The sequence below is a fragment of the Equus asinus genome, chromosome 8, assembly GCF_041296235.1.
Source record: "Equus asinus isolate D_3611 breed Donkey chromosome 8, EquAss-T2T_v2, whole genome shotgun sequence".
NCBI classification, from domain to species: domain Eukaryota; kingdom Metazoa; phylum Chordata; class Mammalia; order Perissodactyla; family Equidae; genus Equus; species Equus asinus.
The window spans coordinates 30,601,865-30,733,172 of NC_091797.1; the positions used below are offsets into that span (position 1 = coordinate 30,601,865).

The 131,308-nt window shown below is 51.2% G+C and overlaps 15 protein-coding genes, 1 long non-coding RNA gene and 1 pseudogene across 39 annotated transcripts in view; 9 read left to right on the forward strand and 8 right to left on the reverse strand.

Moving 5' to 3' along the window:
• The first annotated feature begins 15,600 nt into the window (after positions 1-15,600).
• SMIM40 (small integral membrane protein 40) lies at positions 15,601-15,872 on the forward strand. The gene has a single exon (XM_070516727.1). The coding sequence runs from the start codon at positions 15,601-15,603 to the stop codon at positions 15,841-15,843; it is 243 nt and encodes an 80-aa protein (XP_070372828.1). The 3' UTR covers positions 15,844-15,872.
• Positions 15,873-18,729: 2,857 nt separating this feature from the next.
• On the forward strand, positions 18,730-23,315 carry DAXX (death domain associated protein). 3 transcript variants are annotated; one of them, XM_070515109.1, is made up of 8 exons: positions 18,730-18,749; positions 19,898-20,156; positions 20,304-21,135; positions 21,258-21,472; positions 21,629-21,863; positions 22,033-22,507; positions 22,662-22,884; positions 23,071-23,315. In XM_070515109.1, the coding sequence occupies exons 2-8, from the start codon at positions 19,950-19,952 to the stop codon at positions 23,128-23,130; spliced, it is 2,247 nt and encodes a 748-aa protein (XP_070371210.1). In that variant the 5' UTR covers positions 18,730-18,749; positions 19,898-19,949; the 3' UTR covers positions 23,131-23,315. The 3 variants fall into 3 exon arrangements, with proteins under 3 accessions (XP_070371210.1, XP_014701806.2, XP_044632324.1); XM_014846320.3 differs by lacking the exon at positions 18,730-18,749 and adding an exon at positions 18,864-19,002; XM_044776389.2 differs by lacking the exon at positions 18,730-18,749 and adding an exon at positions 18,865-19,002 and having other exon boundaries at positions 19,901-20,156.
• A 627-nt stretch (positions 23,316-23,942) lies between these two features.
• Positions 23,943-27,331, forward strand: ZBTB22 (zinc finger and BTB domain containing 22). The gene is made up of 2 exons (XM_044776388.2): positions 23,943-24,046; positions 24,746-27,331. The coding sequence occupies exon 2, from the start codon at positions 24,814-24,816 to the stop codon at positions 26,719-26,721; it is 1,908 nt and encodes a 635-aa protein (XP_044632323.2). The 5' UTR covers positions 23,943-24,046; positions 24,746-24,813; the 3' UTR covers positions 26,722-27,331.
• An 83-nt stretch (positions 27,332-27,414) lies between these two features.
• On the forward strand, positions 27,415-37,925 carry TAPBP (TAP binding protein). Its single transcript, XM_014846325.3, has 8 exons — positions 27,415-27,745; positions 27,911-28,081; positions 28,287-28,547; positions 34,015-34,413; positions 34,768-35,109; positions 35,197-35,286; positions 35,441-35,478; positions 36,294-37,925. Exons 1-8 carry the CDS (start codon positions 27,709-27,711, stop codon positions 36,303-36,305), a joined length of 1,350 nt encoding a protein of 449 aa, XP_014701811.2. The 5' UTR covers positions 27,415-27,708; the 3' UTR covers positions 36,306-37,925.
• Positions 37,926-38,306: 381 nt separating this feature from the next.
• On the forward strand, positions 38,307-45,855 carry RGL2 (ral guanine nucleotide dissociation stimulator like 2). Of its 4 annotated transcripts, none has more exons than XM_044776387.2 (18): positions 38,341-38,778; positions 39,005-39,204; positions 40,487-40,570; positions 40,831-41,009; positions 41,140-41,190; positions 41,272-41,569; positions 41,839-42,090; positions 42,174-42,277; positions 42,369-42,453; positions 42,536-42,604; positions 42,788-42,862; positions 43,452-43,484; positions 43,605-43,726; positions 43,823-43,918; positions 44,002-44,110; positions 44,219-44,509; positions 44,938-45,052; positions 45,179-45,855. In XM_044776387.2, the coding sequence occupies exons 2-18, from the start codon at positions 39,046-39,048 to the stop codon at positions 45,388-45,390; spliced, it is 2,334 nt and encodes a 777-aa protein (XP_044632322.2). In that variant the 5' UTR covers positions 38,341-38,778; positions 39,005-39,045; the 3' UTR covers positions 45,391-45,855. The 4 variants fall into 4 exon arrangements, 2 of the variants coding, with proteins under 2 accessions (XP_044632321.2, XP_044632322.2); XR_011505024.1 differs by having other exon boundaries at positions 38,408-38,778; positions 44,316-44,509; XR_011505023.1 differs by lacking the exon at positions 39,005-39,204 and having other exon boundaries at positions 38,307-38,778; positions 44,316-44,509.
• An 818-nt stretch (positions 45,856-46,673) lies between these two features.
• On the reverse strand, positions 46,674-48,123 carry PFDN6 (prefoldin subunit 6). Its single transcript, XM_070515112.1, has 5 exons — positions 47,997-48,123; positions 47,700-47,850; positions 47,363-47,433; positions 47,157-47,281; positions 46,674-46,905 (listed from the first exon to the last, which is right to left on the reverse strand). Exons 2-5 carry the CDS (start codon positions 47,761-47,763, stop codon positions 46,776-46,778), a joined length of 390 nt encoding a protein of 129 aa, XP_070371213.1. The 5' UTR covers positions 47,764-47,850; positions 47,997-48,123; the 3' UTR covers positions 46,674-46,775.
• Positions 48,124-48,230: 107 nt separating this feature from the next.
• Positions 48,231-55,766, forward strand: WDR46 (WD repeat domain 46). The gene is made up of 15 exons (XM_014846321.3): positions 48,231-48,510; positions 48,609-48,821; positions 48,923-49,003; positions 49,148-49,260; positions 49,385-49,472; positions 49,610-49,671; positions 49,927-50,031; positions 50,118-50,268; positions 50,393-50,528; positions 50,707-50,806; positions 54,438-54,751; positions 54,902-54,996; positions 55,160-55,255; positions 55,406-55,519; positions 55,632-55,766. The coding sequence occupies exons 1-15, from the start codon at positions 48,352-48,354 to the stop codon at positions 55,731-55,733; spliced, it is 1,929 nt and encodes a 642-aa protein (XP_014701807.3). The 5' UTR covers positions 48,231-48,351; the 3' UTR covers positions 55,734-55,766.
• A 130-nt stretch (positions 55,767-55,896) lies between these two features.
• Positions 55,897-58,056, reverse strand: B3GALT4 (beta-1,3-galactosyltransferase 4). Its single transcript, XM_014846323.3, has 2 exons — positions 57,790-58,056; positions 55,897-57,628 (listed from the first exon to the last, which is right to left on the reverse strand). The coding sequence occupies exon 2, from the start codon at positions 57,603-57,605 to the stop codon at positions 56,451-56,453; it is 1,155 nt and encodes a 384-aa protein (XP_014701809.1). The 5' UTR covers positions 57,606-57,628; positions 57,790-58,056; the 3' UTR covers positions 55,897-56,450.
• A 530-nt stretch (positions 58,057-58,586) lies between these two features.
• RPS18 (ribosomal protein S18) lies at positions 58,587-63,844 on the reverse strand. The gene is made up of 6 exons (XM_014846328.3): positions 63,654-63,844; positions 63,076-63,174; positions 59,473-59,559; positions 59,291-59,392; positions 58,839-58,930; positions 58,587-58,703 (listed from the first exon to the last, which is right to left on the reverse strand). The coding sequence occupies exons 1-6, from the start codon at positions 63,654-63,656 to the stop codon at positions 58,628-58,630; spliced, it is 459 nt and encodes a 152-aa protein (XP_014701814.1). The 5' UTR covers positions 63,657-63,844; the 3' UTR covers positions 58,587-58,627.
• A 206-nt stretch (positions 63,845-64,050) lies between these two features.
• Positions 64,051-79,083, forward strand: VPS52 (VPS52 subunit of GARP complex). Of its 3 annotated transcripts, XM_014846329.3 has the most exons (20): positions 64,051-64,189; positions 65,008-65,092; positions 65,240-65,292; positions 65,479-65,554; positions 65,727-65,794; positions 66,089-66,264; positions 66,644-66,794; positions 67,073-67,173; positions 67,282-67,414; positions 67,560-67,617; positions 67,981-68,114; positions 68,565-68,720; positions 69,209-69,327; positions 69,603-69,726; positions 70,016-70,111; positions 70,229-70,336; positions 70,546-70,611; positions 77,753-77,864; positions 78,071-78,189; positions 78,362-79,083. In XM_014846329.3, the coding sequence occupies exons 1-20, from the start codon at positions 64,100-64,102 to the stop codon at positions 78,506-78,508; spliced, it is 2,172 nt and encodes a 723-aa protein (XP_014701815.1). In that variant the 5' UTR covers positions 64,051-64,099; the 3' UTR covers positions 78,509-79,083. The 3 variants fall into 3 exon arrangements, with proteins under 3 accessions (XP_014701815.1, XP_044632320.1, XP_070371212.1); XM_044776385.2 differs by lacking the exon at positions 65,240-65,292 and having other exon boundaries at positions 78,362-79,081; XM_070515111.1 differs by lacking the exons at positions 64,051-64,189; positions 65,008-65,092; positions 65,240-65,292 and having other exon boundaries at positions 65,487-65,554; positions 65,722-65,794; positions 78,362-79,081.
• A 5,540-nt stretch (positions 79,084-84,623) lies between these two features.
• On the reverse strand, positions 84,624-89,429 carry LOC106834637 (17S U2 SnRNP complex component HTATSF1 pseudogene; annotated as a pseudogene).
• Positions 89,430-100,879: 11,450 nt separating this feature from the next.
• Positions 100,880-102,452, reverse strand: LOC139045856 (uncharacterized). The gene is made up of 3 exons (XR_011505027.1): positions 102,314-102,452; positions 101,260-101,371; positions 100,880-101,015 (listed from the first exon to the last, which is right to left on the reverse strand). It is a non-coding gene; the product is annotated as an uncharacterized lncRNA (long non-coding RNA).
• Positions 102,453-103,974: 1,522 nt separating this feature from the next.
• On the reverse strand, positions 103,975-108,320 carry RING1 (ring finger protein 1). The gene is made up of 7 exons (XM_044776382.2): positions 107,712-108,320; positions 107,465-107,596; positions 106,510-106,670; positions 106,214-106,429; positions 105,131-105,520; positions 104,684-104,957; positions 103,975-104,392 (listed from the first exon to the last, which is right to left on the reverse strand). Exons 2-7 carry the CDS (start codon positions 107,540-107,542, stop codon positions 104,291-104,293), a joined length of 1,221 nt encoding a protein of 406 aa, XP_044632317.1. The 5' UTR covers positions 107,543-107,596; positions 107,712-108,320; the 3' UTR covers positions 103,975-104,290.
• Positions 108,321-109,518: 1,198 nt separating this feature from the next.
• On the reverse strand, positions 109,519-111,926 carry HSD17B8 (hydroxysteroid 17-beta dehydrogenase 8). Of its 4 annotated transcripts, XM_014846340.3 has the most exons (9): positions 111,604-111,926; positions 111,223-111,440; positions 111,016-111,132; positions 110,815-110,907; positions 110,629-110,714; positions 110,432-110,516; positions 110,178-110,220; positions 109,902-109,976; positions 109,519-109,710 (listed from the first exon to the last, which is right to left on the reverse strand). In XM_014846340.3, exons 1-9 carry the CDS (start codon positions 111,647-111,649, stop codon positions 109,694-109,696), a joined length of 780 nt encoding a protein of 259 aa, XP_014701826.1. In that variant the 5' UTR covers positions 111,650-111,926; the 3' UTR covers positions 109,519-109,693. The 4 variants fall into 4 exon arrangements, with proteins under 4 accessions (XP_014701826.1, XP_044632318.1, XP_070371216.1 ...); XM_044776383.2 differs by lacking the exon at positions 110,178-110,220 and having other exon boundaries at positions 111,604-111,744; XM_070515115.1 differs by lacking the exon at positions 109,902-109,976 and having other exon boundaries at positions 111,604-111,744.
• On the reverse strand, positions 111,880-115,659 carry SLC39A7 (solute carrier family 39 member 7). The gene is made up of 8 exons (XM_014846331.3): positions 115,415-115,659; positions 114,694-115,102; positions 114,436-114,604; positions 114,221-114,274; positions 113,920-114,084; positions 113,630-113,770; positions 113,217-113,413; positions 111,880-112,763 (listed from the first exon to the last, which is right to left on the reverse strand). The coding sequence occupies exons 2-8, from the start codon at positions 115,096-115,098 to the stop codon at positions 112,491-112,493; spliced, it is 1,404 nt and encodes a 467-aa protein (XP_014701817.1). The 5' UTR covers positions 115,099-115,102; positions 115,415-115,659; the 3' UTR covers positions 111,880-112,490.
• A 215-nt stretch (positions 115,660-115,874) lies between these two features.
• Positions 115,875-122,397, forward strand: RXRB (retinoid X receptor beta). 5 transcript variants are annotated; one of them, XM_070515113.1, is made up of 10 exons: positions 115,875-116,106; positions 116,764-117,170; positions 117,523-117,679; positions 118,044-118,223; positions 119,359-119,531; positions 119,924-120,053; positions 120,253-120,385; positions 120,490-120,593; positions 120,921-121,026; positions 121,154-122,397. In XM_070515113.1, the coding sequence occupies exons 1-10, from the start codon at positions 115,875-115,877 to the stop codon at positions 121,299-121,301; spliced, it is 1,770 nt and encodes a 589-aa protein (XP_070371214.1). In that variant the 3' UTR covers positions 121,302-122,397. The 5 variants fall into 5 exon arrangements, with proteins under 5 accessions (XP_070371214.1, XP_044632315.1, XP_044632316.1 ...); XM_044776380.2 differs by having other exon boundaries at positions 116,764-117,011; XM_044776381.2 differs by having other exon boundaries at positions 116,764-117,011; positions 120,502-120,593.
• A 280-nt stretch (positions 122,398-122,677) lies between these two features.
• The window catches only part of COL11A2 (collagen type XI alpha 2 chain), a 30,135-nt gene continuing 21,504 nt past the window's right edge, over positions 122,678-131,308 (forward strand). For 3 of the 10 annotated variants that reach the window (XM_044776378.2, XM_044776379.2, XM_070515123.1), the window contains exons 1-7: positions 123,561-123,881; positions 126,507-126,656; positions 126,787-126,997; positions 127,451-127,613; positions 129,268-129,459; positions 130,345-130,422; positions 131,069-131,131. In XM_044776378.2, the coding sequence (XP_044632313.1) occupies positions 123,800-123,881; positions 126,507-126,656; positions 126,787-126,997; positions 127,451-127,613; positions 129,268-129,459; positions 130,345-130,422; positions 131,069-131,131 (939 nt within the window). In that variant the 5' untranslated portion in view covers positions 123,561-123,799. Of the gene's footprint in view, positions 123,457-123,560; positions 123,882-126,506; positions 126,657-126,786; positions 126,998-127,450; positions 127,614-129,267; positions 129,460-130,344; positions 130,423-130,582; positions 130,835-131,068; positions 131,132-131,308 lie in introns of those variants that run through there. The other 7 variants (XM_070515118.1, XM_070515121.1, XM_070515124.1 and 4 more) reach the window with 5 other exon arrangements.

Here is a 131,308-nt window from a genome sequence, read left to right on the forward strand (position 1 = left end):
ATCATATTGGTCTTGTGTTGTCTGTATGTATTGTGAATATTTTCTCTCACTTTATGGGTTATCTATTTTACTTTTGAATTTTGTTACACAAATAAAAGCAGCACCCAAATTATATGCTTTCTACAAGAAATACATCAACTATAAAGCCATATTTAAGTTAAAAATAAAAGGATGCAAAAATATATATTATGTAAACACTAATCAAAAGAAAGCAGAAGGGGCTATATTAACACCAGACAAATTAGACTTCTCAGTAAGGACTATTACCAGCGATAAAGAGGGATATAATGGTAAAGGAATCAATTCATTAGGAAGACGTAGCAATCCTAAATGTTCATGCATTGAACACAGCTTCAAAATAGGTATAGCAAAACTTAGAGAACTGAAAGGCAAAATAGATAAATCCATAGTTATACATGGAGACTTCAACACTCCTGTCTCAGTAACTGATAAAATAAGTAGACAGAAAATCAACAAAGTTCTAAAGACCTGAACACCCTATCAACAAATTTGACCTAATTGACATTTATAGAGCATTCCACCCAACAACAGAAGAATAGCATTCTTTCCAATGTTCATGGAGTATTTACCAAGATAGATCCTCAACAAATTTTAAATAATTGAAATCATAAGAAGTATGTTCTCTGACTACAACTAAATTAAATTAGAAATCAATAAAAGAACGATGTCTGGAAACTCTCTCAAATATTTTCAAATTAAACAACATGCTTCTAAATAACCCCTGGGTCAAAGAGGAAGTCACAAGGGAAATTGGCAAATATTTTGAATTGAATAAAAATGAAAAACAACATATGAAAATTTGTGAAACACAGCCAAAGCGGGGTTTAAATGGCAATTTAAAGATTAAACTAGAAAACAAGAAAAGTTTCAAATTGGTAACCCAAACTTCCACCTTAAGAAACTAGAAAAAAGAAAAGCAAATTAAATCCCAAGCAAACAAGGAAGAAGATAAGAAAGATTAGAGCAGAAATCAATGAAGTTGAGAACAGAAAAACAATAGAGAAAAATCAATGAAACCAAAAGCAGGTTCTTTGCAAAAATCATTAAAATCAATAAACTTCTAGACAGACACATCAAGGAAAACTATTTTTAAAGAAATCTATAAGGGCAGAAATCAGATCAGTGCTTGCCAGCAGCTTCATGTCGGGGAAGGGCATTGACTAAAGAAGCGAGAGAGCATTTTGAGGGAGGTGGAAATGTTCTCTGTCTTGATTGTGGTCATGTATGTGATTGTATACGTTTATCAAAACACATAGAAGCGTACATCTAAAAAGGGTGAATTTTACTGTATGTAAATTATATCTCAATGAACCTGATGTTAAAGAAAATACGAGTGCATTTTAGCATTTCACGTAGAAGGAGTATTTCATAAAACTTTTGCTTAAATGTGTGTGTGTTCTGGATTGCAGTGTAAAATGTTTTTTTGTCCCATAGGTTGTGGTTAAAAAGAAAGAAAGAGGGGCTGGACTGGCGGCGCAAGGGTTAAGTTTGCATGTTCCGCGTATCGGCGGCCCCGGGTTCGCTGGTTCGGATCCCGGGTGCGGACATGGCAGCGCTTGGCACGCCATGCCGTGGTAGGCATCCCACATACAAAGTAGAGGAAGATGGGCACAGATGTTAGCTCACGGCCAGGCTTCCTCAGCAAAAAAGAGGAGGACTGGTAGTAGTTAGCTCAGGGCTAATCTTCCTAAAAAAAAAAAAAAAAAAAAAAAAGAGAGAGAGAGAAGGAAAGCCATTGCTCTAGAACATGCCAAGGCCTTTCCTCCCTTGGGACTTCACAGTAGCCACTCTCTCTGCCTGAACAGCTGAGACGGGTTCATTCTCCTACTTCAAGTTGCCTTAGGGAGCCCTTTCCAGACAACTCTGTCAAGCAACTCAATGTCTCCCCACTCCTGTGTCTCTAACTCTCCCTCGTGCTGTTTATTTCCTTCATATTGCTTACCACCACCTGTAATTTTTTACTTCTAAAGCAGCACATTGAGTCGGTGGACTTGTAGATTGTAATCAGGTAATAGCTTTATCATTTTCCCCTATTGCCTCTTGGAATCTGACTTGTGGGGCTGGTTCTTCCACTGCCTCTGAACTACGCTCAGGAAAGCCACAGAGCATATCTGCTCAATCTCTGAGACAGAGTACTCCAAACTTCATTTTAAACTAAGTTCCTCATCTTGACCAGCTAAGAGTGGCTCGACATGGAAGGCTGCAGTGGGAAACAAGGGCAGTGTGGCTGGCTTCTTCTTTGAGCATTTCTTTCCAGCCTCCCTCAGTGTCCCATCCTTTCCATTGCAGCCAGATGGAGGGAGGTAAGGGGAAGGAAATGCTTTATTTAACCAGCACAGACCACAAGTGGTTTTGGTTTCCTCTGGCTGTGGCAGATGTTCAGATTGACTTTTGCTTTTGTAGGATGTTTGTGGGTCTGTATAGTCCTTCAATTGCTGGCTATCCCTTATTTGCATTCTTTACCCCAAACCTTGCATTTGTCCAGGTGTTGAACTGGCTGCAATTCTCCACCATTTCCTGTTGTCCAGGTCCTTTGCAATGTGCCTCAGCAACTCCTCCAGCAAAAGGTGGAGTTTGTTTCCATGCTTTTGAATCTGGATTGGCCTTGGGAATTACTTAAGCAATCTTGTGCCAGCCCTCAGCCTAGGCCTCAGGAAGTCTTGCACGCTTCAGCTCTCAATCCTGGAAGCTTGCAAACAAACAAGCTCAGGCTAGTCTTCTGGATGACAAGACATGTGGCCCAGGCACTTCTTGCCGGGGTTGTCACCGCAGCAACACCCAGCCAATCTCCAGAAGCAGAGCTGTCTAACTGACCAGCAGCTGATCACAAACAGATAAGTGAAGCTTGCTGAAATGAGAAGAACTACATACGCAAGCCTAGCCCATACTGCTGACCCACAGAATCAGGAGCTAATTAAATGGTTGTTGTTTTAAGACACTAAGTTTTGGGGTAGTCTGATTCACAGCATTAACTAACTGATACAGTCCGTTAAGAAGTTATGTGTGCCAGCTGGATTCTGATTCACAATTTCCACGGCTTTAGTTTAAATTTTTTTGTGTCCCTATGATTATTTTTAAAAAGCCAAATAGGACAAGTATTATTGTTTGCTTTGGTCCTCCATGCTGACTATCTTTTTTTGGCATAAGCATTTTGACTCCAACCCTGTGAGGTAGAGATTATTATTATCTTACTTTTACAGGTAGTTAATTGAGTCCAAAAAGATCAAAAGATTTGTTCAAACTCATCCAGCTAGCAAGAGGCAGAGCTGGAATGTGAACCCAGGCAGTGTGGCTCCTGAGCTGACACTATTAAACACCACCTACTCTGTTCCCCGCCACAGTGACAAGTACTTCCTGGGATACGTATACCAGTTTGAGAAGTATGGGTTTGAAATAAGATATCTATATATTTTTTACCTCCAGCCTTTACCTTCCCAAAGTTATTTCTAAATAATAAGCAGCATTCTCCAATATATAAAAAGCTCTTTCAAATCAATAAGAGAAAGACAGGCAACCAACAGAAAACGGACAAAGGACACATAGGAAAAGAAATTCAAATGGTTTCTCAACCATTTGATTGAAATTGAAACATGCTCAATTTCACTTATAACTGATAAATGTAGATTAAAATAATAATGACATGCTATTTTTTTCCCATCAGATAGATAAAGATAAAAAAAAATTTGAAACACACTCAGTTGGCAGGGCAAGGGGAAGGAGCTGGTACTGTCACACGTTGATGGGAAGGTGTACTGGTGCAACCTCTGCAGATAGCAATTTCATGACACCTGCCCAAATTAAATATCTACTCATTCTTTGAGCTGGCAGCTCTACTCCAAAGGCATATATCTACACGAACATTTTTGAGAACCAAAGGAGCGCTATTACAAACAAGGGCTGACCCAGACATGTGCATGGACAGTCACCCTAACCAGAAATTATGCACAAAGATATTCATTGCAGCATTGTGTGTATTGTAAAATATCGGAAATAACCCAATGATTCATCAATAGATGAATGATTAAATGAAAGTACCATTTATCCTTATAAGAATGCAACACGTTGGTTAAAAAAGGTGGCAACTCTGTAAATATTGATTTCAAGACAGTAAGTATAAAAAAGCATGACAGAGAACAGTGAATATAGTATACTACTATTTATGTATTTTTAAAATAATGTCCTTTATTTATTTATTTGTTTATTTATTTATTTATTGCCGAGGAAGATTTGCCCTGAGCTAACACGTGTGCCAATCTTCCTCTACTTTATATGTGGGTCGCTGCCACGGCCTCCGTTGGTTCAGCTGGGGAAAGGGGACTGAAGATTCATTGCTTGAGATATAGACTCAAGACCTGTGTGTTCAGCATGGAGCCTCATCTCTGCTCTCAGGTGGGCTTGGTATCCCCAAGGCCAGAATCTGTCTAGCTTGGTCTTTCCCCAGTCCTAGCGTGATGGGCTGGGCTGGGGGGTTACCTGGTTACCGACTGTGTGGGGGGGGGCGGGGATGAACCACAGGTATCTTAGCTTCTTTGAAAACTTTCCATCCTCCCACTGCACCTCTGCTTTCGTAGAAAACTGAGACCTCATCCCGTGTCTTCCTGAAGTTCTGCCTCAGGAACCAGCTTGCTTCTTCTTGCTCACAGCTACTGCTCTCACCCTGAGGTTTTGCTTTCTCAGGTTGGCGAAGTCAGTTATCACCCTTCTCTCAGCTCTACCAGCTTTCTGATGTCTAAAATGTTGGTGTCTCCTGTCTGATATTGTCTCTTCTCCTGTTCTCTTTGTCCCTTAGGCCTGTGCCTTTTTTGTTCTTTTATTGCCCTTTCAGGGAGCTTTGGGGCATGAGGAGAGAGAAACTTGAATGTCCAGGTCTTGGGCCAGCCCCGGTAGCCTAGTGGTTAAGTTCGGCACACTCAACTCCAGTGGCCCAGGTTTGGTTCCTGGGCATGGACCTACACCACTCTGTTAGCGGCCATGCTGTGCTGGTGGCCCACATACTGAAAAAAAAAAAAAAAAAAGAGGAAGATTGGCACAGATTTTAGTTCAGGGCGAATCTTCCTCAGGGGAAAAACAAAAAAGAATGTCTCGGTCTCAAGATTTAACCAAAAGAGCTTAAAATTGCCTTTGTATTCAAAGAAATGAAGCTAGAATTTGTCTTTGGATCAAGATATACCCTTGTTTTGGGAAGGACTACTTTTGTAGTGTTTTATTTAGCATTGGTAAATCTACTAATGCATTCAAAAATATTTCCAAGTGTCCAGTATACTGCAAAGACTGGACAAGACAGTGTTGGTCTCCACCCTCATAGAGCTTAGATTCCAGTTTTGAAAAAGGAGAGCCACAGATAAAGAAGAGAAAACCAACAAATAAATATTATAAACTGTAGTAAATATCATATGAAAATAAATAAAAGACAGAGACAAGAATAACCCTATGATCCTCTTCATTTTGGCATCCAAATGAGAGTTGTTAGTGTCCACTGCTCCCCTCCTCCTCCTCCCACTCATTTCTCACAACCCTCTCCAGTTGGGCTTCTGCCTCTTACTCTCCCTAGATCCCCCGATGACTCCCATAGAACTCAAAATGTACAATGGACTTTCCAGACTACCTCTTACTTGATTTCCCAGCAGCAGATGACAAGTGGACTTCCACTTTCTTGGGACACTTGTTACTTGGCCTCCAAAATCCAACACTTTTCTAATACCCCTCCCACTCTGATCTCTCTTGATCTCCATTGCCTTCTTTATCCTGACATTCAGTACTGGAGCTGTCCAAAGCTTGGTCTTGGACCCTCTTCTCTTCTTTATAATCCTTGGAGATCTCATCCTTAAGAACAGGAAATTTTCACACTCACCTTCCTGTCTGGACTCCACCAATAACCCTGATGTTAGTTTTGCATGTGGTCGTCTCCTTTCCTTCTTCGTTCTTTCTCAGCACTCTTGGCAAAGCCCTCACTCCCTGCCAACTCTGCCACTGCATTCATGTGGCTGAATATATCTGGAGGGAAAGAAAACCATGCTGTCCAGACTCACTTTGAATTTATGGTAAACCTCAAGGAGACCTCAGTGCTCACTGGCAATCAAACTACGCTTCCTTAGTCCAGGGATCTTCACCCTAGAGTGTGCAGACCCCAAGGAGTACACAAAGACCTTACAAGAGGTATGAGGGCACGGCCAGTTATGAAGGAATCCATTTTTGCATCCTCTGTTTCTGTATGTCCTTTTCCGAAGGCTGGTTTGCCTGAGAACCTTTCTGCAGAATCTCATTTCTCTCCTCCTCTTTTACCATTAGGCATTTACCATTCTCCCAAGGTGGGAAAATGTAAAAACATCTGACTTGCCAAACAAAAGTACAATTTGAAATATTGTTTTTGAAAGTAAACGACTCTAATGATTGAGTAATAAATTTTTTTTTAAACATTTAATTTTTTTCCTTTTTCTCCCCAAAGCCCCCAGGTACATAGTTGTATATTCTTCGTTGTGGGTCCTTCTAGTTGTGGTGTGTGGGATGCTGCCTCAGCGTGGTTTGATGAGCAGTGCCATGTCGGCGCCCAGGATTCGAAGTGACAAAATACTGGGCCGCGTGCAGCGCAGCACGCGAACTTAACCACTTGGCCACGGGGCCAGCCCGAGTGATAAATCTTTTAGCCAGTCAAGTGGTTTCCAATTTTTTGCTTTCAACAAAATTAAAAGAGAATCTAATTGAGTTGTCAGCTTGAATATCATTAAAAACAATTTTAATGATCAGTCATTATGTGATTTTTGGCATATAATTCCGAAAGCATTCAAAGAAGTGAGTGTCATCGCTATAATAAAAGTGTTTCCATTCCCAATTACTTATTTATGTGAACAAGGACTTTCAGCCCTTACTTTAGATGAAAAAAGAAAAAATAGAAAGAGAATTAATACTGAATGCTGTTTGTTCCAGCAACATGATTCAATGATTCATGAACTAGTTGAAAACCCATTAAAAGATGCATTTCAGATAAAATTTTATATTTATATTTAATAATTATCTATCAAGGGGCCGACCCCGTGGCTGAGTGGTTAAGTTTGCTCACTCCGCTTTAGCGGCCCAGGGTTTCGCTGGTTCCAATCCTGGGCGCGGACATGGCACCGCTCATCGAGCCAAGCTGAGGCAGTGTCCTACGTGCCACAACTAGAAGGACCCACAACTAAAAATACACAACTATGTACTGGGGGACTTTGGGGAGAAAAAGGAAAAATAAAATCTTTAAAATAGTAATAATAATAATCTATCAAAACTTGTAATACACTCATGTGATTTTGATCAATCTGTGCTACTGCTAACAGTTCGATCCAGAAGAAAAGTTTAAACATTTAGAGTGTTATGGTTAAAAGAAATTTAGAAGAAGTAATTTTTAAAAATATGTTTTGTTGGGACGGGCCCTGTGGCATAGCGGTTAAGTTCTCACGCTCTGCTTCAGTGGCCTGGGCTTCGCCAGTTCGGATCCTGGGTGCAGACCTATGCACTGCTTATCAAACCATGCTGTGATAGGAGTCCCACATATAAAATAGAGGAAGATGAGCACAGATGTTAGCTGAGGGCTAGTCTTCCTCAGCAAAAAAGAGGAGGATTCATGGCAGATATTGGCTCAGGGCTAATCTTCCTACAAAAATATATATGTATTTTTTGTTGTTGTTGCAGAGAAATACAGGGAGCTCAATACAAAACTTTCAGATGTTAAATACATTAAATTAGGGTAAAATTCCGCAGTGGAAGTGAATGAAATGTGAATTCAAGGGGAAACATAAATAATGTAAAATGTCCAACCGTTGAAGAAGAGTTGATTTCTACGTTTTTAAAAGGATGATGTTGGATATCAAATGGCTATGGCATTTAGAGTCTACTGGATACATTTAAAAGAGTGATATAAACAGTTTTATTTTAAAATGTCAATATTTACCAGACATCAGGATTTTTATACTCTTTGTAGTTATTTAAATTTACAAGGAAAAAATTAGATATAAAGGAAAAAATATGCAAGAGGTCACACAGTTTTCTGAAATGTTATTAGGGAACGTGCAAGCAAAAACATTTGAAGACTATTGAACTAGTCCTAGTTCGGCTGTCACGTCCGGGCAAGAAGGGACTCTGCCTTGAGCCCCACGTTTTAGAGGGCCCCACATGGCACACCACAAAAAGAATAAATTTGGAAAGGACATCACATATCTCTGTCATTAAGGATCTGACACTCAGTTCTAGCACAGTACGCTAGTTATCTATTGCAGTATAAGAAATTACCCCAAAAATGTAGTGACTCAGAACAATACACTGTATGATCTCGTGGTTTCCGTGGGTCAGAAATCTGGGAGAAGCTTAGCTGGATCCTCCACTTCAGGGTCTCTCACAAAGCTACTATCAAGGTGTTGCCCATGATGTCATCTGAAGGCTCAACTGGGCAAGGATCTGCTTCTAAGCTCACTCCCACAGTTGTTGGCAGGATTCAGTTCCTTAAAGGTTGTCGGAATAAAGGTATCAGTTTCTTGTTGGCTGTTGTCCAGAGGCCACCCTCTGTTTCTTGCCATGTGAGCCTTTCCAACATGGCAGCTTGCTTCATCAAACCCAGCCATAGAGAGAGTACCAGCAAGACGAAAGCCATGTCTTTTATAACTTAACCTCAGAAGTGATGTTCTATCACTTCCACCATATTCTATTTGTTAGAAGAAAGTCACTAGATCCAGTCCACACTGGAGGGGAGGAGATTACATGAGGGCACGAATATCAGGAGGTGGAGAACACTGGGAGCCATTTTAGAAGGCTACCTGCTATGCACAGCATGCTTGTAAGTCTAAACATCTGCTGTTATAATTAAGACTATTCAAGTCCCAAGGAAATGTGTCTCCACATCTCTTGTGCTCTATCGCTGAAACCAAAGGTGATGTTGGAATGCCGTGAAGACTAACGGCTCGTGCGGCTACTGACTCTAGAGATGGACCCTTGTTTGGGATGCAAGGAGAACTGAGCAGTGATAGTGATTAGCTAGGAGAAAAGACAAATTAATTAACTTGTCAAATCTCTCTCAGTCAGTAAGAATGCACTACTTCCTGCATAATGATGTATCATTTCCCAGTAGGGCGGCAGCTGCACATGGTGACTGAAGAACATTGTCCTGTACGAAATAATTCATATTACTCTGAAGTTTGTATACATGTATATGTAGGCATGAAAAGCATGGCACGTGAAGTTACACTGGCAACTAAATAGACATCCGATGCTTGAATTCCACGGTTTTATTTTTATGAAAATATTTAATAACACAGTTAAACTTTCAGAAAATTAAATTTAAAAATGTCAGCTTTCTATAAATAATTTTAAATATTTATTCAGTATAATTTGCATTTTACACTAATTTTAATAGATGATTTAAACATTAGAAAAGTCACATTTGAAAGCACGAAAATAATTTTAACTTTACATTAACTTAATTTTATATCTTTATGAAAATATATTCAAATTATGAAAAGTTTGAATACAGCTGCATTTAGCTTTTAAATACTTTAGTCCATTACCATCAATAGAACACAGATTATGTGAAAATTATAACAACATAATTAGTGACTTTGCTAAAATGAAGATAAAAATTTTATGACATGAGGTCGGCCCAGTGATGCAGTGGTTCTGCTTCGGCGGCCCGGGGTTCGCCGGTTCGGATCCCGGGTGTGGACATGGCACCTCTTGGCAATCCATGCTGTGGCAGGCGTCCCACATATAAAGTAGAGGAAGATGGGCATGGATGTGAGCTCAGGGCCAGTCTTCCTCAGCAAAAAGAGGAGGATTGGCAGCAGATGTTAGCTCAGGGCTAATCTTCCTCAAAAGAAATTTTTTTTATGACATATAATTATTAATTTGTAAAGAACACGTCTTTATTTGATTATTCATCAATCATATCTGGTCTACCAACAGACTAGCTGGATACATGTGCTAATAACTAAATGTAGTCATTTTGATATTCTTCCAATAGCATTGCTTTACACACGTTCTTTGATTTTGTTGTTATCAAGGTAGATTTGTCAAAGGAAGAGCAATGAACATACTTAACAGTTTATTAGCTTGATTATTAACTTAAAAAAATTTGGACCTATGATATGCGAGCCTCCATTTTTGCTCTTGCCCTCGGGCCCTGCAAATGTCTACACCTTCTTTTCTCTCCTCAAATTAACCCCCTCATGCCTAGCTGATGATGTTACTTCCAAGTTCACTGAAAAACAGGGGCAACAGAAGAGAACCTCTTTTTCCACCTCCCACCACATCTCCCCACCTACCTACATGCCTGCCCTTAGACACTGTCTTCCCTCCAGGCACCACAAGTGTTAAGTGTCTGTCTAAGGCCTGTCCCTCCACTGTGCACTGAAACTCAGGTCCCTCTCACACAAGGACATCACTCCTACGATTGTCCTTTCACTCCCTTTTCTCTTTCCCTCTTTAGTTTGTCATTCCTAGCAAGCATATACAAATACCAGAATACACCCATTAGAAAATCCTTTCCCTTGATCCCACATCTCCTTCTACATTATGCTGCATTTCTCTCCTTCCCTTTATGGCAAAATTCTTTGAAAGAGCTCACTGTACAGTAGTGTTGTTCTCCTCTTCCTCACCTACCACTCTCTCTTGAACTCTCTCCACTTCTCCCATCAGGAGGTGGGTTTATGAGGTCTGTATCTCCTTACTGTAAATCTAAACAGGGTTGTGACTCTCTTGTAACCAATAGAGTGCAGTAGAAGTCATGCCGCATGATTTCTGAGGCTAGGTCAGAAAAGATGATATGGCATCTGCCTTGTTCACTGCAACACTTACTTTTGGAGCCATGAGTGCCATGTAAGAATTCTGACTACCCAAAGGATGCCATGCTGTGAAGAAGCCCAGGCTACATGGAGAGGACACGTGTACATGTTCTGGCCAACAGCCCCAGCAGAGATCTAGCTGATAGCCAGCATCTACCAGCAGATGTGTGAGAGAAGATGCCTCCAGATGATTCCAACTCTCAGCAGTTGTCACCCCTAGTCTTTAAGTCTTCCCAGCTGAGGACCCAGACGTCACTGGGCAAAGACAAGCCATCCTGAATTCCTGACACAATATTCCATAAGCACAGTAAAGTGGCTGTTTCATGCTGCTAAATTTGGGAGTGGTATGTCAGGCAGCAATAGTAACTGGAACAGTGTGTGTGCGTGTGAATATATATACATTTGTATATTTCCTAGCTTTGTCTGCTGAGAAGGCCTAGAAACAATGGCATCCTGGTAGCAGTGAGGACATCTGGCACCCAGATCTTGGTTTCCAAATACTATCCTCTGTTGAAAGAAGCCAGAGCCCCTTGAAGAAATGGTTGATTCCTGGGCTGAGGCAGGAAAAGTACAAATTGAGCCTGGATTACTTCTTGTACCAGAAAGTAAGGAAGTGCTCAAATAATGAGGACATTTCAAAAGGGCACGGGAGCTAGCTTGAAGGGCTTTCCCATTTGCCAAATTTGGGATAATCTGTGCATCGAAATAATATTGATTGTAACTGATTACAACTTATTAAATAAAATAAAAATTATGGGTCCAGAGAATACAAATAAATATGGTAGTAACGGATTACAACTCATTGAGTAAAATAGGAATCCAGGAGTCCATATGATATAAATAAATTAATAAATGGAGGGGAAAGGAATGCCCTCTTTTATAGTAGATTGTTGACTGAAAACTGAAGAAGAAATGACAATAAAAAATCATTTACTAAACATCATCATGGTGGCTATCCTGATGGTGGTCATCAGTGGACACTGAGGCAGAGAGGTGGAGACGTGATGACACACCAGAGACTCGGGAATTACAAAGGTACAAGTGGTGGCTTCAGGGTGGAGAACGCTGCCAGACTGAGTTGGCAGTGCCAGGGGTGAGATGGGTTCACCTCTTGCACCTTCTGATGTGATGCACTGAGAAAGGCACATATTTCTCTCCTGCCCTTACATGCATTTAGGTTTGAGGGACATCCTACAGAAGCAACAGGACTGTACTCTTTAAAAGTGATTCAAGAAAGACAGGGAAAGACAGAGAAACTTCCCAGATCAAAGGAGACTGCAGATGTGTGACAACCAAATGCAACATGTCATCCTGGACCAGAAAGGACAAAGACATTATGGGACAGCAGATGAAGTTTGAATGGTACCTATAAATTGGATGGTGGTGTTGATTTCCTGATTAGATGATGTGTTCGTTTGCTGGGGCTGCTGTAACAAAGTTCCACAAACTAGGTGGCTTAAACGATAGAAGTTTGTTGTCTCACAGTTCTGAAGCCTCAAAGTCTGAAATCAAGGTGTCGGAAGGGTTGGTTCTCTCTGGGGGCTGTGAGAGAGAAGTCTATTCCATGTCTCCCCGGTAGCTTCTGGAGGTTTGCTGGCACTCTTTGGCGTTCCTTAGCTTGTAGACACGTCAACCCTATCTCTGCCTTCATGTTTACATAGCGTTCTCATTGTATGTGGGTCTGTGTCCAAATTTCCCCTTTGCGTAAGGACATCGGTCATATTGGATCAGGGGTCCACCCTACTGCAGGATGACCTCATCCTGATTTAACCAATTAATCTGCAACAACCCTATTTCCAAGTAAGGTCACATTCTGAGGTACTGGGGGTTAAGACTGCAATATTTGAATTTTGGGGGGACACAATTCAACCCATAACAGATGGTCATATCGAGGTTGAGAGAGATGGAGCAAATAAAGTCAAATGTTGTCAAATGAGGAATCGAGGTGAAAAGGATATCAGAGTTATTCATACTCTTCTTGAATGTTTTCTGTAAGCTTGAAATTATTTCAAAAAAATTTTTAAATTCATTAAAGTGCTGGGTTTGTGTACTACACAAGATCTTGGTGCTGAATCTACCATGGCGAAGGAACTGTAAAGAGATGATAAAAGTGTTCAGGTAGCCTTATTGCAAACTTGCCTGAGACATAAGTGAGTGTATTAGAAATTAATAGGTTATGTTTCAATAGCACTTCATAATTTACAAAAAAATACTTCATGGGGCCCGATCTGTGGCGGAATGGTTAAGTTCACACTCTCCGCTTTGGCGGCCCAGGGTTTCGCCGGTTTGGACCCTGGGCGTGGACGTGGCACCGCTCATCAAGCCATGCTGTGGTGGCATCCCACATGGCACAACTAGAAGGACCCACAGCTAAAAGTATACAACTATGTACTAGGGGGCTTTGGGGAGAAAAAGGAAAAATAAAATCTTTAAAAAAAAAACCACTTTATTTCATTTGTCCTTCATAACAATTCTGTGAGGCAAGAAGATTTCTCAATTTTCTAAAAAACTAAAGAAAGTTCAGGTGACTTGCTTGGGGTCACACTCACATAACTGCTAAGAGATGAACTGAGGCATATTAAAAATTTTAAGAGTTTATTTGAACAAAAATCCATTCCAGTGGGGCAACACCAAAGTGGAAATGGTTACCAGCACTCCTCAGACATATTCCCTATACCGTACAGGGAAAGTGTGGAAGCAGAGAAAGGAAATTGCTTGGTCGGCTGTAGCTGAAAGCCTAGTCGGCTGTTTGTGATTGGCTGTCCTTAGCATTTTGATTCCATAACGTTGAGGCATTTACAGGTTTAGATTTTGGTTTGCTTTGGTAGGTCACTGTGGCCTTAGAGCAACCTCAGACTAACGGGCTCCTTGTTTAATTAATTTAACACAACTAAGCAGTGATTAGCTAGGATTCTGATCCAGGTTTTTTCACTCATAATGCAATCCCCTGTGACAGCAGCAAACGATAATATGAATTGACTCTAAACAAAACTGTGACATCATTTGTACCTTTTGGGGTAAACAAAGGTCTTCCCAAGTAAACAAGGTATTCCTATTAAGATCAAAGTGTAGTTTAGGTAAGAGACGCTAAAGGTTCCAGGTATGAGGCCCCCCCACCACACACACCACTTCCTTCACTGTACCCCCCCACCACCATCACCATTTATCCTGGGGCCCCAGGTCTACACATTGGCTTCAATTTCCTTCACAGATGTAACCTTAAAAATAAAATAGCCAGGGCCCAGCCTGTGGCTGAGTGGTTAAGTTCATGAGCTCTACTTCAGCAGCCCGGGGTTCGCAGGTTCAGATCCTGGGCACAGACCTACACACAGCTCATCAAGCCATGCTGTGGTGGTGTCCCACATAGAGGAGCTAGAATGACCTACAACTAGGATATACAACTATGTACCGGGGCTTTGGGGAGAAAAAAAGAAAAAAAAGAGGAAGATTGGCAACAGAAGTTAGCTCAGGGCTAATCTTAAAAAAAAAAAAAAACACCAGTTATTTTACCAGCAAAACCGTTTATTCGGGAATAGCCAAAGAATTGCAATTTGGGATGTGCATGTTGTGGCGGACCACAGGCAAATCCAACAAACAAGGCAGAGGAAAGCTATTTTATAGAGCAAAAGGAGGAAATTGGGAGGGGTTGCTTTGAAGGAAGGTCCATTGGAGAAAAGCAAGAGTTCAGGGCGGTGACAGCTTCTCACTTGCTGAGTTGCTGGGCAATTGATTTCTGTTTGGGATGCAATGTACATTTCTTCCTGTAACTGAAGATTCTTTCCTATCGACTTCTTTCTGTCGGGGTCTAGAATTGATTATCTTTCTTGTAACTGACCTCGAATGACACTGTTGGGAGCTCCTCCTTCTGGCCTCCTGACTCCGTTTTAAATGAGGTTTCCCTTCATTAATTTTCACAGAGACCTTCAGGCCAGTGCCTGGGGAACAGGGTCAAGAAAAGGCCTTCAACCCTTGCTCCAGGGATAACCTCTTGGACATTTCCCGCCAGCAACTCTCAGACCAGAACGCCCGCCCCACCTCCCCATGCCGCAAAACCTCACTCTTTGTTATTATGCCCCAACAGTTAAGTCCCAGCCACACGCTCTCCCCCCTGCTGACCAATCACGGTCTTTCTCTTTTTAAAACCCTCCCGCTGGACTCTTGCGGTCCAATTATAACCTTCCTCTTGCCCTGCAGGGACCGGAAGTTAGAAAGAGAACTCTCTGGGTTCCAGTGCCCAAACCTTTGGGCCTGCAGACCCCAGGGAGAACCACGCCTGCGCGGACTGCAGGCGCCATGGCTCATCCTCATCCACCTTGGTTAAGAGAGCTGCTCCCCACCCCCTCACCCACTGTAAAGCTGGAAGGGGATTTAGATCCTTGACCGACAGCGGCTCACAGTAGCATATGAGGTCCGGTTGCTCATTCTCTATCTGTAGGGGCCCCAGACCTCGAAGCTTGAGCCTAGAGACCCAGAATGACTTGGGCAGTTCCAGTTTGCATGTCTCTGTGTTGGGCCTTCAGTTTCCAAAACACAGACTTATAGGATGGTAAAGCTGGACAGACTGGGAATCATTTAGTCCAGACCATTCACATTGCACTGGATTGTTCCAAAAGCTCGGAGACTCTACTCTCCTTTTTCTCTCTTGCGTGGGGGAATTAGGGTCAAGCAGAGCAGGCGCAGGACTTGCTGCCACCACGACCCTTAATCCTGGCATTGCTGAGCAAGGGCTTCTATCCCAGACTCCCCGATCCAGCCAGCTGTCAGACTGTGGGTTAGGATGGCAGAGGAGGAGGGCAATGTGGACGAGGAGGATGTGTTCCTGGCATTTGCTCAGGGTCCCTCTCCTCCCAGGGGTCCCCTGCGTCGGGCCTTGGACAAGGGTTTCTTTATCTTTCTGGCCCTCAGCCTGACACTACTGATGCTAGAGGCTGTTTACAAGCTGCTGTGGCCGCTACAATGGGCAAAGTTTGGGGACTGGCTCCTGGGAACACCTCAGAAGGAGGAGGAGCTGGAATTGTGACCACCTTTCCTATAAACATCCTCTTTCCCTGCCAGAGGTGAGAGGGAGATGGGAGGACATGGGACTGTTGGGAGCTGCGGAGGGGACACTTGGAGAGCTTAGGTCAGCTGTCTTAAAATTTCTGCACCTATACCCTGGGAAATAATTTTGAAAAAGTTTGTAGTGCTTGTGTATTTTTAAGTAAGTGTCAAAAATTTTTCATCATCGGGGCTGGGCCGATGTCCGAGTGGTTGAGTTTGCACACTCTGCTTTGGCGGCCCAGGGGTTCACTGGTTCAAATCCTGGGCTCCAACGTGGCACCGCTCATTGAGCCATGCTGGGGCGGCATTTCACATGCCGCAACTAGAAGGACCCACAACTGAAAATACACAACCAAGTACCGGGGGCTTTGGGGAGAAAAAGGAAAAATAAAATCTTTAAAAAAATTGTTTTCATCATAAATTAAAGTTGTTCCAAGGATGTAATTTCTGACATATTGAAAACATCTGTAATTTAAAATAAAACAATTGAACCCCCCTTTTGAATGTCCAGGAGAACTGAAATATCAGAGTGACTTGATACCCACCACCACTCATTTATTTATTTATTTTTTAGTTATTTTTTTTAAGGTATGCTTGTTTGGTGAAGAAGATTGGTGCTGAACTAACATCTGTTACCAATCTTCCTTTTTTTTTACTCCCCAAATGCACAGTTGTGTATCCTAATTGTAAGTCATTCTTGTTCTTCTGTGTGGGACGCCACCACAGCATGGCTTGATGAGCAGTGTGTAGGTCCGTGCCCAGGATCCGAACCAGCGAACCCCGCGCCGCCAAAGGGGAGTAGGCAAACTTAACCACTCGGCCATGGGGCCGGCCCGCACCCATTTAAAAATACAGAAATAAACTCAACAACTGGGAATCATTCTTTTTCTTTTTTCATCATTCACTTTTCTCCTTGAACTCCTATTACCACTCTACTTCCCCACAGACAATTTTACGCTTTTATCTTGAAAGTCTTTTATTGACCAATCTATCACACTTTCCTATATATATATATATATATATATATATATATATATATACTAATTGAAATGAAAAAAATGTTTCCTTCTTGCAACCATAAGACTCTAGTTTTAAAAAAAAATTTCTTCTAGGTTATCATTACAATTATTATGAGAACAGAACTGATCAAATAGCATAAAGATTGTACACATTTCTATAACTGTTAAAAATAAAAAGTACATTTTTTTTAGATTTTATTTTTTTCCTTTTTCTCCCCAAAGCCCCCCGGTACTTAGTTGTATGTTCTTAGTTGTGGGTCCTTCTAGTTGTGGCATGTGGGATGCTGCCTCAGCGTGGCTCGATGAGCAGTGCCATGTCCGCACCCAGGATTGGAACCGACGAACACTGGGCCGCCTGCAGCAGAGCGTACGAACTCAACCACTTGGCCACGGGGCCAGCCCCCCAAAAAGTACATTTTTAATGAGATAATTGAAGTGGTGTTTATGGTGCCTTGATGAAAGAAATAGACTACATCTCTCTTTATTTAAGACAAGGTAAATTTATCCCCAGGAGATTTCATGGTTGAGAACTATACTTTTTTTTTTTTTTAAGGGGGAGAAAGTCTATTGTAAAAGGGAAAAGGGAAGAAGAACTTCTACTGCTGGAGTTTACTGAGGAAGACCAATTCTGGGAAATTTGAGGATCTGGAAATTAAACCCCTTATATCTTCCAAGCCTGAATACCCTTTAGAGAGTTTTCAAGTTTCCCAATTTAAAGACTGTAGGCTTAGACGACTGGTGTGGGGTTCTTTAATAGAAGGGAGGGTTTGAGGTTCTGGGACTCTGAGGGCTTAGGGATGTAAGAGCCTCTGGGATCCTAGAAAGTGGCAAGATGCCCACCACTTATGGAATGTGCCAGGATGCAGGAGGTGGGAATCTCAGCAACTGGAACCGTGTTAACCTTTCCTGTTTCCCCATAAGCTCACCTTTGGACCCAGCCTTGCCTCTAGGAGTCCCTCCAGCCTTCCTAAAGCTGGGCGAGGTGGGGGTGCCGGCGAGGCAGGCGTCAAAGTGGGTTTCTTCTCTCTTCGTTCTTCCCTCAGCTCTCCTCGAGGAAGAGGAGGAGACGGGCCCCGAGGTATGTTACGAGCCTCATTTCGTCTCACAGCGGCAATTCGCACAGATCCTCCTCAAACCCCTCGCCCCATATCGCCTGGGCTCAGGTCCTGGAGCTCCTGGACAAAGTACAGCCCCCTGGTCATCACCGCCTGCGCCTCGGGGACCACCCTCGAGAAAAGGACAGAGAACCACCTACGTCCCACTGGCTTGGTTGGTCATTAGTTCTGTGGAGGAGCTTGAAAAGGCGCCAACAACAATAGCAATAATAATACCACCACACTTGTACAGCGCGTTGTGCTCATTTGTATGCATGTGTTGTGATTTCACGATTGGGAGATGTAGGAATCTGGACGTCGAAGTCGCTGCTGGACAGCTGCACGGGAGCTCGCAGCCCGTAGCACGCAAGGGCCTGGCACGGTCGGTTAAGCCGTGGAAACGGGCACCTGGCAGGTAGGAAAGCAGCGCCGGAAGGCTTGTTAATAGCCTAGCGGAAGGAAAAGGTTATATTTCCCTCTTAAGAAACTCCTGCCCTTCCGTGTACCCCTGCGCAGCCTTGGAGGGCCCAATCCTTAGCTGTCCTGTTCCGTTCCCCTCCCCTGCTTGCAAACGGGGCTCAGTCCACCCGCACGCGACTCGCCGGCGGCCGGGCCGGATGCGGGAAGTTCCTGATTGGCGGAGTCGCAGAAGCACCGGGAGAAAAGAGCTCCACTGGCGGAGCGCCCGAGTGCCAGCTTAGCCAACGCCGTACAGCAAGATGGCGCCCCCCAGGTACAGGGGGCTCCCTGCGAGGACCAACCGCCCCCTACAGGTCAGGGGAAGGGAGCTGCAGACTGGGTGGGCGGCACGGGAGGTGCCCGGGGGCGGGCCTACTGTCACTTCCGGCCACGGGGGCCGGAGAAACCGTGTTCCGTACGACAACATGGCCGCGCTCAGTACCTGTAGGCGGAAACTCTGCGACTTCCGGTCCAGAGTAGGGCCTGCGGTGGGAGGAGGAAGGCGGAGGGAACCATGCGAGGTTGTGAGATCAGCGGCGAGGGTCGCCTCGAGAGACCGTTACTGAGGTGGGGGCCGGACGGTGCGGGGAGCGAAGGCAGGGGCGGGAATGTCGAGGGAGAGGTACTGGGGAGTCCCGGGCGCTGAGTCTGAGGGGCAAGCTGTGGTACCTTCCTTCCTGTCCCTGAAGGGGAGTGGGGCGGCGAGGGGCTGAACTGGGGGAGGGGGACTTGGCGGGAAGCTCACCCAGGGGAAGGGGCCGGACTCAGGGTTGGGATCCAAGAGGAATCGGGAGAGCCCAGCGCGGTGCTTACGATCGGTTACAGGTCACAGAGAGAGAATGGGGAAAATTTGGGTGGGGTGAAAGGGAGGGGACTTGGGGTGAAATATTTCCAACCTAACGCCCCGGTTTGAGGAGACCCATCAAAGGGTAGAATATGGAGATAATCCAGGTAAGAGAAAGGGGAGTGGTTTTTGGGAGGGAACCTCCTTCTCCTGAGAGACAGTCTAGGAGTTGGGGTGATCCTTCAGGATGGGGTGAGGGTATGAATTTGACGTGTCTGAGAGCGAAAGGGGGAAAACACGTGAGTGGTGCCGACGGGGGTGTGGTATCTGTGCTAGGGGATGTCAGGGAAATCTGGAGTGCAGTGTGGGAGGTGGTCCAGGGGTTGGCAGGAATCAACTTGCCAACTATGAGAAATAATGGGAAAACACAACAGAAAGACCGGATATCGACTTGAGGGGTGGAGCTGGGAGTGAGAACTCAAGGTTTTCAGGCGGTTTGGGGCTCCCATAGTAAAGGGCTGAAAAGTACATGGTACTAATGCTTCCTGAAGATAGGCAGTGAGGACACTGTTGGGCAGGGCTGGGTGTTACTGAAACCCAAGAAGACTGGAAAATGTGTGAGATGAAGGGATGGGGCTATGCTGGCGGGGCTCTTTCTGAGGCCCCATCCCCTTCCAGCAGGAATTCCGAAATCCCCAACACTTCCTCCCTCCTGGGGATTTGATCCCCCATGGCCACCGCTAACAGCATCATCGTGCTGGATGATGATGACGAAGATGAAGCAGCTGCTCAGCCAGGGCCCTCCCACCCACCCCCCAATCCGGCCTCACCCCAGGCAGAAGCCCCTGGCTCCTCTCAGCCCCGTGGGGCCAGAGGAAGCAGTAGTTCGGGCGGCAAGAAATGCTACAAGTTGGAGAATGAGAAGCTGTTTGAAGAGGTGAGCTTTAGGGGAGAAGATTCTTCTTGTACCCCAGGGAGGGGGATGGCTGACTGGCTCTCCTGTCCGTTCTTCCCCACTAACCTTCTTTCTCTCAACCCCCTCCCTTGTCTCTTTCCCCCTCCCTTCTTCCCCTGAACCCTCTAGTTCCTTGAACTGTGTAAGACGCAGACGGCAGACCACCCTGAGGTGGTCCCATTCCTCTATAACCGGCAGCAGCGGGCCCACTCTCTGTTTCTGGCCTCAGCGGAGTTCTGCAACATCCTCTCTCGGGTGCTGTCCCGGGCCCGGAGCCGGCCAGCTAAGCTCTATGTCTACATTAATGAGCTCTGCACTGTTCTCAAGGCCCACTCAGCCAAGAAGAAGCTGAACCTGGCCCCGGCTGCCACCACCTCTAGTGAGCCCTCTGGGAATAGCCCTCCCACAGACCCCTCCTTGGACTCCACAAATGCTGAGACGGCTGCCACTGAGGCCCCAAGGACCCGTGGTTCCCGGCGGCAGATCCAGCGTTTGGAGCAGCTGCTAGCGCTCTATGTGGCAGAAATCCGGCGGCTGCAGGAAAAGGAGCTGGATCTCTCAGAATTGGACGACCCCGACTCCACGTACCTGCAGGAGGCGAGGTTGAAGCGGAAGCTGATCCGCCTCTTTGGGCGGCTGTGTGAGTTGAAAGACTGCTCTTCACTGACGGGCCGGGTCATAGAGCAGCGCATCCCCTACCGGGGCACCCGCTACCCAGAGGTTAACAGGCGCATCGAGCGGCTCATCAACAAGCCAGGGCCTGATACCTTCCCTGACTATGGAGATGTGCTGCGGGCCGTGGAGAAGGCAGCTGCTCGGCACAGCCTTGGCCTCCCCCGACAGCAGCTCCAGCTCATGGCTCAGGATGCCTTCCGAGATGTGGGCATCAGGTTACAGGAGCGACGCCACCTCGATCTCATCTACAACTTTGGCTGTCACCTCACCGATGACTATAGGCCAGGTAGGGATTAGTGAGATACCCGTCAGTAGCCCTTATATGGCAGGTATGTGCTGGAGGGGGCCTCTCTCTAGTTCCTTCTACGATTTTGGCTGAGTACTCTGACTGTATATCTTCCCACGTAGGCACTGACCCTGCACTGTCAGATCCCACTCTAGCCCGGCGCCTACGGGAAAACCGGAGCTTGGCTATGAGCCGGCTGGACGAGGTCATCTCCAAATATGCAGTGATGCAAGACAAGAGTGAGGAGGGTGAGAGACAGAAGAGAAGAGCCCGGCTCCCCCAGGCCACCTCTTCTCACCCTGCAGACTCCCCCAAAGCCTCCTTGGATTCTGGTGAGGTATGGAAGGGATACACCCTTCAGAGAAACCTTGTCCTTCCCCTGCACTGGCCAGCAGGGAGTCCAGGGTGACTGACGGGGGAGTGTGCAGAAGGAACGCAAGAACCAGACCCTCTGGGGCAAGGGAGTCCTTAGAGAAACTCCTTTGTCTCCCAGGGCCCTAGTGGAATGGCATCCCAGGAGTGCCCTACCACCTCCAAGGTTGAGACAGATGATGAAGAAGATGAGGAAAGTGATGAGGAAGAGGAAGAAGAGGAGGAGGAGGAAGACGAGGAGGAGGACGACGACGAGGAGGAGGACGACGACGAGGAGGCCACAGATTCCGAAGAAGAGGAGGATCTGGAACAGATGCAGGAAGGTCAGGACGATGAAGAGGAGGAGGAGGAAGAAGGTATGTCAAGACAACAGGCTCCTCATATGTCACTTCCCTCAACTCTGTGGGTGGGCGTGAGCCACCTGTTTGAGACCCCGCCCGTCGTCCTCTTAGTCCTAGTGTCCTCTCAGTAGTATTCTTTCTCCTAGTTCTCATCCTCCCTCTCCCCTCTTTTCTTCTTTTCCAGGTAAGGATGGAGACAAGAGCCCCATGTCCCCACCACAGATCTCCACTGAAAAGAACCTGGAACCTAGCAAAGGCATCAACAGGTCTTCAGGGGAAGAGCAAAACAAAGAACTCAGAGGGTCACCATCGTCACTGTCAGAAGAACCCCTGGCCCCCTCCAGCATAGATGCTGAAAGCAATGGAGAACGCCTGGAGGAGTTGCCCCTGGACGAGGAGAGCCCTGTGTCTCAGCTCTTTGAGCTAGAGATTGAAGCCTTGCCCCTGGATACCAACCCTTCCCCCGAGGAGAGGGACGTTTCCTCTTCCAGGAAGCAATCAAAGGACCCGCTCACCACTGTTTTGGAGAATGGAGCAGCCATGGTCACCTCTACTTCCTTCAATGGAGGTGTCTCTCCTCACACCCGGGGAGATTCCAGTCCTCCCTGCAAGAAATCTCGGAAGGAGAAGCAAACAGGAGCAGGGCCATTAGAAAACAGGTAACGACAAAGAGGAGGAAGAGGGAAGCCAAGGAGGGACTGTGGGGGTTTTCTGAGCCTGTTGTGGAACTGAGCCTGTGGGCAGAGACTGGACACTCCCCCTCCGGCCTCAGGCCCCTCCTGTAGCCCCACACTTTTATGTTTCTGTCCCTAGCTATGTGGAAAGGCAAAGGGCAGTGCACGAGAAGAATGACAAGAAGATCTGTGCCCTGCCCAGCCCACCTTCCCCCTTGGCTTCCATGGCCCCAGTTGCTGATTCCTCCACGAGGGTGGACTCTCCTAGCCATGGCCTGGTGACCAGCTCCCTCTGTAGCCCATCTCCAGCCCGGTTGTCCCAAACCCCACAATCACAACCCTCCCAGCCTGGTACTTACAAGGTAAGGAGGGGAAGCTGTTTTCCTGACTTCATTCTCTTTCACAGTTGCAGGCGCTCTGTCTGAATATTTGACCCGCCACACCCTCTCTCTCTTTCTTTTTTCCCACCCCACTTTTTAATCTCTGATAAATCCTTCTCTCCCTCTATTCCAGACCTCTCTGACTCTTTGTCTCTCACTCCCCTGCAGATGAGTGTGGCCACACAGTGCGATCCAGAGGAGATCATCGTGCTCTCAGACTCTGATTAGCTGCCTCCCCCTGCTCCCTGCCTCCAAAACGTTTTGGGGAGAGTATTTGGAGGATGGTGGGAAGCAGATGACTGAGGAAAGGATGAACTGAGCTAATCCCCTTTTGGTGGTTTCTTTTAAAAAAAAAAAAAGCTTAAGTTTTACACAGAAACATTAATAAACAATAAAGTTCTTTTCTTATTGTATCTCTGTCTTTTCCTTATTCTTCTGCTCTCACCGATTGGCACCACCTGCTCTCTGGCTCGGGGTTAGCCCGCCCCCGGGTAGCCCTGGACCTGTCCTTCTAGCCTGGCCTTAGCACGCCTCTCTGGGAGTAGCCTCGCTCTCGGGATTTCCCCTTGTCCTCTCCCAGGCATTAAAAAATGTGCTTCAGCCTCTTGAACGCGCCTTACTTTCTCACTTGGAGCGGTAGGAGTAAAAAAGCCAATCAGGGGCAGATTCAAGGTTATTTGGCCAATCCGGGCCCGGAGGAAGGGGGCGGGATTTCAGGGGGACTGTCAAGCTGGGAGACCAGGGCGATTAGCTCCCGCAAACCCTCTAATGGCCACAGCTCAGGGGCGGAGCCTAGGCAGCGATGGCCCTGACCCGTCGCCGATGGGAAGAGGCAGGCTTACAGAATTAAAGGGGAATGAGTGCTTCGGCCGAACCAAATCCTGAGTCCTTAGCGGCGGAAAGGACCTGGTACCTTTAAGGGGGAATGAGGCGACAGTTCTTTAAAGGAGAAGCGGCCGAGTCGGCCAAGTATTGCCCAGCGGCACGGGCGGGGTGCTCGCCTGTGCCTTTAAAGCCGGAGGGGCGGGAGGCGGAGCGGAGGCGGAGGGCGGAGGGAGTCGGCGCAAGATGGCGGCGGGAGGGGCCCAGGCTGCGGCTCTGGCCGCCAAGTGAGGGGCGGGGGGGCCCGGGGGCGCGCGGCCCGGTAAGCGGGGACGCGCGGGGTTGGGGGTCGCCTTCCGGGTGGGAGAGGAGGTCAAAGTAGCGCTTGGGGCGGAGCAGAGGGGGGCGGGGTCCGGTGTGGGCGGGGGTAGGCAAGGGGCGGAGCCGAAGGGGCCGCGGAGGCGGGTCTTGAAAGGGGCGGGGCCGAAGGGATCACGGGGCGGGTCTTGAAAGGGGCGGGGCCAGGGATAAGAAGGGGGCAAAGGGGCGTGGCCGGCGAAAGAGCCGGGGGAGGGGGTGGGGGGGGTGTATGGCCTAAGGGGAAATGAAGAGAGGGATGGGTTTCAGTATAGGAGCAGACCTGTCCTCCTCCTAAAAAAAGGGTGGAAAACACTAAAAAGGTAAATTTTGGAAAGTCGGGCTCAGGGAAGTGGGAAATTCCAAGGGGAGGTATCCCACTCCACAAGAGCACCTTATGTTTCTAACCTCCAAGGAAAGAGCACTGGATTTGGAGTCAGTACGCCTGAGTTTATGGGCGTTACCACTTACTGGCTGTGTGACCTCGGATAATCTCTTAATCTTTTTGAGCCTCAGTTTCCTCATCTGTCAAATGGGGTTAAGAGGAATACCTACCTCACAGTGTTGTGGAGAGTTACTCAGATAGCGGGTGTGACGTGTTTTTAAACTGTAAAGAGCTATGTCATTGCGAGATATTATCATTCTTCTCTTTTTTTCTTCCCAGAGACCCCCCCGGCCGCCCTCCTTCTTCCTTGTTCCTGTGGCTGGGGGGGTACCCCCTCCCTCCACACCATGGAGCCATCTCCTCTGTCTCCCAGCGGCACAGCGCTCCCCCTGCCTCTATCGCTGGCCCCGCCCCCACTGCCCCTGCCTGCAGCGGCAGTGGTACACGTATCCTTCCCCGAGGTGACCAGTGCCCTCCTCGAGTCCCTCAATCAGCAGCGGCTGCAGGGCCAGCTCTGTGATGTGTCCATCCGGGTGCAGGGACGAGAGTTCAGGGCTCATCGTGCTGTCCTGGCTGCCTCCTCCCCTTACTTCCACGACCAGGTCCTACTCAAGGGCATGACCTCCATCTCGCTGCCCAGTGTCATGGACCCAGGCGCTTTTGAGACTGTCTTGGCTTCGGCTTACACTGGCCGCCTCAGCATGGCTGCTGCTGACATTGTCAACTTCCTCACAGTGGGATCTGTGCTCCAAATGTGGCACATCGTGGATAAGTGCACTGAACTCCTCCGCGAAGGCCGGGCCTCGGCCGCCACCGCCACCATCACCACTGCGGCAGCCACCTCAGTCACTGTCCCTGGTGCTGGGGTCCCGTCAGGGAGTGGGGGCACCATGGCCCCTGCCACCATGGGCTCCATGCGCTCCCATGCCTCCAGTCGGGCCAGTGAGAATCAGTCCCCCAGCAGCAGCAACTATTTCAGTCCCCGGGAGTCTACTGATTTCTCATCTTCCTCCCAAGAGGCATTTGCAGCTTCTGCAGTGGGCAGCGGGGAGCGTCGAGGAGGTGGCCCTGTATTCCCAGCCCCTGCGGTTGGCAGCGGGGCTGCTACTTCTGGGAAGCTGCTACTGGAGGCAGATGAGCTTTGTGATGACGGTGGGGATGGGAGGGGTGCAGTGGTCCCTGGGGCTGGGCTCCGGCGGCCCACGTACGCACCCCCCAGCATCATGCCACAGAAACACTGGGTATATGTGAAGCGAGGGGGAAACTGCCCAGCACCAGCGCCCCTGGTTCCCCAAGACCCAGAACTGGAAGAGGATGAGGAGGAGGAAGACTTGGTGTTGACCTGTGAGGATGATGAAGATGAAGAGATGGGGGGTGGCTCTGGGGTTCCAGCAAGGGGAGGACCTGAGGCTACCCTTAGCATAAGTGATGTCCGGACCCTGACTGAGCCTCCGGAAAAGGGAGAGGAGCAGGTCAATTTCTGTGAGTCCTCCAATAACTTTGGCCCCTATGAGGGTGGGGGTCCTGGGGCAGGGCTTGATGATTCAGGGGGGCCAACCCCTTCCTCCTATGCCCCTTCCCACCCTCCGAGGCCCCTGCTTCCCCTCGACATGCAGGGCAACCAGATCCTAGTCTTCCCATCGTCTTCATCCTCCTCCTCCTCACAGGCTCCAGGCCAGCCACCAGGGAACCAAGCTGAACACGGGGCAGTGACCCTGGGGGGTACGTCGGCAGGAGGCCTGGGCGTGCCAAGTGGCGCTGGTGGGACCACTGGAGGGACGGGCAGCGGGGATGGGAATAAGATCTTTCTGTGCCACTGCGGGAAGGCCTTCTCCCACAAGAGCATGCGCGATCGGCATGTGAACATGCACCTCAACCTGCGGCCCTTTGACTGCCCCGTGTGCAACAAGAAGTTCAAGATGAAGCACCATCTGACCGAGCACATGAAGACACACACCGGCCTCAAGCCCTACGAGTGCGGCGTCTGCGCCAAGAAGTTCATGTGGCGAGATAGCTTCATGCGCCACCGGGGACACTGTGAGCGCAGGCACCGCCTGGGTGGGGGCGGGGCCGGACCTGGACCCGGGGGGCCCTCGGGACCAGCCTTGCCGCCCAAAAGAGAGTCCCCCGGGGTGGGCGGGGGCAGCGGCGACGAGGCAAGTGGGGCCACGCCCCCGTCCAACCGACGGGTCTGGTCCCCACCCAGCGTCCACAAGGTAGAGATGGGCTTCAGTGGGGGCGGAGGAGCAAACTGACCCAGCAGGCTGCTTGCGGGTAGCTTTCGGGGAAGAGGGAATAGGGATCATGAGCCAGGGGGCGCTGTGGCCCCCAGGTGATCTCTCACCACGCTGTCTTCCTTATCTCTATGGACTTGTATATATTCTGCAAGGGGGAACCACGTTGCACCATCCGCCACCCATTCCACTCCTCAGCCCCTCCTCCCCAAAGTATCCCCGGAACTAAGCCCTCTCTTTCCCTCAGAAGGGTACACTGAAGCCCCAGCTCCAGAGTAGGGCGCATATGGTGGGTGGGTGGGTGGTGGGAGAGGGGGCCTGCTGAGCATCCTGGAGTCACAGGGTCAAGAGTCAGGTGGTTATAGTCTGTACCTAAAGTCTGTGTTTGTATCGTTGTGGGGACCAGGCCTTTGAGCCCCACCCTTGTCCTAGAGCCCACCCCAGTCCCCAAAGGATGTGCCCCTTGTTTCTACCCTAATCCGTCCCCTCCACCTTGGGATCTCCCAACTAGATTCTCACTGGGGAGGGAGTGGAGACAAGGAGGGAGTAAATTGTAGTACAAGGTTTTTATTTTAAATCTTATTTTTTTTAAACGGTCATTAAAATATTTATTGGTCATTTCACTTGGCTTCCCGACAACCCGTATGTGTTTGCTGAGGACCTAGCACGGGTGGGGGAAGGCGGGGTAGTGGTTCTCCGCCAAGTGAATTCTGGGGGGAGACGACTGGGGCGCGGGGTGGAGGGGAGGGCCGGCCTATGATTGGGGAGGGCTCTGGGACTGGGCGGTGCTGGGTGGTCCAGGAGGGCAGGGCGGGGCTGGGGTTCCCAGACCTGAACTGAAGAGGATGTTCCGGGATCCCTACTCGGCTCGTAGGGGAAACACCTGCCCCCACACGCGCCCTCACCTAACCAGAGCGGCGATTGCCTCCGCCCCTCCCGCTGGCCTTTAGAGTAAAGAGAAAGTGAAAGGGGAAGAGCAGGCTTCGGGACTGAGGAGATCGCGGCGCCATGAAGCTCCTGTCCTTTCTCCTCGCTGTGGTTTTGGGTGAGCAAACGCCGCGACGCTTTGCCTAGGAACCGGGGGGGGGGGGGGGTGGCGGGGGGGAGCGGAGGGAGGTAACCCCGCCACATGCCTGACGCCGGGGGTGGGGGGAGGTCGGGTCGTCTGACATCTTGGCCGCGCCCTCACTCGCGCGGCTGTCCCCCCCAGGCTTGGCGACCGCCGTCTCGGCGGGACCTGCGGTGATAGAGTGCTGGTTCGTGGAGGATGCGGGCGGGGGCCGCCTGGCCAAGAAACCCGCGGCACTGCTGCTGCGCCAGGGCCCGGGGGGACCACCTCCCCGGCCAGACCTCGACCCCCAGCTCTACCTCAAAGTGCATGGTGAGTCATCCCGGACTCGCTCCCAACTCTGTCGCCTGCACCGAAACCCCGTCCTCTTTAGGTCGCGCAGTGACCTCGGGCCTCAGTTTCCCCCTCTGTAGAATGAGTCTCGTTATCTTCAAATTTCGCGCTACCGGGTAGTCTGTGCATTTGAAAATCCCTTTCCTGGCGGTGACTCTACAGCTGCAACTCCCTTCTCTCGTAGACCCCGCGGGTGCTCTCCAGACTGCCTTCAGGCGGTACCCCCCAGGCGCCCCCGCGCCGCACTGCGAGATGAGCCGCTATGTCCTGCTTCCCGCCTCGGTGAATTGGGCCAGCGGCTTGACGCCGGAGCAGAGCTGCCCGCGGGCCCTGGACGGGACTTGGCTCATGGTCAGCATATCCAGCCAGGTCCTCAGCCTCTCCGGCCTCCTGAGACCACAGTCCGAGCCTCAGCCGGAGCCCGCTCTCATCACCATGGCAACAGGTAGCTAGGGAGGGGAAGTGGAGTGAATGGGTAAATTCTAAGGGTCCAGATTAGCTGGTGACTCGCTATTTGGACTTGAGCGAGTCATTTCCCACATCGGATCTGTTTCCTTATTGTAAAGCGAGGCAGTTCGGCTGGAATTAAAAAATCTATCTTTACCGCTTCTTCTAGCTCCTGCCCAGTAAAAATCCTCCAAACCACCAAAAAAAACAAAACCCTGCTTTTGGGGGCGGGGCTTTGTGGTAGGAAGGGCGGGGCTTTGGAGAGAGGCGGGGTTTCCTGACTCCAGACCTTAAGAAACTAGTCCGGCGACGGCGTGGGGAGGGGCTCAGAAGCAGGAACTTTTTTCTCCTCTCCTCCCAGATCTGTATGTTGCTAGACACCCCCACCTTTGCGGTTCACCCTGTTTCGAAAACCTGCCTTCGAGCCCCACCCGGCCGGTCCCGCGCTGCGGCGGTCAGCAAAGGAAAGGCTCTTGCGCTCAAGCGCGTTCACTTCCTCTGACAGCCTCTGTCCTACGGCGCGTGGGGATGCGCTGACTCTGTGGTCACCAAGTGGTGGGCTGGAGCGGGGGGAAGAGACACGGCGGGAGACTTGATGGTTCTCACTGCAAGGACCGCTTATTGCATCGTGCAACGCAATGTGAGGCCCAGGGGTCAGGCACTTTGCTGGGCTGGGGCGCAGAGAGGGAATGGGCGGAAAAAGCAAGAACTGGGGAAGATACGACCGGGCTATCTAAGAGCTCTCCCTTCTCGCCGCGGAGGGTGGGTAGGATGTGAGTAGAGTCTTCGGCTTCCCTCAGTCTTGTGCGATTTTATGCAAAGGACACAGCCTGACCGGCAGCTCAATTCCAGCCAAGCCCTGCACCCTCCCTTCGGGAGCACCTCCTCCCCGCCACCCTCCTCTCTGAGAGAGAATCACCCACAGGACCAGGGAAACGGACTCAGCACCCACTCTGCAGCCTTCTCCTCTCTCTATGCCTCATTTTTAGTCCCCAGACCCCACCGTGGGAAGGGGCAGAGGCAAACTGCTCCTTGTGGGGACGGTGGCTCTCTCCAGCGGGAAGAGGTATTTCCCGGGCTGCTGGCGTCACCGGGGGTGGGGCTGGGGTGAGAATGTCCTTTTCTCTCTGAGTCTGTTTTACTGAATGTAAAATGTAGATGCTGTTTCCCATCTTTCCGTTGTTGTGACTATCAAGGGAGACACTTTGTTAATTTATTCACCGATTCAATAAATATTTATTAGCACCCAGAATAAATTAAGGCCCGGTAGTTCTCAGTCCAGGCTGCAAATACGAATCCTCTTGAAGTTTGTAAAATATGCTAAAACCTGAGTCCCACTCCAGGAGAATTAAATGAGAATCTCTCCGTGGCCCTGGGCACTTTTAAGGGTCACAAGGGTGATTAGATGTAGATTCTGCTGTCACGAAGGCTCTAGGCAGATTTGTCATGGGTTATTGTAATGTAGATTAGGGAGCGACTTGGGCCTTGAAAGAAGTGAAGATAGGAAGCCATGGGAGTGCCCGGGGGAGATTATCTGTGTCTCACAGATGGCAGGGGTGGGGGGTAAAAAACTCAGCGCTGTGCTCAGGCTTCCTTTTCAAGCATTTCTGTGTGACTAGGGACTGATGAAAATAAAAGTTGTTGTTTTAATGTAAAATTAAAAATGGCGTCTTTCTGGGGCCACAGATCATTGATAACTTTGCTAATATAGGTTTATATATTATTTCTTATCAAATGAATTATCAAATACATTCAATTGTTTGTTGACAAAGATACTTTGTTAACATACTTTGTGTGTGATATTTAATTCTCATCATTCCTTTAAAACTTTGTTATGGAAAATTTCAAAGATACACAAAAGTGGAGAGAATCGTATAATGAACACCCATACACCCATCACCCACTTGTATAGTTATTACATTTCACCAAATTGTTTCATCTACCCTCCTCCCCACCTTCTTTTCTTTACTGAAGTGTTTTAAAGTATATCCCAGGCATCATATTCTTTTATTCATAAGTACTTCAATCTCTGTTAAATAAGGACTGTAAAAAAAATACAACCACAATACCGTCCTCATACCTAACAAAAAATAATTCTTAATATCGTTTAATTCCTAGCCTATATTAGAATTTTCCCAATTGCCTCAATGATGTTATTTCATGATTGATTTGCTCAAATCAGGATCAAAAACAGGTTCAAATATTCTATTTGGTTGCTGTATCTGCTCGGGCTGCCATAACAAAATATCATAGACTAGCGGCTCAAACAACAGGAATTCATTTTCTCAGAGCCCTGGAGGCTGGTAGTCCAAGATCAAGGTGTTGGCAGGGTTGGTGTCTGGGAAGAACCCTCCCCTTCTGGTTGCAGATGGCTGCCTTCTGGCTGTGTCCTTACCTGGAGGAGAGAGAGAGAGCTCTCCTGTTTCTTCTTCTTCTTCTAAGGGCAAAGCTCTATCAGATTAGGGCTCCACCTCAGGACCTCATTTAATCTTTATCACCTCCTCACAGCCCCTATCTCCAAATATCGTCACATTGGGGTTTAAGTTTTTAACATATGAATTGGGGGCGAAGTCGGGGTGGGAAGTACATAACCGTTTTGTCTCTTAAGTCTCTTTTATTTTATAATTGCCCCCTTCCCTTTCGCCATTGATTGGTCATTTGTTCTGTAGAATTTCCCATATTCTGTATTTGGCCAATTGTTTCCTCCTTGTGTCATTTCCCACGTTCCTTTTTCCTCCATATTTCCTACAAATGGGTAGTTAGATCTAGAGGCTTGATTAGATTCGGGTTTAATTTTTTTTCGGTAATATTTTATAATAGTTGTTACCTTTCACTTTTTTAACAGAAAAGTAAAAACTTATATAATACAAGCAGCAAAAACAGGTAGAAATTTCCTCCCTGTTCTGGCCCTGTTGTATTTACATTGGTATTTTTACAGAGTCCAGTTTGTGGGATCTAGGTGTAAAATTGCTTCAATAGCCCATTAATATTAAGCACTGTTAGCTTAAGGGTTAAATTGTAAAACCTTTAGGTTTTGTGTGTTAATCCTATGGGTTGCTTTTGCCAAGTCAAAGGTATGTTTCTGGATTTTGATAAACTAAATGAAATTGCCTTGAATGAAAGCAATCCCATGAGGTTGAGAGAAGTTTAGCCTTGTAGGCCTCAGAAGCTAGGATTTAAAATTACATAAAGATAGTCACAAGAGAAAAAACGATTACTTCTACCTGGAGGACCCAGACATTTCTAGGAGGAAGTAACTTGCTGGACAAGGAGTATTTAGATGTTTGGGAGAAAATGGGGAGGGACATTGTAAACTCAAAGGAATCTTATGACCAAAGCAAAGAAATGCCCAATGATTAGAGTTTCTACTGGTTACAAGAAAGGGATTCTATGGGGCTGGTTCTTAGGGTGCAAGAGAAGTCTGGAAAGGTGGGTTGGGGGCTGGATCATCAAATGCCCTGAAAACTGGGCTTTACAGCTGATAGTGAACCATCAGGAGTTTTTGTGTGTGTGTGTGCCAAAAGCCTGTTGTTTTACTTGATTCTTACAAAAGGTAGGCAAGGGTCAGATCATTGGAGTAGTGGGGAAAATACAGATTAAATGATTTTCCCAAGATATGCAGCAAGTCTGTGATGATGATGATGATAGTAGTGAAAATAGTTATAGCTAACATTTATCGAGCATTTTCTGTTCTAAGCACTTAATAGGCACAGTCCCATTTACTCCTTTCAACAACCATAGGAACTAGGTACTGATATTATCCCCAGGTCACAGATGAAGAACTCTGAGACGCAGAGCAATGAGGTAACTTGCCCAAGTACCCACAGCTTGTAAGAACCAGGGCTAGGAATGGAACCTGGTCCATCTCGCTCCAGCCTGTGCCTTTAGTTGCTGGCTTCCTGGGTAGCTGGGATATTTAAGCAGGCAAGTGACCAGATCAGACTTGTAGCCACACTGTTTGGCCACAGTGTGGAGGACGAATTGAAGGAGAGAGAGAGACGAGGATGGGGAGACCAGAGGGGAAACTGTTGTAATTATCCAAATGTATGTTGATGAGAACTCGAGTTGGAAACAGATGTGAGATGTATTTGGCAGATAGAATTAGGACCCAGTGGGGACAGCACATAGCACATTATATTTGGCAATTTGCTCATCTGTCTCCCTTATTAGACTGTAAGCATTTTGAGGGCAGGGACTACCTCTCTTGTTTACCACTTTGTCTTCTACGTTGAGTATACTAGGTGCTCAATAAATATTAGTTGAATGAATGAACTAGACGAAGGAGTCTGAGTGACTCCCAAGTGTTTGCCTTTAGTGTCCGGGGGTGGGGCTGGTGGTGATCATTCATCAAGGCAGGGAAGATGGGTATGGGGGTGGGGGGTTGTTGCAGAGATGCTATTGAGTTGCGGCATGTTAAATTTGTCTGGCAGACAGTTAAGTGTAATCACAGCAAACACTTTGTAGATTTACTGTGTCCTGGGCACCGTTCTAAGCACCTTTCATATATAAGTACCTTTGTTATCCAGATTCAGGAACTGAATAAATCTCGGTAGCAAGAGGTATTAAATGATTTAACCCTCACTACAACTTAGGTACTGTATCATCATTATTATCCCTATTTAGGAGATTAGGAAGCTGAGCCATGGAAAAGCAAAGTAACTGGCCCAAGGCCATATAAACAGCTGCAGCTGGGGATTAACCAGGGCAGCCAGGCTCCAGGCACTTAACCAGCTTACACTGCCTCAGTAGAGCATAGAGGCCTGTGTTCAGGTTTAGGCTAGAGCCAGAACCTTCCAGAGTCAGTAAGTACTCTGTGCAGCACCATAGGATTGACTGGCATGAGTCACCACTGTCTTCACCAGCAAACAAAGAAAGTCTTGGCTCTTCAAGAGTGCTGCATGGTGGGGGCCAGCCCGTGGCAAGTGGTTAAGTTCTTGTGCTCTGCTTCAGTGGGCTGGGGTTCGCCAGTTCGGATCCTGGGCATGGACCTACACACCTCTCATCAAGCCATGCTGTGGGGCTTTGGGGAGGAAAAAAAAAGAGGAGGATTGGCAACAGATGTAACTCAGGGCCACTCTTCAAAAAAAATCATTAAAAAAAAAAAAAAGAGTGGTGCATGGAGACTAGACTGGTTCAGGTTGTGTCAGAACTGCACCTGGATCCCCCTGTCCCCAGAGCTCCAGAGGTCTATGTGTTCAGAGCAGCCTTCAAGGGCCACACCCACTCACTGTCCCCTTCACCTCTAGACCTCTCTGCTCACTCTCAGCCACATTGGGTCCCACCTAGTCCCAGAGCAAAGGGGGTTTGCAGGGAGGGCCAGGAGACGGTGAGTATCAGAAAAGGAGGTGTCCTCTGAGGGGTGGGGAGTTGAGTCCTTCCGATAACTCCATTTCTCTATTTTTTTCTCCTTCTTTCTCTCCCTCATGCCCCTCCCACTCCTTCGTCTCTCTCCCCATTTTCCCCAGCTGTGCTGACTGTCTTCACCCACACCCCCAGCCCTCGAATCCGACTAGGAGAAGATGCTCTGCTGGACTTGAGCTTTGCCTACGTGCCCCCCACCCCTGAGGCCGCTACATCTCTGGCCCCAGGTCCCCCTCCCTTTGGGCTGGAGTGGCGACGCCAGCACCTGGGTAAGGGGCACCTGGTCCTCGCTGCAACTCCTGGGCTAGCTGCGCAAATGCCAGCTGCCCAAGATGGGGCAGTGGTGTTTGCTGCTTGGGATGATGACGAGCCGTGGGGTCCATGGACTGGAAATGGGACCCTCTGGCTACCGGCTGTGCAGCCCTTCCAGGAGGGCACCTATCTGGCCACCGTACACCTGCCATACCTGCAAGGGCAGGTTACCCTGGAGCTCGCTGTGCAGAGTGAGTTGGGGAACAGGGGTTCCCACTGGTAGAGGGTAGGCACTGGGATTATGGGGCCACCATGATGGGGGAGGGATGGTGAAGAGTGTGGGGAGATAGATTGGGGTCGCTGGGAATCAGAGGGTCTTTGGGATGAAGGTTTCCGAATCTGAGGGAATAGGGGTCCCTGAGAATGGGGGCTTTGGCATGGGGATTCCTGTGAAGCACCAGTGGGGAGTCAGTGGTTTCTGCGTCCTGGAAGAAAATATCCAAACGTCCCTCAGTTTGGGGGAAGCCAGAGGGCAAACTGAGAGTCTCTGAGAAAGGACAATGTGGTTTGATTCCCCCCTTGCTCCTTTCCTGCTCTCTCCCCAGAGCCCCCCAAGGTGTCCCTGATGCCAGCACCTGTTGTATGGGCTGCCCCCGGGGAGGCACCTCCGGAGTTGCTCTGCCTCGTGTCCCACTTCTACCCCCCGGAAGGCCTGGAGGTGGAATGGGAGCTCCGGGGCGGCCCAGAGGGCGGTTTTCAGAAAGCCAAGGGACAGACTTGGCTCTCGGCCCTGCGCCACCACTCGGATGGCTCTGTCAGCCTCTCTGGGCACCTGCAGCCGCCCCCGGTCACCGCCGAGCAGCATGGGGCGCGCTATGCCTGTCGTGTCCACCACACCAGCCTGCCCGCCTTGGGACGCAGCGCTGAGGTCACCCTGGAGGTGGCGGGTAAGAGCCAGGAGGATCGAGACGCCGAGGGCGGGCGATGGGGGAGATACTGTGAAACTCACCCTCGTCGCCCCTTCTGCCTGCCAGGTCTCTCCCGGCCCTCCTTGGAGGACGGCATAGGCCTCTTCCTGTCTGCCTTTCTCCTCCTCGGCCTCATCAAGGTGCTGTGCTGGGCCGGTGAGTGTGAGCCCCACCCCGACAGGGACCCTCTACTGACTGGCCGACACTCCCTGCCTGCTCCCAGAAGCCTGACACTCACCCCTCTGCCCTACCATATAACATAACATCCCTTCTCAATAACATAACATCCCTTCTCATTCTCTCTCCACAGCTGCCTACTGGTCCACTTCCAAGGATTCAGAGGAGAAGGTAACAGCGCTCCACCTTCCCTTCCCTTTCCCCTCTCATTTGATCCCCTCCTCCCAACTTCTCACCCACGGAGGGAGGCTGCTGGCATCGTGGGCAGAACCCGGACTTGGAATTCACACAGACCTGGGTTAAGTCCTGCCACTACCATTGTAACTGTAGGAGCCCTTGAACTTTACTTCACCAACACCTCAGCTGCTTTGGGTGCAGGGATAAAAAAAATTACTTAGGCAGTGGTGTCCCATAGAAATATAATGCAAGCCACATATGTGAATTTAAATCTAAAAATGTAAAAAGAAACAGATAAAATTAATTTTAATAATACACTTTATTTCATCTACTATATCAAAAATATTATCATTTCACATATAATCAATATAAGAAATTATAGTCTTTTATTCCATTCTAAGTCTTCAAAACCAGGTGTTTATTTTTTGTGAGGAAGATTGGCCCTGAACTAACATTTGTTGCCAATCTTCCTCTTTTTGCTTGAGGAAGATTGTCGCTGAGCTAACATCTGTGACAGTCTTCTGTTTTATGTGGGACGCCACCACAGGATGGCTTGACAGTCGGTGCTAGGTCTGCAGCCAGGATCTGAACCTGCCAACCCCCAGCCGCAGACGCTGAGCCTGTGAACTTAACCAAGTCACCAGGCAAGCCCCAAAAGCCAGGCAGAAAACACACAGGAAATGTGAGCCCCATTCTTCTCCCACTCTCTGTGCCCATGATGGTTCATTTATCTCTGGACTGACCATGAGAACTTCACCCTGCTTTATAAAACCCAGAATTCCTCACCTCTTTTTTTACTTCTCTTCCAGAAAGCCCAGTGAGAGCCCTCACCACCATCCTGGGGAAGCCACCATCATCTCTGGTCTGAGCTACTGTAGTAGCTCTCCCAAATACTGTGCCATCGTCTGCTCCTGCTCCCTCCAATCTCCTTCCATTGCGTGGCTGGAATGCTTTTTTTTCTTTTTCTTCTTCTCCCCAAAGCCCCCCAGTACATAGTTGTATATTCCAGTTGTAGGTCCTTCTAGGTCTGCTGTGTGGGATGCCGCCTCAGCATGGCTTGAGGAGCAGTGCCAGGTCTGCACTCAGGATCTGAACTGGGGCTGGCCTGGTGGTGCAGCGGTTAAGTGCGCATGTTCCACTTCTCAGCGGCCCAGGGTTCACTGATTCGGATCCCGGGTGCGGACATGACACTGCTTGGCAAGCCATGCTGTGGCAGGTGTCCCACATTAAAGTAGAGGAAGATGAGCACAGATGTTAGCTCAGGGCCAGTCTTCCTCAGCAAAAAGAGAAAGATTGGCAGTAGTTAGCTCAGAGCTAATCTTCCTCAAAAAAAAAAAAATTAAAAAAAAAAAAAAAGGATCCGAACTGGCAGAACCCCGGGCTGCTGAAATGGAGCAGGCAAACTCAACCACTTGGCCACTGGCCCGCCCCCTGGAATGCTTTTGTAAAAACCACAAATCTATGGCATTCACTTTCTTGGAGCTCTAGGGCAGTGGTTCTCAAAATTTTTGGTCTCAGGACCTTTTAAAAATCATCAAGGACTCTAAAGAGCATTTGCTCATGTGAGTTATAACTATATTTATTGTATTAGAACTTAAAACTGAGAAAAACTAAAACACAAGAATACACAAGCACCACAAGCACACATTTCATTAACTGTGAAGGCAATGTCAATACACACGAACTTCTGGAAAACTCCCATGTACATGTTTTAGAGAATGATGGTGAAATAGGTAAATAACATCTTAGTATTGTTATGAAAATAGTCTTGACCTCGCATACCCCTGGAAATAGTCTCAGGGACCTCTGGGGCAGGAACCACACTTGGAGAACCCGTGTTCTAGAGATCAAATCCACTCTTCTTGCCTTGGCCTCCGCCTCTCCCGCGCTGGATCAACTGCTTACCTCTCCACCCCACCTAGTGCCCTCTGGCCCTCTTCTCAGTGCTCATCACATCGACGGCTATGCCTTTCCTTCACTGGCCTCCCGCCCTCCCCGGGGCCCAGTGCTCTGTTCCCTCTGCCTGGTCCACCCTCGCCCTCCCTGGGCTCCAGATCAGGTGAGCCTCGCCATTCCCCTCAGACCGCCGCGTGCCCCTCTTGTGCGGCTCACCACGGCTGTGTTTAAGTGACTGCGCAGTCCTTCCTAAATGCCTGTCTCCTGTCCCGGACTGTCGGCCCCTCGAAGGCAAGGACCGGCCTGTCTGTCCACTGCTGTAGGCCCCGCGCCGCACACGCCTGGCGCCCACTGGAGGGCGCTCAACATAAGAAATTGGAGTCTTTCGTCCTAAGTCTTCAATAACAGGTGTTGGATCAAATGACTATGGGACGAAGGAAGCGGCGGCTCGGCTTAGGGACTTCTGAGGAGCAGGACGGTCGCCCAGACCGACGCGGGGAGCGGGTCTAACATGTGGGAATAAAGTTGTGTTCCAGTGCTTCCAATGGGATGTGTCATTCTACCCGGTTTCCCCTGTCCAAGCGCCGTGGCTCTTCCAATCACCTCTGGTCCCTTCCAGTCACCCCGACCTCTCAAACGCCTTGGCGACACCCAACGCCCCTTCGAAACAGTTGGGGGTCGGGCGACACCCATGCTGAACAGGCCCCCTCCAGCGACAGGCTCTCGCGGGGAGGATCGCCGGGGAGCCGAGATCCCGGCCTGGAGCCGGAAACCCCGGAGCGCCGACTCTGGAGCCGGATGCGGCGGCTTCCTGCTCCGCCCCCTTACGAGAGGGCGGCCACCCAGGGCTCTTCGGAAAACCCGGAGTGGATTTCCGTCCGCTGCACGCGTGGGTGGGGGTGCGGACTGTAACCCTGTGGGTGGAGGAATGGGTCTCTCCTCGCCTGAAACGCTGCCAGCGGGAGTTCTCGCCATGACGTTGTGTGGGGCAGGGGAATGTCAAACTCTGCTCTTGCCCTCCCCTGGGGGCTGAAGACTGGAATCTTTATCCCAATACAGTGCGGGGCGACGTGGGCTCCAGGATCCCGGAATGGAGGGGGCCTGAGCACAGCGGAGCTGGGACCCGGGCTCCTGGGTCCCGGCCCCTGGGCGTCCAGCGCTCCCCTAGTCCGCGGCCCTGGCTCCTGTCCTCACTTCCTTCCCTTTTTGGCTCCCGCTCTCGGAGCGGGCGGACGTGGGGGGAGCGGAAAGGGCGGGAGGGCCCGGGAGCCTTGCGGGGGGGTACAGGGGGTTGCGGAAAAGCCGGGGAAAGGACTTGGTCCGGGGACTCGGTCAGGGGCCGGAGACCGACGGGAACAGCGGCCCGGGACCCGCGCTGCCCCCACCCCTCCCGAGCAGGTCAGAGCCAGAGCACCCTATGACCCTGCCCATTGCCGTACTCGTGACCCACTCATCCCCAAAATGCAAAAAGGACCTATTCTACCCCTGTGTCGCCCCCCGCCCCCGCCCCCGCCTCCCTGCGGGACTCCCATCCGGTTACCTAGACACTCACCCGCGTCCCTCCCCTCTTGGTTCCCCCGCGCCCACCTGACTCTCCACCTGCCCCCCTACTGTCTCTCCCCAGGCGCCCCCATGGCCCGACCCCGCTGATTCCTTCACTCGGCCATGCTCCCGCGGCCCCTGCGGCTGCTTTGGGACACGAGCCCCCCCGGGGGAGTCGTGCTGAGCAGCTTCCGGAGTCGAGACCCCGAAGAGGGTGGGGGCCCAGGTGGCCGGGGCGTGGGCGGGGGGCAGGAGGAAGAGGAGGAGGAGGAAGAAGACGAGGTGAGATGCGGGTGGTGGGAGGTAGTGGGTATGTATTTCGGAGACTCTCCACCTTTTCTCTCCGTGTTTCTGTGTCCCTCCGTCTCTTCCTGTCTGTCTCAGTTATTTCCGCGCCTCCTGCTGGGTGTCTGCCCGTCTCCCCGCTGCCGGGAGTCCCGGCGTTTCTGTGGTTCTCTGTGGCACTGTGACTCAGGACCTGCCCGCAGGAACCTGCCCTGTTACTGTCTGGAGCGTCTGGCTGGCTGGCTCTCCTGCGGGTCTCTGGCCCTCTCCGCCTGTGCCTGAGCGTGCCTGCCTCTCTGGGCATTGTGTCTTGGTCCCTGTCTCCCCTTGTTTTTGTTTGGCGGGGAGGGGTTTGTTTCCACAGTAACCGGCTCCTCTGACTCTGGGATTGGGGAGGGAACCCTTCGATTTCGTGACCCCTCCCCCATTTCCCGCCTGGCGCTGGGCGGAGGCGGGAAGCCAGGGTTCTTGGACCTCGAGGGACGATCCCAGGTTGAGTGGGTGGTGGTCACCTGCTTTCCTCCGGGACTAATGGTGGTGGCCAGGAGCAGGTTTGGGGGCCTCAGGAGCGGCCAGAAGTTGGATTTGGGGCCCCGGGCCCTGGACTCCTGGGTCTAGGGGCTGGGTGAGGTCAGGGTGACTGGCAGGGCTGGTTTTTCGGGATCGGCTGGGGGAGGGGCCGGGGCCATGTGACTCTGTGAGTCTACCCCCCGACATCATCCTCACTTCCCCTTCTCCTGCCTGTACCGGGATCGGAGCCGCCACCTTGAGGGGGTCTCCAGGGCTGAGGGGCCAGGGGGAAGGGGGCTAAGGGGAAGGACCCCCTCTTTGAGCTTGGCCAGTTCCTGCGGGGGAGGGCGGAGCATGCGGCTGTGCCCGTGACTGAGGTTTCAGCTTCTCAAGGTCTCTGCCTCTGCCTGTCTCCCTCTCTTGCTTCCCTCTCCTCTCCTTTGCACCTTACTTTTCTGCTGCGTTGGGTTCAGCTCCGGGGGGAAAGGGCTTCGGCAATCTCCAGGATCAGGGTTCCTGCATTACATCCACTCCCCCACTGCAACCCCCCCGACTCCACCGGGCCCTGAGGCGGCTTGGGGGGGGCTGCTTGGGCCCCAGTGGGGGAGACCTGGGGTCACCAGCCCCCCCCACCCCTCGCACTCGCTGGTACTGTCCCCCGCCACCACAGGTGAGGGGTACAGAGGGAGGAGTAGAGCCTGGGGGTAAGGGCTGGGGGCAGTGGGGGGTGGTGTGGGACTATCTGACTTCCCCTTCCTTGCTCCTCCAGGCCCCTGTGTCTGTCTGGGATGAGGAGGAGGATGGTGCCATCTTTACTGTCACAAGCCGCCAGTATCAGCTTCTTGATCCCTTGGTGAGATCATAACTTTGGCTTCTCACCTCTAACCCATCACTTCCCAGTTCCCCTTCCCCTGGTCGACTTTCTGGCCAGAGTGCTAGGTTGAAAGTCTGGAGACCTAGACTTTGCTGTATGACTTGGGTCAAGATTTTTGCCCTCTCTGAATCTTAATATAATGAGCCTAGACCATCTCCTAGGTCTGGGATTTTCCCCAGAGATCTAGGGGCAGAGTTGAAGTTTAAAGGGTGAGTGACTGGTCCTCTCTCCCCGCCCAGGCCCCAACGCCTCCCCCGCGTTCCTCCCGAAGGCTCCGAGCTGGCACTCTGGAGGCCCTGGTCAGACACCTGCTGGATGCCCGGACATCAGGGGCTGATGTGACCTTCACATCAGCCTTTCTGGCCACCCACCGGGCCTTCACCTCCACACCTGCCCTGCTTGGACTTGTGGCTGACAGGTCAGGGTCATAATGGTCCAAGGGTCATGGAGGTGTCTGGATTTTCTAAAGCCAGAATATCCCACCCAAATAGTCAAAGCCACTGGGGGTTTGGAAAAAATAGACAGATAGAATCTCTTGCCCTCCCCAGACTGGAGGCCCTTGAATCTCATCCTACTGATGAACTAGAGAGGACTAAAGGGTGAGTGAGCCCTCATAACCTCACAGCCCGTCTGTCCGAGCTGCTCCTTGACGGCTGACCCCTGGATCCTCCTTCTCCCAGGGTAGCCATCTCTGTACTGTCAACCTGGCTGGCCTCTCACCCTGAGGATTTTGGCTCTGAGGTCAAGGGTCAGCTTGACCGGCTTGAGGGCTTCTTGCTTCGTACAGGGTATGCAGCAGGGGAGGGTGTTGGGGGGGGCAGCGCTGACCTCATCCGCAACCTCCGGTCCCGGGTGGCCCCCCAGGCCTCCGACCTTCCTAAGCCCCTGGCCCTCCCCGGCGATTCCCCTGCTGACCCCACGGATGTCCTGGTGTTCCTCGCTGACCACTTGGCCGAACAGCTGACCCTGCTAGATGCGGTGAGACCCTGACCTCTGACCCCGATGCCCCTGGCCCCTTTACTAACCTTCCCTGACTCCAGATCCCTTCCTTGCTTCCAGCCCTTCCCTACCCAGCTCCCAGCCTCCTCTGTCCACCTAGTTTTGACCTTTCCCTATTTCCCCTTGGTTGTTTCCCTCAAGCCCTGTGCCCCTCTGGTTCCTTGGCTACCTGAGATCCCTACACCCCTGGTACTGGAAGGCTGACCTCACTTGACTATGAACTTTAACCTCCAACCTCTGCCCGGCAGGAGCTGTTTCTCAATCTGGTCCCCTCTCAGTGCCTGGGGAGCTTGTGGGGGCACAGAGACCGGCCAGGACATTCCCACCTCTGCCCATCTGTCCGAGCTACTGTCACACAGTTCAATAAGGTGGCAGGGGCAGTGGTCAGTTCTGTCCTGGGGGCTACCTCAATTGGAGAGGGGCCTGGGGAGGTGACCGTACGGCCACTCCGTCCCCCTCAGAGGGCCCGGCTCCTGGAGAAGTGGATCCGTGTGGCAGAGGTAAGAGAGAGGATCGGCCCTGATGGGGACTGTGGTGTGGAGAGAGGTCCCACAGCTATGGCCTCCCTCTGTGACCCCCACAGGAGTGCCGTCTGCTCCGAAACTTCTCTTCGGTTTATGCTGTTATATCGGCCCTGCAGTCCAGCCCCATCCACAGGCTTCGGGCAGCCTGGGGGGAAGCAGCCAGGTGGGGAGGATGGGGCACTGGACCGGGGGCAGGCTGGGAAGGGGTGGGCAAGCCAGGCCCATCCTCAAGACTGCTGCCCTCCATCCCCCAGGGACAGTGTCAGAGTCTTCTCTAGCCTTTGCCAGATTTTCTCTGAGGAGGATAACTATTCCCAGAGCCGGGAGCTACTCCTGCAGGTAAGGCCCTATTCCCTGGCGTTCCCAGCCATCCCTGCTCTCCCCGCCCCACTCGCATATCCCCTTGTTCTGTCACCACCAGGAGGTGAAGCTGCAGCCCTCGCTGGAGCCAAATTCCAAGAAGGCCCCGAGGTCTGGCTCCCGGGGTGGGGTGAGTGACTAGTGGGGGTTGGTCATGGAGTGTGTGGGGGAAGCAGCCTGAGGGATGGAAAGGGGAGGCCCAGTGGGTGAGGAGAATTAAGTTTGTCCTCTGAGGCAATGGGATAGGAAAGTAGAGGGATGGAGAGCCCTCAGATCTGTGGTAGGGGTGTCTGACTCTGATCTCTGACCTCAGGGTGTGGTCCCATACCTTGGCACCTTCTTGAAGGACCTCGTGATGCTGGATGCAGCCTCCAAGGATGAGCTGGAGGTCAGTGGTGTGTGTGTTTGTGTGTGCATTGCAATGATGGAACAAGTGGACCTCAGGGTCACACAGCTGTCCCTCCAGAAAGGGGCTGCAAGGCGTGCCTAAGCCCTTAAGCACTGAGGGCCAGGACCCTGGAACCAACCAGATTGCTGGGTTCTGGTTCTGTTGCTTTGGCAAGTTGCTTAACCTCTTTGTGCCTTAGTGATCTGTAAATGGGAAACTAGTGACAGTATCTACATCAGCTCGTTATTATGAGGGTTAAATGAATTAACATTTGGCGAGTACCTTACCTGAAATGTAAGCATATGTAGTTTGTTAAATACACAAATACTGGGACCTGGGGCAAATTCCTTATCCTCTCGGAGCCTTAATTTTCTCATCTGTGAAGTGGACACAGTGATGTTCAATGTAAAGGGTAAGGTAGAGTGCTTAGGCCATGAGAGACAGGAGGGGAAGGAGGGGGCGGGATGGAGGAGTCAAGAGGCCGAGGGAAGTGTGTATGAGTTGGATGTGGATGTGGTGTTTGGGAGAGGGGCCATGGTCTCTGTGTGGCAGGGTTGGGACTCTCACCCGATCCCCCTTATCTTTGCAGAATGGATACATCAATTTTGACAAGCGGAGGAAGGTGAGGGGAGTGATGGGTGGGATGCTAGACACCCCTAGCTGTGTCCCAGAAAGGGAAGAGGGAGGGGAAAGTCAGGGCTCCCTGAGTTTTGGCTCCTGCAGTCTGAAGTCTCCTTCTTAGGAGTTTGCTGTCCTTTCTGAGCTGCGGCGGCTCCAGAATGAATGTCGTGGCTATGACCTCCGACCTGACCCTGATATCCAGCAGTGGCTACAGGGGCTCCGGTCACTGACAGAGGCCCAGAGGTGACTGGCTGGGTGAGGTTGAGACTCCAGGGCTCAGGCTGGGTGTGAGGGTCAGTGTATCATGTCCTAATCTCTGGCCATTGCCCCCCTCCTCAGCCATCGTGTGTCCTGTGAGGTGGAGCCATCTGGTACCAGTGACCCTCCTGCCCCACGGGTGCTTCGGCCAATGCTGGTCGTCTCACAGTGGACAGAGTGAGAGAGTCAGCGGTTGGGGGGCAAGTCTCCAAGAGACTTGCCCTTCTTCCTCTGACCTTCCCAATCTCCTGCCACTCCAGGGTTCTGGGTTCTGTTGGGGGTCCCACCCCCCTGGTCTCCTGGGACCGGCCCAGTGTCGGAGATGAGGTGCCTGGAACTCCTGCTCCTCTGCTGACCCGGCTAGCCCAGGTGAGCTCTGTTCTTGACCTCTGACCTCAACACTCACCCTGACTCTGTGAATGTTTCTTCCTTGACCTCCCTGCCTTCACGCCAGTTCCCCATGTTGTTTGTCCCCAGCACATGAAGTGGCCGTCTGTCTCGTCTCTGGACACTGCCCTGGAAAGCACTCCATCCCTGCACAGTCCAGCTGACCCCAGCCACCTCTCTCCCCCAGCCTCCTCCCCTAGGCCTTCTCGAGGTCACCGCCGCTCAGCCTCCTGTGGCTCCCCGCTCAGCGGGGGTACAGAAGGGGCCTCCAGGGGGACCGGATACGGGGCAGGGGGGTCTGGGTCAGGAGCCTCTGATTGCCGAATCATCCGCGTCCAAATGGAGCTGGGGGAAGATGGCAGCGTCTACAAGAGCATTTTGGTGAGGGATCCCTGGGCTGGGAGGTGGGGGTGAAGGATGGTGCCTTGTGGGATGATAGATGTTGTCTAAGGTTTGAACGGCCAAATGGGAGGATGATTGTAGTTTTAATTCTGACCTTTGGTTTTCACAGCCCTGTTTTATTTTGAAGGCTACTTTGCATTAGCTGCTGCACCTTGAACTTTTGGTGGCCATATTAGGTTTTCCTAACCAACAGCAGTTGCCCACAGGGAAGCAGCCCTGTTTCACTGGGCACCATGTAGGCTGGCCTGTGGAGTACGGAGAGCCACCACATTGGGTTTCCCTGTTCACTCTGAAGTGCTGGACATGGGTAACCTTTTTTGGTTGGGATCAGTAGCTAGGGTTGAAAGGATGGGAAATAGAGGTCATCATGGCCAATTTATTGCTCTTTTGGTCTCCTGTGGTGCCAGGTGACAAGCCAGGACAAGGCTCCAAGTGTCATCAGTCGTGTCCTTAAGAAAAACAATCGTGATTCTGCGGTGGCTTCGGAGTATGAGCTAGTGCAGCTGCTACCAGGGGAGCGAGGTCAGAGGCCGTGAGGGGAGGCAGACTCAGGAGAGTGGTGCCCCCCAGTGGGAGAGCTTCCACATCCGGGTGGTTGTTGGGGGAATGACTGTGTTTGTGCTTGACACCCCCTCTCTGAACCTACAGAGCTGACCATCCCACCCTCGGCTAATGTCTTCTATGCTATGGATGGAGCTTCACACGATTTCCTCCTGCGGCAGCGGCGAAGGCCCTCGGCCGCTACACTGGGCCTCACCAGCAGTCCCTCTGCCTCAGGAACTCCCCCAAGCGAGGGACGAGGGGGCTCCTTTCCCAGGATCAAGGCCAAAGGGAGGAAGATCGCCCGGGCACTGTTCTGAGGAGGAAGCCCTCTTGGCTCACAAAACTCATGGTGGCCACACCAGATGTGGGTAGCCATCCTGAATGGTGGCAGTTAGGTCGCACTGGGAAAAAATCCAGAAAGGTGGCTAACCACCCTGGGGCAGTGAAGTGCCCCTAATTTACCAGACACATGAGAGCCAGCCCTGTAGGAACTGGTAATCTCGGTAACCAGGTTGGACACCTGTGTATAGCTCCCCACTTTCCATGAATGCAGCACACGGCTAGTGCTGGGGAAAGGGATCATTTTCTGATTCCTAGCCATATTCTAGCATGCCAGGGCCAAGGAAAGGCCTAGAAGTAAGGGGAGAGGAAAAGCCTAGAGGCTCTGAGCTCTGGGGAGGAGATGGCACAAAGCAGGTTCTACTAGGAATTCTTTGTCCTACTCTGGGGGATCCTGTCACTGTGACACTAAGATAATAAACCAAAACACTACCTGAATTCTACTCCCCTGTCCTTGCAGTGTGTGGGAACTAGCTGCTGGGAGTGAGGGTGGGGAGCTGGCTGAAGGCAGACACCATGGAACAAGAAGGGGCCCAGTGTTTTCTATCCCCACGAAGAGCTGAAAGTGAGCTGCTGGGGAAAATGGTTTCCTCACAATGGCTTATTTCTCCACCCCTGGTCCCTTTCTTTGCTCTTAAATTTTTCTCCTCAGTTGTCAGAGACCCATGTCAACTAGCAGCCACCCAATTAAAGTGATCAGTGTGAAGACCTCCCCTGGCTGCAAGTTTCTAAAACAAATTAAGACAAAGAAATGGAAGAACAACTTTGTGGACAATGTACAAACTTGGAGAACTTAAAACATCACAAAACATTATGTTTTGGGATTTTAAGTCAGTTTAAACTATCTTCAAACAAATTCTGGGAAGAGAGAGGTTTAAAAGGATTAAGAGGGATGCCAGGGCTACCTGGGGGATGACAAGCAATCATAGCAAAAAGGATCACCGCAGTTTACCCTGGGGTCTCAGGTAGAGAACTGTAAGTTCTTCAATTAAACTGCCCTTTCCAACAATTGTTACATTGTAAATGCCCTTCTCATATTTCCTAAAGAGGAGTGCCAACCAAGATAAGTGGGAGTTAACGGTTGTACATACAGGCAAGTAGTAGGTTTGAGACATTTCAAATTTTAGTCTCGAGAAAGAAGGATTCCTCTGCCATAGAAAGATTGCAGTTCCAAAAATGTGGACCTGAGGGAGTAATGTAGGTGATGTACATATACAGTGGAAAGGGCCAGGGGAATGGATGGAGACAATTACAACAGAAGTGGCTGGTCAGAAAACAGCCAGGGGTTTTCACATTTTATTAGCTACGGTATAGACCCTAGAGCTGCCTTGTTCCCTCCCCTCCCCTTCCCCCCACCACGGGGTCAGGCCTTCCCAGGAGCCCCTGCCTTTGCCGCCTGGGCCCGCTGGAACTCCTGCTGCAGCTGAGCAAGGGTCTCCCTCTGTTGCTCTGACTGCCGCTCAAGGTCTCGGAGCTGGGATTCGTATCGTTTACTGAGGACAGGCAAGAGAGACAAAGAAACAAGGAGAAATGAGTGAGAGTTACTGCTGAGGGTACTGAAAGCAAGAAAGAGATTGGTGGAACACTTGAGATCTAGGGGAGGGAGGAGAAGGGGGTTAAAAGGGAAGGGGTTGGAGGAACCGGACAACTGGGGGCTACTCTGGAGAGCTACTCTACATGGCTCCTCAACACCTCTACTCCAGCGGTGTCACCTGTGCCACAGGGCAGTGGAGCAAGGACTCACATTTCAGCTGTGATGTAGTCCAGCCTCTTCCCCACTGTGGCCCGAGCCTCCCCCAGCTCCTGTTTGACCAGCACCGGACCCAGAAGTTTAAAGACCACGTTGGACCCATCCAGTAGGGCCAGTTCCTAATGGAGGAATGGGATATATATGATCAGAATCATTGCCAGGACAGGTCCCTCCTCGACCCACAAATCCCAGTTTCTCACCTCCTTCACGATATTATTTTCTGTTAGCTGCGCCTCAAGCTTCTGCCGCCCTGACATAGATTTACTCAAGTCTGGGGATGGAAAAAAGGAGTTGATGAGAGACATCAAATGTGCCACTCGACCCCCCCCCCCCCCACACACACATACGCACACACCCCGCCCCACAATCCTGGTCAGAAGAAAACGGAGCTGAGGAAGTGGACAAGGATGGAGGCCGCGGTCAGTGGGCGGGAAAGGGGCTGCACGGTGGGGCCTGGGTGCGGCAGAAAACATCCTGGTTTGGGTTCTGAGTCAGTGAGGCGACTGGGGCGAGGCTACACCGACCCTGCTCCCTTACCCTTCTGTAGCTGTTGGTATTTCTCCACTTCTCCCTGCAGCTTCTTCTGGATCAGCTCAGCCATGGCGGGGACGGAAACCTGCGGGGAGCGGGCGAGGGGCGCTGGGTCTCACACTCTGGAAGGCGCCCTAGCTCCCCTTTCTGGCCTGGCCTGCGGAAATGACAGCGCTCTTGAGAGGCAGCCTCTCGGGTCACCGCAGCCTCTCCGCGTCACGGATGCGGACTCTGCCTCGGCCCCAGACAGTTGCGGGCGAAACGAGACCCCAAACCCCTCAACCGACACGCTACCCTACTCACGTTCTCCCTTCAGTATTAATAAACCCGGAAGTAAACAAAGACTGCTGGGAAAAGACGGCGCCGGAAGCTGTCTTCTGACGCATGCCGGGAACTGTAGTTTTGACGTGTTTAAAGAGTGGTGTTCTGCTAAAAAGACTGGCCTCGGAAGGTTTTAGGCAAGATGGGGAAATGAAGCTGGAAAAAGAAACTGCTCCGTTCCTTGGGCCCTGGCCCCGGACTTGCCTTTCTTTCATTACTCGGGCAAAAGCTGCCGCCCCCAGAGGGCGACGCCAAGGCTGCCCGGCCCCTCCACAGAGAGCTCGCCCTCACTCAAGATGGCGCCTGGAAGGCTTCAGACCTGGTGCGTGCTGATTGGATGAGGGCCAGAGGACTTCCGGGAGTTCCCAAGCCGACTGTGGGACAGCTGAGAGGAGTTTGCACGTGGATCGTGGTTGGGGTGGGCTGGATGGAGACGGCCCCCAAGCCGGGCAGGGATGTCCCGCCCAAGAACGTCAAATTTCAGTCCAAGAAGAAGGTAGAGGCCTCCCTGGGGTGGAAGGGAAGTTTTTAACTGCGGGGTTGGAGGGGCGGGGCGCGGGCAGCGGAGTATCAGGGCTCCTGATCTGCCGGTAGAAACCGCGGCGATACTGGGAGGAAGAGACCACTCCGACAGCTGCCGCAGCCTCTCCAGGGCCCCCTGGTAACAAGAAGAGGAATCGAGAGCTCCGCCCCCAAAGGTCCAAGAACACTTACATCCCGAAGAAGTCTCGGATCTCCAAGACGCCCCAACTCCCGAAGAAACCCCGAGAACGGAGGAATCCGGAGCCTGAGCGGAGTTTGTCCGGGGTGAGCCTGGGACCTGATATGGTGTGGGGGCAAGTGCTTTGAGGGTGCGAGGGTTGGGGTCAACCCGAGCCTGTCTGTTAATTGCCTCCTCACTGCCCCAGGCGCAGGACCCATTTCCAGGCCCCGCTCCCGTCCCTTTGGAGTTGGCTCAGAAGTTCTGTCGCATTGACAAATCCAAAAAGGTGAGGACCAGCCGGAGAGTAGGGAGGGGTTGCAGGCTGAGAGTGTCTGGGTGAGTTGGGTGGAGGCGGGGCCAGGTGGCTCTCTTGTGCCTTCACATATTCTCTGGTTTGTCTCGCTCTCCTCTACCACCAACGATGTTATAGCTGCCACATTCTAAGTCCAAAACCCGAAGCCGACTTGAGGTGGCTGAAGCTGAGGAAGAGGAAATAAGTGTCAAAGCTGCTCGTTCTGAGCTGCTGCTTGCTGAGGAACCTGGGTAAGTGGACCCTAATGTGGGGCTCCCCAGCCTCTGCTTTATGGGACTCTCCTTTCTCATTTTTATGTTGGTACACTGACTTCATATTAGGAAGCTTTACTGCAACCCTAACACTCACTTGCAGCTTTCTGGAAGGGGAGGATGGGGAGGACACAGCAAAGATACGCCAGGCAGACATCGTGGAGGCTGTGGACATTGCAAGTGCAGCCAAGGTGAGCCTGAGGGTGGAAGGGGGGCCAATGAGTTGATTGGTGGTGCAGAGCAAGATGGAAGTGGGGACTAGAAGAGGGAATTACTGAAAGGAGCCAATTCTTTCATGATTTTTTTTTTTAACTCTTTACTTTCCCAGCATTTTGACTTGAACTTGAGACAGTTTGGACCCTACAGGTTGAATTACTCTCGAACTGGGAGGTAAGGTTGCATTCCAGTGACTCTGGAACTAGGACATAGGCCTGTCTCCTCGTCACTTCAGCCATGCCCGCCTCAGCCACACCAGCGTGTGTTTGGAGTGGGGCGGCTCCTGGGATTTGCTCACCTGTGAGAGTGAGCTTGTTCAACACCTTTCCTCTCACCTGGGGAGGAGGGGCTGGCCTGGGGCAGACCTCAACAGGTCTGAGTCAGGCGCTCCCCTGCACTGACATCCTGCCTGTCCCTCACCTCCAACAGGCACCTGGCTTTTGGAGGGCGCCGGGGTCATGTGGCCGCCCTTGACTGGGTGACAAAGAAGCTCATGTGTGAGATCAATGTCATGGAAGCTGTGCGGGACATCCGGTCAGTGGGAGTGAGACAGCCCATCCCTGATTGAGTGACAGCCCATGACCCCCTTTCCCACTGAACCGCTCGTGCCATCCTCCCAGGTTTCTGCACTCAGAGGCACTGCTTGCTGTCGCTCAGAACCGCTGGCTTCACATCTACGACAACCAGGGCATCGAGCTCCACTGCATCCGCCGCTGTGACCGCATCACTAGACTTGAGTTCCTGCCTTTCCACTTCCTCCTGGCCACAGCTGTGAGTGGCTGAGGAGCACAGGGACGAGGTGGCAGCTCCTGAGAAGACCGCCCCTCCTCTGGGATCATGGCAGAGGGAGGACAGAGGGCAATCGGGACTCATTCTCTCTCTCTCCCTCTTATAGTCGGAGACGGGGTTTCTGACTTACCTGGATGTGTCAGTGGGAAAGATCGTGGCAGCTCTGAATGCTCGGGCTGGACGGCTCGACGTCATGACTCAGAACCCTTACAATGCCGTCATCCATCTCGGACACAGCAATGGTCTGTCCCTGGCTGGGCTTTGACTCTGACTATCCTGACGTGCTTTGTTCTATATTGTACTTCACCAATACTTTACTTCCCTCTCTTGTTACCTCTTGGCCTTGAGTCCCCATTTTCCCCAGGTTTAATCACCTCAGTGCCCTATTAGTAACTTCAGCTCTCTTCGTCTGACTTCCAGGTACTGTGTCCTTATGGAGTCCAGCCGTGAAGGAGCCACTGGCGAAGATTCTCTGTCACCGTGGTGGGGTCCGGGCTGTGGCTGTAGATTCTACAGGCACGTAAGTCACTTGTTTGGTCATGAGGTGCTGGGGTCACAGCTGGGCAGAAAGGCGTAGAAGTCAGTGTGCCTTCAGGAGCACAGACTCTGCAGCCAGGCTGCCTAGATAAATCCTGATGTTACCATTGACCAGCCATGTAAGTGTGGGCAAGTTACATAACCTCTCTGTGCCACATCATCCTCACCCTGAGAGTGGGGACATGAGTGTCTAGCTCAGCAAACTTTTTCTGTAAAGGGCCAGGTGGTAAATATTTTAGGCTTTGCTGGCCAAGAGGCAAAATCAAGTGTATTATGTAAGTAGATAACAACAGAGAAAACAAAGCACAAATTTTTAAGCAACGAAATACAAAATATAATAATTTAATACAATATTTTTGTAGTACAGGTCTACAAACGGGAAGAATTAGATTCCTCTTTTTGAAGATAACATTTTGCTTAATTGAGGTTCAAAGTTAGTGTTCCAGATCACCAAACTCAATTGCAAATGTTTGTCTGTTAATGCTGATCTGTAGAGAGATTTTCTATATTTTATCTTTGGAAACATCTTTTCACACAGATAAATGATGAGATAGGTGGTCTGTGAGGTGCTCAAAATGCTGTCAAATTATAACCATGTCACCGAGACTTGTCGCATGCCAGGCAGCAGTGCGAAGCGATAAGACGCCATACACGGTGTCTATCTTGGCCACTTTACCGTCCTCTTATAATGCAAAAGCAGCCACAGAATAAGTAAAGGAAGGAATGTGGTTGTGTTCCAATAAAACTTTATTTGTGGACACTGAAAGTTGAGTTTTCTTTAATTTTCACATCTCACAATATTATTCTTTTGATTTTTTTCCAACTGCTTAAAACTTAGCTTATAGGCTGTTCAGAGATAGGTGGTGGGCGGCTTTGTTTGGCTCATGGGCTGTAGTCTGCCCAGCCCTGGGCTTAGCTCATAGAGCGCTGGTAGACATTAATTAAGGCACGGAGAGTTTAGTGTGGTGCCCGGAGAATAGGGAGCACCGTCTTTCATTCTTGTCCTCAGTGAAGATGATCGTGCTCTTTAGGTCTGGCTGGTGCCGTGAGGGGAGGGGTGGTGGGTCCGCTTTGAATCTCTGCTCTTCCTGAGAGAGTACTGGCATTTCCACAGCTGTTCTGATCCGTATGTATGTCTGGATCTGGCAGACTGTTTCCACACAAATTCCCATGTGTTTTCCTCTAACTCCTTTTATCTGTCAGGCATTCATTGGGCACCTGCTGCAGGCTGGGCTCTGCACTAAGGTTCTGGGGGTATAAGGATGCATTGCCATTGAGCCTGCCCTAGCGTGGTGTTTCACGCACTTTATTTACAAAAACAGGTGGCTCTGGTTTCCGGGAATCATTGGCCAGGTGATACATTAGTTTCTACTCGGTTGTCTTCTAGAACCCCAGACTGCATGTGTCCATCCCTGGATAGGTCACTTCTCTCCCAAAGTTCCTCCTTGCCTGCTCCCTTTCTGCCACATTTTCCTGTCACCTAAAATATGACTTTTTTAATACCTCTAGCTACTCCGCCATGTGTTTTTCAGCCATCAGTAATAGCAGGAATCAAAAGCACCGATCACTGAGTGCGTTCTGGGTGTCCAGGCTCTGCTACTTGCTTTGGTGGCATCATTTCATGACTACTCATGACCCCTGTGATGTTCTGACTGTTGTTCCCCTCAAGGGTCCCTCCAAGTCTGCTCTCCATCCTTGCTGTCTCCATGGGCATGCATGATGCTCACAGCGTTTCCAGCCTCCAGTTCTTCCTCCTGCCGTGTCCTGGGTGTGCTGCCAGAACAATCTTTTCCACAGCTGCTCTCCTCCTTATACACTGCTGCCCAGGCATCATCTGCATTAAGTATAAACTATAGAACTTTATTTTTAAGTGGTTTTAAGGAAAAACAGGAAAAGGAAAAGCCCAGTGGCCACCAACTTATGAAAGCCTGCCAGCCGCTCAGACCCCCTTGGCGTCCCATAGTTGTATCTTTGTGGACAAGTGGTTTGGTTCCGCCCTTTTAGTCCGTATCTGTGCCAGCGTGGTTCTGCTAGAGTAGGGAGGCCTGTCCCGAGGTTTTCTGCCCTCTGTGGGCCCTGGACCGAAGCTGTAGCTTGCCTTCCCCAGGCTGCCCGGGTCAGCTGCTCCTGTGCCCAGGGCTTAATCGGTTAGTCCACCAAGGTCTGGTCAACATCTTGATGCTGAAGGGCTCTGGTCCCTGATCTTAGGCCCACCCCTGCTTGTCTCTGGTTCTCCTCAGCAGTGCCTTAGACAAGCCACAGAGGCTCCAGAGATGAGGCTTACTGTCTTCCTCAAGAGGCTTTCTTGGAAGCTTGCACTAGGATTGGATTGGATTCTCAAAGCTGGACTGTTTCTTGCAAGTTTAGTAGCAGGGTAGTGTGGCCTGGATGCCCATCTGGCCAGCGAGCTGGTACTGGCACCGGGGATCCCTGTGTGGAAGGTGGGCGTGTATGGGGTGAGGAGCCAGCATGTGCCTCTCAGTTGTTGGCTCACTGAAGGGTGTGGCCCTGTGTCTCAGGAGCCCTCAGTTAATTCCTGGTTTGCACTGATGGCCCTTGCTTCTGGTGGAGTTGGGGCCCTCATTGTCTTGTCTTGTCTGGAGAAGTAGCTAACTGCCTCTATTTGGCCCCATCACAGGGCAAGTCTCTGCTCATAGGAACTCTTCAGTCCCCTTCTCCTGGGTTCACAGCCAAGGCTAGAAAGAGAGGCCTTGACCCCTTGGCAAACATGCATCCGCTGGCCTGGTGGGTCCCCTTCAGCCTCCTCTGAGGAAGAACTTGAACGCAGGTAGAAGCTCCACCCTCTGAAGGTGCACGATTGCTTGGAGGGGTTGGTCCCCAGCCTTGCCCGCCCTCCTTGCAGGGAAAGAGGGGGCGGGGCAGAGCCCCCAGTGCATGGCTTCATTGCTTCCCAGGGGTGTTGCTCAGGTCCATGCAGTCCTCACCCTGTGGCTTGTCATGCTGGAGAGCAGTGTTGGGGACTGAGTCCTCAGTCTGACTTTCAAAAGCCCCTGCAATTTGTCCCCTCCTGATCCTCCTGACCATATTTCCCACCACTGCTGAAGACAAACGTCTGCCTCTGTCCCTCTGTGTCCACACTCTGATGTTAAGTCATCTGTACCTGCTATATCTCAGTTTCTTGTCCTTTCTTGAGAACCACCTAGAAAGACTCAAATTCCAAATTTCCCACGAAGTCCTCCCCGCCCCCGTGGTCAGTCCTTCCCTTCGCTGAGCCGCTGTGCGGCCTGTCCGTGCAGTGGAACAGCACGTTTAGATACAGACTGTCCAGTGCGTTCTCCCTTTGGTCACACGTCTTGAGTAGGTAAGAGGGCAGATAGTAAAGAAACAGGCCTGACTTGAATTCTAGCTCCTCCACTCACCCTGATCTCTTTTCTCTGGGCTTCAGATTCCTCATCTGTAAAAGAGAAATACAAATAGTGCTGAGTTATATGACACATAACTGAGAAGATGCCTGTGGAGTGTTTGCTGTGATGGTAGTGGTTACTATCATTATTAGTCTTTTTCTCCCCAACCAGACTTGATGCCTGGATTTGGCCACAGGCCTGCTCACTAAGTCCATACTACAGATTAAGTGATCTCCCCCTTTCCCCCAGGCACATGGCCACCTCTGGCCTGGACCACCAGCTGAAGATCTTTGACTTGCGAGGGACCTTCCAGCCTCTGAGCGCTCGGACCCTGCCCCAGGGAGCAGGGCACCTGGCCTTCTCCCAGCGGGGACTTCTGGCTGCAGGAATGAGTGATGTGGTCAACATATGGGCTGGGCCGGGCAAGGCCAGCCCACCCTCCCTGGAGCAGCCCTACCTCACCCACCGGCTCTCAGGCCATGTGCACGGCCTTCAGTTCTGCCCCTTTGAAGATGTGCTGGGGGTGGGGCACAGTGGGGGCATCACCAGCATGCTGGTCCCTGGTGAGTGAACCAGGGGGTGGGGCTCAAAGTGAGTGAACTCTGGGTAGCAGTTTGAGTGAGCCCAAGACAGCCAGGAGCAAAGGGGCTTGGTTGGCTGGAGCTGCTGGACTGGGTTCCTATTTATGGCTCCTTGCTCCTCCCTCCCTCCAGGGGCTGCTGAGCCCAACTTTGACGGCCTAGAGAGTAACCCGTACAGGAGCCGCAAACAGCGCCAGGAGTGGGAGGTGAAGGCCCTGCTGGAGAAGGTGAGGACTTGCTGTGTGTGCTTTGGGACTGGAGGTAGGGAGAGCTCCCCATGCCGAGGGTCTTGGAAGAGTGGGACTCATTGGCCTCCCTAAATTCTATCCCTCTTTGGGGTCACCCTCCTGTGGCTCCTTACCCATTCTTGTTCCTCTGTGACACCTCCAGGTACCTGCAGAACTCATTTGTCTGGATCCACGAGCCCTGGCAGAGGTTGATGTCATCTCTTTGGAGCAGGAGAAGAAGGAGCGGATAGAGAGGCTGGTAGGGAGCAGGCCCCTGAGTGCTCAGGCCCTCCTTACCCCCACGTCCTCTCCCCACCATGTCCCCAGAAGTGCGGTGCAGCAGGTGGGTGCTGCCACAGTTCTCTCCCTCCGAGGCTGTTAGAGATTTCACTCCTGTCCTCTCCCTCAGGGCTATGACCCCGAGGCCAAGGCTCCCTTCCAGCCAAAGCCAAAACAGAAGGGCCGAAGCTCGACAGCAAGCCTGGTGAAGAGGAAGAGGAAGGTCATGGATGAAGAGGACCGGGTAAATGAGCACTGGGAGGTGGGCCAGGCCTCCCACGGGCTGCACCCTCCTGCTTGTGCCTCTGGCCTTGCTGGCTTGCCCTTTCTTAGCTTGACCCTGTCTCCTCACCCAGGAAAAAGTCCGGCAGAGCCTGGAGCAGCAGGCGCAGAAGCAAGAGAAGAAGGCCATGCCCCTGGGGCCCCGGCCATCTGCCCTGGACAGATTTGTGCACTGAGCTAGCTCCAGGGGGGCCTGGGAACAATCTCTCCCCAAGATCGCCTGTGGCGAAATGGCCCTGTCCCTGGAATAAGGAGGGGGCAGTATGCCTCTTCTCCAATGGCAGCTGGAGAGCTGGCTCCTGGGGTGGGTTGGTATTAAAGAAGAAGGTGGTTTTTGGATAATGTGTCTGGATCGTCCTGTGGACCTGTTCTCCTCCCCTTGCCCAGCATAGGGCTACTCTAGGATCTGAGGGGTTGTGGTGTCTTGCCTCTACCCCTGCCCCATATCTTGTAGTTGCTGTGGCCTTAGCCTTGCTGTTAAGGGACCTTTCTCCTCAGAGAGGCTGTCCTCTCTCTTCCATGTCCCTGGAGATGTCCTTCCCATCCAGCAGGATCTGGCAGTCTCTAGGCTCCCAGGTTTGTGTTCTGGGACTCTGGTGAGGACCACACTGCACTCGAAGAGGTAGAGAGACAAGTTTATTGAGGGGCTTGTGCGCCTCCTGCCATGGCTGGAGAGAGCCACCCCAGCATTGTTTTGTTGTTTCTTCCTGATGACCATCTCTGGGGCTGGCCAGCCAGGCCTCTAGGTTTCTCCTGTATCCCTCAGTCTTCAGTGACAGACTGATCAGCTGCAGCCAGCCAGGGCCCCTGCATTAGGCCTGGGAGAGAAAAGGACGTGGGGGTGCTGGCTGGACCCTCTGCTCCTCACTCCTCTCATGTGGTCCCAGGCACTCTCAGCTGTGAAGCCAGGCTATTACCCGACACCGCAGGAGGCCCAGGACTCCCTCAAGCCAGGAGCAGAAGGGTGCAGTCCTTTCCCCATCAGAGCCGCCCACCAGCTTCCAGGCTTCTTGCATCTTCCAGGGGTCCAATCTGTGGGATGTCAGCAGGAATCTCCCATAGCAGCACCGGTCCAGGGGGTAGTGTGTGGCACCAGCCAGCTTGACACAGTGGGTTGGTGTGAGGCCTCCTCGTCGGGCACTTACCCCCACAAAGACATCTTCCAGTGGCAGAAGGGGTGCCCTGCTGGCCACCTTCAGGATGAGCTGCACAGCAGAAGCTGACAGCACATAGCCTGTGCCTGAGGCATAGGGTGGAAAGGGGCCCCAGGTGGGAGGCCACTGCTCCTCTGATATCCAGTGCTTAGCCCCTGGGGTCCGAGAGGGGTGCACCCACCAGTGCACACGTCCCAGGTACAAAAGAGGCACTGGCTGGCTCCCCAAAGTGGGGCCGCCTCCTTCTCGCTCTTCATGTCCAACCTCAGGGTCTCTCTGTGGTTCCATGCCCTTCTCCCATTGTTCCCAACGGCCCCCTCGCCGGACCAGCTCTGATACAAGCTCCGGGACGTTCACAAACACATCATCGTCGGTCTTGAGGATGTAGCGGGCCATGGGGCAGTGTTTGTCGGCCCAGTTCAGCCCGCTGAGAGTCTTGAGGGTAAGGTTTCGGTAGGAGTCCTGGAAGGCCGCCTGCACGATGTCCCCCTGGGCCGCTGACTCCCGTGCCAGGTCGTTCTCGTGGGAGACCCCGGTGAGATGCCGCCAGCTCGATTCTCCTAGAAGAAAAAGAGTCTGCACCCTGAGCCCTCGGGCCTCGCGCAGCCCGCCCCACGAGGCTCGAATGGCGTTTCTTTGGTTCAGGTTCTCCGGGGCCGTGCACACGAGGATTAGCAGGAAGGGAGGGGCGCCGGGCCCACCGCACGCCTCCTCGTTGGGGATTAAGAGGCGGGGCAGGGCCAGGGGCGGTCCGGGCGAAGCCGGGGCTGGGAGCAGGGAGGCTAGCGAGAGGCTCAGCAGCTCCTCCCCGATGCCTGAGGGCCCAAAGAGGGTCCAGACAATCACCAGCAGCAGGACCGCAAGGAGAAAGCGCCGGAATAGGCTGAGGGGCATGGTGTGGCGCAGTCCGAGGGGATCTGGAGGGAAAGATGGAGGGCAGTGAGCCCAGCTCTCCGTGGCCTGGGTCTCCAACCGGGGGCCCCGCCTAGGATGCGGCGGGCAGAGCGCGCGGCCGGTTCCGGCGCCGGAAGGTGCCGAAACGCGGAAGCCAGCACGGCCGGAGCTGCGGGGAGGTTACCTTGTCGTTGCAGCCCGGCTGCCAACCAGATGGCTCCAAGGCTGGCGGCTGGCTGCTGCACCAGGCGCTCCCTCCCCTCCCTCGGCGGCGGCTGGGTCCCGCCCCCTTCCCTGGGATAGAGCGCGCTGCGCGCTCACTGCATCCCCCGGAAACTTCGCAACAGCGCGGGCCGCCGGATGTAGCGCGGTATGAAGTGGGGGTTTTTGCCGGGACACGAGACAGAGACGGAACTGGACCAGCGTGTCTTGGCCGCAGCCGGCGAACGCCAACGCCGCGCAGCGGGACGGACAGGGACCTCCCTCCCCGAACGCGCACGTGTTCCACCTCCCTTTGCGGAGCCCAGCTCTTCCGGGTCACGGAAACCGGCGCTCATTTAGAGGGTTGCATCTGTACTAGAATCGCCTCAACGTTCCGACCTCCGGACTAGACGCAGACCCCTATCATTTAGAGACTACTGCCATCAAGACTTGCAAAAACTCACGCCAGCGTCTGCAGCCTAGGCTCATCCACCTACACACCACCACCCTGCTGCACCAACCCCAGGGGATTTGGTTGTCCTGAAACATTCCGGGCTGTTGCAACTCCCTCATACCTTAGAGGGTGGGGCACCAGTAGGTGAAAGGCTGCTTTTGACAGGGTGGGGAGTGGCAACACTATTGCTTTAACCAAGACCAAGAACAGATTGGGCAGTTGAGTGGGGACATCAGCTAACAGGGGAAAAACGAACAGGGCCCGAGTAACAGCATTCCCTATCACTGCCCCCAGAAGAATGGAGAGAAACACAAAGAAGGAAGCCATAGCTGTATAAACTATTTATTAACAGACAAAGCCTACAGATTTATTTCTTCTTAGACACACCCACAGTGCGGCCCCGGCGGCCTGTGGTCTTAGTGTGCTGACCTCGGACACGTAGTCTGCAGGTGAGAAAAGAAAAGGATCACAAGTCATACATAATACAAAGAAAAGATCTGGGGAGAGAAAAGAGAGCATGAGAAATCCCTGGGAGTCCTAGAGGCAGGCAGGCAGAGGAGACCCCCACACCCACTCACCCCCAGAAGTGGCGCAGCCCTCTGTGGGCCCGTATCTTCTTCAGTCGCTCCAGGTCTTCACGGAGCTTGTTGTCCAGACCATTGGCCAAGACCTGGATTTGGGAGACAAAATGAGGGATGTCGGTTTCTTGTTTTTTTTTTTTAAAGATTTTATTTTTTTCCTTTTTTCTCCCCAAAGCCCCCTGGTACATAGCTGTATATTCTTCGTTGTGGGTCCTTCTAGTTGTGGCACGTGGGACGCTGCCTCAGCGTGGCTTGATGAGCAGTGCCATGTCCGCGCCCAGGATTCGAACCAACGAAACACTGGGCCGCCTGCAGTGGAGCGGGCGAACTTAACCACTCGGCCACGGGGCCAGCCCCGGGATGTCGGTTTTAACCCCGACCGCCTATGACCAATTCCAGGTGGACACTCCACCTTCCATTTTTCTAATCTCTCCCATCTCAATCCATACCTGGCTGTATTTTCCATCCTTCACGTCCTTCTGTCTGTTCAAGAACCAGTCTGGGATCTTGTACTGGCGTGGATTCTGCATAATGGTGATCACACGTTCCACCTGGCAGGCAGGACAAGGATCAGATCCACATGCCCCCCTTCTGAGGCAGGCCCAACCCAAGCCCCGTTCCCTGTGCTCACCTCATCCTCAGTGAGCTCTCCTGCCCTCTTGGTGAGGTCGATGTCTGCTTTCCTCAACACCACGTGAGCATATCTTCGCCCCACACCCTGAGGAGGTTTTGGAATTGGGTTTGAGTCAGATTTTTCTGATTTCCTAAATTCACAGCCCCTACTCCAAAAGCATACAAAAATAGGGCCTACAGTAACCTGTGCTTCATACTTTCTGGATCACCCCTGCCCCACCTCCTTTTCCAGATATGCAGCTTAACCATTAAATACAAAGAAAAATAGGAGCCGCCCCCTCAGCGCAGCGGTTAAGTTCGCACGTTTCGCTTCTCAGCGGCCTAGGGTTCGCCGGTTCAGATCCCGGGTGCGGACATGGCACCGTGTGGCAAGTCATGCTGTGGAAAGCATCCCACGTATAAAGTAGAAGAAGGTGGGCACCGATGTTAGCTCAGGGCCAGGCTGCCTCAACAAAAAAAAAAAAAAGAGGAGGACCGGCAGTAATTAGCTCGGGGCTAATCTTCCTCAAAAAAAAAAAGAAAAAGAAAAATAGTTTTGTTCAGGGGTAGGGCTGGACCATGAACAGAGAACTTGTGGCAGATAACTTCTTGAAAGCAGGATCTTTTCTTTTCCACATTGCCTAGCATACATAATTGTCAATAAACGCGGGCTGTTAGATACTGTCGCAGCGCCCAAGAGTGGCACCTTCCAATTTCCTGCTGGAGGACAAAGGGCCTGGCTCTCAAAGCTGATGCAACATCAAAGCAGCAAGAGTAGGGTCTTCTGAGCCAACAGGGTTGAGCAAGCGGTAGGACTGTCAGTTGCTCAGGGTCCCTGAGGGTCATGATTCTTTGGTCAGACCACCACATCCCCATGATCAAAGTTTCCAAGATCACAAACTTGATTTTCTTAGTGCCCAGAGATGACCAGGCCCTAGGGAGCTAAATGCCCAAATCAAACTCAAAAGAAACTAATGCTTTCACTAGTGGCATCATATCAACACCAGCACTGCTACTGCTTGCCACCTGAACTCATGAACCAAACAGATCTGGATAGTGAAGGATGGTGTGCTGGGTTTAATAGTGTCCCCACCCCCCAATATATGTCCATCTGGAACCTCAGAATGTGACCTTACCTGGAAATAGTCTTTACAAATAAAATTAGTTAAAATGAGGTCACACTGGATTAGTGTACCCTAAATCCAGTGACTGGCATCCTTACAATAAAAGGAGAGGACACACAAGACACAAAGGGAACGAAGTCATGTGATAACAGAGGCGAGAGATTGGAGGAATGCGGCTCTAAGACAAGGAACGCCAAGGACTGCTGGCAACTACCAGAAGAGAAGACGCAAGACAGGATTCCCAGAGCCTTCACAGGAGCACGGCCCTGCTGACACCTCAACTTTGGATGTTTGACCTCCAGAACTAAGAACTAGCTTCTGCTGTTTTAAGCCAATAAGAATAAGGTAACTTGTTATAACAGCCCCAGGAAACTATAACAGATGGTATTTCCTAGAAATAAGAACGGGACCTAGGAAATCAAATTATCGGTTGACTCAGAAGACAGTAAGGTCTCTCTCAAATTTAACTATTTATAGATGAAACACTATTTGGAGATATATACTTTGTTTAGCAACTGACTCTAGATATCGGCTAGACAACTTCGTAAGTTAGATCCCCTGACCCACTTTTCTCTGCCCCATCCATAAGAGTGCACTACAGGGAGCCATTACTTTCTCATCTTCATAGTCCAAGGGTCTGGACCGTATAATAGATGAGTTGATACCAACTTAATATTACTCTCTAAGAGTATTTAGAGCAATGTTACTCATGGTGGCACTGGCATTTTGGCAGGACAAGAGTCCCTTATAAACAAGGCCAGGAGGTACCTTCTAGTCATTGTGACCAACTCCAACCCCCTCCTCCCATGTTTCCAAATAATCCAGACGGCAGGGACCACCCTGGTTTTCATCAAGGGCAGAACACCAGCCAGCCTCAAAGAATACTCACACCAAGTTTACAAGTGGAAACAAAACGACGAGGAAGAGATCATGGCAAAAAGAATAACCTTGCAGGATCTGTATTACCTCTAAAGAATGCCCTCTTCTGCTTGTGTCTACTTCCATTCCATTCTTCACCCTTCTCTGGCCAATTAACCTAACTTTTTAACTGCATCTTTTGAGGAACCCCCTCCCCCAACTTTCTTCCAATTTCCAAGTATCACCTCCCATCCCGTATCCTTAACAAAAGACCACCTCCACACTTTAGTTCTCTCACCAGAGGAAGAGCTGCTGCAATTGCTGGCTCTCCATGCAATCAGCAAAAACCTCAGCACTCAGGTATCTATCTCTAGGAATAAACTTTCCCTGTGATAAGCAGGGCACCAGGATCGCAGGAGTCTTCTTATCACAACACTCATGCTCACGAAGTACCAGAAGCTGCTCTGAGTAAATTGTTTTAAGTTGACTACAAAGCTTATGACATATTTAACTAAAGTAACAAATACAAAACCAGTTAACTTCAAAGAGGTAGAGAGGAAGGGCTTAACAGAAGCATCCCATTAACCAGGCTCGTCTTTTATATTCACTACCTCACTTAAGTCTTACAGCAACCCCTGAAAAAGGCACTGTATTTTACACTGCCTCACTACTTTCAGAACTGCAAAAGCAATCTTATACACCATTTAAGAACAAAGGAAAGCTGTGCTTCCTGCCGTATAGATTGAAAAATCAAAGGGATCTGATCAATCTTCTAAGTCAAAGGTAGGATTTAGGTCTAAACTATCTATAAAATATGTATCAGTTTCCTTTAAATTCCTTGAAACCAGGCGACAGTATCCCTAGTAACACCCATTCCCTAACACTGAATGGGCACCTGTCACACACCGGAAGTTGGGGATTGTGAACCACACAGGCAGAGTGCACACACACGAGCAGGGAAGGAAGACATTCAGCCATTTCCACAACTAATCACACGCATTGACTGAGGGGGAGGGGTGGAATAACGTCTCCATCTGGAAGACCAGGTGTTCATCAGGTTGGTGAAGGGGGATATCCAAGCTTGTATTCACCAAGTTAATTCACACAAGTCCTAGTCGCTCTGCCACTGGAGGGGGCAGAGACCTTCACCTCTGGCATCTGAGTAAACATCCTGCTCCTGATGTAGTGACACCCTCCCACCTCCCAGTTACAGGTTCCCCCACGCTTGGAATCTGCTGGCATTTCTGCTCACCCCTCAAGACGAACAATTACATAAATTTCACAAGAAGGGTTGCTGATGTGATGGGGGTGGGGCAGAACCCAAACCTACAATGGATCTAACAAACTGACTTGACAGCTGACGGTCCAGGAAAACTGCAGCAAATTCAGGCGGACAACCAAACCCACTCCCCACCCCCTAGGTGAAATATTTTGGCTTGACCTGAGACGATTCCCTGGCTTTCACTACTCAGCTTTGGGGTAAACGTGCTAAGCGTTTAAGAGGTTTAGTCGCTGCCTCAACCATTCTTGGTGTTTCTTCGCCCGGTTGGGACTACGTTTCCTCTACCTTGCCTCACTTATGGCTTAGGTCCTAACAACCCAAGTTCCACTTACAGTCCCTGCTCCTTACCATACTTTACCTTAATGGCAGTGATGGCGAAGGCTATCTTCCGCCGCCCATCGATGTTGGTGTTGAGTACTCGCAAGATGTGCTGGAACTTCTCAGGGATCACTAGAGACTGACAGAGATCGGGGGAGAAATCAGATACCGTGAACTACCATCAAACCGTAACCTCAAACAGGAGCGTTGAGGTTGTCACACTGGGGGCAACGACTCCCCTTCAGGTTTTCACAACACGGCAAACTACGGTCCTGCAGACAGCAGCGACACGAAGGGTTCAGGCTAGGGAAAATGTAACCTCTGGGAGGGGGCAAGTCTCCTGCCCGTTCCCAAACGTACACTCTGAGTGGCGGAGGCCGGAGGTCCCCGTGCACGCCCAAGCTTTTCGCGGCTTCCGAGCGCCCGGGGAGGGACTCTTCCTCTGGCCCCACTCCCCAGAACTGGATGTCTTTAGTCGTCCCTCCTCAGGGACGCGACCCAAGGCTCCACACAGAAGGTTGCAGGCCCCCAGAATAGGGCGTTTTCGGCCACCTGATAGCAGACTTTCCCTGCCCCGGTTCCGATGTTGCCGGATCCCCGTACAGATCTCAGTCTTACCATGGCGGCTGACCCAGCGGCGGCGTGTAGGCCTCCTGTGGAAGAGAGAACGGAAGTGACGTAAAAGCCTTATATGGCTACAATGCGGAAGAGGCGGGGCGATCCTGGTGCAGCGCTTCCGGAAACTGCTTGTGTGCGAGCCGACTCTACTTTTGAGAGTCTGAATTGGGAGTTACAACTTCCGGTACGATCCCTCTTTACAGTTCGTAGAGATCTTGGCTGTGAGAGCAGCGAAGGTTCCGGGGAGAGATTGTGCTTTAGACGTCCAATTCCCATTTGCACTTGGATGAAGTGGTTAGAGCTGAAACGGGAGAGCTGGAGTCAAATCGTTTAACTCAAATATCTGGGAACGACTTCGCGCTGTGCAAAACGCTCTAGGACTTGTAGTTCCTCTCCCGGGAACCGACTCGCCGGACTGACAGCTGCCGGAAGTGAGGCTGCGCGGAATGGCCGCCGCTGCGACGATGGCGGCGGCTGCCCGGGAGCTGGTGTTGCGGGCCGGGGCCTCGGATATGGAGGAGGAGGAGGGCCCACTGGTGAGAACGGGCTCCTTCTCCTTTGGGGTCTCGTCCAGTCGTCCTCGCGTCAGAAAGGCCTGGGCTGGGTTCAGGACACTGTTGGGAGCTCGGTTGCTGCCAGTGATGATACCTGGTTTGGCTCCCCATACCTCTCCCTGTCATCGGACTTGAGCCTGAGTGGGGACCAGAATGGCTGAGACTCAGGTTCCAGGGCACAATTCAATTAACCCCCAGATTTTGGGGGAGAATAGAGAAGCAGTGTAGTGTAAAGGTTTAGAACGTGCCCTCTGGAGCCAGGTTGCCTGCGTTCTAATTCCAGTTCTGCCACTTACACGCTGTGTGTCCTTGGGCCTGTTAACCGGCCTCTCTGGGCCATCACTTTCCACACTTATAAGGTGAAGAAGGTTGTCGGTTGGGATTAGATGAATGAGTAAATGTTAGAGGGTACTTGACATGCAGGGAAACACTGTGTGTTAGCTGACATTTCTAGAGAGGCTGGGGCTCCCCAGAGAGAGTGTGATAGAACACCTAAGATAGCAGGAGTCTGGGCATCCTAAATTCGACTGCAGGCTCTGCTCTGTCTTCTGCATCTCCTAATTTTCCTCATTCGGACACCTCCACTCTTCGTGGGTTGCCTGTCTCCTTGTCATATTTCCTCCCCATCAACCCCAAGTAGTAGATTGGGTACAATGGGAGACACTTGGAATTTTTTGGCTCGGTACCTATGGCTCCCCAGTAAAAGTCCCCCCACCCTTGAAGGATTGGGGATTATCCCATTATGTTTTGTTCTCCCCCTCTCTCCCTGTATCCTCTCCCATTAATCTGTCCCCCTCCAGGGGAGTGGTCCTGGTCTTCAGGAGCCATTGCAACTTGGAGAGTTGGACATCACCTCTGATGAATTCATCCTGGATGAAGTGGACGGTAAGTGACGGCCCGGGGTGGATGCAGTGCCTGTCATCTGAGAGGCGTGGGGGCCGGACGTAAAAAGGCGGGGATTCCTGTGCAGATGTTCAGGGTGGGGAGGGGGAGCTGTGGAGCTGGACCCTTATGATAAACTTCTATTTCCAGTTCACATTCAGGCAAATCTGGAGGATGAGTTAGTAAAGGAGGCTCTTAAAACGGTGAGGCTTTCCACTATACTAATCTGCCCCTCCACCTACCCTCCCCTCACAGAAAAGAAAAACAAAACAGTCTCTTGCCTCTTATATTATCACCTTGGTATCTTATCCTCTAGTCCTCCGTTGATTCTGTTCCAGTGTCCCTTCCCCACGACTTCCTCCTGACTTGTCGTGTTTACGTTCTCCCAGGGTGTGGATCTCCGTCACTATTCAAAGCAGGTTGAGCTGGAGTTACAGCAGATTGAACAGAAATCCATTCGAGATTGTATCCTCCAGCAGAGGGAAAGGGGGGTGTTATTAAAGTGGGGATTTTGGGGGACATGGTGCTGATGTCTTTTCTCTGAGGTTGCTGTCACCTCAGGGAGAACTTGGAGAGGTCCTGCAGGTCTGGGGAGCTCCATCTTCACGGTGAGGCCCCTTGACTTTTTGTGGGTCAGATATCCAAGAGAGTGAGAACATAGCATCGCTGCACAACCAGATCACAGCCTGTGATGCTGTCCTTGAGGTTAGTAACCGTGACCTGTGACCCCCTAGTCCCTCTGAACCGGATCGTGGTCTCGGGTGCCATTTTTTAGGTCATCAGCCTCAGGTGGGGACAGTTACAGTCACTTTCAGGATGACCTCAATCGCCTTTTTTGTTGTTACTGCCGTAACTAGTGTTATTTGCTGGTGACCTTTGGGGTACCTCTTCCCTCATCACCCGCTACCATCATGGACTGATAGATACTGGAGACTTCACGAGGAAACTTAGGTGGCCCACTTGCGGTGCTCCAGCAACATCTTCTGCCCTTCCCCCCAGCGCATGGAGCAGATGTTGGGAGCTTTTCAGAGTGACCTCAGCTCCATCAGCTCTGAGATCCGGACACTACAGGAACAGTCAGGAGCCATGAACATTCGGCTTCGAAACCGCCAGGCAGTTCGGGGGAAACTTGGGGAGCTTGTCGATGGTCTCGTGGTGCCCTCTGCTCTGGTCATGTGAGTCAGCAGTTTGAAGGACCACAATGTCTATGGCAGGTAGCTGGGCTGGCTTACCCTACTCACCACATGGGTCTCCTGGCTCCAGGTCATCAAGTGCCTTCCAGAAACTGATGAGTGGGTTGACAACTCTTTCTAACCTTGATGCATGCTTTAAGGTGTCAAAGATTAGGAATCCTCCAGGGTCAGGCATGTAGTGAGGGGGTCCAAGGCTTATGGAGGGGGTCCAGGAACAGAAAACTTTGTACCTATGTCCTGACTATGATACAGTGTGAGAAGGGAGAGGAGCAGAGGCTGAATGTAGGGGGTATGGTTTGGAGTCTAGAGATGTTTGGGTCTCCCTCCTAACCCAGCCCACCCACCTCTGCCTGCTATTCAGGGCAATTCTGGAGGCGCCAGTGACAGAGCCCAGGTTCCTGGAGCAGCTGCAGGAGCTGGACGCCAAGGCAGCCGCAGTCCGAGAGCAGGAGGCCAGAGGCACCGCTGCCTGCGCAGATGTCAGAGGCGTGCTCGACCGGCTCCGGGTCAAGGTAGGGGGTGGAGGTGGATACTCTGGAATCTACTAGAACCAGCCTACCTGAGACCCTCACCCTGGATTTCCCTGGCAGAGCTCATGGTAGCCTGTCCCTAAGGACTTCACCCTGCCTGCACCTCCCATCTCTGGGTTCCCCTGAAAAATCTTAAGATAGTGAAGAGGGATTCTCCGCCCTTCCTCCTCCCGTATTTAACATTTGTCACTCCCCACAGTGCCTCCCAAACAGTAAGACAGTTGCAGCCTCATGCCCTGTGTTTGGTCCCCCACGTCTAGGCAGTGACGAAGATCCGGGAGTTCATCCTTCAGAAGATTTATTCCTTCAGAAAACCCATGACCAACTATCAGATCCCCCAGACGGCCCTGCTGAAGTACAGGTCACCTCTTGAAGAAGGGCTCGGGGTGGCCTCTGAGCTTCTGGCAGCCAGTGTGCTGTCTTGGTTCTTGGGCAGATGAGGAGACTGATGGGTCCCTGGCCCCTCCAGGTTCTTCTACCAGTTCCTGCTGGGCAATGAACGAGCCACAGCCAAGGAGATGAGGGATGAATATGTGGAGACGCTGAGCAAGATCTACGTGTCTTACTACCGCTCCTACCTGGGGCGGCTCATGAAGGTGCAGGTGAGGCCAAGGACGGAGAGGCGCTCGTGGGCACCTGGGCTGGGAAGAGGGACCACGGCTGGGCCGGAGGGGCAGTGTTAAAAGAAATTTTTTTGTGGCGCCGTGGGAAGAGATGCTTACCAGTTCTCTTTTCTGTTGTGTCTAGTATGAGGAAGTCGCTGAGAAGGATGATCTAATGGGTGTGGAAGACACGGCGAAGAAAGATATCCTAGAGCCGAGACACCCTCATGTTAGGCCTGGAGGGACGGGGCTTCTGGCTTCAGCCTCCAGGGCACTGTTGCTTACGTTTTCTGTGGGACCAAGAGCTTTGAAAATATGATGAAGGCTATGGCCTCCCTCCCCAGAAGAAGGCACAGGTCGTTTTGACACATAATTTTGCATCTCGTATCATTGGGTGTGGAGGCTTCCCAAAGCCCAGTCACAAATGGCAGGTGGAGTGGGGCCCCAGTACTGGGAAAGGGGACATCTAGGCTATGTCTGGCTGCCTGGGGTCCCTGGGGGTACTGAGTCTTTGATCTTAGGTCACAGTTGTGATCTTACTGGTTTCCCTGACTCTGACCCATCACGATTCTTCTCGAAGCCATCCCTTCGCAGTAGGAACACCATCTTCACCCTGGGGACCCGTGGCTCTGTCATCTCCCCCACTGAACTGGAGGCCCCCATCCTGGTGCCCCACACCGCCCAGCGGGGAGACCAGAGGGTAAGAGGAGGAGCAAGCTTCGGTCATGAGGGGACTCTGAGCATGGGCCTGGGAAGCTTCCCACCCTGCAGGCCCCTGGATCAGTCCCTGTAGACCTGGCTGGCCTTCTCCTGTCACCCTGCTGTTCTGTGACGTGAAAGCTTTGGGACCACTGACTCAAGGGCGTACAGAGGGGAGAGACTGGCTGAGGGGCGTGACATGTCATGAGGCAGGGTGGAGGTGGATGCAGGAGCAGCAACAGCAGGTGTGGGTGGGCTCCTCTCTTGTGCGCCTTCCCCCCACCTCTTCAGTATGCATTCCGGATGCTCTTTCACAGCCTGCACTTGGGTTAGGTGGGAAGAGTCTGCTGGGCCCTCCTCACCCAGCTTTGCTCATTTTCCAGCCATATCCACAGGGAGGCAGTGTTGGGTCCATCCCTTCTGTCTCTCTTCTTTACCCCTCCCCTTCTAGTATCCATTCGAGGCCCTCTTCCGCAGCCAGCACTATGCCCTCCTGGACAATTCCTGCCGTGAATATCTTTTCATCTGTGAATTCTTTGTTGTGTCTGGCCCGGCTGCACACGACCTCTTCCATGCCGTCATGGGCCGGACGCTCACCATGACCCTGGTAAGATCTGCAGCTCCTGCGCTCTTAGGCCTCTGTGTCCTCAGTCCTCATGGGTACCATGAGGGGGTCATAGCTCTGGTGGTACTGAAACCAGGACCCTCTCATTTAAAGTGTGTAAGCCTCGTACTCACAGTGTGACTCTCCATGAAACTCTCAAAGCTTGGGATCCCCGAGACTACCCCCACTGCTGATCCACACCCAGGCAATAGCGCTTGAAAACTGAGGGGCCCCTAAACCTTGGTGCTCAGCCCTGAATTCTGCTATGATAGGCTTGCGATCGTAGATCCTGGTGAGCAAGGCAGCGGGACGATCCGAGTGGCCAGTGGACAGGGAAGGAGGGGACAGTTCCTTTTTAGATTTCCTCCCCCCCTCTCTTCCTCCCTCCCTCCCTGTGCCACATCCCCAAAGGAGCATCCCCTTTGTCCATAGCCACTGGGAACGATAAAGTAACGTTCTCTTTCAATCCTTTGCCTGTTCTTAAATTACAGAAACACCTGGAGTCCTATCTCGCTGACTGCTATGATGCCATTGCTGTTTTTCTCTGTATCCACATTGTCCTCCGATTCCGCAATATTGCAGCTAAGAGGGATGTTCCCGCCCTGGACAGGTCACTGAGTTCTAGTCCTTGATGCCCCCTTCCTTGAACTCTTGGTCTTACACAACCTTGCCCTGACCCTTGGGTTCACACAACCTGGTACCATTGACCCTTATTCCCATTCATCTGCCTGGAGGCAGTCCCACTGCTTTCTGATGCACCTCTCGCGCCTGCTCCTACCTCCACCAGCCATCAGCCCTACATCAGTTTTCCACACACACACTCTACCACCCTCACCACCCTGACATTTCTTGCCAGCTGATCTCTGATCCTGATTAAGCCCACAGGTACTGGGAACAGGTGCTTGCCCTGCTGTGGCCACGATTTGAGTTGATCCTGGAGATGAACGTCCAGAGTGTCCGAAGCACTGACCCTCAGCGCCTTGGGGGACTGGATACTCGGCCCCACTATGTGAGGGGGGGCAAGGGTAACAACGGGGTTCCTGGAAGGCAGGGTCTGAGCTTCACCGTGGGGGTTGGCCAGGTTCATGGTTGTGTTGTGGGCCTGGCTGGATATGTAACCACCCTGTGTGAGGGGCAGTCTAGGAGCGTGGTCAAACTCAGGGTGGGTTGGGTGCTGTTGGGAGGGACCGGAGGTGGGAGGCACAGCGGTTGGTTGCCCAGCTCCAAGGGAGTCGGGAGGTTGTGTTGGTTGGGCCAGGGAGTTACTGTGACTTTTCATCCTGCTTTCTTTCTCCCAGATCACACGTCGGTATGCGGAGTTCTCCTCTGCTCTTGTCAGCATCAATCAGACAATTCCCAACGAACGGACGATGCAGCTGCTGGGACAGCTACAGGTGAGGGTAGGGCAGGGGAGACTGCCCAGCAGCAGGGCTGCCACAGCGGGCCGCAGCGTGAGGACGGGCCACATGCTCTTGTCTTCTCATGTCACCATTTCCTTTCATCTTTTTCAGGTGGAAGTGGAGAATTTTGTCCTCCGAGTGGCAGCTGAGTTCTCCTCAAGGAAGGAGCAGCTTGTGTTTCTGATCAACAACTACGACATGATGCTGGGTGTGCTGATGGTAACAGACACCCCTTCTCCCTGTCTCCGGTACTACCCAGAGGATTCAGCTTCCCCTGCTGCTCTGTTAGCTCCATGAGGGCAGAGATCATGTTGGTCTCGTTCAGTGTTTTCTTTGTGGAGTCGGGCACAGCGTCGGGCACAGTACGGACATGTGGAGGGAAGGACTGCTTTTCCCTGAACTTGAGATGTCCCTTTGTCTTCCCTTAGGAGCGGGCTGCAGATGACAGCAAAGAGGTTGAGAGTTTCCAGCAACTGCTCAATGCTCGGACACAGGTGGGGGTGTGGGGAAGAAGAAAGGGCCAGTCTCGTGTGCTGTTTTCAGTTCAGTGCGTGTGCGAGCGTGTGTGTAGGGAGAGGCGGTTAATGGACTTTAGGTGCACAGAGTTGGAATTATTAGAACTCTTGGTTCACAATGCGCTGTCACTATTGGTCTATATTTTTTTCTTTGTATTTTTTTAATGATATGGAAAGCCACGATCCTACCACATGCCTTGGCAATAATCTACATCAGAATATGAATTCTTTCTCACCCCATCTCCCTGCCTCTCACATCGAGGCATCTGTTGACCTAAATGGACTGTTTATCATGCTCTTGCTTTTAAAAATATAGCTATAGGTATGCCAAAATAATAATTAGTTAGTTTTGTTTTTGAGTTTCATAAAGACAGAATCACAGGATTTTTTCATGCATAAGTTTTCCAGTATCATCATGTTATGACATATGGCTGTAGCTCATTCATTTTCACTGCTCTGTAGTGTTACATTGTGTGACTATAACATATATTCTCCTGTAAGTGGACACTTGTATTGTTTCTAGTTTTTGGTTACTGTGAGAATTGTTTTAGGAACACTTACATCTTTTAGCACACATGGAGGTAGGTAAGTTTTACTGAAAGTTTCTCTTGGAAGTAGGAGTGGGCTTGCTGCTTATATAGGTTTTGCCAGGATTCAACTGTTTGAGACAAGTGTGGCAAATTGTTTTCCTAAGTGGTTGTATCAGTTTATTCCATATCTGCAATATGTAAGAATTCTCATCCAGCCATATTTTCTCCAACATGTGGTAGTATCAGACTGTCTTTGCCATTTTGGTAGGTATCTCATTGGGGTCTTGATTTGCATTTTCCTGATTACTAATGAGATTGGGCATCATTTCAAATGTTATGTAGTCATACAAATTTTTCTTTTCTATAAAATGTCGTAGCATTTGACCTCTTAAAAATTGGGTTGTGTTTTTCTTTTTGATTTATAACAGCTCTTTATGTTATGTTCTACTTACTAGTCTTTTGTTGATTATATAGATATCTTTCAGTATGTGTTTTATCTTCTTACTTTTTTTATGTTGTCTTTTGATGAACAGAAATCAGAAATTCCTAATTGTGATATGGTTAAATTTATTAGTCTTTATTTTTGTGTCTTGTTTAAGAAATTCTTTATTACCCCAGGGTCAGCAAAATATTATACTACATTTTTTTCTTTTTTTTTTTTTTTTAAAGATTGGCACCTGAGCTAACAACTATTGCCAACTTTCTTTTTTTTTCTTCCTGCTTCATCTCCCCAAATCCCCCCAGTACATAGTTGTATATCTTAGTTGCAGGTCCTTTTAGTTGTGGCCTGTGGGACACCGCCTCAATGTGGCCTGATGAGCAGTGCCATGTCTGCACCCTGGATCTGAACTGGCGAAACCCTGGGCCGCTGAGAAGCGGAGTGCTCGAACTTCGGCTACGGGGCTGGCCCCTACATTTTTTTCTTAATATTGTAGAATTTTGCTTTTTCCTTTTAAGTTCTAAATTCACCTCGAATTGATTTTTTGTGTATGATGTGAGGAAGGAATCTAATTTTATTTTTTTATATGAATAATGATTGGCCCAGAACTATTTACAGAAAATCCCTTTCTTTTCTTTTCTTTTTTTTCAAGATTTTTTTTATTTTTTCCTTTTTCTCCCCAAAGCCCTCCTCCCCCCCCCCCCCCCCCCCCCCGGTATATAGTTGTATATTCTTAGTTGTGGGTCCTTCTAGTTGTGGCATGTGGGATGCTGCCTCAGCATGGCTTGATGAGTGGTGCCATGTCCGCGCCCAGGATTCGAACCAGCAAAACCCTGGGCCACCACAGCAGAGCATGTGAACTTAACCACTCAGCCACGGAGCTGGCCCCCAGAAAAATCCCTTTCTTTTCGCACTTGATCTTGACAGCACTTGAAAGCGGTGCTGTCTCTGTCATATAGCAAAACTCCACAAAGATGTGCGTCTTGCCCTCTGTTCTATTCTGTTGATCAGTACATAAGGCAAATTCTCCTACCTTGTTTTTTCATTAGTATCTTGTGTGTTAATGGCCTTTTGACTTTTCATATACATTTTACAATCAGCTTGTAAGTTTTAACATTTAAAGAAAATATTAAGGATTTTGATTGGAATTGCGTTGATCAATTTGGAAGAATTGACACTTTATGATGTTGAAACTTCCTGTCCATAAACATGGGCTCCTTCTCCATTTTTTAAGATATTCTTTAATGTCTTTTGATAACCTTTTACAATTTTCAGCACAAAGACATTGCAAATCTATTGTTAGAGTTATTTCTAGGTAGGTGTAATATGTAGATTTAGTCCTATTAGGAATAAATAAATCCTTTCTTTTTTTAAAAAGATTTTATTTTTCCTTTTTCTCCCCAAGGCCCCTCGGCACATAGTTGTGTATTTTTAGTTGTGGGTCCTTCTAGTTGTGGCATGTGGGACGCTGCCTCAGCAGAGCTTGACAAGCAGTGCCATGTCCGCGCCCAGGATTCAAACCGGGGAAACCCTGGGCCGCCACAGTGGATCGTGCGAACTTAACCACTCGGCCACGGGGCGGCCCCATAAATAAATCCCTTCTAATCCTTTGCCTTTAATTTTTTATGTCTTTGATCTTTCTCTTCTGGCTCGACCTCTATGACGATCTTGAATGGTTGAACAGAAGGGTCATAGTGAGAATCTTATCCTGTTCTTGATTTTAAAAGGAATGCTTTCACCGTCTCCCCATTCAGAGTAATGTAGCTGTAGGTTTTTTTGTAGATACCCTTTATCAGGTTAAGAAAATTGCTTTTAATCCCTAGTGTGCTAGGAGTTACTATGTAGTTATTTCTACTAGGAATAAATCTGCATTTATTTAGAAATAATTACTAGGAATAATATTAGGAATTACGACTACATTTTTTTCTGTCTAATTGTTTGGATTTTCTACTCTATTCTTTTAGAATTTGTCCTTTAAATAAACTGTTGTTACTTAAATATTATCTTTTTAAAAAGATATTTTCTTGATGTTTGAATTGGTGTATAGAAATGCTATTGATTTTTGTATATTGACCATATAGCCAGCCATCTTCCTAAATGGTTATTTTTAATAATATTTCTGGAGATTTGTGTGTGTTTCCACGTAGGCATTCATCATCTATGAGTTATGACAGTTTCAGTTCTTCCTTTCTGATCTCTATGTCTTTAATTGCTCATGTCTTTATTCTCTTACTGCACGGCTAGGACCCCCAGTACAAAGCTGAATAGTTGTACAAGTGGTAATAGTGAGAACCCTGTCTTTTCCTAATTTTAAAAGGAAGGCTTTCATCATTTCCCCGTCAAGAGTAACGTTGCTGTAGGTGTTTTATACGTACTCTTTATCAGGTTAAGAAAATTCCTTTCAATCCCTAGTATGCCAAGAGTTATTATTATTTTTTTTTCTTTATTTTTTTAAAGATTGGCACCTGAGCTAACCTCTCTTGCCATTCTTCTTTTTTTTCTTCTTCTTCTTCTCCCCAAAGCCCCCCTAGTACATAGTTGTATATTCTAGTTGTGGGTCCTTTTGGTTGTGCTATGTGGGATGCCGCCTCAGCGTGGCTTGATGAGCGGTGCTAGGTCCGTGCCCAGGATCCAAACCAGTGAAACCCTGGGCCGCCCAAGTGGAGCACGTGAACTTAACCACTAGGCCGCGGAGGTGGCCCCAAGAGTTATTATTTTTTAAATACATGAATGGGTATTGAATTTTTAATGAAGAATGTGTGCTTTTTATGCAACTGTTGAGGTAATCACATAGTTTATTTTTTTAATCTATTATGTGGTGTATGACATTTGTAGATTTTAGAATATTAGACCATTCTGGGTTTGGTCTGATTCACTTAGAATTTTTGCTTCTCTGCACAGGTGAGATTGGCCTGTGATTTTCTTTTATTGTACTGTCCTTGAGTGGTCTTGGTACCAAAGTGATACTGGCTTCGTAGAAGGACGTGGGAAGGAAGTATTCCCTCTTTCTTTTTATTCTGAAAGAGTTTAAGATTGAAACGATCTCTTCTTTGAAAGTTTCATAGAACTTGCCAGGAAAGTATCTGGAAAGATTTAAAACTGTGAAATTACCTCTAAGTACTGCTTTTATTGAATTCTGTACGTTTGAATATGTAGCATTTTTATTATCATTCTAAGAATTTTTATGGTTTGATTATTTCTTCTTTGATCCTTGACATTTTTGGAGGAGTGTTTTAAAATTTCCCAAAGTAGTTTTCTCACTTATCTTTTTGTCATTAATGTCTAACTTAATTGTATTGTAGATGGAGAATGTGTTTTTTTGAGTACTGATTCTTTTTATTTTTTATTGAGTTGATAGGTTACAATCTTGTGAAATTTCAGTTGTACATTATTGTCTGTCAGTCGTGTTGCAGGTGCACCCCTTCACCCTTAGTGCCCCCCCCCCACCTTTCCCCTGGTAGCCACTAATCTGTTCACTTTGTCCACATGTTTAAATTCCTCATATGAGTGGAGTCATACAGAGATTGTCCTTCTCTATCTGGCTTATTTCACGTAACATAATTCCCTCAAGGTCCATCCATGTTGTTGCAAATGGGACGATTTTGTTCTTTTTTATGGCTGAGTAGTATTCCATTGTATATGTATACCACATCTTCTTTATCCAATCATCTGTTGATGGCACTTAGGTTGCTTCCACGTCTTGGCTATTGTAAATAATGCTGCAATGAACATTGGGGTGCATGGGACTTTTGGAATTGCTGACTTCAAGTTGAGTACTGATTCTTTGAAATTTGTTTAGATTTGCTTATGGCCAGTACGTGATCATGTGAATGTTTGTAAATGTTCCATGTGTGTTCTTTAATTGTCAGGTGTGGAGATCGAGCTTTTTAATTGTGTTGGTCACATCATCTATATCTTTACTGATCATTTTTTGTCTACTTGTCAATGGTTGAGAGATACTTTGAAGATTTGTCACTTTTTCCTGCAGTTCCACCAAATTTTGCTTTATATAGTTTCAGCTTATTTTATCTTAATTCTTAAAAGTTTAGAATTGTTAGATCTTACTGGTGACTTGAAGTATTTGTCACTATATAATGTCCCACTTTAGCGCTAATAATTTTATCTTAGAGCCTGTTATCTCTGAGATTAACATAGCTCTGCCAGCTTTACTTTGGTTAATATTTGCCTGCTAATTTATTTCCATTATTTTACTTTCAGCCTTTTTGTGTTTTCACGTTTTAAGTCTTTTGTAAATAGCATATAGCTGGAATTTTTAAAAATCCAATTGAATTATCTCTGCCTTTTAACTTATGGCTTCAATGCATTTATGTTGATTATGATTAGTGTGAGATTTGGACTTTTTTCTACCATCTCTAGTTTGTTTGGTGTCTTTTGTGCTTTTTGCCTCTGTTTGCTTTTTTTACTACATTATTTTCCCTCTCTCTAATTGTTTGGATTTTGTACTCCATTCTTTTAGAATTTGTCCTTTAAATTTTACCTTGCATATTTACTTAACATCTAAACTTAACCACTCTCTCAAACAGTATGTGGACTTTAAAGCATTTTAAATGTTTTAATGTTCCAATTGCCCCTCCTCCTTCTGCCTTCCATGCTAATTATTGACCAATATTTTATTTCTGTTGTACTTTTAATTGTTGCTTTTTTTTTTTTTTTAAAGGAAGGCTGGTCCTGAGCTAACATCCATGCCCATCTTCCTCCACTTTATGTGTGAGATGCCTACCACAGCATGACTTGCCAAACAGTGCCACGTCTGCACCCAGGCTCCGAACCAGCGAACCCTGGGCTGCCAAAGTGGAATATGCACACTTAACTTCTGTGCCACTGGGCCGGCCCCATAATTGTTGCTATTTTATAGTGATACTATTTATTTGGGTTTCCATGCTTCCCAGTTTGTTTGTTCACCATTCCTTTTTAAAACTCAATTAATTATTTGGGATCATTTTTCTTCTTCCCAGAGTCTGGATTTTACTTACTGCCTTCCATGGTGTGGCTACACTCTTCCTCTTTTCCCATAAATGTTTAGTTAGATGGAAAGGCTTGATCAGATTCCAATTTGACTTTTTTTACAAGGATATTTGAGAGGTGGTGGTGTGTACTTCCATCGGGGCCACATACTGTCTTCTGGGCTCTCTCTTTCTCAGTAGCCGTCAATGGTCACTGCCTAGATCCGTTAATTAGATTTCTGTACCTCTCAACATCTCAAAATTTTCCATCTCCTTATCTGTCTGTGCTGCATTCTGAGTCATTTCTTCAATTATAAATTCCAATTCACTGTATCATTCTTGAAGTATTTCTGATTTGCTATTTAGCCTAACTTTTTTAAATTTAAAAAATTTATTGTTTTTAAATCCTTTCTAAAAAATTCCATTTTGTTTCAAGTCTGTCCATTCTGAATCTTGTTAATTAGTCATCTTCGTGTCTGTATCTTTAACTTCTTTAAACATTTCATACGGAATGTACACCTGCTATGGATCTGACAGTTCTAATGTTGGCAGTCTTTGGAGGTCTCTGGCCATTGCTTATTGTCTATACTGACTTTTGTGGTAGCTCACTTTCTTTTGTGTCTGGTATCTTTGAGTTCATTGTTTGATCTTAATCAGGGGGAGTCATATGGGCCTAAATTGGCGTTGAGATATTTTCCTTCAGAGAGGATTTGTCTCGGCTTTTGCAGTAGCTGAAAGATGCTATCCACCTGGGTCTACATCGGCACCTCTTTGAGACTCTCACCAGAGACCAGGCTCAGCTTCCCCACTCAAGGCTGGCATTGGGCTCAGTTTCCAGCTAGCAGAGTTGTCATGGCCGTTTGCCTTCTGGTAGCCCTGCCTCTCCCAGCTGCTCACCCGTCTGGTTCCAGTCCTGACCCCAATTTCTTGTTGCTGTGTTCCCAGCTCAAGTTTAGTTGGGTTTTCTTTTGCTTTTAGTTTTGTTTTTTTGAGGAGGGGGATCCTTGGAGATTTCCCCTACCTCTTATGAGACCAGCAGTGTCTTGAAATATATGACGTTTTCAGAGTTTAGCTGTTTTGCTTTGGGAGTATTCTCAGGATCTAGTCAGTCATAATGCCAGAAGTGGGAAAATCTACTGACACCAGGACACTCGACCCTGTGTATATGTGTGTGTGTGTTTCTCCAGGAATTCATTGAAGAGTTGCTGTCTCCTCCTTTTGGGGGTCTGGTGGCATTTGTGAAGGAGGCTGAGTCTTTGATTGAGCGTGGACAGGCTGAGCGACTTCGAGGGGAAGAAGGTATGAGGGCGGTGTGGTAATGCTGGGCTCAGTGATAAGGTGAGTGGGAAAGAAAAATGTGAGGATGCAGATTACGTGGGGAGGGGGCAGAGCAGGAAAGAAGAGTTGGATGGTGAGGCTGGCTGTGCCTTGGGGAGGACGTAGTGGGGATGAAGATCACCCAGCCTAGTCCCTCTCTGACACTCTCTCTTTCCTCCTGCCATCAGCCCGGGTTACTCAGCTGATCCGTGGCTTTGGTAGTTCCTGGAAATCATCGGTGGAGTCTCTGAGTCAGGACGTAATGCGGAGTTTCACCAACTTCAGAAATGGAACCAGTATCATCCAGGTGACCTGCAACTCCCAGCCCCCACTCCCATCCCACCCCATCACTAATTTTTTACCCCCAGCTCAGCATCATCCAAGTGACCCTTGAAAGTTCTGGTCGAGCCCTAACCTGATTCCTAATCATCAGCAGCATCACCCCACAGTCTGATCCCTCCATGACTTTCTCCAACCAGGGAGCGCTGACCCAGCTGATCCAGCTCTATCATCGCTTCCACCGGGTGCTGTCGCAACCCCAGCTCCGAGCCCTCCCTGCCCGGGCTGAGCTCATCAACATTCACCACCTTATGGTGGAGCTCAAGAAGCACAAGCCCAACTTCTGATGTGCTGGACCCTCTGATCCACCAGCCCTCTCCATGGACTTCTGTACCCCACCCCATACCCTTCTTCACCTGGGGTCCTTCTTCCAGTTCTCCCCTTGCCTCCCGGGTCCTTGACGTGCCTCACCCTGCCTTCATTCCCAGGACCCTACCTCATCAGGATAAGCTGGATCCACTTGGCTTTCTGAATCTCCCAGTGTCTTTAGGTTTCCCAGGACCACTTCCCCCTGGGCTTCCAAAACGACCTTTTTCATTTTCCCGATTTTGCGCCCCCCCTCTCCCCCCGCCCGGCCCCAACCTCCAAGGCTCTGCTCTTCCCCCAGTAAAACCTTCACTGCCTCAGTCTCTGGTTCACTCAACTCTTGTCACCGTGTTCTGAGGTGTGAAGCCTCATTTCTTGGAATTGGTGGCAAGGGGAGAATGCCTCTAAGTCATTTTTTTTTTTTTCAGTCAAAGTGATTTCTGTAGCTTTTTGACCTAAGATCTCAGCAACTTGAACACTAACCAGTCCCCTCCTGGCTTGAGAGTTACTCCAAGGTCAGTCTGCAGAAAACAATAAATATTTAATATGACATAACACGCTTCTCTCATTTCCTTTCTCCTTCCTCTGGGGCCTTCAAGGAGCCCGGCTCAGCTCCAGGGTCACCTTCCGTGACTGCCTCCTGGGCTTACATCCCTGCTGGTGGGTGTCCAGTAAGAAGGGGTGCGGATAGTAACCTCTAGCCTCTTCAGGACAATGAAGTGGCTGCATTGGTTTCAGGGAGGGGACTACTTCATAAGTGACCAACCCGGTGGAGGAAGGTGGCCCCTGGTTAAAATGGCAGATGCATCGAGGGCTGGAAGCATGGCTGTGTGGCTCCGGCACTGTCCCAAGGGCTACCTCGGTTCCTGGACTCGTGCTCTGCTTGCATTCCGCCCCCTCAAGCTGCCTCCGGATTGCCCCCCCGTGGTTGTGGCTTCTCTGGTTGTGGCGGTAGCACTCGCACCGTGGGGGCAGCAGCAGGCCAGGCTCGCAGTTGTCCAGCTCATCCATTTCTGGGTTTGACGTGGAGCCTTCCTGCTGCCCCCGCCTGTACACCTCGTTTGAACTCAGACTCTAGACTGGAGAGCCACGCGGGCGCCTTTAAGTCCTAAGGGGGAAGGCGCGGGCAGTCAGGGGAAAATGGTAATCTGGAGATGTTTCCTCCAGCCCTGCGGCTAACCATTCCCTCCCGGTCCCGGCAGAGGTGGAAAGGAAGCAAAGGTGGAAAGCAAGCGGTTTCTGCTCGCGGCTCAGGTCCTCTGAGTTCGGGCCCCGCCCCCGAGCCAGGGAGGGGCGGGTCAGCGGGGGCGCAGGCGCGCCGCGTGGACGGCTAGACTCGCGTCCCGGGGCGCAGCTGGAGCGGCCGGCCGGCGGGCTCTCCCAATTGGCTGCCGCGGGTTGGGCGTGGCAGGGCTGGCTGGAGCCGCCTTCTCTCGCTCCCGCCTTTTTCGGGTTCCGCCCCCTCTCCGAGAGCAGCGCTCTGATTGGCTTTGGGAACCACATCTCAGAACTTCGGCGCTGCAGCTTCGGGCGTCTTGGCGCCGGAGGCTAAAGGACAGGGGAGGGCGCGGAGAAGTTGGGGACTGGGAGCGGCTCCTGATTGGTCCTGACATCTCGGGGGCGGAACCAGGACAGTGTCCTTAACTGACCTCACTCTGCACCACCACCACTTTCCCCCTCCTCTCGGCGTCCTTGCAGGTTTACCCGCTCTGACTCTCCGCCCCAGACTTTCCCTGAGGGCTGCTCGGCGGTGGTGCGCTGGGCTCCGAGGGCCAGCGAGCTCACCCCGGGCGCCGGCCCCGGGAATCCCCTGTCCCACCACCTTCCTTTACTGCTTCTCGGTCCTCACCCACCTACCCCCCGCCCCGGGTTTCAGTCTTGGATCCAGATGTTCGCATATTTGACCTGATTCCAGCCTCAGCGCGAGAAGGACAGGAGAAGGGCCCAGGGTTTGGGACTTGGGACAGGGGAGGCTCAGGCTGCTTTGACAAAAAGCAGGTTCCCGGAGAAAGGGTCTCTTGATACCTCGGAGGGAGACTGCCTCCGAGACAGGAGACTTCATCGAAAGTCCACTAATGCTCGGATGGGAGAAGGGCTGTGCAGGCAGCCACCTTGGTTTTCGCTGTTCTGACCTTCCATTCTCCTATCCATCCCCGAACCCAAATATTCAGACTTGACCAACGAGCGCAGGCTCTTGCAGGCTTCACTGAGGGGCATTGCTGGAATATGAGGAGGCTCGTAATTCTGGAACCCCGAGGCATCCAAGTTATATAGGTGCACACAGTTTTCGGGGACACTGAACTCGCCGGTATCCTTAGGAACCCTCGTACCAAACAGTCTCTCAGGATGGGACAAAAAGGAGGCAGAACAGCGTGAAAGGGAGCCGCGATACCCACAGCGGCCTCCAGGGGGCAGCATCGACCAGGACATGGAGTTCTCGGTGCGCTCCAACCGTTAGGCTCTGCCGCCTTGTGGGCTCAAGAAGGCCGGCGAGGCCTCTCCCAGGCCTGCTTCACGCTGAAGCAAGTGAGGGACCTTCCCTTCAGTCTAAAGACATTCAGTCCTTGACCTAGATGGGCCCTTGTGATCCCCAGGCTGAAACGTAACTTCTGGCGAACATCACCACCTCTCAAACTTCTTTCCTTTTGCTCATGATGAGCACACTGGCCTCGCAGAAGCATCTGGGATCACTCCCTGGGATAGAACTGTGTCAGTATCCTCCTTCCCCTTGCTCATCTCTAAGACCAGTGTCTGTACTGGTACGAGGGTCCCCGTCCTTACCTAGTGTCATATACAAAGGACTTGGAGATGTCCTTATGGGTTGTAACAGTGCCCCAACCCTGTTCAGGGGTTGCTGTCTTTTAAAGAAATATCATTTCCCTCTATTTCTCCACCTCTGTGCCTTTGGCTTGCCCTGAGTTATTTCTCAACTGGGTCTGGAAAACATTTACTTGGTGTTCAACAGCTCTGTTTCTGCATAATGTGGGGGTGCCCACCTCAGCATCCATTTCAGTATGTGGACCTGTGCCCTGAGGACAAAAGAAATGAGAGATCTTCGTTTCTTCCCACCCTATCAGTATGGCCCTACCCACCCTCCATTTAAGAACGATTGCTTTTCTACTTTCAGGAAATCAGGCATTAGGGGAAGCAGGCAAACTGGTTGAGTTCCAACATAGATTTAGGGTAAAGATTCAAAGAAAGAGGGAAAAACAAGACCAAGACAAAACTTCGAGGGAAGAATAGAAATTAACTTTCTTCATCCTGGGAATACTAGACACAGCAATTCCTGTTGCATTTTAGAGTGTTTTCAGATCCCATTCATTAAACCAAGGCGTATTTATTGATCCCCTTCTCTGTGTTCTGTGATGGGCACTGTGGGTTCAACAGAGCATAATCACAGTGCCTGATCTCATAGAGCTGATATTTCATCTCATTGCATTCACACACCTGCCCTGTGAGGAGGCGTTCGTCCCGAACCATGTGCTTGAATAAGTAATGAGTCCAACACCACACAGCCGCTCATGGCTTAAACCCGCTGTGCCCACGTTTACCTTAGTCATGGAGCTGAGGAACTGCTGGCTGTAGAGAAAAAACAAATCTTCTCTAAGAAGAGTAAATTATTGGAAGGATATTTACAGAATTAAAGGAAAATCTGAACAGGCAGGCTTTGGAAAGGACAGCAGCCAGGTCAGTTCCAGGATCTAGATAGCAGGGACCAATGGTCAGAAGGCTTGTGGGCAGGGAGCAACGTGTTCTCCTGACGGGCTCCCTTTCTACTCTGAGACCTCACTGTCCCTAATGCAGGCCTCTTAACCAGGATCTCAAAGGATCTGTGAATGAGGATGGAGAAAAATTACATTTTATTTTCACTAACCTCAAACTGAGATTCAGCCTTTTCTCCAGTGATGAGTGTAAGCAACAAACCATGACAGTAACTTTGCGTTTATGGAAGTGGCTAGACCCACCACCAGATCTAATGATCACACAGTTGTTTTTTATTTTGATAACTGCATTTCAATATGATTGTTTTCCTTTGTAATCCTATGTATTTTATTTTATGCGGTTGAAAATGATTCTGACACTCCACGGACTTCACCAGACTGCCAAAGGGGTCCAAAGCCTGAGAAGTTTAAGAACCCGTAATCTCCAATAAGATGGTGTAGTTCCCTGAACTGCATTATTTTACAACCGTGGTAACTGGGAGAGTTTTCTTCATGTTTAAACTAAACGTCTGCTTGTGGATTTCTGCCCATATTTTCTCGTCTCCTTCATAATTACTCAGTTCAATTATTCATTCATCAAATGCTTAGGAAAGACCTCTTTTGTACAAAACTATGCTACTATGTGCGGAATAATCCTCACTTGCCATGGGTTCCCTGGGGCTCCCAGTCTGGTAGAGGAGCTGGACTGTCCTCTCACATGGGCCCCACGGGGTACCGCTCACCACGGGCACGGCAGAGCGAGGGTTGCCCCGGGCGCAGGCAGTCAGAGGATGTGTTGTCTGTAGAGAAGTGTAAAACAATACTAAAACTGACTTTTATTGTTACCATGCACCAATAATTCTATAACAATGTTAGTGACAAAATACTCCTCCCCATGGTGCAGCACCGCCCCCCCACCGCCTTGCTTGGTGTGCCACTGTACACAGGAGAGTTTAACTATGTCCAGTTTATACACGCGAGCGCGCACACACACACACACACACAGCCTTTTGAGACTTCCCTTTCTCCTCCTCAACTTCCCTATCCCAGTTCTCACCTCACTCCACTTAGGGTGGGACCTGCAGAGCTGCTGGATCGGCCAAGTCCAAGGTGAGGGTCCCGGCCCTCTGCCTAAGCCCTGTGCCCACTCTTCTGGAGTGACAATAATGTAACTGCCACATATTGAGAGCTTTCTCCAGTCCAGGCACTGCTTTTATTCCCCCACTTTGTTGAGTTTCTTCATTGCACGTTTCTTTTTCTGTTTGATTGATGTCATCTCTTTCTTCTGTCTCCCATTTGCTGTGTTTGAGTTTGATTTCCTAGTGTCTCAAGATGAACCTCAGATCATTGGTTTTCAGCCCTGTCACCTTTTCTGACATATGGATTTAATGATATAAATTCCCCTCTAAACACCGTTTAGTTGGATCTAACAAGTTTTGATATGTTTTATCTCTTTCTTTCATTACTCAGCTCAAAAGATTTTCTAATTTCTATCGTGACGTCTTCCTTAATCCAAGGATTATTTAGAAGTATACTGCTCGATATCTAAGCAGTTCAATATTTTCTTATCATGTTATTGTTGATTCCTACCTTTCAGAGAACATACACTGAATGGTTTCAATCTTTGGACTTTTTTTTGAAGCTTGTTCCATGACATGGCATGGGGTAATTTTGGTAAACAAAATTTGATATACAAAAAATGTGGATTCTTTTGCTGTGGGGGGAAATATTCTGTATTTATCAGATAGGTCAAGTTGTTAATTGTGTTTGTCAGATGTTCTGTATCCTTACTGATTTTTCCTCGTTTTTTTTTTCCCCTATCAATTATTGAAGAAGGTGTGTCTTCCGCTATGAATGTGGATTTTTCTACTTTTCCATTTAATTTTGTCAAATTCCATTTTACATATTTTAACCTATGTTTTTGGATACATATTACATTGGGTTTGGGAAAGGCAAGGAGTCATGAGTATAAGGAACTGTGATATCCCATTGTCTCTCAAATGGAATTAGGATCAGGTTTCAACTTATCTTTAAGTTCAGGATCTGGATCAGAGTCAGAGAGGTTGACACTGCTGCTGGGGGATGGGGTCTGGTGGGAAAACTGCAGGACACAGCTGCATAGATGACCAGGGAGCACTCAGGGTGCGGGGTTCTCATTCAAGCGCCTAAGGATCCTCAATATAGATCACAAGTAGGAGAGGGAGGGGCAGCAGCTCCTTGAAGGGAACAGGGATAGGCCAGGCCTGGAGCTAGTAGTCACAGGGCGGGGTCCTCACATCTGCACAGAGGAGACTCCAGAAGATATCTTCCCGTTTGTATCCCAAGATCCCATGCAGGGCTTCCCTGTAAGGACAGAGCAGGGGGTGGCTCCTTGGCCTCTGGTTGGCCTCGTTAATAGTCTAGTGTAAGTCCTGCAAATTTAGCATCTCTCGGCATTGTCGCCAGCTCTCCTTTATGCCCTGGGCTTGAGCCCCTTGGCAATTGTTTTTGATGTATGTCCTTTCCGTTCCTCATCTCCAGATGTACCTCACATTCAAGGATTCCTTCAAGAAAATTCTGGATTTCCTGGTTGATCCAGGGTTTAATTAACTTGACTGAAAGCTTCTCTGGTCCTGAGTTTCTTTTTCCTCCTTGACTTTTTGAAGACTTCTAATAGTTTTACTGGCAAGTGTCACTGTCTCCATTTCTATTCCTGAGTTTTCTTTGCAGCCACAGGGCCTAATCCAGGGCCTGCAGAGAGCTGACACCTAGTCTGAACTGCTAGAATTGAGGTGAGTAAGGAGGTCCCAGAGTGTATACATGTGTTTTCTGGTCTCCAGCTGCTATTAAACGCCTTGAGTGTGACTGAGTCAGACCCACCCCACAAAGTTTCCCTTTTGATTGACTCAAGATAAACTGATTTGAGACTTTAATTATATCTGCAAAATCTCTTCCCAGAAGCACCTAGACTAAATTTTGATTGAGTAACTGGGAGAGGATGCGCTAGCGATCAACAAGGGCAGTGATTCCAAGGTCACTGGGCCCCACATTTCCAATCGTAAAATGTGAGGTTGTTACATTTCTACAAATGAACTCTCCTCCCCCCAGTTCCTTGCCCGAGTTAAAGTAAATGGTCCAGCAATGTCCTTTGGTTTTGGCATCTGAGGAGCCTCTGTGACTTGGGAGGAGCGGTCTGAATGGAGGCTTAAGGGAAGAGACTAGCTTTCAGCTGGTTGAGGGTGAAAGGGCAGTCAGGGTCCTGCTCTTTCTGAAGCACAGACGGAACTTGGATGTCAAAAGCCTCTGTTGACCTTGGGGGCACCGAGGAAAGCCTCTTATCTTCTCAGCCTTTCCTCCCTTTCTCTTGGGGTCTCCTCAACCTGATAATCTGTAATCACATCCCAGGCTTGGGCAATGATTTGATGGCCACCAGACCACCTTCCATCGAGGATTTGGATATGATAATCGGTGTCCTTCCATATTCCTCAAGGACACAGAGTCCACACCAGCTGCATGCCTATCAAAGAGAAGGAGCTTCCTAATCTGTCCAAACTTGGAACATTCTACTCAAAGGTCTTCTCTGATCTCGTTCAGCACCACTGGCTCATCCTCAAAATCCATAGGATGAAGCATACTTTTGATGATGATAACCCACTCACAGTGCATTCCGGAAAGCCCACTATCCTCTCAAGTCTCCGGTCCACTTGCTTTTGTTACAGAGAGCTTCTCCTCACAGACTTTGCACCTGTTTTTTGAGGCATCTTATCCCTCCTTCAGTTGAAATTTTGTCACCTTGACACGTAATTTGTAGCCTCTAGTTTCGTCTTCATCCCAAAGCTTTAATGCAAGATCTGCAGATTTCCTCTATAACACTCATCTCCTTTAAGATTTCTTTGATTATCTTTGTAAAGCTTGAGCTTAAATTCTCCTGCGGATCTCTCATAATAATGCAAAACTTGCATATAAGCTGTATAAATTCATGCACGGTAATGTCTGGAGGCAAGCCAGGTGTATCATTTGTATTTTTGTCTTGATTCCAACTTTCTTTTATCTCCCCTCTTTTTGAGATCAGTGAGCTTGGAGTTTTTCTTTGCAGAGGCTCCTCTGCATCCCCAGCATTGACATCTTGTGTGTTCTCAGTAGAGCTAGACACGGCATCACTGGAGAAGCCGTGGTTGGCCTGATATGTAGCAATGAAAACTTCCGTGGTCTTGAGGAACCAAGTCCTCTTGTCCAGATCCCACTCATAGGTGGTGTCAGATGGCTGCTGCCCGAGAAAATCCATTTTTTCCACCAGGATCTTCTTGAGTGTCCCTGGCATCTCCATATAATTCTTGCATTTGCAACGGCTCATCAAACTCGTCGTTCCCATCCAAATGGTTGCCACTTGTCTTTCTAACCCAGCACAGGGGCAGCATCCAGGTGAGTGGCTGCTCCACCAGGCCTGGGAGCCACCACCAAGCATATCTGAGGCGATTGCCCAGATTCTGTTTTAAACATTTAACACACTAAGTCACTGAATCATCACAGCGACCCTGTGAGGTAGCTGCTGTTGTTTTCTGCACTCTACAGAAGAGGAAGTGGAGGCACAGAGGCCTTGCCCAAGTTCATAGACAGCTCGTGCATGAGACGGCTGGGATTTGAATCCCGGCAGGTCTGCTCTAGAGGCCACATCCTTAACCTCCACTTTTTATGGCTTCCAAGAGACTACCTGGATGAAAGCCAGCCTGCCTCGCATCCCTGCTTTTATCATTTAATAGTGGAAATGTAAAGTGCCAGCCTCCTACTCTATTTCATTGTTGTCTCCATGAGACTCCCTCTACACTTTCTGGCCCTGACCAGCCCTCCATGTGCCCCCTCTCTAAGCTACCCTCACGCTCTTCAATAAACTGCAAATCTCCTCATACCCTTACTTCTCCTTGGAGTGCTCCCTCCACTCTCTGGCTTTAACTGAAATTGCAATCTCCCTTGAGGGCCCTACCTCCTCTGCAGGCTTCTAAAATGAGAGCTGTTTATTTTCTTATAGGTGAGGGTGTTTCCTCACCCTCCAGATTCCTGCCTCCAAACTCCTTCTCCTCTGACCCCCAGTTTCTAGTTTAAAATAGCGCTCTGCCTCCTAGGCTCAGCCATGGGGCTAAATTGCCCTCTTTCTTTCTCTTTGCTGCCGTCTGCCACCTGCCAGACCTCTCCACCTCTCTCCGGGGGATGCTGGCACCTGGCTCTCTATCTCTTCCCATCTCATTGTCTGCATGGAGGACCCATTCCTCATCTGGCTTCTCAGCAACTTGGTGGCTTCATTCCCAGGATCTTCTCTACTCCAAATCAGCCACCCATTCTCATTGTCACATCCCGGACCTTGTCATCTGAAGCAGCCCCTCCTCAGGAATCACTCATTCAAGCAGTTTGCCTCAGCTCCCATCTCCTAACCTTCCATCTATCAGTCTGTCTACTCCTCTCATAACCATTTTTCAGTCTCCTGGGACCCCTAGATCAATGATACCTCCCTTCTTCCATCCCATCAGCCCCTCCTTATCTAGCTGCAACTGCATGGCCCTTCATTTCATCGACTCTCTTGACAGTATGCTGAACTCCCTTCCCCGTCTATGTTTTCATCCTTGGTACCTATCTGGCAAAACCTCAACCCAAGATGAGCCCAATGATCTGTTTTCTTCAGGATTTTACTCTGATAACTGAGAAGCGTTGGAGGAAGTCATACAACCAGGAAATGGTTACCATGCCTCATTTATGGTCATCAACCCTAAGGAGGGCCCAGCATTGCTTAGTGACTCAACCACAACACTGGTCAACAGCTACTTTAAACACCGTGATCCTGGAACCTATGAGGCTCCCCCCTCTCTCTGTCCTCACTCTCAGTTGATGATCTCACTGTTACGTCACAGAGAAAACCAAAGCCATCGGAAGTAAACTCCCTCAACCCCCTGTTAGCACACACTTCATCTGTACCTACCCTCTCCTTGTTCTTTCACGTTAGAATACAGCAGTGGTTCTCTAACTTTGTGAGCATCAGAATTGCCTGGAGGGTGTGTCTTAATGTTCTGATTCAGTAGGTGGTGGTGGTCGAGGATGGCTAGAATTTTCATTTGTAACTAGTTTCCTGCTGTGCTTGATGCTGCTGGCCCGGGGACCCCACTTTGAGAACCACTGGAGTAGAGACGCTGCCCTCCTCCTTCTAAGGCCAGTCTCTCTACCTATGTTCTGCATCCCCTTTCCTCAATTACCCCCTTTTTTTCCCTCCTGAATCTTCAGTCTCTCTCTCTCAAAACAAAAAAAAGCCAAAGCCAAACCCCTCCTCCATCTCGTTTCGTCCTCTAACACTCTCTGCAACTCTCAGCCGCCTCATCCAGCCTCACTCATCACAACACACACAGTGCTCCTACCCTGATTGGATCCTGGTTTGAAAAAGCATATAAAAGTCATCTTGGGGTTAGTCGGGGGGAATTTGAGCTTATTCTGCATATTGGATGATAATAGGGACCACTTGTTATTTTCTTAGCTGTGATCAGGGCATGTGGTTACGTAGGAGAAAGTCTTTATTTTTAGCAGATGTATGATGAATTATTCAAGTGAAGCATCATGACTTCCTAAATTCTCACAAGGTTCAAGAATATATATAAATATATAAATATTTGTATGTGTGTATAAACGATCATTATTAAATCTAAGTAAAGTGGTGGATATACAAATGATAATTGTACTATAGTTTCAATTTTTCTGCGTGTTTGAAACTTTCATAATAAAAAGTTGGTAAAAAATTATCCTCTTCCCTCACTTCCACTCACTTCCCACCACTTTCAGGCTGTGTCCACCTCTCTCATGCCACTCAACTGCTTTTGCAGTGACCTTCATGTCACTAAATCCATTTTCTAATTTTCCCCTACTTGAATTCCTACCCATGGTCAACGTTGTTGACCAATTCTCTCTTGAAACACTGTCTTTCTTTGGCTCCCAGGACTGAGCACTTCCTGGTTTTCCTCCTCTCCCTCTGGCGGTTCCTTGCTCCTCTGTTGTCTTATCCTGCTCTATCTGGCCATATTGCCGCTCATCAAGGCCTGCGAGCCCTGAACCCCTCCTCTTCTCATGCTACACTCTCCTTCCAGAGGGTCACGCCTGGCCCACAGCTTCAGTTGCTCAGCTGGTTACTCTCAAGTTTTTGTCTTTCCTCTGATCTCCAGACTTGTGCGTCTGACTGCCTACCCGGCATCCCTACGGGGATGTCTCACTGGCACCACAAACAACATATTCGACACTGAATCATGATCTTCCTCCACAAACACTTCCATCTTCAGATCTGGACCACGGGGTCCTGCCCTGGCCCACATACTTTAGGGGGCCTCACCTATCACAACCCACATTTATTAAATGACACCTGGGCACCTCCGTCACTTGGGATCTGGCCCTCAGTGCTAGCACAGCACAACCAGAAACCCTGGGCATCTGCTCTCGTAATTGACACTGTTCAGGCCCCAGAGAAATGCTTCTGCAATCTCTTGCCTTGTATCCTGGAAACAAAAGATGACTACAACTGAATCCTATGTAAGTCTGAGGACGTGCCTCTGTCAGATTCCGAGGCACACGCTGTTTTGGAGCGTAGGGAGGATTTAAGCAGTGGAAGCACTTGGGTAAGAGAAAATACAACTTAATGGATCTGTCAAATATCACCCCTCAAACAGCATGGTAAAGTATCATTTCCCATTTGTGTTGAGGGTCCGTTTGTCTTGCTTCTCTTTGTGTTCTAAGGTATCAATTTACGTTGTGCTGCATTCACAATAGTTGCAAATGACAGTTGAGGAACATTTTGCAATATTAGATGAGTCTTGTTACTGTTAAATTTGTATGCATGTAGGTCTAGACATAACTTTTGTGACATAGGATATTGATTCTCTATATTCGTAAGTGGATGAACATTGACTATACTAGATTATGAATAGTTTGATTTCTATAAAATTATTTAATAAAATTTTTTTAAAGTAAGCAAATAGCTTTATTTAAATTAGTTTGATTTAAAATATTAATATTTATTGATTATAATTTATATTTTGCCTTTTTCAATAGATAATTTTGAATATTTTAGAAGAAAATAAGTTTGATAGACACATTAAAATGATTTTAAGATTTTTTACATTTACATTTACATATTTTGGTGAAAATACATTTAAATTTTGTAAACTTTGGCTACAATTATATTTTATTTTTAAATCCTAGATCATTGAGAATGAGTACACATTGAGATCATGATAGAAATAGCAATTATGAATGTGGAACTCAAAGAAATAAGCTGAAAATAAAAAAGAAACAGAACATCTTCAAGGAGGCAATCTACTTAAATTTTTAATTTTTTTTTAATTTTTAAAAACTAAGAAAAGAGTACAAACTGAGGCCACATATATCTTCACTGTTTTAATCAGTAATTAAATTAGGAAAGAATATGAAGTGGCATGGATTCTATCTGACCTGTTCAAGTGTAGATTTGATAAAATAATTTTCTGGCTCATTTTCATCAAATCTACAACCTGAACAGGCAGATTAAATCCATCCAACTTCATATTCTTTATTTGTATTCTTGTTCTGGGCCCCTCAAATGTCAGAATTCTATCTCTTCCCCTCAGGATGCTCGCCACCTGCCCCACCCCCGCCGGAACCCAGTCACGCAGGGTTAGCAGCCAACAGCCTTAGCTAAGGTTTCAACCAACTGCCAGAATCAGCTGCCAGACACGTGAGAGAACAAGCCTTCAGATGATTGCAGCTCCCGGTCACTGAGTCACTTCCAGCTTGTTCCCCAGACGTTATGGAGCAGAGACAAGTGGTCCCAGCTGTGCCCTGTTCCATACCTAACCCACAGACTCTATGGGAGGTAATGGAAGGTTCTTGCTGTTGTAAGCCTTGAAGGTTTGGGGTGGTTCGTTACGCAGCAACGGATAACTAACACACCTCCTCAATTCTCTGGAGTCAGCTCCACCCCCACCACCCTCCCACCTAATCTGCTCTTACTAAGGCAACCACAGTCGGATCTTCTCATTGCCAAATAGAAGGACATTTTCCATCTTCAATTCATTTTTCTTTCCTGGAGCATTTGCCCCTGTTGACTACCCTTTGAAGGTTTTTTCTCCGTTGACTTTTGTGAAACCACTCTCTCTTTCTCTCATTTCTCCTCCAGCTTCTCTGGCTGATCTTTCTTAGGCTACTTTCCATGACTTGGTCCATGTCCCTTCTCTCCTCGTCTGCACACTTTTCTCGGGCACTCTCATACCCCTGGCTTCAACTACCACTGCTATGCTGGTGGCTCCTGATAGTATATTTCTAGCCTAGATTTTTTTCTTGAGCTCTGCTCCCAGATATCTGTCTCCAGAATCTCTCAAACTGAGTCTCCAGTTGCTTAAAAATGAGTGTTTCAATTTAAACTTATCAAGCAAGCATTGAATATTCCCAAATTTGAGTTTGTCTTTTCTCCCCAACCTACTCCTTCTCCGTTGTTCCTGGTTTCAGTAGATGGAACCACTGACCCCCAGTTGCTCAAGCCAGAAACTCAGAAGGCCCCCAGGTTCACTCTTGCTCTTCTCCCAGGTTCTAATGATCAAGTCCTAGCAATTTCATTTTCCAGCTCATCACCGTCTCTGAATCCCTCCAACGCTGCTGCCCACCTACCTCTGGCTTTTCCCCAGCCCCACCAGCTCCACAGAGGCGAAGCCCACACACTTCCTGCAGTTTGCAGCCGTGGCTCAGGACTTCTGTTCAGTCTTGACCTACTCCCTCAATCTTGCCTCTTTCCAGCTCCCAATTTTTGGCCATATGACCCCAACCTAAATCTCATCTCTGGAACTTTGGATTCCAGGTTTTGAACCCAGTTTTCCCTGCCGGGTAGTGACACAGCTTTCCGTTCTCTATGTGCTTCAGAGAGAATCTTTATCCTGGTTCTGCCCCCAAACCTATCTCCCAATCTGAGCCACCTGGTTGGTCCCAGGCAGGCTGTGCCAGTCCCCATGAGGAGGGGATGCAGCACTGCTCAGGGGTCCTCACCTAGACCTTTGGCGATGTCTCCTCACTGGTCCTCTGCTCCTAGTTTTGCCACCTCCTCTTTAGCCCCTGCTCCTCACAGGAGCCAGAGGGATGCTTCTGAAGTGGACAGCGGAACACTCCCCTACTCGCAAATCCTTAATGGCTGCCCCCACTTCGGGTAAAATCTCCGCTTGTTCATCTGGCACACAAGGCCCTTCAGATCTGACTCAGCATACGAAGCTGTAGCCCCTACAACATAGTGGAAAGAGCACAGGCTTTACAGGGCTGCTTCAAATCTCAGCTCTGCCATCTGTTGGCTGTGTGATCTTTGGCAAGTTACCTAACCTCTCTGGGCCACAACTTTCTCATGTTTAAAATGAGATAGTGATATTGTGAGGATTAGTGATTTATATGATTTTTTGAAGCATCTGTCACAGTGCCTGGCACATAGTAAGTGCTCAAGAAATGTTAGAGATTATTATCTTCCATCCTGCCCATCTTTGTGCTTTATGCTCCAGCTGGCAAAACTGACTTACCTGGGGATCCTTTAAACAATTTTTTTAATTGAGGTAAGATTTGGTTTATAACATTACGTAAATTTCAGGTGTACATCATTATATTTCAATTTCTGCATAGACTGCATCGTGTTCACCCCTGAAAGTCTAGTTGCCATCTGACTCCGTGCAAATGTTTGGGGATGCTTGATCACATCATACTTTCCATTATCCACGCTATGCACATGCTTTTCTCTCCATCTAAAAGTTAACTACTCACCATCCACTCCTCCCTACACACGCACACACATACACACAAAGCCAATGTATGCCTTTTTCAAGAATTAGCTCAAATCTCAAATCCTATGAAGCCATCTCTGACTCTTCTAGGTAGAGTGAGACCTCTTTTTTCTAATGCTGCCTGTTTTGGTTATCTATCGCTGCTCAACAAGCCGCCCTAACATTTAGTGTCTTTAAAGCAGCAGAAACTTATTGTTTCTCACAATTCTGCAGTTTGACTCGCAGTTCTGCTGTATTTAGTGTTGGCTGGTGTGCTGGGGCAGTTGGATATTCCAAAATAGCCTCGCTCACTTGGCAAGCAGTGATGTTGGCTGCCAGCTGGAGCTCAGCAAGCGTTGCCCTCTGTGGGCCTTGGTTCTACTTCACGTGGGCCTCTCCCTGTGACTGCTTGGGCTTCCTCATAGCATGGTGACCGGGTTCCAAGAAGGCATGTTCCGATTGGCAAAAAGTGGAAGCTGCAGATCTTATAAGACCTAATCTCGGCAGTTACACATCACTCCTGCCACGTTCCATTGGTCAAAACCGGTCATAGGGCCAGCCCAGATTCAAGGGAGGAGAAACAGACTGTACATCCTGATGTGAGGAGTGACAAAGCATTTGCTGCCGTCTTCAATCCACCACGCTCCTGCTGCCCTCTGTTACCCACCTTTATTATAGCTCTAATTACGTTGTGTTTTCAAGATCCGCTCATGCATCTGTCTCTGTGCCAACCTCCATCTTAGAGCTCAGAAACTGGCAACCCACACAATTATTTCACTTGGTTCATAATGTGCTTTTATTATTCTTTTGAATTAATTGCAGCACTTAAAAAAATGAAGAGGTTTTACAGAAAAATTGGGATTTATAGTTTCTCTTAAAAGGAATTTTTTAAATGTGACAATGCTAACTCTGAATTCCTACATGGCAACACCCGACCAGGACCTGCTGAGTCTCCAGGTGGAGAGAGTGCTCTCAGTCTGTTACCACCTCACCCTGGCACTCTGCACGGGACCTGCCAGGTCCTTATAGGAAGGTGCGTTCGCAACCTGTGATTCAGCTCCTTGAAGGCAGAGTCTGGGTCTTCTCAGATACTGAGCATTTTCATTGTCAAGTGAGGTTCTTAAGAGATTTTAGAAGTTGAGATTAAAAAGGAACTTATATGCAGCTGGAAGTGATAACTAACAACACCATCATCTTCAACGACAGCAGCAGTCTCCTGGAGCACCTGCTCTAAGCTCGTGACTGTTCTAAGCACTTTAACTTATTTGATTCTCACAACAATGTTATGAGAAAGGCACTTTTAATACAGGCATTTGATAGATGAGGAAAGAGGCACACAGCAGTTAAGTAGCTTGCCTAAGATTAACAGGTATAAATAGGAGGAGAGAGACCTCACATGGCGAGGAGAGAATAGGTAGGAACGTCAGATGGCTCCACCTCCAGAGCCAGCATCCTTGTACTCTTCCAAAGAGATGAACAGCTAACTTTCATTTATCATTTTTCCATTTACTGGCTCATTTAATTATCACAACAACCCAATTAAGCAAATCCTTACTTTTACATTATTTCTTTTGCTTTATATCTTTTCTTTAAAAATAAAAAAGCACTACAGTGACAGCTAAAGCCCATTCCATTTCTTTCCTTCTGCAGTGGTAATTAATCTGAAGTTGTTGGAAATAATTCCCATGCATATTTTGTATTTTTAACAAATCTGATTTTTTCCCTAAACACGTATCATTGTTTTGTATATTTTTAAACTTACATAAACATCATACAACATCCATTTTTGCAACTTTCTTCTACTCGTTATATTATATTGTTAGAATATAGCTATAATTCATTTATTTTAACTACTGTGCAGCAGTCCATTGTAAGAATAAAACCATACCTTTTTATCTACTCCTTTACCTTAAGGACAGGTTGTTTCCACTTTTTCTTGACAATGAAATGACACTGCAATGCCCATTCTTATCCTTGCTTCTTTGTGCCCATGGCACAAATGTTTTTCTGAGGAACACATCTAGAAGCAAGCTTGCTGGGTATTAGCTGCATTTTCAGCATTAAGTATTGACAATTTTCTCTTGAAATTTGTTATAGCTGTTTACACTTCAATCTCAAATGTATGAGTTCCTGTTGTCCCACATTTTTGTCAACACTTGGTGTTACCAGAGTTGTTTTAATTTTGCTGATTTAGCATGTGTAAAGTCATATCTCATGGTTTCGATTTGCGTCTCTTCATTACTAGTGAAGTTGAGCATCTTTTCATATGTTTATTGGCCATTTGAGTTTCCCCTTCGGTGCTTTGCTGCTGATATCTTTTTCTCATTTTCACCTGCCTTGTCTTTTTCTTATTGATTGGCAAGAGTTCTTTATAAATCCTGGATACAAATCCTTTGCTGGTCATATAGGTTGTAAATATTCTCCAAGTCCGTGGCTTGTCTTTTTATTTTGTTGTGATGTCTCTTGGCTTATAGAGGTTAAAAAAATTTTTTTTAATGTAGTCATATGTGTGCATCTTTCCTTTATTTGTGCTTTTTGAATCTTCTTTAAGAAATCCTTCCCTGCTCTAATATCACAATATATTGTCTTATATCTTCTTCAAGCAGTTTTAAGTTTTGTTTTTCACGTATTTAAGCTATCTGAAATTTATTTGGGGGTATGTTGTAATGCAGGGATCTATTTTTTTCCCCATTTGGATAGCTGGTTAACCTGACACGTTAACAAATAGTTCATCCTTTTCCACTGACCTATGACACTTTTGTCATATGCCAAGTTCTCATATCTTTGCGGGTCTGATTCCAACAAGTTCTTTCCTGTACCAGTGGTCTACACTATTGGAGGACCACACTGCCTTTACCACTTGAGCTTTAGAGGGAAGCTGTGATATGTGGTAAGGCAAGTACTCTGGTATTCCTCCACTTCAAATTTGTTTCGGCTTTTCTTGGGCATTTACTCTTCCATAAGAATTTTAAGAACAGCTTATCAAGTTCCATAAAACATCTGGCTGGGGTTTTGATTAGAATTGTACTGAATTTATAGATTTGAGAAAAATTACCATCTTCATATTGAGCTTTCCTCTTCATGAGCATTCTTTTGTGTCTTTTCAAAACATTCTCCAATAAATTTTTATAATTTTCTCCATAAATATGCACATATTTTGTTATGTTATACTTATTCCTAAGTATCATACAGCTTTTGTTGCTATTACAAATGGTACTTTCTTAAAACAAAATCTTCCATTTGTTTGTTGCTATGATACAGGCAAATTGGTGTTTGCATATTCATCTTGTCCCCAGAAAGGGCTGTACTGGTTCTGTTTGTGGGTTCTCATAAATTGTCTTTGTCAATAATCAATCAATCATTTATGTATAGTGATGGCTTTATTTCTTCTCTTTCTTATTGTACCAGTTCAGACCCCCTAACACGAGTTGAATAGAAACAGTAAAAACTAATATTCTTATCTTGATATTGGATGTTATTTTCAATTCCTAGTTAGCTAGATTTTTTTAAAATGATGAATTAGGGTTAAACTTTATCCGATGTGTTCTCTGTACCTATTGGGACAATCGTGGTTTTTTTCCCTTTAATATGTCAGTGTTGTAAATATCATTTGCAGATTTTTTAAGTAGATCATCCGTACATTCCTGGAATAACCCTGCTTGGTCACACCCACACACACACACACTTACCTACACATATACACACACTTGCACAAACTTTACTGGATTCAGTTTGCTACTATTTTATTTAGGACTTTTAGTCTTATAAGTGAGATTTTCCTCTTGTACCGTTATCTGGTGTAGTTTAAATAAATAAATAAATAGTTCCTTTAAGAGTTGGCAGAATAATATACCTAGAAACCATCTAGGTGCTGTGTGCGTGTACATTTTTAGCTTCTCATTTAATTTATTAGAATTTATAGATCTGTTCAGGTTTTTTATTTCTTCTTGAGTCAGCTTTGGCTCCTTTCATCTAATTTCCCCACCTCTTCAGGACCAAGACCTCGTCTCCTGTCCCCGGGTGGCTGGAAGCACTCAAGCCCTGAGTTAACAGAACCCATTCCCTCCAGCCGCCTTCTGGTCACCGTGGCCACAGTCAGCTCAGCCTCCAGCTTTCAGTTTCCTCTTTGTTTCTGGCACCTGGAATTTTACTTTCCTTTTGAGAATTCAGTCATATGTTTAATTTTTTTCATATTTTATCCAGTATTTCTAGATGACGGTGCTTTTAGGTTTTCTAATTCCTCCAACTTGCTTGATTTCGAAGTTGTTCCCATTTTATGTAAGCTAGGGTTCCGAGTGGTTTATTAGCCTGCTGAAGGTCACACCGCTAATACTTTTAACCTTGTTATTGAATCCAGATATTTTGTTTCTGAATCCTGTGCTATTGCCTCATTATTCCATGCTGGCTTCTGAAGCCAAGGAGCCAAAACCAGGAAGGGGCACTAAAAAACTAAAGGGAGAAAGGTTCTCCTAGGCAAGGTGGAGGTGGGGAGGGTACCGGAGAGGCGGAGCTGGGAAGATGGATGACACCAGGAAACATGGAGAAAGGAATGGTGCTAAGGAAACGGCATATGGGACTCTTGGGCGGCAGCCGCTGGAGGGAAATTATGGCCTCAATCCACCCTCTCTGAAATCCTGAAATATCTAGCACCTGCTGCAGATCCTGGCACATGTGCACCCATTCAACCAATATTTCAATATTTATGGAGTGTCCAGGGAATAGCAAGAGTGAGCCTCTGCAGTTGTGGTGCCCACCCTCAGGGAGCTTACAGTCGGTGGGGAGACAGATATCAATCAAATAATCACCAACAAATATGGAACTGAACGGTGCCAAGTGCCTGCGAGAAAGGTGCACCTGGTGTGGGAGCCCAGAGGAGGGAATTGGACCCTGAAGGAAAGGATAGGGTACCTTCCCTAAGGATGTGGTAAAGGAGCTGAGATCCGAAGAATGAGGAGCTAAGAGAGAAATGGAAGAAAGCGCCTCTCAGGAGGAGGGCCCAGCCTGGCCGCCGCTCTCTGCGGGAGGAAGCGGGACACCGACAGGAAGTGGAGCGCTCTGCGAGAGGGAGAGAGGAGTGAGTGGTGGGAGATGAGGCTGGAGAGGCCGGCACGGCCACACCTCGCAGAGCTTTAAAGGCCAGGTTAAGGACTGGGGTCTTTAACCTGAGATCAATGGGAAACCATTGAATGGGCTTAAGCAGGGTGCCTGAAACAATCAGATTTACATTTCAAAGAGGCCTCTGTTACTCAGGTGTGCTGCTCACAGAGAACGCCATTCCCAGCCTCTCCAGCCATCACGATGATTCAGAGGAGAACCAGATGGTCCAGGTGGTAGCTGGACAAGGGAGGTGGAGGGGTGGGAAAGAGACGACATACTTGAGAGAGATTATAGTGGATACAATTGATAGGACTAGATGCTGGGTTCAATATTGAGATGCTGAACACGCCTAGATCAAATCGGTGGAAGGCGGGGGCTGCATCATATGCCTGTTTGTAATACCCAGGTCCCAGAACAGTCCCTGACACGTGGTGGACTCAATACATATTTCCTGAAAGGGTGAAACTGATTAGCAGTCTCTCAGTGACCCTTTTATCCCTCCAGTTCTTTAATTCCTTCGTGTGTGTGTCAGTAATCAGCCTCTGATACCTCCTAGGGAGGACTCTGCCCAGTTCTAAAGAGTATACTTTGGGGGAAGTTAATACAAGAGCTGAGGTCTACCTTATCCTTTAACATGAACAGTAACCATAAACTTGCTGTGAGTGTTGCCAGGGAGTGACTCCCCCAGCAGAACCTTCTAAAAGGGTGAATGATGACAGTGCTCTCCTCAGTGCCAGGCTGGGCCGGGGCACCAGTCTGGAAGGGACTCTGCTGTGGGACTCCCTCCTGACTCTTTGTTCAAAATCAGTTTGCCAACACACGAAGAAGACAGTTAGCAAGCAATTTTGTGGAAAAAGTGCAAATGGCAGGACATGAAGTGATTGTGTTGGCAACTCAGTGCCTTCACAACACTGGGGGAAACTTGTCAACTGAAGAAGAAATGAGTGGTTCCCCGGGGATGTTCGTACCTGAAGACATTTGTTTCTAAGTTTTTCTGAGATGTTTCTTGTGTGTCTTGTCTCACACAGCCCTGCTGTCTTTTCTCCACATTCCAGAACCTCCCACTTTCTCCTCCAATCTCCCTTGGCTTTTCCTCCGGTCTCCATCTCCTCCACATCCCTGCCCTCTCCTTGGACACCTGCCTCTGCCCTTTTGCACCTTTCAATAGGAGGCCTCTGTACAGCTGGAAAGAGCAGCCTCCATCTGGGCTTTATTCCTAGACTGAAGTGCAATGAAGGTTTTAGGAAGCCCTGAGGTCCTGAAACAGGGCCTAGCGAGGCCAGGAGTAGGCATAGGGAGATGGCAGCATCAGACAGGTGTGCTGGGTGTAGCTTTAGCACCAGAGGCAAGAAGCACCCAGAAGCCTCGGGGGAAATGAGAGGGTTGGAGGGGTTAGTGGGGGACTAGGATTTGATGGTGGGCGTTGTCATGGAGCTCTATGGGGATTCAGTTATCTCTTTGAAATGATCCCTTCAAAAAAATCCCAGGGAATCGGATCCATCCATGAGGCAGTAGGACCCAGACATCCTGGTTAAATTTCTCAGACGGAGGACAGAAGATCAGAAGTACAGAGTCCTTTCTAAGAAACAGGGAGAGCTCTTTCCCAGGCCGGGAGCTCTCTGGGGAACTGGCACGTTGGACTAGAAGTGAGGTGGACCTGGCCATTCCAGCTTTGAGTAGGTCCAGCAGAGACACTCTGGCCACCCAATGTGGTTGCTCTGAAAGTTGCTCTGGCTGGGGTGTGGTGGGAGCTGTGCTCCATTATGCCTCCCACAAAAGAGGCAGTCATTCCAACTGCCCCTCTGCCCTCCTAGAGTGCTGTGGAGTTGGGGGGCTGGCTCCCCACAGGGGCCTTGACTTGGCCTCCAGATGTCCCCCCCTCCATGTTCATCCCTGTGCTCCTCACCAGCCCTGGCCTGTTGTCAAGGTCGATGGGGACTCTGAGTGAAGCCACAGCCGCCAGAGCAGAAGGGCCTTTCCCCAGAGCGGCCCTGCAGGTGCTGGGCCAGGCCGGAGCTGGACCGGAAGCTGCACTCGCAGTCTTGCCCCTGTGGACTCCCTGGTGCCACACAGCCCTGAGCTCTGTCTGAAGCCCTTGCTGCACTGGTCACAGTGGTGGGGCCGCTCCCCCCGTGGTCCTGCTGGTGGTGTTGCAGGTTGGAGTAGCCAGAGCCCTCGGGATACTGGGGGCAGAAGAAGGGCTTCTCATGTGCTGCACTGTGTGGCAGCAGGCTACTGCCCGCACCGGAGGGAAGAGCACACCTAGCAGGTGTGGACCGGCAGGGATAGCAGAGGAACCAAGTGGTGGACCCACTGGTGGACCACGAGCCAGGGGTGCTGGCTGAAGCCATGGCCACACTAGCCGCACAGGTAGGGCTTCTCCCCTGTGAGCGTCCGTAGGTGCTGGGCTCAGCGGACACTCTGGGTGAAGTGCTTGCCACACTCGGGGCAGGGGAAGCCGTGCTCACTAAGTGAGTCTTCTCACGATAGACGAGGCTGGGTGGCTCCTGAACCCCATCCACAGGTGACACAGACGTAGGGCCATGTGCCTGTGTGAACAGTGGTGTGCTGCAGCTGGCCAGAGCTCTTGGGAGAAGCCCTTGCTACACTGGTGGGCATGTGTGTCAGGGGCTGGGGCAGGTAGGAGCTGTGGCCACACTGGCTGCAGGAGCAGGGCCTGTCACCCGTGTGGGAGTGTAGGTACAGGGTCAGGCCGGGCCCCCTGGCTGAAGCGCTTCCCACATTTGGGGCACGGAAAGGGGAGTTCACATTCCAGGCTGGAAAGGGGCTTCATGGTGGGGGGTGGGGCCTCTGGTAGGAGAAGTTGGAAAAGGTCAGTTGTGACAGCTGAGGGGTCAAAGGGTCCCACAGGAGATAGGGAGCTGGAGATCTGTCCTGCCTTCTCTTCCTTTGCTCCCGCCTGCCTGTCGGGGGAGGGGAGACTCAGGTGAGATCAGCAAGGAGAAGGGGGAGGCTGAAGAGACAGAGGTGGGAGAGCACAGGCCCCCCACCTGAAGGAGGGGTTAGGGACTTTGGTGACCCTTCCCTTCCCCCCAGGGTGAAGTGTGGAGTTGGTGGGGGAAACCCAGGGCACAACTTGCCTGTGAGCAGTTAGCCAGGTTTTGAGGGCCGCCAGGCAAGGACAGAGCCCTCAGAGATAGGCCTTACCTGGCAGGGGTCTCCTTAGGGCACTTTCTCTCAGGCTGCTGGGGCCCTGGGCTCTGGGGCTCAGCTTCTGCATTCAGACACATGGTCTGCTCCGGTTTGGGGTCTCAGACGCCTGAGTTAAATGGGGGGGGGTAGGTAAGGGACAGAAAGGCTCACCTTCTACCTCTCCCTCAGACCCCCTCCCCCAAAGATTCCCTCCCATCCATCTCAGCCTGGTCCCACATCCTTTGTGACCCCCTCCTGCATGGGACACTTGCCATTCACCCTATGAAGAAGGGAGCTAATATGTCACGGAACATCTCGGGCAGTGGTTTTCAGCCTAGGGCATATCAGAAATCACCAGGAGGGCTTGTTAAAACACAACTGCTGGGGCCAACTGATGGCGTAGTGGTTAAGTTCACACGTTCTGCTTCTGCGGGCCCGGGTTCGCCAGTTCGGATCCTGGGTAGGGACCTATGCACCACTTGGCAAACCATGCTGTGGCAGGCGTCCCACATATAAAGTAGAGGAAGATGGGCACGGAGGTTAGCTCAGGGCCAGTCTTCCTCAGCAAAAAGAGGAGGATTGGCGGCAGATGTTAGCTCAGGGCTAATCTCCCCGCCCCCCAAAAAAAACACAGCATTAAAATAAAACACACAATTGCTGGCCCCACTTCCAGAGTTTCTTGTGCAAGGTCGCTCAGTTTGTAAGTGGCAGGGCGAAGATCCCCACCCAGGTCTGTCCCATTCTAGCATCAACCTTTCCTTCTTTCTCTACCTTGCTCCTTTGCAATGTGGATATTCTCCTACATGTATTTTGTTCCTCAACAAAGTAGTCGAATTCCCTTTTGTATACTTTGTATCTTTCAATTTGCCTAACCTGTATATGCAGCCCCAATTGAGGGACCGAACTAACCCGGTGGAGCCAGGGGTGGAACAGAATTGGAGCTCCCTGGCCCTCCCGCGCCCCCCTCCCCCCAACCTCCCACCCCCGGCCCCTGCCGGCATCCGAAAGGAGAATGCCCCTTCAGGGAAAAGTAGTTATTTTTCCTTCTGGGTGGGTAGAAGAGACTTACCTAGGGGAACGGTTTCGTGTGTCTCCCACTTGGTGTCACCTAAATAAACAGGCTTCTCTGTGAAATTCATAGTCATGGGACAGAGGAGGGTAGAGAGAGGGGGCAGGAGGAGAAATGTGAGAAGTGGAGAGAAGTGCAGGGCGGGGCGAAGGTGTCGACTGGGGAGCCGAGGAGGGATAGAGGGGCCCCAGAGGGGAGAGACAGGGGGCCAGGGGCAGCAGGGGGTTCCATAGTGAAGCCAGAGGGCGGCGGAACAGAGGCAGAAGAGGCTGCCGGATGGTGAGGGCTGGGGAGAAGGAGGAGCGCGATCCCAGGAGCCCCTGGAACCAGAAGAGAAGCCAGGTTCATTCCACACTCTTCGGCTTCCACCTAGGTTTCTCTCCCGACTCTTTCCCATCTGTTTCTCTTCCTTGAAACTCCGGGAGCAACGCCCTTCTTCCTCTTGCCCCAACATCCCAGGACTGCCACACCCCCTGGATACCTGGGGTCGGAGAGAAGGGGAGCCAGGATCAGGGTTCCGTGGAGGCGGGTGTAGAAGGGGGTTGCTGCGAGGGTGAGGTGGGTGTCGTCCTTTTCTGCAGGGCAAGAGGTCTCCGGGTGCGGGGAGCGCCAGGTCCCCAGGGCTGCGGTACTTGCCGAGGCTGGAGGATGCCCCATGCGTCCGCGGTATTAAGGGTACTAGGGACTAGGGGAACGAACGGGAAATCTGAGACGTGGAGTGGGGTGCCCTCGGGTCGGCCGGTCAGATCCAGAGTCTGCCTCCTCTGTCAACAGGGCAGAGAACCAAGCGAGCCGCAGGAATTTGGGGCGGGTCAGGGTGGGGGCGCGAAGGGCAACGGAAACAGGAAATGAGAGGCGGAGAGGCTGAAAGCGGGAGAGGGAGAGTCAGTCGCTCCTGGAGCGGCAATTCCTCCCCCTGACCCCCCGTGCTGTTTGAGACCGGCTCGCAGCCGTGCGCCCCTTTCCCCAGGCCCGGGCTTGGGACCCAGCCTCGCCCGCGAACTCGAGGCCGGGACGCAGCGGTGACTTGACTTGAAGCTCCCACCCCTCTGCCCTCAGCCGCCGCCGGGACAGGCCCAGACCTACGACTCGGGGTGGCCCTCCCCCCAGCGGCCCCGCGGCTCGGCGGGCACCGGCTCGCGCATTCCTGGGAACTGTAGTCCGCGGCGCTGCCCGCCTTCTCCGGGAGGCCGGCAGCTCGAGGGAGGTTCTCGTAGCCCCCCCACCTCCTTCTCTTTTTCTTTCCAGCTACAGACACCGGCTTCCCGCACTGACAAGGCATCATTCCCCTTCCAAACGTCGCGTCCAGTCCCGTCCACAAACTTGCCTTGCTCTCTTGAGCCTCCTTCCGGCTTTCCCTTTGCTATTGAGATCCAGGATTCAGCCTGGGCCATTCAGGTTTTAGGGGGCAAGTTTGGGATCTGACTGCACACACCTCTCCCCGCTCCATCCTATTTCACCTTCACAGATGGTTCCTCCCTGTCTTCCTACATATTTGCTGAGCTGAAGGTTCCGAAAAATGGGAATGACACACTGTGAACAACGTTTGACATTCCCTCCCCATTTCCAAGGCGGATTCTGCATGATTTCTAGACTTTCCTCCCCAATCCTTCCCCCCCCCCTTTCTGGTACACCCTGATAAAGAGACACAGAACTGCAGGTTTCAAAGAGGAAAAAAGCAAATTTGTTGTTGTTGGTAGGAGGGCACGAAGGGGAGGGTTCTTCACCTTCCCCCACATCTTGTAGATGGGAGGTTGGGGGGCGATAGAAAAGGCAGTAGATGGGGGCGCATGCCCCACTCTGTACAATATAGAAGAATCTGATATAGATACTTTGTATAAAAGCCACTCGTCCTCATTTGTGTCCTCTTGCTGGCTGGCTGGGCTAGGGGGCACTGGGGGACAAAGAAGCTGGGGTGGTGGGCCAGGACACAGGGACACCCCATGGTCCCCATCCTCTAGCTGTCGCCTTGTGGGGTCACTTTGGATCCTTGGTGGGAGCATAGCAGAGCTCCAGCGGCCGGGACACCTTCCAGAACTTCTCATTCACCAGCTCCAGGGTCAGCGAGCCATTCAGTGTCTACAGAGGAAGAGGGAGGGAGAGGCCAGGGAAGAGAAAAAGAAGTTGGAGAAGACAGTAAAGGAAATGAATGAGAGGACCAAGAGAGGAGGGAAGAAAAAGGAACAATAAAAGAGATGGGCCAAAGCAGGGGCATATGGAGTGATGGGGAAGAAGAAAGGACAGAGGAGGGAGATGGGAGAAGCAGAGGGAGAAGAGGCGGAGTCAGTTAAGACATCAGGACTATGGCTGTGTGTGGTCCTCCCCTTCCCTCCCCTCCAATACCGACGCCCTGCCCTCCGAGGCTCTCACCGTGAAAGCTCCGCCCCCAGGGGCGATGTAGATGGTGTACTGCTTTTCGCTGACACCCTCCAGACTGGGCAAGGCAGGCTCCTCGGGGCCGTCACCTCCTCCGGCACCCCCACCCTCCCCACCACCCCCCTCAGGTCCCCCAGCATCGGAGGCGCCCCCTCCAGGCCCTCCTGGTTCCCCGGCCTCTTGCTGCTGTCTCCGCTCGAGGGCGATGCGCAGGGCCAAGTACTTGGAAAGATGGTCCACTGTGGCATTGCCAGTTGTCTTCACATACCTGACGTGGGAAAGAGGGTAGGTTTAGGGTACAAATAAGAAAGGAAGTAGAGCACTTTCCAAAAGGGCCTCTGGGTTAGGGTTTTTTTTCTGGGTCTGGGCGAAGCCCACGTCTGATGGAAGTCTATGTGATCTCTGGTTTCTCAGTGGTCTGGGGCAAGACAGGGTTCTCACCTAGTCTGGCAGTATTCTCCCTTCTCCACGAGCAGGGGGTGGGGCCGGAACACGAGCTCAATTTCTCCACCTGGCTCCGGGGGGCTAGGAGCCCCAGGAGGGCTTGGGGGGCCCAGGGTTCCCCCTCCCAGAGTCCCTCCCCGGTCACCAGAGTCTTCAGAACCGGCACCCCCACCCACCCCACCAGTGCCACCTCCCCCTGTCCCTACACTGCTCCCCCCTGCGCCCCCTCCACGGGGTCGCTTGGGAGCAGGGCCTGGGGCAGAGTCAGGGGCGGAGTCTGAGCTCACATCCTCGCCATCCCCTTCTCCCTCCCCAGGCTCTCCTTCCCCCCCACTCATCGTGGTGGTCTGATCTGACCCAGGCATCGGCCGCCTCACACGCTGGGCCCTGTAGAAGCAAGGGGTTGAGGTTAGAAAGCACCATGGATAAGGGGTTTAGATTTTAAACTTCAGAGAATTAAGAGGTTAGGGAAATCTTAACGATGACACCTAATATTTATTAAACATTAACTACATGCCAAGCATACTGCTAAGTGTTTTGCGTTAACTGCCTCAGAAAATACAAATCCTACAAGGCAGGGAATTATTTTCTCTACTTCACGGCTGAGGAAACTGAGACTTAGAGAGGTTAAATAACTTGTTTGACTTCACAGCCCCTCGCCTCTCAAAATGCGGTCCAAGAACCAGTAGCACAGGCTTGTTGAAATGCACAACTCCGGACCTACTGCACCAGAATTTGCATTTTTAACAAGGCCCTCAGGTAATCTGGATGCACATTTAAGACCGAGCAATGCTGGTCTAGAAAGTGATTTAATTCCCAGCAGTGTGAATCCAGAGCTTATGCTCAAAATCACTCTACTGTTCTAACTTCCGGAAAGTTAGAGGCTGAGCTATTTTCTTATTAAGAATAGAACTAAGAAGCTACGATTTACATCCATGGCTTCCAGGCCTGACCATCAGGCTGTGGTTCGCTCTAAGGATGCCAAGGTTTAGAAGCTGGGAGGCAGCAAAGACAGCGCCAGGAGTCTGACCCACTGATCTAACCCACCAGCCCTGCTGCAACCTCTCTCCCGGCCCAAACCTGTGCATGGCCTGCATGCGCAGCCCCTCCTCGATGCTGGAGCTCAGTGCCTGCTGGTTGTGCAGGCGGCTGAGGCGGATGAGCACCCGGTCTTGGTGGGCCTCGTATTCCTCCCGGCTGGGATAGATCTTAGAGATCAGGGCATCGAAGTTGGGGTCTGGCCGCAGAGATCGCTTGGATACCAGCTTCTTGCGGCAAGTAGGGCACTCCTTGTTCCTGGGGTGGGAGAGAGGAGGCCTTGAGCAGTCAGTCGCCAGGGCACTGAGGCCCCAACTCAAACATGTCCCTCCTGTTACCCGCTCCGCAGGGCTGTGACAATGCAGTCAGAGCAGAATCGGTGGAGGCACTCCTTGGTGGTCATCGTATTCTTCAGCATGTCCAGGCAGATGGGGCACATGAGTTCTGAATGCAGCGACCGAGGGGAAACTGCAATCTCTGTGCCATCCATGATGGCTTCCTGGCGGCATTGGTGAGTGAAAAGGTGGTGGTGGGTTAGGGGGAAAGGGGTTTTAGAAACAAGTGGTCCACGAAATGAGAGTTTTGAGAAATACAGTGAGATGGTGGAATCCTGGGTACCCCATGTTGGCTACTTAAGGAAGATGGGAATTCTGCGAGAGAGAGAGAGGGGGGCTATTGACTTGGAGAGAATGGAGAACAGAAGGGATTAGTGTCCATTAACTAAGCATAAGAGCTTTGCAGTAGGAGGATCTGAAGTTTGATGAAAGGCCTGGGGGGGGGGGGCGGTGGCAAGATTTGCAGTTTGGGGAAGACTTATTCAACAGAATTCCTTAAAGTGTGGTCCTGGTACTACTTATATCAGAATCCGCTAGGGTGCCTGTGACAAACACAGATTCTGGGGCCCCATCCCATTACTGGATCAGAATGCTGGGGGGCGACAGGGGCATCTCCATTTTTAATAATCTCGCAAGGTGACTTTTATATGCACTGATCTCTGACAGTGAACTGAGGAACAGGAAAGGTAACTTCTGTCTGCTCACTACCTTTCAAATGAAGATGGTAATACTACTTGCTTTACCTCTCTGGCCCGGCTGTTTTGGGGATTAAATGAGCCAAATGTGAAAGTGCTTTGAAAAGAATAAGGGAGTTCAAAGGTAGGGCCAAGGCAGTCTGTGAATCGGGCAGGGTCGGTAGAATAGGGCAAAAAAATGGAAAAGAGGCGGTGAGATTGGGGTCTGCAGATTGAGGGGTTTGGGGCGAGGGAGTGAGCTGAGAAGGGAGACTCCTTGTCACCTGCGGAGTCCGATGGAGCTCATACAGACTCAGTTCCCACGTTTTGCTGGCATTCTGGGCATTCGCCGGCGTCGTCATGGTGACCGGGCACAGACCCCCACCAGGGCTCCACGGCGGCGACGGAGAGGTGGGCTGGGGAGGGGGGAAAGGGAAGGGGCGGGAGGGTGTTAGGGGGGCCGCCCTCGCGCAGACCCCGCCCTCCGGGGCTCCCCCCTCCGCCCCCGCCCCGCGCCGGCGCGGCCCTCACCCGGCTCCCGCCGTCCGCGCTGCTGCTGCCGCAGCGCCGCTCCCTGGGCCCGGGCTCCCGGGCCGAATTCGCGCGGTCCGCAGCCGCTGCTCAGACAGCAGCTCCCGCCGCCGCCGCCGCCATGGCCCGGGCGCTGGGGCCTACGTCACTTCCGCCTGCCCCTCCACTCCACTCCACCCCCCGCCGACGGAGACGTCACCAGCCACTCGCGGCGGGGGTGGGACGCGACGTGGACGCCCGGGTTCCCCCGCCCTCGGGACGCCTCTGTCCTCCGTGCGGAGCCGGCGTCCCCGGAGTCCCGCGCCACGTGGGGACCACGGTTTCCGTCCCCGGCCCGGCGCCGTCGCGCGGCCACCCTTAGCTGCCGTTCCCTTTCCGAGGCCCCCACTCGGGGCCTCCGCTCCGGAGGGCGGGGCCTGGGATCGCTCGGACCCCCGGAGGGGACGGAGGGATTGGAAAAGGGGCCACCTCCCCCACTCGGCGTCCCCTGGCGGCTCTGGGGAACGGCTCCCCCCTCCCCGCACACAACTTCTCCGTAACCCCAGCCCAGGATTCCGGGGGAGAAAAGCTGCAAGGGCTCCTCTGCCGCTTCAGTCCTCCGGTCCTGTGAACGCAACTAAGTCCCGCTGTGCCCGGGATTCCCCTTACCACCCTGGGGACTTGCTCCACCCTCCGCTTTAGCTCTCCCTGGACCCTCCGACCCGCACTCCCCTCGAGGTTTGGGGGCGGCGGCTCGGGACGTCCAGACTCAACTCTCGGCCGGAGCCAGAGACTCGAGAATTGCGTTTGGACAATCAAGAGCCGCGGCCCGGGGCGGGGGAGGGAGGCGCACGGGAGGAACGGGGGAATGGAGACACCACGCGGAAGCAGGGACACACACACAAGATGGGGCCTCTATCGGGGAGGGGGTGTGCGCCTGTGGGTGGGTGGGGGCATAAGGGGCCGAATGTCTGGAGTGGGAAGCGGGCACAGGACCTCTAGGACTTTCCAGTAAAGGAAGGGCAAGGGGAGGAAAGAGAAGAGGAAGGGACAGAGCGATCCCCATTGAGGGCAGGAGATGAGAGGGCTACGGGGAAAAGAGACCGTGATGGGCGTCCTGTCTCCTTCAGCCTGAGCTGGGGCTCCCGGACTTGGGCTGCAGCTGCCAGGGGGTGGCCTGTTTCTGGGACAAGGCAGCAGTGGGTCCCCTCGCCCCCTCCCCCAGTTCCCCCCTACTTCCCTGTCCTCTCCTTCAGTCCGTGGCCAGTCCTTATGTGGGCTCCAGAGTCGATTAGCGCGGACCCCCTCCCCTTCCTCCTCCTCCTCCTAGCCCCCTCCCTTCTGCTCTCCTCCAGCCCCTTTCATCGGCTGGTCCATTCCCCTAATCCTGGCCCCCTCCCCTAATCCCCCCCATCCGACCCCAGGCCGGCTGCAGCTATTGTAAGGTGGAGAGAAAGGGAAGGGGGGGACTGAGAGAAAGGAGAGGGGTGGGGGAGGGCCACCTGTTCCAAGACCCCCTCCCAAGGCCAGACTGGACACCGGGATGGGGCCATGAACAAATCACCCTTGGGGACCATAAGGACCCAGGGAATTGGGGGGAGGGGACTGGGGCTGCAGGACTAGTGGAAGGGGGTGGGGCAGACCCCTCCCTCCAAAAAGACCCAGAGTGTCACGCATACACAGTGACACACACTCTCTCCTCTCACACCCGGCGGCGGGGGTTGCCCTGGGAGACCAGGCAGTGAAAGGGAACAATCCTTCGGGGAAGGGAAAGGAGGGGGAGGTGGGGAAGGGTCTGAGGGCTTGGACACAAGAAGAACCGGAGGTGGCAGGGAAGAGGATTTGGAATTTATTAGGGTCACAGGCACCCCTGCCTCCCATATTCAGCATTCCTGAGCCATACACTGCCACCCTTTTTGTAGCCTGGGAACTCAGAGTCCTCATCAGCAGGAGGCCGGGCAGAGTGGTGGGGGAGTGAGCAGAGTCCAGGGTCCTTGAGGCAGTTACATGAAAAGACCTCCTGGGAGGGGCAGAAACATTTGGACAGATGCATAGGTGGAGACAAATGGGCTGGGGGGCAAATGCCCACTTCTCTCCTTGGCCTAGGGGAACTTCTGCCTTTCCTTCAGTGGCTCAACTCCCCTCACTTGCTTTCTCATATCATTTGGGTTCCACTTCTCTGCCCTCTCCCTCCCCTCGATGGCCTCATACCAGTGACTTCCACTGAGGCCCCTGTGATGTATCCACTGTCTTCAGATGCCAAGAATGTGACCACATCTGCCACATCTATGGGAATGGTGGGCAGAGAGCAGAATATGCCTCACTCCCATGGATCCAAGGTAGCCATCATCTCCCACCAGAAACACCCCCTCCCTCAAAACACACACACCAACCACCAATCCTGGTGAGACCCGCTCAGAAACCATAAAACTTGGGGATCTCTTCATTCAGGCCTCCTCCCCAGGGTCCTCCCCACTCAGTGCTCACCCTCAGGGTCCCCCATATGTCCCATGGGGATCATTCCAGTCACCTGTAAGGAAACATTCCTATGTGGGTGAAAGTTTCTTTTATGGGTTTTTTTGTAGACTGAGTCTGTGACCCTTTTTTCTTTTGTCTTCATTCCTTTTATACTTATTATCTACTATTTGCCAGGCACCCTGCCCAGCATTCTCTCTCTCAAGCCCAGAAAGGTTGGCTCTCTGAATGATTCTGCCCTCTGCCCTCCACCCACAGCCTCCTACCTTGTCCAGAACTTTCTGTGGCACTTTCTGTGTCATGGGTGTTTTAATGAACCCTGGGAGGACAGAGTTACAGCGGATGCCATGTCTGTGGAAGGAAGGGTGGCCGCTGACTCTGGAGAAGACTGAGCACTCACCCCTCCCTCAGACCTCCCATATGCCTCAGCAAAGCCCCCCTCACCCCCAGGTGTCTGACCAACCGTCCCAGCTCTCGGGCTGCAGTCTGGGTCAGCCCAATCACTCCAGCCTTGGATGCTGCGTAGTTTGTCTGTCCCACATTCCCCACCTATAGGGGAGTCAGAGATTTGGGATGAGTCAGGAGTCCCAAGGAGGGCGTCTCTTCTCTATGCACTTGGCTGGCTGACCTCCTCCCAACTCGACCTGACCTTCCCTACGATGCTGCTGATGTTGATGATGGAGCCGTGACAACCACTGGACACCAGGGCTTGGGCTGCAGCCTGAGTGACTAGAAAGATACTCTGGGGGGAGGGAGTAACAAGACAGAAAGGATCAGCTGGGTGACAGTCCTCCTCCAACTCCCTTCCCAGGCTAGAGGGGCCAGAAGTTACAGGTTCAGAGGTCACCACCTTGAGGTTGACAGCTATGACTTTGTCCCAGTCATCCTCAGACATGTGGAGCAGAAACTCATCCCTGGTGATGCCCGCACAGGACACAACGACAGATGGCGGGCGAGAAAAGCAGTCCTATGGAAGAGGGAGGTTACACGCCAAAAACCCAGAGGCAGTGGAGGCAACGTTAGCTCTTTAAAGGGGGCGAGGTCGTTTCGCGTTCACCTGCACTTGTTCCAGCAGGCGCCTTGCGGCCCTGGCCTCAGAGACGTCAGCCTGGAAGGCAGCGTGGGCCCCGCGGGGCGCCTCCTCCTCGCTCCCCGGCCCGCCCAGCAGCCGCACTGTCTCCCGTGCCGCTGCCCCGTCCAGATCGCAAGCGGCCACGGTGGCCCCCTCTCCGGCCAGGCGCACACTGACAGCTCGGCCGATGCCACTCCCCGCACCTGAGAGGGGCGAGAATACGCAGCGCGGGTAGTGGGGAGAGTGGGCAGGGGTCAGAGGTCAACAGGGCGCAAAGTTAGTAAAGTTAGGACAAGGGGCGAGACTTCACAACGGCTGCAGAGTCCGAGGGCACCCCAACCCGCCCTGGGAGAGCATCCCCTCAACCTGTGACCAGGGCCAGCGCGGAGCGGAGCCGAAGCTGAGACGCCATGGCGGGCTGCGGGCGGAGAGCGCTCCAGCATTGAGCCAATCGGAGCGCAGAGGGGGCGTGGCGAGAGCAACGCCGGGCCAATCAAAGCGCCGCCAGCTTTAGGCCATCTGCGGCCACCGGTGCAGGCGGACCTCCCACCGCGGGGGCGTGGCCAGACACAAGAGTTCTGGGGCCTGGGGAGCAGGGAGATGAGGGGCCCCGTTCCCCGAAAAAAACACAAAGATTGCGTGTGGGGCGGACGATCCAAGGACTTTATTTCCGGTCACCACCCCACCCGCTGATTCAAACAGTGATATAAAAAGAAGAGAAACAAAACAAAACAAAAAATCAGGACATGAGATTAGCAACTAACTCCCCCTCCCCCCAATCACTCCCAAATCAGGACGCACGATTGATGTTTATCCTCCATTCCTTCTACTACCCGCTCTGTCCAGTACTCTGGTCTTCCCTGAAGCCTCCACCAATGGGTGGGAGAGGGAGGCCAACCCTGGAGAAGCCTGTATATGGCAGTTTGGTCCACTGAGAACAGGTAGGGTAGGGAACATGGGGTAGGCTGTCATCTGTCTCTTCCTGCCTTCTTCATGGCCCCATTTAGTCGCCCAAACCCAACAACATGGTCAGCACATGCTCAACTCTATGGTCCCTCTGGCCTCTCATTCTCACCTCCACAGTCCCTGTAAGACCGCCAAACCTTGATGGCCCTCATGCCAAAGTCACCATTTCCCTAAGATCCAATTCCTTCCTTTGGCAGATGTCCCTGGCCAGGGACCCCAACATCCACAGACCCCTGCCCTGGAGGACAGAGGTTTGGGGCTGGGGTGGGGGTGGTTTATCCCACCTCTCACTCAAGGTGGGCAATCAGCACCATCATGACAACTCCCCCCAGCAGCCCCAGCACCTCCAGAAGTGACTGCAATGGTGATGCCTCCCTTAACAGCTCAGGCAACACAGACACCGTTGCTACATAGATGAAGCCACCTGCAGTGAATGGCAGAATCCAGCCAGGACCTGTACCGCCTGCGACTTCACTGCCCACTGCCCCTCCTTCAGTTAGGAGGGCACAGGCTGTGCCTGCCAGTGCCCCTATTGCTGTCAGTAGTTGTAGACGCATCGCCTGGGGGGCAGAAAAGAGAGAAAGGCACTTACCAACATATAAAAGTTAGCAGCAGTTTAGAAATGGCTAGTGGGGTATAGGTGTATGTGGGTAGGATGCATGTTTCTGGAAACTAAAGAACAAGGCAAAAAGTGGGGGGTCTAGAATACACATGTTCTGAAAAATCTTAGATGTCAAAGAGGTTCTTTCCACAGACCTTCTGATCCAGCAGGTCAGGGTTGGTGGCATGGTGTGAAAGACCTCCATTAACTATTAAATGGTTTATGGACCACAGTTTAAGAAATACGGAGCTACAGAACCAAGAGACAGAACTTCTTTTCCTTCATTTTGAGAGGATTTGTTGTCGATAAAAGTACACTTTGTCTGGAACTAATGAAAGGCCGTCTTGGGTTTGGGGTGGGTGAGCAAGGGGTAAAGAGTTTGAGGTAACCATGTTTGGTGCCCATCACCAACCTGCTTTTTGCTGCAGCCAGACTGGACCAAGATGGCAAAGTCCCCAACTTCATGGGGCACTTCATGTAGGAGGACAGTCATTGTGGTCAGGATCCCCAGCCCCCGACCCCCTCGAAATGAAGCCCCAATGGCCAGACCATCTGTGAAGTTGTGTGCCAGGTCAGCAGCCAGATTCAGGTACCCTGATACACGCAGGTCTTGTATAGGAGGAAAGGAAGACAAAACCATTAGAGGCATCCATCACCCCCAGTCCCAGCCCTGATCAGCCATTATCACATCTCCCCCCAGAGACCACTTCATACCCAGCCGCTCACTATTTCCCAGACACCTGCCGTTACCACAGTGCATGTTTCATTTCACGTGATTCATTATGATGCCCCTCGCCCAGGGTTATCACCAACCCTGACCCTCACCTGAACCTGTTTTTCCCTCTTCAGAATTCTCAGGTCTCACTGGCCCATCTTTGGGCCCCATGTTCCCTCCTTTCCTCTTCCTCAACCCCCCTGCTTCCTTTTCTTCTTCCTCTGAGCTCTGCTTCTCTTTTGAATGACGCTCTGAAGGAAGAAAGGAGTTGGTAAGAGTGGGGAACAGAGATCTCTCCATATGTCTTCAAAAGGGAAGTCACTTCCCACCTAAGAGCCATAAGATGAGGGGATTTTGAGGCAGGCAAGGTGGCTTTCAGGAAAGTTGTTCCTAGGCTCACCCTGTCTTCCATGTCTATGACTTCCATGTGTGTGACCATGAGTATGTCCATGTCCATGACTGTGTCCATGTCCTCCTTTCACATGTCTCACAAACTTCTCCACCACAAGAAAGGCGACAATTCCACTGAGGACCCACAGTCCCACAGACAGAATGGGGCCCTGGCCTAAGAATGGAGACATTAAGACATCAAGGGAGATGTGGATTCCAGACTCCTCCTTCTCAAGTGCAAGACGAGAAGATTGGGAGGGACAGACCTTCCCCAGCACCCCACCCCCCGTCTCCATCTGCCCCTTCCTCACCACTGTGGGAGTGTCCGTGTCCGGGATGCTCCTGAGGGTGGTGAGAATGAGGTTCTGGAAGAAGGGGGAGAAAAGGTTAGATGAAGGAATACCCCACCCAAGGGGCGTGTATTTGGGGGAATATTGGAAGGTCAGGGATCACAAAGGAGAAAGAACCCTTTTGCCCAAAGAATAAAATATATTAAAATTTAAGGTAGAGACCCGAGGTCACTTACCCAGGGCATGAGGAATGAGGTGCAGGAAGGCATCTCCCAGGAGCCCACCTGAAGCAAAACTGAGCAAGATCTGGAGCAGAGAGCGGTGCCGGGGGGAGTTTGACTCCACAGGGATAAGGAAGAGGACGAAAAATGGAGCTGCAGAGATCAGCACTGTGGCCCCCAATGCCTGGTGAGGGAGAGTCAGGGGTCAAGTGGTGCCGGGTTTCCCAACAATTCAGAACCAGCCCCTCTCTCCCTCATCCCCTGGGGACTCACATAGGCCCAGAGAGTGACAGTGTCCAGGTCCTGCTTGATGCCCGGAGCCCCAGACTCCCCATAGCCTCCATGGCTGTGTTCATGGTCATGTCCATGTCCCCTGTGGTAGAGGCTCTCATGGGAGTGGCCATGGCTATGGCCATGGTGCAAATCCTCATGTGAATGTCCATGGTCGTGACCGTGGGTGTGCCCATGCCAGATGCTCTCGTGAGTGTGGCCATGGGCGTGGCTGTGTCCATGGTGGAAATCCTCATGTGAGTGCCTGTGGCTGTGGCCATGGAAGTCCTCGTGCAGGTCCTCGTGCAGGTCGCCATGACCCCCGTGTCCGGCCACTAGCAGCCCTAAGGCCGCCCAGGTCAGCAGTCCCACGGCCACCCAGTGGGGGGCCCCCAGGCCTCTGGCCATCACGCTGACCAGAGGGACAGAGACAGTGACTCCACTGGACCCTCAACTCTATGCCTATGCAGGGTCCGCTCTACTCCGCTCGCGCCCTCCGTTCACTTCTATAGGCCGCTCCCCGATTCCATTCTGTTCCCACCCACATTGTTCCCAAGACTCGTTCTCTTTATCCCGAACCCCCTCCCGGATGTAGGGTCCCCGGGACACCGCTCTAGGCTTTGATCTTCCACTTTTATAGACTCTCTGGGCCCTCGTCTCTATGACCCACGAGGTTGGGAAAAAGGCCTGGAAAGGATGGTAGGGAAAAGCAGGGAATTCTCACCGGCTCCGGAATCCTCTCCTTTCCCGGTTTGCTCGGACGTGGCAGTCACGCCTCTAGCTCCCGCGAGAACAGGAAGTTCCGTTTTATCTCCGTCCCAATACCTTTACCAATATGGCGGCACTCCGGTAGCGGCGAGCGGCCCTGCCCTGGCGCGCATGCGCGGGTGTGGAGGTTATTTGAGGGGAGGCTGGGCGAGGCCGGCTAACAGGCCCGAGGAGACCGCCTCCTCCGTTTCCAACTGGACGAGGGGGCGGGAACTAGCGCGGAGACTTCCCGTCTGTACCAAGATGGCCGCCATATCGGCGCTGTCATTTTGGTACAGAGCAGAGCGAAGCGCTTAATTCGACCCGGTTCAGGCCAGAGTTCTTTTCTCTGGGGCTTCCTCGTGCTCAGCTAGTCCCTGATCATTCCTTGGGAATCCCTGGGACCTCTTCGGTATCCCGACACTCAGACAGGAATCATGTCTTGGGCTGCTCGCCCGCCCTTCCTCCCCCAGCGGCATGCCGCAGGGCAGTGTGGGCCGGTGGGGGTGCGAAAAGAAATGCATTGTGGGGTCGCGTCCCGGTGGCGGCGGCGACGGCCCTGGCTGGATCCCGCGGCAGCAGCGGCGGCGGCGGGAGCCGGAGAACAACAAACCCCGGAGCCGGAGCCGGGGGAGGCTGGACGGGACGGGATGGGCGACAGCGGGCGGGGTGAGTGTCCTAGCGGACGGACAGGCGAGCCAGTGACCGCGTTATCTGCAGCCCCTCCCCCCCTCCCCTGGCGCTCTCTCCCTGGCGCTCCCGCCCCCTTGTTTGTAAACACGAGTCCCCTCCCTCCCGAGGGCCTTAGCGCCCTCCCCCCGGGGCGGGGCGGGGAGGGGGAGCTCCCGCCCTCCTAGCCGTGGCCGCTTCGGGCCCTGCACACCGGAGATCCCGGGCGTGGGACACAAGTCCTCGAACTTGAGGACTCTGGACGTTTGAAGGCAGATCCTGCCTCCTAGGAGGGTCTCTTCCGCCTGTCTCTTTTCCCGCACGCTTCGGCTACAGGCTGGGAGTGTAAGGGCTGGCTGGTCCACCCCACGTGCTGCCCCACCCACAGGAGACTTGTCTGGCTTGGGGTGACGAAATGCATTGCTTGGAATTTTTCCTCACCTGAACTATCGTCGTCTCCTTTGTCAATATCTCCTCTCACCACAATTAGGAGTTAAACTGTTTGATAACAGGGTGTTTCTGGACTTGGGAATGGGTGGGGTGGGCGCGGTGGGAGATTAGAGAGAGAATTAAAGTCTGCAGTTGGATGATCGAAGACTCATTTTCTCTTTTTGTCTCTCTTGTCTGTGTCTGTGCCTGTATGTGCCCCTCCCTCAGACTCCCGAAGCCCAGATAGTTCCTCCCCAAATCCCCTTCCCCAGGGGGCCCCTCCCCCTTCTCCTCCTGGGCCACCCTTACCCTCCTCAGCAGCCCCATCCCTTGGAGGCTCTGGGGCCCCACCCCCACCCCCGATGCCACCACCCCCACTGGGCTCCCCCTTCCCCGTCATCAGCTCTTCCATGGGGTCCCCTGGTCTGCCCCCTCCAGCTCCCCCAGGATTCTCCGGGCCTGTCAGCAGTCCCCAGGTGAGAGGTTGTGACCCACTTACTGCCTCTCCACTTTCATTTCCTTGTTTTCCTTGTGACCCCAGATCCTTGTGTGAACTTCCCTATGGCCCACTGACCTTCCAGTCCTCTAATCCTGGCAGGCCTATGGTCCTTGTGAGACCTCTTGCCCTTCCTGAGGTGACTGATCTTTCAGTGCATGCTTCTTCCCCAACCCTATAAAAGAACCCCAGTATTCTTGATGTCCCTTTCATCTGTCTGTGATTTTCTGCCCTTTTTGTCCCATCTGCCCTCCTGAGATACATGCCCTTCAGGGCCACTGTGTTGCACAATTCAGGGGAAACTGTATGTCTGATCTCTTTGGGGTTGTGCTCCAGGGGTGGCCTTTCACAGAGACTGCAGTGTAAATAACGTTCTCTGTAATGTGCAATGCAGAGCCCTGCCTAGGTTGTAGGAAATGATTTCCATCACCTCCAAGAGAGCCTCCTTCCCAATGAGTCTCCCTGTGACTTCCCTATTTCCCCCATCCCAGATTAACTCAACAGTGTCGCTCCCTGGGGGTGGGTCTGGCCCCCCTGAAGATGTGAAGCCACCAGTCTTAGGGGTCCGGGGCCTGCACTGTCCACCCCCTCCAGGTGGCCCTGGGGCTGGCAAACGGCTATGTGCAATCTGCGGGGACCGAAGCTCAGGTATGGGGTTCAGAGGACCAGCAGAGAGGAAGAGAGAGTCTGCCATTCACTGTCACCTGTGGGATACCCAGGGGCCCATAGGGTTGCATTGGAGCAAGTGAGCTGGGGGAGGCATGTTGAGAACTAAGGACCCTGAAGTTTAGATGTTGGATAGGGGGTGGTCAGAGGGAAGAGGGGGTTGGTATAGGGTTTTTGAACAGTGAGGAGAGTGGAACTGGATCATCCTCATGTCCTGGTTCCCCTTCTCTGTATTTGCAAATACAGAGTGGCCTTAAACTAAGTTTGCTGGGGGGAGGCTGGCAAGGGACTTAATGGTGAGAGGTCTCCATGCCGCCTTGTTATTGCTATTCCCCTCCCCCTGTAGGCAAACACTATGGGGTTTACAGCTGTGAGGGCTGCAAAGGCTTCTTCAAGCGCACCATCCGGAAGGACCTGACCTACTCGTGCCGGGACAACAAAGACTGTACGGTGGACAAGCGCCAGCGGAACCGCTGTCAGTACTGCCGCTATCAGAAGTGTCTGGCCACGGGCATGAAGAGGGAGGGTAAGGGCCTGCCCTAGCCAGGCTTCCCAGTCTACCCTGTGGGAGCAGAGGGAGGAGGTGGAGGGAAGACTGCGGGAGACCACAGGCTGTACCCCTCAGGAAGGATGGACTGATCTGTCTCTCCTCCAGAGGGCGATATTTGATTTCTCTCTGCCCTCCTCGTCAGCCTTTCTCCCTGGTCCCCTGTTCTGATCCCCTGAGTTTTCTTCTTAATGCTTGTGCCTCTGTGCCTGCACCTAGGACTCCTCTGGGTCTGGTGCTGGCGTTGGATAACTTCCTTCCCCATGATGGGTTTCTGTGTCTCCCCTTTTCTAACCTGAATAGTCCCTCCTCTCTTTGACCCAGTGCTCCCTCTTTGGTCTCCGTTTCCCTATTATCTGTGGTCTCTCCTCCAAACTCTGGAACTCTACTCTCTTAAGCTACAGACATTACTGAAGTCCGCAGGGCTGCTTTCTTTCTTCTTTATCTTATTGTCTTAAATTTGATCCTGGAATTCTGAGAGAGATACTTTAGAGAGTATCCTGGTGAAATCCGTCATTTTAGAGAAGATGGGCCAGAGGCCTGGCTTTCCCAAGGTCATGTAACAAAAGAGTGGCAGGGCTGGAGTCAGAACCCACATCTCTGAGGACCAGGCCAGTGCTCCTTTCACTGCCTTTGTGGAGTCAGAGGAGCACAAGGTTTGTGGTCAGGCACACTTAGATTTAGATGTATGACTTGGCATGTATTGTGTGAACTTGGGCAAGCTGTTTAACTTCTCCAAGCCCCAAAAGCTTCATCTTGAAAAATGAGGATCAGCGCTCACAGGATCATTATAATAGTTGAGTGAATGTTGAAATAAGCTTGGCACATATCTTAGTGTGACATAGACCCTCGGTTTAAATGTTAGCTTTCTCCCTAATTACTTTACCCTCCCCTTCCTTTCTCTCAGCATATTTTTCTGCCCTTTTATAACCCCTGCTTCCAGACCACTCCAGTCCACCCTTGTTTCTAGTGACTTCCCTAATTCCTATAAATCTCTCCTAAGGGCCATGAGACCCTGATAAGCCCCTAAGGACATTTTGGAACCCCCTCATGGCTGGCTGCTAACTTTCCGCTTTTTCTCCTCCTCCCTACCCCGCTCCCCCTCCCCCCCCAGCGGTACAGGAGGAGCGTCAGCGGGGGAAGGACAAGGATGGGGATGGGGAGGGGGCTGGAGGAGCCCCTGAAGAGATGCCCGTGGACAGGATCCTGGAGGCAGAGCTGGCTGTGGAGCAGAAGAGTGACCAGGGCGTTGAGGGTCCTGGGGGAACCGGGGGTAGCGGCAGCAGCGTGAGTGATGGGGTCAATCCGTTCTACTTCCTGATGGGGGGCGGGGACAGGAGTCCAGGTCTACTCTATCTCCCCCTCCTCTCCCTTCCCCTTACAACCCCCCTAACACTGCCTGGGACTGCAAGTGCTGCCAAACAAGGTCTCAAACATCTGAGGTGGGTGTGATAGCCTCTTCTGTCCCCACCTGCAAGACAGCCCATTGGCAGACCACAGACGAGTCCGAAATAAATGTTTTCACAAATGCCAGAAGAGAAGCCTGATTTACAGGGATTGGCTCAGATGGGGCTTGAAGAGAGACTGTGTATGAGGAGGGGGAGTCAAAAGCCTCTTATAAGGGGGGTTCACAGTGTACCTCAAAACCTTCTATAACTTTTACCCCTTCTCCCCTGCAGCCAAATGACCCTGTGACTAACATCTGTCAGGCAGCTGACAAACAGCTATTCACGCTTGTTGAGTGGGCGAAGAGGATCCCACACTTTTCCTCCTTGCCTCTGGATGACCAGGTCATATTGCTACGGGCAGGTCAGTGACGTTGGATCCCTTTGACCTCTTGACGTTTGACCCCTCTTTGACCTTCTGACCTCTAGTGACCCCAGTGGCCTTAGCTTGCATATTCCGGGAGCCAAGCTCATTGACCTCGCCACCTCTTCTTCTCTTCCCCTGATGTGCTTTGAATCCCATGGCCTGATCTCTGGCTCCTGACCCTTGCCGCCCCACCCAGGCTGGAATGAACTCCTCATTGCCTCCTTTTCCCACCGATCCATTGATGTCCGAGATGGCATCCTCCTCGCCACAGGTCTTCACGTTCACCGCAACTCAGCCCATTCTGCAGGCGTGGGAGCCATCTTTGATCGGTCAGTGGCCCTTAGCTGGGCTGGCCTGTAAGGTAGAGGGGGTGGGGCTATAGGCTGGTCCGTGTCCAAGGCTGGCTGAGCTGTGACCTTTGAGTGACCTGCAGGTCCCTCTCCAGGGTGCTGACAGAGCTAGTGTCCAAAATGCGTGACATGAGGATGGACAAGACAGAGCTTGGCTGCCTGAGGGCAATCATTCTGTTCAATCCAGGTAAGAGGAGGATTACCCCTGTCTCTCAAGACCAAGGCCACCTTGGAGCCTCCTCTTCTCCAGAGACTCCTAAGTTACCCAGCTATCCCCCTCAGTAAGACCCTCAACCCGGAAATCTCCTAGCTGACCAAGAAAACCCACGTCCTCTGATACATTCTCCTTTTGACCCTATCCCATGAACCCACTGCACCCGGCTTCCCTTGCCAGGCATCTGGTGAAGGGCAAGTAGGTGGGACCCTAAAGGGACATTGTATGGGCCACATTTCCATGTCTGTCCTGTTTGATTTGTCTTCCTTCCTCTTCCTCCTCTCTTCACTGCCATCCCAGATGCCAAGGGCCTCTCCAACCCCAGTGAGGTAGAGGTCCTGCGAGAGAAAGTGTATGCATCACTGGAGACCTACTGCAAACAGAAGTACCCTGAGCAGCAGGGACGGTGAGGAGGAGATGTGGGGTGAGGGATTGTGGGGACCGAGGCTCCCACAGGGGCCGGGGTTGCCACAAGGGTCTATTCAGGACCCATGGTTCCAGGTCTCACTCCGCTTCTCCCACCCCCTCCTCAGGTTTGCCAAACTGCTGCTACGTCTTCCTGCCCTCAGGTCCATCGGCCTTAAGTGTCTAGAACATCTGTTTTTCTTCAAGCTCATTGGTGACACCCCCATCGACACCTTTCTCATGGAGATGCTCGAGGCTCCCCATCAGCTGGCCTGAGCCCACACCCAGATGTGGTGCTCCTTACACTTGAGGAGTGCACATCCGAGAGGAACTCTAAGCCTTGGGGCTGGGTGGGGAAGGGCCACGTTCCTGGAATCTTGGTGGGGAAGGAGTACAGGGCAGAACCAGGACCTCCAAGGGGTTTCCTCATATCCCAAGTCAGAGGGGACCCCAGATCCCTGCAAGGGCTGGACCTCTCCCTTCAGGGGCCTTGAGTCTCTGAATTTGCCTGGGTCTACCATGATTTGGGGTGATTTCTCACCCCCTGCCTGGAATCATCTCTCCTTCCCCCAGCGCAAAGCACTGGCCCTGCTCCCAGGACCTTGCTTCCTTCTCATCTAGCCTCACTTAGCTCCCCATCTGAAGAGGGGAAATGGGAACTCCCCCAGAGATGAGCATTGGGGGGCAGGCCCCCCAAACTGATTGCCGTGGGATTAGGGCTCTGACAGGCCTTCCTCTGACCAAGCCAGCAGATGGGGGCTCCTCTGGGAGAGGGAGGGGGCCCTGTCACTGTCTTCTATCCAGAGTCCGCTCTCACACTTCACCTCCTTCTGCAGTCAGACTGAAAAATAAAAAGGTGGTGGTGGTGGTTAAGGGGTGGGTGGAGACGTAGGAACCAATCTGCTATTTTTAATTTCCTCTGAGGATAGACTTGCAGTTAGACTCAAAGAAGTACTGTACTTTCCCAGGTTGACTAAGAAATGCCAGTGGTGGAGGTGGGTGTTTGGGAAAGGCAGGGCCCTGAGACGGTGTGTCCCTGGGGCTCTTGGAGCACTGGCCTTCCCAGCTCCCCTCCCCCATCTCTTCCCATCTAACTTGGGGAAGGGGCCTGGGCTGTGATGGCGGGGCAGCCAGGGGATGGTTTGATGAGTAGTCCTCAGGCCCCTCTCTCCACAGCTCTCCCCCACGCCCGGCACACACAGTGTAGGCTGGGGGCACAGGACCCTGGCCTGAGAGTTGAGGGGAGATGCCAGCCCGCAGAGATGGGGTGCTGGGGCTGCATGAGTTTTGCTCTGAAGCTCTTCTCCCTGGGGTTCCTTTCCCCTCTCTCACACATAAAATCGCTTTCAAATTAAAATCGTTGTTTTCTGGACTGAGGTGATTGTATGGGGGCGCAGCGCTGCTTTGGGCTGGGGTTGGGGGGTATCCGGTCAGGAGCTCCGGACGCTCTCCCTTGATGCCGCCGCCGCCGAGGTTCCCTGGGGCCCGAGAGGCGGGCGCGGGGGGCGGGGGACACAAGGCGCGCTTTGTCGGGGAGGGGGGAAGAGGGTGTGCCAGGCTGGGGGCGGGGCCGGCCGGAGGAAGAAGGGGGGCGGCTGGTTCTCAAAGGCGCCTTGTTCGCTTGCGCCCTCCGAGCGCCAGCAGGCGGCGGCGCCTCGGCTCGCTCGCGTCCTCTCCGGCCGCGCCGCGGGCTCCGGGCAGACCCGGCGCCGTGCCCGTCTGTGGGGGCGCATTGGGCGCCGAGTGCGGCTGCCGCCTCAGGCGGTGCCCGCCTGGAGGCCGCCTCTCGTCCCTGAGTGACCCTGTTTCCCCGGACTCTTCCAACTAGCGTCGATTGCCCCTCGTCTCTCCACCGAGTCTCTGCACCTGGGCTCCCGGATTCCCTTCTTCCCCAACCCCCTCTTCACCTCCTTGGATCTGATTAGCCTGTGTTTGTGGGTCTGTGCAGTCTCTGGCCTCCCGTCTAACCACCTCCCTCCCCTCCGCCATCCCGTGGCCGTCGGGTTGCTGGTCTCTAGTCGCTATCTATAGCCTTGTCGGGTTGCTGGTCTCTAGTCGCTATCTATAGCCTTGTCTATAAATACCCCTGCCCGGGCCGGCTCTGTAATTACACGGGGCAGGGCGAGGGGAAATAATTATGGAGACCTGATGTGGGGGGGAGGTAGCGACCCCCAGGCCCGCCTCTCTCCTCCCACTGTGCCCTAATCTCCGCCTAGGACTCTACTGAAAGGGGGCCCTGGGCCCCCCAAGGGGGAGGGAGGGGGGCTGTGACTGGACGTCTGGATCCTAGAAAAGGAAGGGACTGGGGAAGAGATATTGGGGTTCTCCAAAAGGGTGTCTTAGGGTACAGGCCGTTGGGTAGCTGCAGGGGAGCCGGGGAGAGCAGTCCGAGGGTCAGCGAGAGAGGGTTCCCGTCCACACCCCCAACCAGGTGGAGAGCGAGGGTGGGGTTTCCCCTCGGTGGCTGTGGGCGGGCGGCTGGAGGCGGGGGCTGGGCCGGGGGCGGGGGCGGGGTGGGGGCTCTGGGCTGTCGGGGTGGCCGGGGACATACAGGAGCGGCGGCCACCGAGGAGGGAGCAGCGCCGCAGCCCCGACGGCGCCTGGCTGCATGGAGCTGGGCCGTTGAGAGCTGTCGCCGCCCGACAGCCTCTGACGTCCCCGGGGCCCCGGCGTCCGAGGCTCACAGCCTGTTCACTCTCTCCTGGTAGCCTCTGGGCGTCCAGCGCCTCAGGCCGCCCCTGGGTCCCTGGGACCCGGCGTTCAGGTCGCCAGCCATGGAGCGGTGCAGCCGCTGCCATCGCCTCCTCTTGCTCGTACCGCTGGTGCTGGGGCTGAGCGCGACCCCCGCCTGGGCAGGTAAGAGGAATCCCGACGCCTGGGTCGTCGGAATCAGGCTGGAGCTCTGAGTACTCCCGGGCAGGGGACAGCTGATGCTTGGGGCAGAGCTTCTGAGTCTGAAAAGGGGATTTCAGGGATCAAGGGTCCAGGATGGAGGACAGGACACCTGGGTTCCTTGAAGTCAGGGAAGGGATCTCTTTCTTTGAAGTGACTGGGGGAGGCCAGGTAAGACTGAAAAGTGGAGGCTCAGCTTAGAGAGCCACCAGTGGGGCTGGATGCTGGGGTCCTGGGGAGAGCTGAAGATAGCCAGGACCTGCCAGTGTGGTCCAGCCAGTGCTGGGGTTGGGGAGTAGATGCCAGTGTGGATGGGTGAGGGGTGCGTGTATGTCCTCTGGGCTTTCTATCTGTATCTCTGGAGTGAGGGGGTAGCATCTGTGAGAACAGAGTGTAGTAAGTAGAGAAAGAAGGGACACCTGGACTATTTGTCCCATTGGCTTCCCCGACAGGATCCCCTTCCCCCCTCCCTGTGCCCTCAATGCTGCCACGCGGCTGGCTCTGGGGAGCACTGGGGCTGGCTGCCAACAGGACGGCCGCTGGACAGGCCAGGATCAGGTGTCTGAAGCAGGAGCCAACTCTTTGCATTCCTGCCCCACCCCTCCCCCTCTGGCCAGCCAGGCTCCCCTGAGACCCTGGTGTCCACAACCCCAATCTTTTCCTTCTTTTTTCTCAGGATCTAGAATCATGGCTCCTAGGAAAGGGGATTTGATGTTGGAGAGGAGGGGGCTGGGAGTACCTGGGTCCTAGGGAAGCTGGAGCAAGCCCCCAACTCCTGGAAACACCAGAGGCTGATTTGCATGCAACTTGACTATTCGTTTCTTCTCTGCTCTGGAGAGAAAATGGTCAGAATAGCAGCATAAAGGATTTGGATTAGATTATAGAAGGAAGAACTTCCAAGATGTGAGAGTGAGGCTCAGGACAAGAAATTGAACTGTGCAATGTCTGTAGACTCTGGGAGTCTTTCTTAGGGGGAAAAGAGACCCCCCAGCATGGAGCCAGGGAGATGGCTGAGATGACTGCCTCTCATTTTGGAACTGAGTGGGTAGAGGTGAGACTCTATAGGAAAATGGGTTAGTGTGGAATTCATAAGAGTAAAGAATCGGGGCATTTTTGGGGCCAGATGTAGAGTGGTGGGGGGTGAGGAGGCTACCAGTGGAGAGCCTGTGGAGCAGATTGAGGCCGGAGACAGTGGGGCATATATGTGGCCTGAGGTGGGAAGGCGGGTGGGCAGACCTGTGGGTAGGTTGTCTATAGGATGGAACTGTACTCTCCTGGGCTTTCGCAGGGGGGGGCCTCTGAGGTCTCCTTGGCCTGGGGTCTCTGTGAGTCTCTGTCTCCCTCTCCCTTCGTCTCTCAAAGCGGCCCTTGTGTGTTGGTGTTTGCGGAGCTGCCACACGTGGGGGCCAGGCTGGGGCGGGGAGGTGGGGGGGCAAGGCCGTGGTTTCCCGGCTCCTGGACTCAAAGGGCCTTTTCTCTGCCTGCCCGCCCCACCTCACCCACCCCACCCAGCTCTGCTCTCCTGATCGCTCTGGCCCCTGCCCTGCCCCCTGCTTCTGTGAAAGTTTTGCTGGAACTTTGAGATTTTTCCAATCTGGAGCCGATGGTGTGAGAAGTATGTGTATCGGGGAGCAAGTGAGGGAGAGGTGACCTTTGCCTCCCTGGGAGTTTGAGCCATGGGAAGCTGAGGTCTAGGTGGATAGGGTTGGTGGCCCAGGTCTTGAATCTTTGGATCCCAGGTGGTGGGGATGGTGGGGCAGGCTGAAGTTCCAGGTGTAAGGAGCTTGCCCAGGTTTTGGGCAAGGACTCTGATGGGATCCACAGATGTGTGGCTCGGGGCCCTGGACCTGCTCCGGCTCTGCGTGGCAGCTTCAGGTTCCCCCCTTCGCCCCCCAGCCCATTTCCCAAGCCAGGGGCACAGGCTCCTGGGGGGGGCTCTTTTTTTTTTTCCCCTCTGCATGGCCAGTGTTGTCCCCTCCCCCCAAACATGGGAACCACAGCAGCTTGAAGCCCCCTCCCCATAGAGCTGCCTCTCAGCTCCCTCCTTGGTGGCCCCCCTGCGCCTCCCGTGCCCTGGATGATCGATTGCCCAGATGTTGTTTGTGCTGAAGACACGGGACAGAGGCCAGAGACCAAGAGATATGTAAAGGGAGTGAGAGAGAGGGAGAAAGACAGGGAAAGGAAAAGATGAACAGAGTGTGAGGGAAATGGAGGAAGACAGAAGGGACAGGGAGACAGACCAACAGATACAGAGACAAAGAGAGTAACAGAGAGTGAGAGAGAGAGGGGAGATGGCTGGAGAGTTGAGAGAGAGATTAAGAGCGTATAGAGAGAGATTCATGGGCTGAAAGAGAGAGAGGGAGAGAGTGGGACACTGATGGGCATGGAGCTGAATACAGGGCCAACACTGCCCTTTTCCAGGTGACTCTGACTTCCCAACCTTTAAGGCCCCGTTCAGGAGCAAGTAAGGGAGAGGTGACCTTTGCCTTCCAGGGAGTTTGAGCCCCAGGAGTTCTAGACACCAAATGTCCCCTATCTAGGCTCTTCTGAGGGTATGTCCCTTCCCCTGACCCTCATGGACTCTCCCAGGTACACCCTCTGTGGATGTACTCCGGGCCCTGAGGTTCCCCTCCCTCCCTGATGGTGTCCGGAGGGCAAGAGGCATCTGTCCAGCTGATGTGGCCTACCGAGTGTCCCGACCTGCCCAGCTCAGCGCACCCACCCGCCAGCTCTTCCCAGGTATGGGTGACATGGTTGACTAGCTCCGGGAGGTCATGGGGTGGGGTCTGGGATCAGACACCAGAAGGAAAGGGGTTTATGGCTCTCTTTGCCTCTCACTTCACCTGTGTGTGTCTCTCTCGGGTACCAGGAGGTTTTCCCAAAGATTTCTCTCTGCTGACTGTTGTCCGGACCCGCCCTGGCCTCCAGGCTCCCCTCCTGACTCTCTACAGTGCTCAGGGTGTCCAACAGCTGGGCCTGGAGCTTGGCCGACCTGTCCGCTTCCTGTATGAGGACCAGACCGGACGGCCTCAACCCCCGGCTCAGCCGGTCTTCCGGGGCGTCAGCCTAGCAGATGGCAAGTAAGTCAGTTTGCTCCTCTGGTCTGCCTGGCCTACGCTTTCAGGAACTCCCCTCTGGCCGCTGCCCCAGAACGCCCACTCCCCAGGCTAGGAAACCCTGCCTACCCTTTTTGCCACACCTCACCTACCCACTGCCCAAACTTCAGTCACTTCCAGCCCAGAGTTTGGACTTTAGAGTTTAAATCCTGTGTGTAGTACTAGCCTGTACCTTGGGCAAGTTACTTAACTTTTCTGAGCCCCAGTTTCTATGTTTGTAGAATAGGGATGATAGAATCATGAGAATCAAGGAGAAAATTATTGCATGGTGCCTGGTGCATTGTAAGCACTCAACAAACGGTAGCTGGTGTGATTACTTCTATTATTCATTGGCTTCAACCCTTCCATCAGCTGCTCCCCAGCCCTGTTGACTTTCCCCCTTTCAGTCAGTCACTGAACCTCTCCCCTCATGTCCAGGTGGCACCGTGTGGCTGTGGCTGTGAAAGGCCAGTCTGTCACCCTCATAGTTGACTGCAAGAAGCGTGTTACCCGGCCTCTCCCCCGAAGTGCTCATCCAGTGTTGGACACCCATGGAGTGATAATCTTTGGTGCCCGTATTCTGGATGAAGAAGTCTTTGAGGTAACCAGAGCCATCAGAGAAGGGAGTGATTTCTGGTCCCATATCTTGTGTCCGCTCCTCTTCTGGCCCCAGTACTCCATCTTCTTATGCCCTAGCCTTTCATTTTTCCTCACATGAATTTGTATTTCCATTCCTTATCCTCAGGGCTCGTTTTCCCTGTAGGAGAACTAGGTGCCCACTTATATGGTGGGACTGTCGATAGCCGCTTATTCTGTCACTCAGTCTTCATCAGTTTGCTCATCCATCCATCCCTTCAATCAGTCTCTCTATCTACCCACCCATCCATTCACCCACTCGCCCACCCACTCAAGCATTCAGGTTTCTGTCTACCCATCCCGTCCTTCCCCTGCTCAGCCACTCCCTCCTTGAAGCCACCCATCTATCAATCTGTTCCATCCATCCATCCTCTTTAACCCATCCATCCGTCTAGCCACTCATCCACCCACCCGCCCACCCCCTCTACCCATACATATAAGTTTGCACCTACCCATCTCCTCACCCACCCACTCCCCATCTGACCATTCATTCATCCACATTCACTTCCATCCGCCTACCTACTTACCAATCTGTTTCCATCTACTCTGTACCTCCCATTTATCGACCCACCAATCTACTCCAATTATCTACTACATCAATCTGCTTACATTCATTCATTCACCATCCATCAACTCTCCCATTAAATCATACATTCGAGCCCCTATTTACTTACACACTCACCCACCCATCTATCCAGCCATCCATCTGTCCATCCACTCACCCAGCCAGTCAACATTTTCTGAATATCTGCTGGCTCAATGCCAAAGGGAGCACAGAAAGATAACATAAGGTCTCTATCATCCCAAGGAGCTCCAAGTTCTGCTCTGGAGATGAGACAATATCCCCAAACTACAATACAAGGCAGGGTGTGCTAAGCATCACATGCGGGCACAAATAAATGCCATCAGAATTCAGAAGTGCTCCCTCTTTTCTAGAGGTCCTGAGAATTCTCATCATCACTGCCATTGAAAGGTCAAAGCAACTAAGGCTGGGCCACTGTCTGCAGAAGCCCCTGTGAAAAGGCTCATGCATTACCACAGGGGTAGGGGGTAGGCAGAGTGTTGAACTTAGATTTTGAAGGCTTGAATTCTAGTCCTGATTCTACCACTGCGAGTGACTGTGGGTCAGTCATTGCCTCTTTGAGCTTTGATTTTTCTTTTTTGGTGAGGAAGGTTGGTGAGCTAACATCTGTGCCAATCTTCCTCTATTTTTTTGCATATGGGATGCCGCCACAGCATGGCTTGATGAGCAGTGTGTAGGTCTGCACCTGGGATCCAAACCCACAAACCCCGGGCTGCCTAAGCAGAGCATGTGAACTTAACCATTACACCACTGGGGCCCCTCTCTGAGCTTTTCTGAATGGAATATATCTGAAAAATGGGCGTAAAGACCCTTGTTCTACTGACTTTCCCAGTTGTTGTGAAGGTACAATGGAATTAGGAATGAGAAGGTTCTTTGTAACTGAAAAGAACTGTGCACATGTGATAATGACCTCCTCCCATCATATGGTTTTACCTAGGATTGACCTCCTACCCTTTATCCTGGACTATACCCTTTGCCTCTCTCTGAAGCCCTCTCTGCTTCCCTGCATTGGTGTTCCTTCCTCATGTCTTTGCAGGGTGATGTCCAGGAGCTTGTCATTGTTCCGGGGGTACAAGCTGCCTATGAATCCTGTGAACAGAAGGAGCTGGAGTGTGAGGGGGGTTGGAAGGAGAGGCCTCAGAAACAGCAGTCTCACAGAACCCAGAGGTCTCCAAAGCAGCAACCGCCAAGACTTCATAGGCCACAAAACCAGGAACCCCAGCAACAGGTGAGGGAGCTGGGCAAACCCCAAATGGCAGCACACCCCAGGGAGGGAAGACACCCAGACATCTCCCCAGGGGACGGCCCCCAGTGTTCCAGAGCTCCTTGTCCCATTTTGGGCTCCTGTTCCCCCTCCCTAAAGTCCCTCCCCAACCATACCTCCCTATTCCCATCACCCCCTCCTCCCAGTCCTCATTCATCACCCTTTTTATTTTCATTTAAAAATAAAAAGAGTCATTATGAAGAATTCGTGGCTGGGAGCTGTGTCCCCTCCTTGTGTCTCCTCCTCTGCCAGTCTTCCTGGAACTGTGTCTTTGGGTTTCCCATCCCTTCCTTGAATTAAGAGATTGGGGGGTGGGGTGGGGGGGAGTGGGGATGAGGGATGAGAGAGCAGAGTAGGGGGGAGACAGAAACTGGGAGGAAGAAGTTGAAATGGTAAGACCTAGGCTTACCTAGGGGAAGGAGTTGGAGACAGAGGGAATCCCAAAGGAGTGGTGGGTCTGTGGAAGTGTGGGGATAGGGTCTCTGGCTCCCTGGACATGGATGTGCAGGATAAGGGGCTGTGGTGGGGGGAAACAGGAGGGACACTCTGGATTGGGTGGAGTCTGATGGTTAGAGTGACAGATATGATCCGGGGTCAGTGGTCTGAAGGTTGGGGGGGTCAATCTCTTAATTATGTCTGCTTCTGTCCCACATGTGGGACCCATCCCTCCTTTCCACCTCTCCTCATCTCTCTCCTGATCCCCAACCTCTCCTTCCATCCCCAACTCTCTATTTCCCAACTCCTCACCTACCCTGTTTCCCAAATCCCACACCATCTCCCTCCTCCCTCCCCCACTCCACCCTCCCCATCCCCCTCCCACCTGCTCCCCTGCCCCTTCCCTAACCCCAGTCCACTGAGTCTCTCTACTATGACTACGAGCCCCCCTATTACGATGTGATGACTGCGGGGACGACCCCTGATTATCAGGTAAACTTGAGGGACCACTTCCTTTCTCCCATTCCTCCTACCACCCCTTGCAAACATCTCCTATGACACCTTCCTCCCCTTCCTACATGTAGGGAGAGACACCATATATTTAGATCATGGGAGTTTCCTCACTGCCCCCTCCCATGTCTCTCTGCTGCAGCGGCCTCCGAGCCCCAGACACAGGGCATCCCCTTCCCCCAGGGGGCGTCGGACCCCTCCCCGAAAGCCTACCCCACCTGCCAAGAGGTCAGCGGCCCGGCAGGCGTCCCCCTCACCAGGCTGGAGGTCCTCTCGAATTGGAGGTTCCGGCCCAGCACGGGGCCAGCCTCCCCTCTCCCGACGCCCAGCTCGGCAGGCAGCTCCCCCCACTGCCCGGGCCCCCCCCAGGACCAGAGACAGCGGTTACCGGCAGGTAGAGCCGGGGCATCCAGATCTCTGCCCCCACACCTCTGTGACTTTGGAGATTCACTCTCCCCACTGTCCCCCCTCCAAAGGGGCTGCAAGATCTGAGATTTCCCCCACCCCCAGCACAGACAGACACTACCCTGGGGGGGGGGACATGGTGCTGCTTTGCCTCCCTTCCTGCTAACCTTTCTCCTTCCTTCTCACTCCATGCTGCTCTTCTCCCCCTTCCCCTTGGGGTTAGGACCCCACCCTGGGTGAAGAGGAAGGAATCTTGGAGTCAAGCCCGTTGCCACCCCTTGAGGAGGTAACTCCATCCCCCACCCTCACCCCAGCTGGGGGCAGTGGGTGTCTGTGACCTACTCTCCTGTTCCCATGTCATCCTGATGAATCAGCCCCTCCTTGGGCCGGAGGGCTCTTTGTTATATCCATTTATGGCCTCTGTCTTCCGGTCACTCCAGACCCATTGGTCTGCTTGTCTCTC

Excerpts from the sequence above, each read along its gene's own strand:
- B3GALT4 (XM_014846323.3), bottom strand. The coding sequence starts at position 57,605 with ATGCCCCTCAGCCTATTCCGGCGCTTTCTCCTTGCGGTCCTGCTGCTG.
- RGL2 (XM_044776386.2), top strand. The coding sequence starts at position 38,377 with ATGTCAAACTCTGCTCTTGCCCTCCCCTGGGGGCTGAAGACTGGAATC. Across the intron at positions 42,863-43,451 it reads CCTCCAAGGATGAGCTGGAG|AATGGATACATCAATTTTGA; the intron begins GTCAGTGGTGTG and ends TTATCTTTGCAG. Across the intron at positions 45,053-45,178 it reads GCTGCTACCAGGGGAGCGAG|AGCTGACCATCCCACCCTCG; the intron begins GTCAGAGGCCGT and ends CTGAACCTACAG.
- RPS18 (XM_014846328.3), bottom strand. Across the intron at positions 59,560-63,075 it reads TCGCCATCACTGCCATTAAG|GGTGTGGGGCGAAGATATGC; the intron begins GTAAAGTATGGT and ends AAACCTCCTCAG. Across the intron at positions 58,931-59,290 it reads AGGATGGAAAATACAGCCAG|GTCTTGGCCAATGGTCTGGA; the intron begins GTATGGATTGAG and ends TCCCAAATCCAG.
- RXRB (XM_070515113.1), top strand. The coding sequence starts at position 115,875 with ATGTCTTGGGCTGCTCGCCCGCCCTTCCTCCCCCAGCGGCATGCCGCA. Across the intron at positions 116,107-116,763 it reads GATGGGCGACAGCGGGCGGG|ACTCCCGAAGCCCAGATAGT; the intron begins GTGAGTGTCCTA and ends CCCCTCCCTCAG. Across the intron at positions 120,386-120,489 it reads GTGGGAGCCATCTTTGATCG|GTCCCTCTCCAGGGTGCTGA; the intron begins GTCAGTGGCCCT and ends AGTGACCTGCAG.
- DAXX (XM_070515109.1), top strand. The coding sequence starts at position 19,950 with ATGGCCACCGCTAACAGCATCATCGTGCTGGATGATGATGACGAAGAT. Across the intron at positions 21,136-21,257 it reads CACCGATGACTATAGGCCAG|GCACTGACCCTGCACTGTCA; the intron begins GTAGGGATTAGT and ends CTTCCCACGTAG. Across the intron at positions 22,508-22,661 it reads GCAGGGCCATTAGAAAACAG|CTATGTGGAAAGGCAAAGGG; the intron begins GTAACGACAAAG and ends TTCTGTCCCTAG.
- SMIM40 (XM_070516727.1), top strand. The coding sequence starts at position 15,601 with ATGGCAGAGGAGGAGGGCAATGTGGACGAGGAGGATGTGTTCCTGGCA.
- PFDN6 (XM_070515112.1), bottom strand. The coding sequence starts at position 47,763 with ATGGCTGAGCTGATCCAGAAGAAGCTGCAGGGAGAAGTGGAGAAATAC. Across the intron at positions 47,434-47,699 it reads ATACCAACAGCTACAGAAGG|ACTTGAGTAAATCTATGTCA; the intron begins GTAAGGGAGCAG and ends TTCCATCCCCAG. Across the intron at positions 47,282-47,362 it reads AAAATAATATCGTGAAGGAG|GAACTGGCCCTACTGGATGG; the intron begins GTGAGAAACTGG and ends TTCCTCCATTAG.
- HSD17B8 (XM_044776383.2), bottom strand. The coding sequence starts at position 111,649 with ATGGCGTCTCAGCTTCGGCTCCGCTCCGCGCTGGCCCTGGTCACAG. Across the intron at positions 110,715-110,814 it reads TCAGCAGCATCGTAGGGAAG|GTGGGGAATGTGGGACAGAC; the intron begins GTCAGGTCGAGT and ends ACTCCCCTATAG. Across the intron at positions 110,517-110,628 it reads GCAGCCCGAGAGCTGGGACG|ACATGGCATCCGCTGTAACT; the intron begins GTTGGTCAGACA and ends TTCCTTCCACAG.
- ZBTB22 (XM_044776388.2), top strand. The coding sequence starts at position 24,814 with ATGGAGCCATCTCCTCTGTCTCCCAGCGGCACAGCGCTCCCCCTGCCT.
- TAPBP (XM_014846325.3), top strand. The coding sequence starts at position 27,709 with ATGAAGCTCCTGTCCTTTCTCCTCGCTGTGGTTTTGG. Across the intron at positions 28,548-34,014 it reads TCTCATCACCATGGCAACAG|CTGTGCTGACTGTCTTCACC; the intron begins GTAGCTAGGGAG and ends CATTTTCCCCAG. Across the intron at positions 35,287-35,440 it reads CAAGGTGCTGTGCTGGGCCG|CTGCCTACTGGTCCACTTCC; the intron begins GTGAGTGTGAGC and ends CTCTCTCCACAG.
- VPS52 (XM_014846329.3), top strand. The coding sequence starts at position 64,100 with ATGGCCGCCGCTGCGACGATGGCGGCGGCTGCCCGGGAGCTGGTGTTG. Across the intron at positions 65,555-65,726 it reads ACAGAAATCCATTCGAGATT|ATATCCAAGAGAGTGAGAAC; the intron begins GTATCCTCCAGC and ends TTTGTGGGTCAG. Across the intron at positions 70,612-77,752 it reads TGCTCAATGCTCGGACACAG|GAATTCATTGAAGAGTTGCT; the intron begins GTGGGGGTGTGG and ends GTGTTTCTCCAG.
- RING1 (XM_044776382.2), bottom strand. The coding sequence starts at position 107,542 with ATGACGACGCCGGCGAATGCCCAGAATGCCAGCAAAACGTGGGAACTG. Across the intron at positions 105,521-106,213 it reads CGCATGCAGGCCATGCACAG|GGCCCAGCGTGTGAGGCGGC; the intron begins GTTTGGGCCGGG and ends TTGCTTCTACAG. Across the intron at positions 104,393-104,683 it reads CTGGGGGCGGAGCTTTCACG|ACACTGAATGGCTCGCTGAC; the intron begins GTGAGAGCCTCG and ends CTTCCTCTGTAG.
- WDR46 (XM_014846321.3), top strand. The coding sequence starts at position 48,352 with ATGAGGGCCAGAGGACTTCCGGGAGTTCCCAAGCCGACTGTGGGACAG. Across the intron at positions 48,511-48,608 it reads AATTTCAGTCCAAGAAGAAG|AAACCGCGGCGATACTGGGA; the intron begins GTAGAGGCCTCC and ends ATCTGCCGGTAG. Across the intron at positions 54,752-54,901 it reads CACCAGCATGCTGGTCCCTG|GGGCTGCTGAGCCCAACTTT; the intron begins GTGAGTGAACCA and ends CCCTCCCTCCAG.
- SLC39A7 (XM_014846331.3), bottom strand. The coding sequence starts at position 115,098 with ATGGCCAGAGGCCTGGGGGCCCCCCACTGGGTGGCCGTGGGACTGCTG. Across the intron at positions 113,771-113,919 it reads TCATAGACATGGAAGACAGG|AGCGTCATTCAAAAGAGAAG; the intron begins GTGAGCCTAGGA and ends TTCTTCCTTCAG. Across the intron at positions 113,414-113,629 it reads AGAGGGAAAAACAGGTTCAG|ACCTGCGTGTATCAGGGTAC; the intron begins GTGAGGGTCAGG and ends CTCCTATACAAG.